Genomic DNA, 126912 nt, shown 5'->3' on the forward strand with positions numbered 1-126912 from the left:
TCGCAGCAGATGCAGTTTAATCTTTGCTAGGCTTTTAAAATTTGCTGAGAACCCTCCCATCCCTCAGTTTAATCTGAAATGTTGCCCATATACTGGTTTTGCCATGAAGCTCACACCACCCTCTCAAAATGGCAGCAAGAGTCCAAGCCAGCCTTCCTACCAAGTGACTGAGGAGATACTACTTTAAGAAAAACACCAGCGGGCTAGTGATACAGCATTTATAAATTACCATCATCAGTGCTGTTTTTGTAGAAAGAGAGGTGCCGGAACTCACCATGAACACCTCCCTTGTTGCCTTTAATGCCAATGGCGCCCTTCTGAGAGGTGCCGGAACTGAGTTATAGTGAATTCCAGCTTGGAGGGGGAGAGCCCTGACCCTTATCATAATATTTAACTAATAAAATACATTATATTAAACATGGTGCGACTTAGAAATTCAGCGTAAGAAAGCTGTCCTTACGCACTGTACCTGTGATGCATTTGCGACTGCTAAAGGCAGAACATCAACATCTACTGGGAGTGCTTTGGTTTTGCTTGGTTAAATTCAGATGCCTAATGTTATTTAAACACAGTGTTTCATATTTAATAAGAAACATAGCTTTTTCCCTTGAGACACAGGGAATAGAGAAAAAAGAAAGAAAACTAAATGCAGCGGTACAATCACTTTACCTACACACAACTTACTAAATATACAAGGGCTGAAAATAGCTGGGGAGGGGAGAGAGAGAGAGAGAGAGAGAGAGAGAGAGAGAGAGAGAGAGAGAGAACGGACTTGAAGAGTGTTTTAACAGTGAAGTAAAACCACAACTAATGACTTCAGGAGACAGGAGTGAGGTGGACAAGCACAGCATTACGGTTTTAAATATAAAATATTTGGCTTCACCTCCCAAGTAAGTGGGCTGGCACAAATTCAAATGGGCTAGTCTGGCACGCTAGTGCCTCTGGAAAGGGACCACACTGCCTGATGGAAACAACCACAAAAGCCACAGAGATAGCATAGACTTCCAAAGGCAACATGAAGGCAAACAGACGGGCAGCTAAACAATGCCAGAGGTTCTGCCTTGGCAAAGGGCAGCTAGGCCTAATGATGCAGCCCTGTCCTTCAGTAAAAGAGCCTAACAGGTTAGGCAAAACAGCACCTAACAATATAAACGTGTAGAGCCTCTGCCTTGCGAAAGACCAAGACCAAAATTAATTAGTAGCAACTGATATATACCATCTTAAGAAATGGGGTGAGTGGGTATGCATAGATACTAATGATAATAATTTTATTATTTGTGCCCTGTCCATCTGACTGGGTTGCCACAGCCACTCTGGGTGGCTTTCAGCATATATAGAAACATAATAAAACATTGAAAAAAGCTTCCCTATACAAGGCTACCTTCAGATGTCTTCTAAAGGTTGTATAGTTAATTATCTCCTTGACATCTGATAGGAGGGTGTTCCACAGAGCGGGTGCCACTACCAAGAAGACCCTTGATGACACAAAAGCAATCCTCTATGTATCAATTATCAATACCACTTGTTTTAATTCTTTTTATGGATGGAATACATAGGTTTTAGCTATGAGACATATTTTTGTAGCAAATACTGTATGGTGTAGCAGAGATGCCGCCCCATCACCAGTTCCGAAATAACTGGCAGTCTTCTCAGCTTCTGTATGAGAAATAAGGAGGGACACCATCTTGTTCTTTGCCTCAGGCAACAAAATGCCTAACTTTCCAAAGTTGACAAAGGGAAGAAGGTGGACAGAGTTTAAGATGCTTGTCTTGTTTACATGTGGACAGCAGGACAGCTCTTGAAAAGCTCCCTAAAGCCGGTCAGTTAATTGCACCTGATTATTCTCACGCTTCTCTTTAATGTGGATGACCAGAAAAGTACTGAGCGTGTGTAATGACACTGATCTAGACACTCCTTGATGGAATGCTTGGTGGGACACATCATGTTGTGTGCACGCTAAACCCAAACTCCAGGAATTCCAAGTTGAAAGGAATTCACCTGAAAGTCTGGGAGGTATGGCCCATTCCAAAGACAACATTAATATGTACTCAGCTATTGGAAAGAATTATGACAAGCACTGACAGAATTATCCCATATCTGCAAGAGTAACTCCATACCTCGTGGCAGTTACAATTACACCAAAAACATGTGGATGAAAAACGAACATCTTCAATGTATATTAAAGGGTCCCTATCCAAATGCATATAAAAAGCTGGTTATAAACCATGGAAATGTCAGACACACTTCATGCATTTGCTGTAGGAAACATCAGTGTTCCTGGCATATAAAGTGTTTAGAAGTGAAGTCAGATTCCACCAGAACTGAGAGGTGTTTTTCTTCTTCTACCTAACTTCCAAGCATAATCTTAAAAAAAACTGGAAGCATCTTGGAGACATTGCTGTAATAAAAATGTTGATGTTGCCTAGATTTTCATCCCTTTTCCAGGTACTACCAGTCCTAGGATGTCCCCCCCCCAAAAAAAGGCAAAATAAACACAATTATCAAAGAAAAATATCAAAGGGCAGTCATAAAATCCCATACAAGTCCAAGGGAGTCTTAGGAATGTCCAATTTAGGACTGCCCTATGTTGCATTTCAAGGATATGGGTGGCACTATGGGTTAAACCACAGAGCCTAGGACTTGCCAATCAGAAGGTCGGCGGTTCGTATCCCCACAACGGGGAGAGCTTCCGTTGCTCGGTCCCTGCTCCTGCCAACCTAGCAGTTCGAAAGCACATCAAAGTGCAAGTAGATAAATAGGTACCACTCTAGCGGGAAGGTAAACGGTGTTTCCATGCACTGCTCTGGTTTGCCAGAAGCGGCTTAGTCATGCTGGCTACATGACCCAGAAGCTGTATGCTGGCTCCCTCAACCAATAAAGCGAGATGAGTGCCGCAACCCCAGTGTTGGTCACGACTGGAACTAATGGTCAGGGATCCCTTTACCTTTATGTTGCATTTCAAATAAAATCATTGATCCCACTGACCAGAGGCCAAACTGATTATCCTTGGGTACAGCTAAATTTGCTCCCTCCTTGCTGTGAACAGGTGTGTCATACTTGCAGGGACACAGAGAAAGTGGAGAATCCTTTTTTTAAGAGCAGGAACGATTGGCATAAAGTTCAACAACTCCCATTCTAGACCACCCTACCTTTGGTTAGGCAGACAAGAACAAGCCGATAGGGAGTCAAAGGGGCTGTATAGAGTTTGTGATCTTCTCCCCAGTAAGAAGCCAATCTAAGCATTATGGGGAAGCTCGGGGATGCACCCAAGTCTTGGTTCAGAGCATCACAAGGCTATGTTTTCACAAACTACCTGGAGTCCAAAGGGGGAGGGCTTACCATCCCTCACTGCATTCGAGTCTCTATGCTTTAATCAAACTATGAATTGAAAGGGGCAGGTTCCCTAATCTTGGAGCATAGTATGGAAAATTCTGAAAGTTCATAGCAGCTGTGGGAGACAGAGGTAGGAAAAAAAGATAGAGGTTCACAGGTGGGACATGCCCTTTAAAGCCAGTATCTGATCACCTTCAAGAAGGCTCCCTAAAAACTATCTTCTGATGGTATTGGACACCAATAAGACTAGCTAAAATAAACCACAGACTGTCCCCTTTCTACTGGAAAACATGTGGGAAGCCTAGATTTTACATGCCTGTATGATGTGAATGTATAATTGTACAAAAATTCCAGATCAATGTTTCCAAGGTTATTTCTATTATCACTGAATCATCTCTGCAGCCTAATCTCTGCACTCCTCACAGAGGACCTTAAGAATCACAAAGAATTAATTGTTTTTCATCTGACAGCGGGACACCTGGTGATAGCCCAGCAGTGGAAAAATCAGTCAGAAATACACGTGGATCTATGGTTTAATGCTGTGTGGAATGTGGCCTTATCAGAAAGACTTGCCTGTCACAGAAGAGTTATACAAGAAACTTCCAAATGAGACAACTTCCACATGGTGTGGCGTCCATTTATTTCTTGTGTTAATGAACATGGAAGAGATTCCCCATTGCCCCACTACTCAAACAGATCTTTGGAGAGGTTACCTAAATAACTGATGTTTCTAAATCAGAAATAAGGGCACTTCTGTATTGTTTTAGTTGCGGCAAATATGCAATGCAAGTTGTGATAGTGGGCAACAATTTCATGTTCCTGTATTGTGCAAAAATCAATAAAATAAAGTTTGGAGGCAGGGGGAAATAACTCCCAAGCATACAAAACCATATAAGGCAGGATTCTTCTCACCCTTTAAAAGAGAAATATTGCCTTTTCTTTTTCAACTGAAATGTGATATTTTCTTTTCCTTTTAACTCATCATTTTTCATTCTGCTATGTTGAAATTAGTTTTCTTTTAAAGATATCATTCCGATCAGAGTTTAAAAAACCCTACTATGGAGTGTTACGAGCTTCCCTCTTTTTATTGCAAGTTTGCTGGCAACCCAACCCTTTGTGAGGGGTAACTTAATACATATTTACACAAAAGAAGATGGCCAGTGTCAGATGTGTCAAGCTATGAATTTGGCACATTTGATATATCTGCACAGCTCAGCCTTTCCATTTCAAATAAACTCTTTCTAGGCCTTGTGGTTTCAAAAATAATCTTTTGGATTTGATCTGATGGAGCATTTCTATTGAGTTTAAATCATCAACTTTGAAAAGATGTGGTAAAGCACACAAGGAAAGCTTCAATCCTAATTGCACAAAACCTCAGAATCCTAATGAGAATGTTTCCACAGACAGATTATCAAACTATTTAAGCATGAAACTGCATGTCTAATTTTGCATACTTAATTGCTGCAATTTCAAATGCAAATCCAGTAAACCCAAATGGTGAAAGATGATCAAAAGATGTGGAGGTTCTGGAAATATTCTGCATCACTCTTTCCTACTGAGTTTTGATCAATTTGAGTACAATCCGCTTCTATTTCTATGGCTATTTGCCATTTTATCTAAATTTGATCAACTACTGTATGTTGCCTTAACTTTGCTGCTCTGCTCTAGAGAGCACATAATTAAAAGCACAATTAGGGGTGCTCTATCAGAATGGATTTGATGGCTCGGCTCTGCATATTTCAGTCACTGTGACAGCATCTCCAACTTCTACTTTTAAAGAACTTGCAATAATAGGGCTGGCAGAATAGTTTTTAGTGTGGGGCCAACTGAGAGTGTTGAGGGTGATGAGAAACCAGATGGCATTGCCATTTTTCTGTATGAACAACACCTTGCAAACTCTTATGTACATTTCCTTGAGTTCCATGAATGAGAGGCAGGATAGAACAAACAAACAAATTAGCCTTCTTCTCACTGTTGCGTTGTTCCCACAGCAACTGACACTTGTGGCACAGTCCCTAAGGTACCATTTAGCCATGATGGTTGATAGCTGTTGCTATACGTCCAATGACTTTGTTGAAACCCTTCTGGAGCGATCTTAACCACTGGTACACCTTGTTGGGAGAAGAGCAGCAGGGGGAGCTAGAGACAATGGCAGGCAGTATCAACTAATACTGGTTCTGTCTCATCTTCTGTCAGGAATGAGCCAGCTCCAAACGAAGGTTTGCAGCCAACTGCAGAAAGCAGCCAGGAACAGGGAGGCTTTGATGTGAGTCAGGCAGGTGAGAGCCGGCAACTGCAGACTTTGACTCTTTCTGACCTTGACGGGCTGACTGATAAGGCAGTAGCTGTGAGCAGGCTAGAACACAGCCATAGCTTGCCGGAAGCACAATCAGGAGTGAACAAACTCAGAAGCAGCCTCTCAGAACAAGAAAAGGTTGGAGCTGATTCAATAAGTCCGTGGGGTCGGCAAATGGGAGGACTTCTAGATAGGAAGCAAAACGAGATGTAAGGGTCATAAGTTCAATTTCTGCTAGAGACGCCGGAAGCAGTCTTCTGGAGGATCATCTTGAGTAATAATGCCGGAGGGTTTGTTAGAGCCGTCTGGAGCTATCTGTTTTTGCAATAAATTCTCCTTTTTAATTAGCTACGCTTACTGTGTTATCAAGCTGGGAATCTGGACTCCTGGCATCCTCCTGCCTGCTAAGTTTTGTAAAGGGCAACTAAGGAGGAGAAAGCAGACAGAGGGCAACCCAATAAACTGGTTTTAAGTAAGAAGGTTGGCAGGTGTTGGCTGAGGGCAAATTGAGGTTGGTGGGGCACTGCATCGTTCACCCAAATGGAACAACTTCCAATGTTGGTACATATAAATGATTCCATTTAACAACATCTTATCTGTGTATTTTCTGTGTGTCACGTGACCATATAATTCTATAATTTTTCCATAAACTTTTCCATAAACTAAACCAATATTAGTGCAAACATGCTGCTACTACAACTATTGAGCATGATGTATTTACACTCTTTATTAAGCGCCTAGCACCGTGAGACATTTGAAATATGCACTCACACACAAACTTGATACAGTGGTACCTTGGTTTACAGACGCTTTAGATTACAGACGCTTCAGGTTACAGATTCTGCTAGCCCAGAAATAGTACCTCAGGTTAAGAACTTTGCTTCAGGATGAGAACAGAAATCGTGCAGCAGCGGGAGGCCCCATTAGATAAAGTGGTACCTCAGGTTAAGAACAAATTAAGTTCTTAACCCAAGGTACCACTGTATACAGCAGCAGCTTGCCCAGGCTGAGAAATAGATGTCCACTGCACACACAATATAAAACATTCTTAAGCACATGTTTATCTTTTAGAATATTGGTTAGCTCTGAAAGAACAGGTCATGGGTGGTATTCAGCCACATTTTACTTAGAATAGACCCACTGAAATTAATTTATATTGCTAAGTTAGGTCCATTAATTTTAATGAGTCTGTTCTGGGTAAAACTTAGTTGAATACCACCCCGTGTGTCCAAAGATAAATTGCATGCTTAAGTCTACTTTATCAGCTTGGTTAGAGTGCTCTGTGTCACGCACAGAGTAGATAGGAGCAAATATTCAGCTCGTTGAGTTGCTACTTATTGTCTCACTTTTCTAGTTATTCAGGTTACTCTGTCGTAGTTATTCTCAGTAGACAGTGCAATAACTTTCAGTATAACTTTCGGTTATTAGCAGGGTTGTGGAAACTGACAAGCTAACAAAATTCAACAGAAAAAATCTCATTTTCTAAAACATTGGCTGCTGAAATTGTGAGTGCCCTGGCTTTCACTACATTTATAGGGAGCTCATTATGTTTCCAGTGTCGAAAATACTACCACGTACCTCCAGGGTCGTAATACACTATGATAAATTTAAAAAGCCAATCTTTATCAAACATGTATTTAACCATATGTGGCTAATTTGAGACATTGATACTTCTGAAGCATTTGTTGCTTTCAAAAATCTTTGAGTGGTCTTCAACATTAGTCATAATCAAGGCAGACCCACTTGAAATCATAGTTATGACGTGCTAAAATTAAAGAGCTTCTTATTTACTTTTGTTCATAATTTCTGGAAACTCTTAAGACTGTTGTGTATAGAGGGCATATATGTACCGTATTTTTCGCTTTATAAGACGCAGCAGACCACAAGACGCACCTAGTTTTTGGAGGAGGAAAACAAGAAAAAAAATATTCTGAATCTCAGAAGCCAGAACAGCAAAAGGGAGCGCTGTGCAGCGAAAGCAGCAATCCCTCTTGCTGTTCTGGCTTCTGGGATAGCTGTGCAGCCTGCATTTGCTCCATAAGATGCACACACATTTCCCCTTACTTTTTAGGAGGCAAAAAGTGAGTCTTATAGAGCAAAAAAATATGGTAATTCTTTCCCAGATTACCGTATGTTCCGCCGTATCAGACGACTTTTTAACCCAGGAAAATCACCCCAAAAGTCGGGGGTCATCTTATACGCCAGGTATACGTGGAACCACCTGTTGGGAAGGAGGAGAGGGAGCCGGTGAGCAGAGGTGCCCCTTCTGCCGTTGCTCCTCCTCCCTCCCCACAGAAGGGGACGCAGCCTCCTGTGACACAGCTCAAGGCCCCACCTCTTCCGTACCAGTACAGAGCGTGTTAGTTGGCCGCCGCTCTCTCCTCACCGTGGAAAGTCCTTCTGAGCACGGCGCTCACCCGCCCGCCTGCTGCTGCAGTCATAAGAGCCGGATCCAGCCTCCGCAGTGGCTGCGCAGGGCTTCACTCAGCTTGTGGGCGCCATGAAGAGCCTGAGCTTCACTCAGCTTGTGGTGTGTGGCTTCGGCCAGGGCTCCAAGGAGCTGGGCATCCCCACAGGTAAGGGAAGGAGCCGGGCTGGACCTCCCTCCCTCCCTCTGGGTGGCGGGTTTCGGTTTCATTCCACCCACCAAACACCTTACTTCGGGCTTCTGCTGCTGCGACGGCAGAGGCAGCGGAGGGGTGCACACTCTGCCCCTGGCGGCGGCCGGCCAAACTCTATAATTTAACAGCAAAAGTTGGGGGGGTCATCTTATACGCCCAGTCGCCTAATACGCTGGAACATACGGTAACTATTACACCACCAAGGCTCCAGACCAGGGGTCATCAAGGTTCAACTTGCCTGGGTCAGTTCACTTCAGCAGAGATCCCTCTGTGGGCTGGATCGCACGAATGCATGAGCGTGCACACCTGCGATTTCCGGCGTCTGCACAGACGCAATTTCTGGTGCTGCAAAAGTGAGTCCCTGTGCTGCTCCAGTTTAGCACCAGCGCGTGGGGATTTGCTGAGCGGGCGGCTCGGTTCGTGGGCGGCTCGTGGGCTGGTTAAACGACCCCTGTGGGCCTCTTGTGGCCCATGGGCCTTAGGTTGCCAACCCCTGCTCCAGACCCTCCAAGTGTCCCTGCTTTCCAGGGTCAGTCCCACATTTACAGAAGCCATCTTGGTTTCTGATCTGACCCTGGAATGTTCAGTAGGATGTCCCTATTTTTGTCAGAGAAATGTTGGTGAATATGGAGTTATGCTACTACCAAATCTAGGATATAAGTACTATACAACCTTTAGATGACATTTGACGGCAGCCCTGTCTAGGGAAGTTTTTTATGTTTAATGTGTTATGTTTTTATATATGTTGGAAGCTGCCCAGAGTGGCTGGGGCAACCCAGCCAGATGAGTGGGGTATAAATAAAATTGTGATGGTGATGGAATAGGACGTCCCTATTTTCATTGCAGAAATAAGGCTCCAGTGGGTATTATTTTATTAATCAATGACCTGGTGCATGTGCTTCACTCATTTTGTGAGTGAACTGCCAAATTTTAACATCCTAGCCACCCTATTGCTTGCCTTTACATTATTTCTGGTCCTGATATTCAGAGCAAACTTCTGCAGAATCAGTTTTTTGTACCCTGTTTCTTACTTTTGCTTTATGTAAGCGCTATCTTTTGTGTGTGCTTGGTTTTTGGATCATCCTAGAATCTTTTATAGAGCTTATGCAGTACTAGATGACAAGTGATAACATTAACTTTCTGACTGCAAACCAGTTGGGATTTTGAGAATTACATCTCCTGGACACATCATCTGTTTTTACTTTTGGCGATACCTACTCAAGTTTGAATGTAAACGCACATATAAAACATAAGTTATTATTACATTTCTGTTATCACTTCTTATATCTAGTAGCATGGCTTGCAGTAATAGCAAATTTCAACAAAACTATGCCCAACAGCATCCCCTGGTGTCATGCAGCTGATTCACACAGAAAAATACAAATAGTTTGAGGTTTTCTGCTTTACAATCTAAAGAATGGTAATAAGCCTGGATGTTTGGAAGAAAAAATGCAAGTAAATACTGAAAGTGATGAGAAACTTTTGGCTGTTTTCAAAACAAACATATTTTCACTGCCTGTGGGATACCCAAAATAGTCTTATAACACGCTGGGAGCAAAGGATCACTGGCAGGATTCAATAAACATAGAAAACCCAAGCTTTATGTTGCCATATACCACTGCCTGTTTTGAACATACCATTTTACATTGTGTGTAATTTGGGTTATAAACATCGCTGTTGGGTGAGCAGGAAATCACTAGTTTTGTTGAATTGGAATATAACTTTTGAGTAACAAATGTAACTTTCTACATGGAAGAAAGAATAAAATATTATTATATCATATTATTATTATTATTATTATTATTATTATTATTATTATTATTAAAGAATATACCATTTTACATCCCAGTTACAGAAGAATATGACTTATAGCTCCCACTGCCTGAAAACTGAAAACCTGAGCTCTGGTAAAATGAATAATAATCCCTGAAGTGACATATACAGACATGATGGAAAAACCTTGTCAATGAATATGAAAGTGGAAGGATCTAGTATTGACAGGAAAGTAAAAAAGTGTAAGTGTAAGTGTAAGTGAGAAAGCTATAGTTCTTGCAGGAAATGTGTGCATGAGCTACAGGAACATAGGAATCTTGTGCATCTTGCTCAGTTGTCTGAACTAAGGCTCAAGGCTTAGTTCTCTGCAGACAAGCTAGGAGCTGTTACTAAGATTTGTCTTGTGGTTTATAGTTTGTTTGGGAGAGATAAAGCACATTATCAGGTTGGGATAACATGCTAAACTAAGCCATAGTGTAGTGTAGCTCACTGCAGAACAGCCGCAGAACAACCAAGCAGAATCAAAGCAGCCACAATCTCTTATCTGGAAGCTCACAAGTTTGCTTGTTCATAATAAGCCATGGTTTGGCTTACAGTGGTGCCTCGCAAGACGAAAATAATCTGTTCCGCAAGTCTCTTCGTCTAGCGGTTTTTTCGTCTTGCGAAGCACGGCCATTAGCGGCTTAGCGGATTAGCGCTATTAGCGGCTTAGCGGCTATTAGCAGCTTAGCGGCTATTAGTGGCTTAGAAAAAGGGGGGGAAAGGGGGGAAACTCGCAAAACTCGCAAGACGTTTTCGTCTTGTGAAGCAAGCCCATAGGGAAATTCGTCTTGCGAAGCACCTCAAAAAACAGAAAACCCTTTTGTCTAGCGGGTTTTTCGTCTTGCAAGGCATTCGTCTTGTGGGGCACCACTGTAGTGTTACATGTGAATGAGCCCATTATGCACTGTGACCAGGAAGGAGAATACTTCCTTGTGGAGACGAAGGGCTGTGGGTTCAATAATCAAAGAGGGTGCTCAATATTCACACTGAATACCCAGCAATAAAAGGGGGGGATTCTTATTCCTACTAAAGCAATGACCAAGCAATTATGCATATGGTCAAAGTCTTTGAACTGGATGCTAGAATCAGAAATCAAAAGCAGAAACATGATTTCCAAACAGAATGTTATGAATGGCGTTAGCTGTGTTGTGGGACCCTCTAATGGAGGATAATGTGAGTTGCAATGCTACATACTAAAAGGGATAAAAAGGTACATTATGGCACTGACTGCATTAGAATGCCTACAATGCTATCTTAATATTATTTTGCTAATTATAAGTTTGAAGCAGTGCACACTTACTCTCCTCCCCACAGTTACAGATAGGTAGCCGTGTTGGTCTGCCATAGTCAAAACAAAACAAATTCCTTCCAGTAGCACCTTAAAGACCAACTAAGTCAGTTCTTGGTATGAGCTTTCGTGTGCATGCACACTTCTTCAGATACACTGAAACAGAAGTTTCTCCTCCCCACATACATCCCATGCACATATTTTCATCTTATTCACTCGCTGCATGTGAAAACCCTGTGCTGCTTGATCAAGACGATGCCCTTCATCTAGAGTACAAGGTTTTATTCTAATGCACAGCTCTAAGCAGCAAACAACTATGGTTGGAACCAGAGATGCTCTTCCTCAAATGGAAGGCCTTTTCCAAGAAAGGCTTTTTTTCTCATTTAGTACAAGATCTCTGTGGGAGAAAACAAAATCGATATATATCAGCATGCTTCTTTAGGTACAAGGCCCACTGCAAGGCCAAGGCCACATAGAATATTTCAAAGATGCATATTTGCGCTAAGTCTATTTTGTGCAAAGTCTTTTGCTATCTTTTCTACAGAGGTTTACAGAAAAGCACCACTCCTAGGTTTATTTCTGGATTCAAACCCCATGCAGTGGTAGCCAAACTGGTGTCTTCCAGATGTTGCTCAGACTACAGATGCCCTCAGCTGTAGTCAACATGGACAATGTACAGTCATTTGGGGAGCTATAGTCCATAGGCAGGACACTATGTAATCAGAAGGGTACAATGCTGGCTGCCTTGCCTAATGTTGTTGTTGTTGCTTATTAAATTTATTCATTTTTTTAAAAAAAAAAAAACCGACACAAATAAATCTCAAAGTGATTTCTCATAAGTAAAAATGCAAGATGCCATAAAACAAGCAAAAACGGGAAATGACGCATAATGTTTTGAGCTGAGCAGAGTATGTGCACTTATGTTCTAGGAATATCATTGCATCTAGGACTAAAAATCACAATGAAAAGTAAATTGTTTGCATTGCACAATGGATCAGTCTGTAAAATGTGCACTGTGAAATATGACAAACTTATGATTGTGCAAATGAAGCTATTACACAAAAACCAACATTTGCTATGGTATAATTGTGTGTGAACAGTTGCTTAACACAATATAGTGCTAGACTTAAAGCAATCGTTGTAAGTCCTCATGGTCAATGCTTCCTCCATTTCCTAATCTACTAGATTCACAAGTGGTAGCTGTTTAGTTTTTGGAGAAGGCCTGACATCCACTTCAGAGGATAATTTAAATTACTTCTAGTTATAGCATAAAGTCTCTTACTATGAATCAAAAACAAAGAAAAGAAAAGCTTTCTAGAGTTACCTTGTGCAAAACAACTATGGGGGGAAATGGCCACACAGTGTTTCAATTCTATTTGGGTAGGCTGCCAAAACAATGATAAAGACACGCTACAACACATATTTCTGTTTCCAATTGCCTTGAAGATGTTTGCTTCTGTTTTTAATTTTTATTTATGTAGTAATTAATTCCCAAAATAGAAGGTTGGCTAATGAAAGCATGCATAAATTTCACTGTGTTTATAGGCAAGAATATAATCCAGCCCTTGGAGTAAATGAAAAGATTCACTTGGCACTGAAAATACCACGAAGATGTCCCTGGGAATGATCTTCCATAAGTGGGGTGCCATTGCTGAAAAGCTTCTCTTCCTAATGACTACCTGCCTAACTTTATTCAGTGAAGAACACTTGGAGCAGGCTGTCCAAAGAGGCTTTTGGGGTTTGGGTAGGCACACAGGAGAGAAGGCATCAGGTAACCTGATGTTGAGGTCCTTGAAGTTTTAAATTAGCACTGTGAATTGGGCCTGCTGGAAACAAACTGGGAACTGGTACACCTTACAAATCCAAGTATAATATGTTCAAACTGGCAAGTTCAGACTGATACCAAGTTCCAGTTTTAACTCACCCCTGAAAAAAAAATCTACAAGCTGCATCCATAATTCTGAATTCTGTTCACTCTGACTGATGTGCAACATCTGTTTACCACGTACTGAGACCCTGCATACATTCCTGTTTCCCATAAGAACTAATAATTATTGTGGTCATGTGAACAAACCCACATGCGCAAACATGTGATAATCTAATATTAATATTATCTTGGATATTTTGTATCTCAGGGGCAAACTCGTATGTTGAATATTGAATTGGCTAACGCATACGGAGTTCAAAATTACATCTGGTGTTGGAGCGCGATGTAGGCTCAGGGAAAAAAAAAAACATCAGTACTGGTGGCAGAAGCAATACATTCTTTCCAGTGCTGAAATAAAAGCATTAGATTATTCAGAAATCTTAATCCTTCTGGTAACAGTAATCAATTCTTATGCCTCTTGCAATGCAAAAAATTCTGGCACAGCAGCTAAATACAGATTTTTAAGAATATAAAGCAAACATGGGAATCTTGATTAGCAATCAAGAGAGCATCCAGCTGAAAGCAAGATAGCATGAGTGAATGCACAATAACAATCTGGACCGCAACACTACAAATATCATTCCCCACAGTAACATATCATTGTTGCGACACTCAGTGTCTAAACATCCAGAGCTTTCAGCTCTATTTAAAACATGCTGGGGCAGCCACAAATCAAGCAAACTGTTGATAGACAGAGAATTCATCTGAGGCATTTCTCATGCGCATGTGTACATCCTCAGCGATGAGGAAAAACCTGCCAGTTATGGAAGAATCAGAAGTCAACTCCAAGCTGTGGCAGGGGAGAGATATGATGAGAGGAAGAGCTCTTGGGTGACATTCAGCATTTAGTGTGGAACATAGGGCAGAAAGGGGGAAGAGAAGGAAATGAGAAAGGGGAGGGGAATACATGCCTTTATTTAAAAAGTACACATTCCTATTGGTACCTAACAATGGTAAAGTGAAGCAAATCTGCTGGTGTTTTTGCCGCATGCCTGGATTAATTATATCAACTCTAGATTTTGGCTGCCAGAGGTCATATATTTCCTCAATGGTAGCTCTAGGGGTTCAACTGTCATAGCCATCTATTTCTCGCTGTTAACCCTAAAAACCTGACATGTGTCTTCTTAGCTGTAACGCCTAAGTTTTTCGCTAATAAATCCTAGCATAGCTATAGGATATTTAGACCTGTTGAAAATTGGTGTTGGTTTATTAGAGCATGGTGGATTTAAATGGAAAACAAGCTGGTCACACAAGCACAAAAAGAACCCCTACTATTTATAAAAGGTAGCCCCCAAAATTCTCTCTCACACACATGAACAGCAGTTGATACAAATGATTTAATAAGCCAGAAATAACAGGTGTGAAGGACATGTATACAGTCTAGACTCAACATCTTATGGTTGTGAAGCCACAGTTGCAGAAATATACGCATCTGTTAAAAGTATAAATGATTGGCAGTGATACACTTAACCATGGGAGAATACATTTTTGTAATACGATACTAGATGTGCAGCATGTTTTCTGTTCTCTATCCTTGTTCTCAGTGTCTTCCTAACAAGGATAATTTAGTTGGGTAGCGGCAGAATGGTGGTTTGCAAAAAGTTCAGCCGTGTGGTTTGCCAGGATGAAGCTAAAACTCCAAGTTTCTGTTGACAAACACGAACGATATTTGCCAACTTTGTGAAGGGGGTGTTGAGTTGTGTAAGACCCAAAGTGCTTTGCTACTTTGCTTGCATAGTGGGAATGAATCACAGCCTGCTATCTTTACATGGAAAAGGTGGCTGTCCCAATCGTAGCAAGTTTTTGCTTTGTTAGATGTTCAATCTGATTGCACAGTAGCTAAGTGTCTATTTAGAGAGAGTTCAGAGACAGATTTCTGCTTGACACACAAGTTTTCTGTGTCTAACTGTAGAGGAGCATTTCATTAGGACAGCTCTCAAGTGAAGCCTAAAGTGGTTCTGTCCATACACAAAGCTTTTATCCTGGCTCCAGCAGTGCACAGCAGTTCATCTCCTATCTGCAGCTACTTTAACAAGCTTTGGTGTCATACAAATAAAGGAGTTTCAAGCGCTGGTGCTAAACAGATTGAACAGAATCTAAAGAAGTGACGGTTATTAAATTGTTCCCTCAACTAACAACCATTTAACTGATCTTAGCTTTGATTATAGGCTGCTATGTTGTATGCATGTGTGTGGTTGTTATGAAAGACGAGTATCCCCTGAGGTGCTCAAGGGAGTTGGCTGTAAGCCTCTTCAAATTCTGTGTGGGAGGAGTTATTCGGGAGTCAGAGACACAGTTCCCATAATCCTGTTGTTCTCCATTTTCAGATTCTGTTTGTAGATATGGTAGATATGACTTCTTGGAGACGGTTGGAGAATTGATGGCGGCTAACGGATTGAGGTTGAATCCTGACATGACAGAAGTACTGTTCTTGGGGGACAGGGGGCAGGTTGGTGTGGAGGACTCCCTGGTCCTGAATGGGGTAACTGTGCCCCTGAAGAACCAGGTGCGCAGCCTGGGAGTAATTTTGGACTCACAGCTGTCCATGGAAGTGCAGGTCAATTCTGTGTCTGGGGCAGCTGCCTACCAGCTCCATCTAGTACACAGATTGAGACCCTCCCTGCCCACGTACTGTCTCGCCAGAGTGGTGCATGCTCTAGTTATCTCCCGCTTGGACTACTGCTATGCGCTCTATGTGGGGCTACCTTTGAAGGTGGCCCGGAAACTGCAATTAATCCAGAATGCAGCAGCTAGACTGGTGACTGGTAGTGGCTGCCGGGACCATATAACACCGGTCCTGAGAGACCTGCATTGGCTCCCAGTACGTTTCTGAGCACAATTCAAAGTGTTGGTGCTGACCTTTAAAGTCCTAAATGGCCTCTGTCCTATATACCTGAAGGGACGTCTCCACCCCCATTGTTCAGCCCGGACACTGAGATCCAGCACCAAGGGCCTTCTGGCAGTTCCCTCACAGCGAGAAGTGAGGTTACAGGGAACCAGGAAGAGGGCCTTCTCAGTGGTGGCGCCTGCCCTGTGGAATGCCCTCCCATCAGATGTCAAGGAAATAAGCAACTATCCTACTTTTAAAAGACATCAGAAGGCAGCCCTGTTTAGGGAAGTTTTTTTTTCCTGCTTTGGCTTTTCATTTTTTTTAAAAAAAATATTTATTAGGTTATTATAGAAGAAAAAACACATAACAACCAAAAGAGTAAAGAAAAACAAAACATAATCAAAAATACACATAAAACAGATCAGAAAAACAAAATACAAGAAAAATAAAATTCCACCCAACAAAAGGAAAAATAAAAACTCCAACTTTCAAATTCATACTTGATTAACTTTCTTTCTTGACTTCCTCACGCCTCCCTTTTTTGTATTCCTCTTTATCCAATCAGATACAGCAAATCCTTAGGGAAGTTTTTAATGTTTAATATTTTATTGTGTTTTTAATATTCTGTTGGGAGCCACCCAGAGTGGCTGGGGAGGCCCAGCCAGATGGACAGGGTATAAATAATAAATAAATTATCATCAACATCATCATTTAGTTTTAACATTATGAGGGGCAAAACATTAGAAAAACTATCTGCAAGTATTTTGTTAAACCAAGGTATGGGCATACTGAGGCTTTTAGCAATTCAGCTGTACAATATATGCATAATAAGATCATTTCCTTCCTGGTAGCATTACCAATCATAATATCCAGATGTAGCCCAGTAACATGTGGGTACCCAAAGAGAGTCCACTGGAATCAGTTTTGTGCCTTGGGGATTTAGCCATAACCATCTTGGCTGAGAGTCCTGAGAGATCTGCTCCCTGGCCTGGGAGGGCAGGGCCCCGACTGACTCCAGCTACAAAAGCTGACGCTGCTGAACAAACTCTTAAGCTGGCGTATTGTTTAGAGCCGCAGAGATCAGAAGAGTTGTTCCGTTGTCTGGAGAGGTTACTTCCTGGTTTACATGGAGAAGCAGCTTGCAATGAAGCCCAGCAATGGAAGTACACAGCTGGTTTGAGGCACCACCAGGTGTTGAAATTTTGCACCCCCTAACAATTTTGCACCCAGGGCAACTGCTCTTGTGGACGCCCTCCATGCAACGCCACTGTACACAACCTGATTGCCTGGTCACATGAAAGAGATTTGTTATTCTTCAACATGCAAATTACTGCTGCAACTACTGTTTACCTGTCAAATTAAGTGTGTGATTGTGTGTGTGTGTGTTGTTTTTGTTTAGTCATTTAGTCGTGTCCGACTCTTCGTGACCCCATGGACCAGAGCATGCCAGGCACTCCTGTCTTCCACAATATATATATATATTTTCTGGAAATTTGGGCTCTTCTTTTCATATCTGTTTGTTTTAAATTGTTCACATAATAAAACATTCAGCTGCTTTCTAAAGTCATAAATGTGTACATCATAAGTCTTCATGCCCAGAAGACAAGTTCAGATTTTATATTATTTTGGGGCTTCTGTTCATGTAAGTTTGATCTCTCCCTTGTGTCTTGTGTGGTCTATAAGGACATTCAATCTCATCTACCTAAGGCAAGTACTCTCCCCTGAGATATCTGAAGCATGATGATCAGTGGCAGTAACACAGAAAGTTAAACAAGAATGACACATTAGAACTAATTTGAGAATTAGACAGCCTAAGAAGTAATTAGGAAGGAGTAGTCACTATAAATTGTGGAGTCTTGTCAGAGCACTACACCTATAATTAGGTAAACCCAGAAGTTCAAAAGCTCCCTTTTCACATCTATGCTGTAATTTTCAGTAACTGAAACATATTGTCAAGTTGTCAGTATTAAGAAAGTAATCTCTTGCCAGGTAATTATGTAAAAGAACATTTTAGGAGGAACAACTCTGCACTGTAAAAAGCAAGCACTCACTTTATCCTGTTCAAAAACTAGAGTTAATACTTCTAAGGACATATAAATAAATAAATAAAATACTACAGTACCAAGACAGCAAAGGGCACATTTGCCTTTTCTTTTCGACTTCCATTCCCCCCCCCCCCAACCATTGCAAATGCTAAGGTTTGATGTACAAATTATGTATACAAAATGATCAGCACCTTGGACACAACACCCTCAAATGTTTGAAATACCCACGGAAACCTTCCCAGCCTAAAATCCCTTTGTTGACTGACTCTCCTATGGAAACTGGAAAACAACTCTGATGAGGAAAATCTCTATCCCAGAAAGCAGGGGAATGTCTCCTCTAACACCTTCAGACTCGATCCACTACCAATGTATTTATTCTGCCCCATCATCAAACAGCCCAAGCTGGCAATACCACATAATTTATTTTACTCCATCTCCTCAGAGTATTGTGGAAGAACGATATCAATCAACATTTGATGATCTCCTTCTACCGGTCCACAATAGAAAGTGTCCTTTCATACTGCATCACGGTGTGGTACGTTGGTTTGACATCAACTGATAGGAAGTGCCTACAGAGGGTGGTGAATACAGCACAAGATATTATGGGCTGTCCCGTGAATCCGCTGGATGAAATAGCGGAAGAACGTTGCCTCAGGAGAGTGAGGAAAATTCTCAGGGATGATTCACACCCTGGCCAGCACTTTCTTGATCTCCTGCCCTCAGGCAGAAGATATAGAAGCATGATTAGTTGCACCAACAGGGTAAAGAACAGCTTCTATCTGTGGGCTGTTAGGCTGCTGAATGAAAAGATAACAACAGGGCAACTGACTCTTGGGTTTGGTCTGTGTGTGTCAGTAAACGAGGGGAATTAAGACTAAGAGAGCAGAGTGGGGGGTGCTTGTGTAATCTCACTGTATACAAGTTGTACAAGTGACAATAAAGTATTTCCATTTCAATTTTCCCTGGCAAGCCCGCTGTGTTGTTTCATACCCTCCAAGTGTCCAGATTTTCCAGGGACAGTCCTGGAATTACAAATGCCATCCCAACTTTTGATTTGATCCCAGAATGTCTCTGTTTCCACTGCCAGTGAGCTTGGGGAGGAGGATGAGCTGGTGTAGCATTGAGGGAGCATCCTCTGGCCTCTCCATGGCCGCTACTGCTGGCCTCCTCCCTTGGGCAGCTCATAGCGGCTGTTTGAGAGCTCAGAGAAGGCAGGGACAGCAAGGAGGAGAAGGAAGCTCCATACAGCTTAATTCTGCTTAATTTTGATGCTAACGTTGGTTAAGAGAATGATCCTTGGCTGGATAATCACTACCTAAAACATTAGTGGAAAGGAATTAAGATAAAATAGGTTGAATTAGAATAAAATAGTTAAAATATTTCCCCCCCCCCCCTATTAAATTTTCCACAGGCTTCTACTTGCATGGTCATGTATGTTGATGATATCTATGAAACTAAAGTTTAATTTGACTTTCAGAGCTAGAAATTATGGGATGGTAGTGGTTTCATTATGTTCAGAAACTTTGCATTAAATAAATTAAGACAGAAATGAAACAGGAGGACTGGTGTACTTCAGCTTTTCAAATTAGTACATAGAAAGTCATGCAAAATGGATTAATCTGTTCCAGACTTTTAAAAACAACCCCTAAAACAGGAATTTAACATGAATTTTACTATCTAATGAGACCATTGATGCATAAAATGAAAGCAATAAACTATGTATTGCAGTCACACAATCAATCAATCAATCAATCAATCAATCAGTAGCTGGACTGGGTTCCACACAGTCACAAAAACAAAACAAAAAAGTCACAAAAACAAAAACGCAACATAAATAGCAAAAGCAGACAGACCTCAGCGTAACACTCAAAACGGAGCAAGTTTGGCTTCTGAAAAAAGTTTGCAAACCAGAACATTTACTTCTGGGTTTGTAGTGTTTGGGTTCCAAGTTGTTTGAGTACCAAGGCATTTGAGAACCAAGGTACCAATGTATAAGTTTAAGCAAGTGCAGGATCTGTACAGGAGAACATCCTGTTGCATAGTGACAGGAAAAATATACTGCTTCTATTCATTCCAACAAATGAATTTGCATGGAAGAACAGGGATTGTGTCCTTTACCATCTTTCCATTTCTGTCACATACACCACAGAGACTTCTTTTTTATGGAACGAAGAGAAGGATGTGTTGCATAAAATCATTATAACATTGACTCTAGTAGCATATGCTTTGAATATCTGTACAAGCTCATCTAATTAAATGCAATGGCACATCTCTTCCAGTAGTGAGTGCTCTTTGCTAATAAGAAACCATCCAAAACTCTCCATGGGCCATTATTTTCAATACATCTGAATCTCTGTGAAAATATCGAGCATGACCAGTTTTAAAAGCTAGCAGCTTAAACACCATTGTGAAATGTTGGGATTTTGGTCCAGGGACATCTTTGAACCTTCTTTCTCCTGAGTTTTTGTTTCATGGGCTGTTTTAAAGAATGAGAGTTTTAAAGAAGCAGAGTCCTGTACTTAAATCTGATGGCAAGGTCAACAGAACATCTTCTCCGGAGGCTGTGCTCCCAGGCACTAAGATGATACAACGAATGGATTTCCTACCCTTTTCCTTTACTGGTGGAGAAGTCCACCCTTCTCCATTTGCTTTGGCCAAAAGAGCTCTAAATGAGAATGAGACACATGTCATGCTGAGGTGGAGAGAAAGGTGAGCTAGAGGGTTGGCATGGAAAATAACAAAGAAGCCGAGTCTCAGAGCATTCAGTGGTATAAGCACCGTCTCTGGGTCTAGAAACCATACGTTAACATAAGACAGGCATAAGCAAACTCGGCCCTCCAGATGTTTTCTGACTACAACTCCCATCATCCCTAGCTAACAGGACCAGTGGTCAGGGATGATGAGAATTGTAGTCCCAAAACGTTTGCCTATGCCTGACATAAGATATCAGAAAATGCTAGAGCAGGCATAGTCAGAGAGGTAACGTTGGCAGGACGTTACTTTTTTGTTCCACAAGCAAAAGCATATTTCTCGTAGCCATTCCAGGAATCAAGAAAGCTAGAGGATCTTCCTTCTCTGAATGGTACTATCAATGGCACTTGGACCTAATCCTTTTCATCTTGTTTTCTCAATGAGCTTCCTTACCTTACCAACTTTATAGACATGTATCTACAACCTGGTTCTCTGTGCCAGAGGACTAACTTAGACAAATATGGAGAACACATAATGAACTTCCTCTCCAGTTCCCATTCACCTTTCCTTGCTTTCTCCTATACACTTTAGGTGGCTTTTCTCATCATAGAACTTGTAAGCAGTAACTGACACAATGATGGGCTGCTTCATTTTTGCCCAGATACTTCCCTAGGTCCCACAGATAAGTAACTTAGCTGTATACCATTCTTCTTTGGTTACTTCCTACTATTTTCGTTTTAGACCCCCCCCCCAAAAAAAAGTATATCTAGGATGTTTTCCTAGAAGTTTGGCTCTGTATATATGCAAGTCCATGCTTATACAGATAAATAACAATGGTAACATAAATGTGGTCTTAATTGCTACTGACTATGTACCTTTTCATTGACCTAATGAGTGGGAACCTGTTTGATACTGTGCAAATATGTGTGCTAGAATTATACCCCATTTTTCATTATCCATAGTAAACTAAAACTGTAACGCTCCCTTAGCCCAGCCATGCTCAGACCCCTGAATGTGAGATTTCGTCAAAGAAACAGGAGAAGCAGAACCTGCCAACAAACAGCACAGCCACCAAACCCAAGAAACACACCATTCTTGCAGAAATGCACCATTCCCCACCATTCCAGCTGCAGCACTGAAAACTCCAAAATGGATACCAGATTCACTCAAATTACCCAAGGGCTTAAGGACCAGAGGGAATGAGGTTATGGCAAGTCAAGCAGGAACATCAGGGTTGCCAATAGACTACCTAGCTACTGTTGGAGGAAAGCAAAAACATTTTCTTCTCTAAATATTCTAGTCAATGCATGTGCTGTTTTAAACCACTTCTGTTTTAAACAGAAGGCACTGTTTGTATAGCAATCTAGACTGCTTTTGTTCGTAGTTCTCTAAGTTAACTCCATGCCTAAAAGCTGAGCCATGTTTTTGTTTGCTGTTTTCTCCAAACAATGTGTGCGCTATTTCTCTCCTATCTCCACCAATCCTGTAATAAGTTCCTGCATGAATAAGCCCTTCAAACTCCTGAAGCTGTGATTATTCCAATCTAATTCACCCAAGCTGCTGACAGCTAGCTCCTCAAGGCTATTGTTTATATAATAATACTTGGAAGAAGAAATCCATGTGACATCCTGCCCAGACCAGGGTCTTTCTGAGAGCCAGGAAGAGGAGTCTCCATCTCCTATGGAGGTTCAGTCTAAGCCAGGTAGTTGCTGATGTAGCACTTACCTTGGAACTCTTTCCCAGGTTCCCTGGCCCTTCTTTTGTTGCAAAATATATACTTTTCCTCCTTCAAGACCAAGTAACAGACCTTGTCTTTTTACCTGCAAACAACTGTTGCTTTCCTCAGTTCAGAGTTTTGTTTATAATGAGCACTTGAGGCTCCAGCAACAGCAGCAGGAATTCTTCTTTGAACTGTGGGACCACTTAGAGAAATGTAAATATTGTATTTCAGTGCAGTGCAGCTAAAAAGAGCTAAGCTTGTTTTTTTAAAAAAGATACAAATAAAGGGGGGTGATTCCTATTGGGAAACAAATCTGGAAGAAAGCCATCGTTGCATCCACACTCCTGCAATTTCCAGCTCAAATTACAGTGGTTATTCTATCCATGCATGGAGAAAATAATCATGATGTGATAGGTAAGCCAAACTGTTTTTAATAGTGTTTTATGTTTTGCTGTTTTACGACCACCTGATGTTTCATGATATGGCAGTATATAAATATTTTATAAATAAATGATCCTAATAAACAGTACTAGTGGCATGTGGTCATCAGTATACACCAAAAGGAACAAGGGCAGGGGGGAAATGTATACCAAACATTTATAAAACTAATGCAATTCGTTTATACGCGCTATTCAAAATACTTAGTTTCTTATATATTAGACACACATATATTACACACAGAATTCCAAATCTAAGACAAAAATACCAAATGGACAAGTGCCCGACCACCGCTGTTTCGGTCATTATCAATGATATCAAAACAAGAACAGTATAGGTTTATTATACATAACATTTTGTAAATAAATAAATGCATTGATTACTTCTTCTGTTAGTACAAACAAGATCTTTAACCCTACACTGACAGAGAAACTGCTTTTACGAATCCAGTGTTTGGGTCAAGAAGGGCATACAAATAAAATATTTGGCAGATTTGATTAAGCATCACACTACTTGCAAGAAGATGAAAACATCATGCCTTCACTGCAACATTTGTTTTCCATTGCACCACCCTTGTGTTTGACCCAACCTGTCAGCAGAGGGTTAAATATGCTTCTGCTAACATCTAACCACCTGATGTCCAATCATAAGTTTAAGAAGTAAACAAACCAATTAAAAAAGGACGTAATATTCCTAAAAGTCCATTTTGAAAACCACTAAGGAAACAATAAATCCTTGAGAGTCTATACATTGTTATTTTACATAACCAGAGCCAGTGTGGTGTAGTGGTTAAGAGCGGTAGTCTTGTAATCTGGGGAACTGGGTTCGCGTCTCCGCTCCTCCACATGCAGCTGCTGGGTCACCTTGGGCCAGTCACACTTCTTTGAAGTCTCTCAGCCCCACTCACCTCACAGAGTGTTTGTTGTGGGGGAGGAAGGGAAAGGAGAATGTTAGCCGCTTTGAGACTCCTTAAAGGGAGTGAAAGGCGGGATATCAAATCCAAACTCTTCTTCTTCTACATATAACCGTTGCTTTTCAAATTTATTTTTTAATTCTATGTTTCTAGTGAATGTTCAAAACTGAGGGTATGTGACAGTAAATAGGGATACCCTGGAGAAAACATGGGATACATTTCTGGACTGCATTCTCTAGTTCATTTTTAGTTATAATGGAATATCATATTCCAAAAGATGGAATATGATAAAGATTTGGGTGCAGGGGCAGAATTCTTCCCCTGGCCAGCAGAAACATCACATTTCTGAGGTTAAAGCTGGAAGCACTGTACTGCTATTTTTGTATTATGTTTGTGCAGTGTTTGCATAATGGGGGCCTATGGGGCTACAGGATCGTAACTCACAGATCCATCCTTAAGACTTCAGAACAACAGAATTTGGGGACTTGATTCCCAGGCCGCCCAAATACTGCTTGGGTTGTCAGTGATGGTGATGAATACACATTAGACCAGCCTTTCTCAACCTGTGGGTCCCCAGATGTTGTTGAACTACAACTCCCATCACCCTTAGCTAGCAAGGCCAGAGCTCAGGGATGATGGGAGTTGTAGTCCAACAACATCTGGGGACCCACAGGTTGAGAACCGCTGCATTAGACTGATATCTAGCAACAACTACTACGTTTTTGCAACTGGTTCTCTGGGAGAAAATCACAGCTAGCTTTTTTATTATTTTGAATAAATCTTTAATTTCTAATTGATGCATTGTTACTTTAAATAAAAGTTTGTTTTAATTATCTGATTATCCTGCAGATAACAATGTAACAATACTCTTGCCATGAAGCCATAAAGTCTGGCCTTTTAGCCTTATGCTTCTGTGCTATAATTTCAGACCGTGGTTCCCAAATTCCACCACCACCACCCCAGACAAATAGATAACTGCAGAGTATCTAGGCAGACCATTTTTCTGTCTGTTGTTCACCAATTTAATGAGCTGTGCTAGATGCTAAAGTCACTGCTGCAGGCGATCTGAATAAAGCCCGCAAACCACTGATAGCCCATTGACAGGGCTGGGCCATTGATATGGTTTTCAACATCGCAATATATCACCAGCTAAACACTGTGATTTACCGATATATCATGATGTCTGAAATAAGGATGGAACTGTCTAGAGGCGAACATGGACTACACACTGGGAACCTGTGATCTAAGAGGTAATCTGAAGACACAGTGCTAAACCTTCCAATAAAGTATCAGATTCAGGATGCAGGGAAGAGTATTCTAGGAGGAAATATTTTCCCACATCAAAAACCTCCTGACCATGAAAACCATGAGGGATCTAGGCCAGGCATCTGCCTGAAATTCTAGTCCTCCACTTAAAGTGAGAATCATTCAGACATGATCTCTCCACCTTCTGTGTTCTGAGCTGATAAAGTTCCCAGAGATTTTTATGTCAGTCTTCAATAACAAAGGGGAGAAGTGTGAACCAGGAGATACCCTTGAGTGATAGAATCAGCAACCTCTATTTATTCCGATAGTTCTACACCACTATTGTGGTGTATTGGGTGGTAGAGGAGGGGTAGTACCTGGAGGGGCCACCTTTGGTCCCGACCCTGCACTCAGCACTCATCTGTGGCTCCTAGAAGCTGCCAACATGTGACAGTGGCTACACCCTGTGAAAGGCTCCAGTGGATTGATCGGATGAGATCAATAGTGGGTCCAATGGTCAAGAAGCCAGTTTCTTCACATGCTGTAAAGGGAACTGAGGAGCAAATGGAACTCCTCATCCTGGTAATTTAGCCCATATAGGAGAATGAAAACTCTGATCCTAAACCTCCACTGCCTTGTGGGATTTCCTCAGGAGAAGAAAATGCAGAGCAGGGTCCCTAAGATGGGTGGATAGCACCTTGAACATCTCTTTTCTTCAACTCCTGCAGCCAAGCTGGTGCCAAACATATTGCTCTGCTTTCATTTGGACCACAGAGTTTTAAAATATCCTGTTCATATTCTGTTCATTCACATTCAACTGATTTGATTTCATGGCATCTGCCAACCAAAAAAATATATAACTTCTCAATGAAAATTTAAGCTGTAGCATAGCTATCAGGGTGTGTGTTGTTGTTGTTTTTAAAAGCATTATTTATTTATTTTGCTTGTGTTATATTGAGCAATAAAATGAACTTACTGAGAAGAAATAGTTTCTGGTTGGAACTTCCTGTATAATTAACATAGATCGCTTGTTAACCGTGTACAAATACTTGTAGTCCGGCACAAGACCAATGTATTTCAATACAACCACAGGCCAAGCCAGCAAAACAGACACAAAACTAACAAAAGGTTGCCTGCTGGTCTATGGAGCATCGCATTCGATGCACAGAGATTCAAGCCACACATCATTAATCACAGTGAGGGTTAATCGCATCATCTTCACAAAGAATCTTTTTGTCTTGGCAGTAAAGCATTGCTTGATTCTACTATGAGTCTCACCAACAGATTTATACACGGCAAAAACAAAGTGTTGATTTTGCCTGATGTGTGAACTCTTTGGGTGGGATTGTGAGAATCCTAGAGATGGTTTGCCGAAAAGCAGATGGATTACCAGGGGATTGTTTATTGCATCCATCCTCTTAATGCATCCATCCTCTTTGTTAAGTATGTTCTTTGACCTAAGCAAGATTTATTTTAGCAATCCTCATCTCTCTAATGTTCCAGTCAACCGTGTTCTCACCAGTCATATCCACTTCACAATCACAAGTGCAGCTGAATTGCAGCACAAAGCAGTATCTTTATATCTGCTTTTAAAAAAATAAATTTATATAACCAAGATGAAACAACTACATACAATCAGAGAGTCTTCTCCGAATACAACACAGAACCTTGTAAAAGTGTATATGCTAAAAGCACCACAATCTTAACAAACACAAAATGATACACAATAACTTCCATCGCTTGGACTGTTGTCCATAAATAAAAAGATAGACTGAATCAGCAGGAGGAGTTCTGGACTGCATAACTTAGACAAAGACAGGAGGAAAGAAGAACAAATGCTAACTAAAAAATATATGCCTCTGTTTAATTTCAGGGATAGGATTTCGACATTGAAATAAATTCAGTGTATTAGCACAAAGCAGGCAAAATCTAGAGAAAACTAGGCTCACGCAAGTCCCATCGAAATAATGACTATTCAGAAAGAGTTCACCAGCCTTGTCTGATGCCCTACAGATGTTGTCCTCCAGCTCCTATCAGACCCAGCCAGCATAGTCATTGTTCGGGGATACTGGGATTTATAGTGCAATAAAATGCATAGGACAATAAGTTGGTGAAGTCTGGCCTACACTATAGAGCAGGGGTCAGCAAACTTTTTCAGCAGGGGGCTGGTCCACTGTCCCTCAGAACTTGTGGGAGGCTGGACTATATATATATATATATTGGGGGGGGGGAATGAACGAATTCCTATGCCCCACAAATAACCCAGAGATGCATTTTAAATAAAAGAACACATTCTACTCATTTAAAAACATGCTGATTCCTGGACCATCTGCGGGCTGGATTGAGAAGGCACTTGGACCTTAGTTTGTCTACCCATGCTATAGAGCAGTGGTTTTCAACCTGTGGGTCCCCAGATGTTGTTGGACTACAACTCCCATCATTCCTGAGCTCTGGCCTTGCTAGCTAGGGGTGGTGGGGACCCACAGGTTGAGAAAGGCTGTTATAGAGCAATTGTTGCAGGTAAATTTCAACTTCTGTGCAGTCTTGTTACTTCACTAGGCTATGCTCCGGAACTTCTTTTGTCTTACAGTCACAACTTAAAGCCAGACCTCCGAAGGGTTATGGGAGGGAAATACTCCTTCTGGTTTGCTCCCAGCCTATACTGACTGAGCTACTGGTTCCAGCTAACCATTCAGCTCTTCTCTCTTGAATTCAGAGCAGCCTGGCAGAGCAGCCAGAGCTGCAGTAGATCTCCCTCCAGTTTGGCATACTTGACCTCCGTAGACCACTTCTCAACCAACTGACTCTCTTCTCCCTCATACCTGTTTCAGTGCAAGTTTCTCTTTCCTTATGACAGCCTTTCTCAACCTGTGAGTCCCCAGATGTTGTTGAACTACAACTCCCATCACCCCTAGCTAGCAGGGCTAGAGCTCAGGGATGATGGGAGTTGTAGTCCAACATCATCTGGGGACCCACAGGTTGAGAACCGCTGCCTTATGAGTTCTGGGATAGGAAGGAGCTAGAAGAGCACTGCTACGGGAGGAGAGTTTGCCACCAACAGTTCCAACCATGGCTCTAGTGCCTATTATACCTGTTCTTCCTAATATCTCTGAGTTCTCTCTCCTGCCATTTAGAATAATGCCATTTTTCACATGCACCATATTATTTAAAAGATAGGCAGGTCCTACCGTATCTTCAATTCTGTGGTTCGTATTCAGCAAATCTGAAAGGAAATCTTCATTAAGACTCTCTCTCCGAATCAAGGTAAACTCACGCAGAAAGATGGCTCCCTGGCTTTGGTCGCCACCAACCTAGAAACATAAAATACTATCGTTTAGAAAAATAATGCTTTATCTTTGCTGGCAACATCATAGAAAGGAATAGCAATTTCTGAACTGTCTACAAGAACAGTGTAGGAATATGCTGATGAATAAGGAAATGAAATATTTGATCAGCTTTTTTTTATATAGCCAACCATGGACACATTGCATAGTGCAACAGGAGTAATAAACCCCAAATAACAAGAAAGGAAGAGTTTGGATTTGGATTTGATATCCCGCTTTATCACTACCCGAAGGAGTCTCAAAGCGGCTAACAATCTCCTTTCCTTTCCTCCCCCACAACAAACACTCTGTGAGGTGAGTGGGGCTGAGAGACTTCAGAGAAGTGTGACTGGCCCAAGGTCACCCAGCAGCTGCATGTGGAGGAGCGGAGACGCGAACCTGGTTCCCCAGATTACGAGTCTACCGCTCTTAACCACTACACCACACTGGCAACGATTCCAATTATTAGGGTGGGAAAAGATGAAGTCTATAAAATCTCAAATGATTAATTTTTCAAGTTCTCTTTGGAATTATATGCTAAGCCAAAATATGTAGTTTAAGACAATATATACGATATAGAACAAAATAAACAACATATCTAGATGACACACAAAAGCATATATTAAAAAATGTTTAGGGGTACTCTCATTTTGACTCAAAATCATCATTTTATAGTTCAAATTGGGGGAAATAAATACAGTAAATGGGCAAAAGTACAAAGATTCATAAAATGTTTAGGGGTATGCGTACCCCTGCTTTTCCCCAGAAAAAAGCACTGGATTTATCAGCACCAATTGTACAAAGAGACACTTCATAAAGGTAATTTATGAATGACATTCAACCAAGCTTATATTACAGTTGCACTCAAACCAGATAAAGATCACACTCAGTGTGCAAATTATTGGCCTGTATCACTGATTTATGTTGATACAAATAATTTAACAGTGACTTTAGCAATTAGAATCCAGCAAGTGATAATGTCCGTTATTGAGAATGACCAGACTGGTTTTATAAAAATGAGGCAAGCAGCAGTTTATATGAGATTAATGGTGGATTTCATGAAAACAAAGATCACCACAACCAATCATAAACAAACAACCACACCCTTGGCCAACCCCAACCTCTCTCACCACCAAAGGAACACAAGTGAATAGCAGAGAACCTGCACAAGCAATGCTGACACAAAACCCCATATATATTAAGTATAATAGAAACATCGCCACCCAACCCCTCCCCCACCCACCTTTCCCCCTCCACCTCTTTCCCCCTTTTCTTCTTAATGTCTCAACAAATGAAACTGATCTGTAAAAAAGAGAGCAAGAAAGACAGAGAAAGAGAGAGAGAGATATTGCACATACTTTTGTAAACCAGGAAAATCAAGAAGAAGAAGAAGAAGAAGAAGAAGAAGAAGAAGAAGAAGAAGAAGAAGAAGAAGATTAGTGGTGGACTTAAGCAAAAATAAAGACCAATTTCTAATGTTATCATTAGATGCTGAAAAGCCCTTTGACACAATTCATAAACAGTATAGAGAGGTAGCTTGAAATAAATTCTGATTTCATAAAATGGATTAAGATATTGCATGACTTGCCTACACGTAGAGTTAAAATGAATGGTATCGTGGACCCACTCTCAGTGACCCATCCCTACCCCCAAGGGAACAAGGCCTGAGCAAAACTATAACCTGTATAGTCATGGCTAGTATTTATACAAACTCTGCAAATGCCAGCCATCATAATGCTATGTCCCAGATCAGCCTCACCTGTGCTTTGGACTACATTTCCATCAGCCCCAACCAGCATGGCCAATGGCCAGGGATAATGAGGGATGCAATCAAACAACATCTAGATGGCAGCTGGGTTGGGGCTCTGTGGGTAGTTAACAATGAGTGGCTGAGAGCCACCTGTCACAACTTGTGGCATTACCGCTACTTCCCTTCACCACCGATAAGCCCACCTAGGGTTGAATGGATATATGAGGAAAAAACCATGTATTACTAGCAGCCTGCATAGTATACAGTAAAGTTAGCTCACATCTGGTGAACTTAAAGAACAGCAATTTGTAGCTTGACAACTTATATTCCTGCTACAGCAATTGGCCCAAGAAAGTTTTCTTGTCTCATACTTCTTACTGCTGCTTTTATACTTCCCTGGTTGGTTTGTAGACTGCAAAGCTACCTTGGAAATATTCAGAAAGCTTACACATTAGGAAAGCTATGGGTTTAACCCATCTGTCTATATACCACATGACTTTGTCTTAACTAGGAAACCAGGACTAGTCCACCACTCACGGGCAGATATATGGCATTTTAGGGTATAAGGATGCGATCTTTTCACATGAAGAATGAGCAGTGATGTGTTTCATAGTTACTGCGCCTTCCGTTGAGATGGCTGGAGAGAAATCAACTGAGGAGGAAAGGAGAGGGGTGGAGGAAAAAAATAATACCGAAAAGGGTGGATGGAAAATTTGAGGTCTCTCAGCACAGAATAGCCTTAGTTTTACACTTATATTATATGTAATATGTTGGAGAGAATTCCTTGAGTTCATGGCTGTGAAAAGGAGAGGGAGGAGTCCAGCCTTTCTGAGTGCACTGAACGCTTGTGCTGTAAAATTAAATGTTAAAAATTATATTATTGCTGTAGTATAAGACATATATGGTTTTATGAGCATGAGGAATTTTTTTTTTAGAAAAAACAGGTGCATGGACTTTGCATTATGTGGTTAACAGTGAGGTACACACCCAACTGTATTACATAAGACTTACTGTGCCATAGCAACACTGAGTACAACATGAATCAGGTGGGAATTGAAAAAATATCTCAAAAGGAATGGTAAAGTGCCACAACAAGCTTGCAGCTGTGGAGAGTTCTAAAGAGCAAAGAGCCATACCCAGGGGGAAACCTACTCATTATGAGAGGCAAACATGCTTGTAAGCTCAGTGTTACTCACATATTTTTAATAAATGCAAATCTGTTTGCAGCTTAGTGTATTATTTGTGAAGCTACTCTCTATGCAGATGTACACCACTCAAGATAGAGCCATTATTATTACCGTATTTTTTGCTCTATAAGACTCACTTTTTCCCTCCTAAAAAGTAAGGGGAAATGTGTGTGCGTCTTAGGGAGCGAATGCAGGCTGCGCAGCTATCCCAGAAGCCAGAACAGCAAGAGGGATTGCTGCTTTCACTGCGCAGTGATCCCTCTTGCTGTTCGGGCTTCTGAGATTCAGAATATTTTTTTTCTTGTTTTCCTCCTCCAAAAACTAGATGCATCTTGTGTTCTGGTGCGTCTTATAGAGCGAAAAATACGGTTATTATTATTATTATTATTATTATTTATACCCTGCCCTTCCCGGTTCAGAAAACCGGGCTCAGGGTGGCTAACAACAAATTTAAAACACTTAATTGTAATACAACATAGAAGCAGCATAAAATACAGCATATAAACATGAATAACAATAAAATTCAAAGTTCAGAAATCAATTTAGGGGAAATCCATCTAATAAGCATTAGATATTCACCAGGACTAGCTGGCTGAATTAGTCCTCCTTGGGCCAGCGAGGAGGCCAGGGGAGAATTGGCTGTGGGGTCTCAGAGCGGGTGATCTTCATAAAAGGGGAGGGGGAGGGGAAGGGGAGAGAAGGGAAATAAAAGATCAGGCTGATTTCAAATTAAAGGCCAGGCGGAATAGCTCTGTTTTACAGGCCCGGCGGAAGGAGGTTAAATCCTGAAGGGCCCTAGTCTCCTGGGACAGAGCATTCCACCAGGTCGGAGCCATCACTGAGAAGACCCTGGCCCTGGTGGTAATCTGACTTCCTTAGGGCCCAGGAGCGCTAAACTATGATTATTCATGGATCTTAAAGTCCTCTGTGGGGCATCCCAGGAGAGGCGGTCCAGTAAATACGAGGGCCCTAAAATAAGAAATAAGGGGTAGAAATTATTTTCTTGAGAACAGGTCAAGTGGACTATTTTTCAATTTAAAAATGCCACCTGTGCCCTGAACCTTTTTTCTTTTTTTTGCTGCTGCAAATTAGGGTGGCTAACTTGATACGTTTTTGGACTACAACACACATCATCTCTGAATATGCCGGCTGGACACATGGGAGTTGTAGTCCAACAACATCTGGAGGTCCACAAGGTCTTTATTCCTGTTCTCCTCAACACGGAAGCTCCTCAAAAGAGGCATAAATCTCTGGCTGCTTTATATCCCGTTTCTGATTTCTTTGGTTCAATTATCAGCAGCCAGAGATTAGCATGAGCTCAATTTATTGAGCCCAGGGATAGGCAGCAGTCACGATGCTTATAATTAAACACAAGGAATCTGTGTTTATGATTAACTGGCTCAAGATACGGTGCAGTCCCAGCAGGAGAGGAATTAAAAATGTTTCAGTGTGAAATGACACTTAATGAGTGCTAATTGCTTATGATAAGGTCCTGACTTCTCTCGACTGACTGAGAGAGCAAACATTTCTGTACCATCACAAAAATGCCCTGTTAGTGCATCCCAGGCCTCTTGCTCTGCAAAGTTACTTGGACAAGGAATGAGTTCCTGTTAGGCCTTCCAGATGTGTCCGCATTGCTGCTCGCTGCCAAAAACACTTGCTGATTAGCACTGCTGTGTTGCTTCAAGCAAGGGTGGGTTTATTTTCATATAAAAAGGGAGTGGGGAAGGAGAGAAAAATATAAGGGGTGCTGAAAAGAGACAAAAATTGTAAGCAGTCACATCAAGCCTATGTTTAGATGCTTTTGAAGGAGTCCCTTTCAAAGAGGAGAATATGATTGAAGTTATAAAGTCATGCGTAAAAGAGAAAGAGGGGAATACTATTTACTTTCACGAAATACGAGAGCTAAAAGCAATCTCGTGAAAATTAACCACCCAGCAAGATTAAAGCAAAAGGGAACTCTGCATATACACTGTGCACTATGGCAAGAACCAGAAGCGTACCAAAGATTCAAATTTAAATAAAAATAGATTAAATGAATCCATAAAAGGCCAGATACCTTATTTGCCAGATGGTGGGATGAACATCAGAGTACAGAACTCTGTTATCACCCTGTGTTGTTAAAACCCAATGGAAGAGTCACATCCTGGCTCTTTGTCCGAGATAGTTGGGTGGAGGATGGACTGTTAAACTGAGTTCATGTAATCTACGGAACTCAGTTAATTAACAATTAACTGACATTTCATTTCCAGGAATGTGGAAGAAACAACAACAAAGGGATCATCTCTCTTGGGACCTGGACCTCACCAACAGGAAGGAACTGATCAACGAAGAGAAAGTACTGGGAAGTTTGGGAGAAAGTGATCATGTCCTCTTGGGTTTCATGATACAGAGGCAAGGGAAAGCTGAGGGTAGTGTAGGTGATGCCCTCTGGACTTTAAGGCGGCTGGTTTCAAGCTTAAGGAACTAGTGGATGAGATTCCATGGTGAGAAATACTCAAAGAAAAGGGAGTCGAAGATGCATAGGAGTTTCTTAATGGTGAAATATTTGAAGGCACAAATGCAGACAAATCCAACAAGAAAGATGAGTAGGAAGGATCCACAAAAACCAGTGTGGCTGCAGAAGGAAGTTACAGATAAACTGAGATTTAAAGAAGGTGTGTGAATAAGAAATGAAAGAAAGGGGAAATTCATGCATGAATAGTCAACATTTGTAGGGAGATAGTCAAGTGGGCCAAAGCTCTGGATGAGCTCAGGACTGCAAAAGATGCTAAAAATAATATAAAACAGGCAGAGTGGTACCTTGGGTTAAGAACTTAATTCATTCTGAAGGTCCATTCTTAACCTGAAACTGTTCTTAACCTGAGGTACCACTTTAGTTAAGGGGCCTCCTGCTGCTGCCACGCAGCCGCCATGCGATTTCTGTTCTCATCCTGAAGCAAAGTTCTTAACCCGAGGTACTATTTCTGGGTTAGCGGAGTCTGTAGCCTGAACCGTCTGTAACCTGAAGCGTCTGTAACCTGAGGTACCACTGTATATGAAATAATTATCAATATACTGCAACGCATTAGCTACAATTCTTTCTCTCCCAGGTGTTTCGGATCATTTATTACAGCACTCCTGAAAAGTTGCTAACGACTTCCGGATAATGGTTTTGAATTATCTTGTTGAGTTCATGCTTTTAAAGACAAAAGTACTTTTTTTGCTGTACATCTCCAAGGATACAAAGAGAGTGCCCATACCTGACTGCCCTATTTAAAAGAAAAAGGAGTTGCACTAATGGGACAGTCTGAGATGTGTTACAACAAGCCCAAGAAATTCCCAGTTCAAATAGCAATATATTTCACAAGGGAATGTTTTTCATTCTGCTTGAAAATGTTCCCACCAGAAATTCTAGTTGCCCTTGAAATATGTTAAATCTCTCTTGCCCCCCCTCCTGAACCTTTCTTTCTACAGAAACTGAATTCAGGGTTTGCAGCAAGACTCTGACTCTTTTCCATGGCCTGTGAAGGAAATGTGGCTTTGTGCTAATTATTTTCAGTCCTCAAGCAGCCACAATAGATAAGCCTGGTTAATGTATTCATTGAAATAAATTATTTGAGCTCCATTTCAGCCTCTCCTTTCTCAAGGAACAAAAGCAACAAAAAGTGATTTGCATTCAAGATTACAGCGTGAAGTTGCCCCCTCGGACAAAGCCACCAGCAACTTAACATCTGAGGCAGACATTAGCAGTGATGGGGATGTTATTTGTAAAGCAAGCACACGCCTACACTTGACCCAGAGTGTTCTAACAACAGAGAAAGCCAACATGGCCCCAGCAAATGGAGTGGCAAAAAAGGGAGAATGGGGGAAAAGAAAAAAAGAACGTAACAAAAAAAACAACACGCCAATACTTCTGCTGCCAAGCAACCTTGGCTGAAAAAAAATATGGGCAACAGACTGTGGGAAAGAAAGATGAACTCATATAGGAGCAAACAAATCAAAGCTTTACATCTGCTTTAAAACCCTGTTGATTAGAGCAACCTTGCTGGTGGGCCACCAAGGCATGGCGAAGACAAAAAGGAAGGATGGGGTATCCTTTATAAGCTTGAGCAAATTGCGTTTTACAAAATTTGCCCACTTGGAGCTTGAAAGGTGTTGTGAAAAACTGAGGGACGGGTGGGTTGAGTCAGGGTTTGCCACCAAATGTCCCCCAAAAGCAAAAGGAAAGATGAATTTAGAAAACCATTCGGGCAAAAGATCTTCAGAGGTTTGAGAGATGCTAAGAAAGAATAAGCCTAACAGTTAACAGTTTTAAGTTCAGTGGAATTTTGCACATGGAATTGTAATGCTACTATTTTAGCTAATTTTATTATTTATATATTATTTATATATTTTGCACTTTAAAAAAAATTAAACTGCCTTGAGATGTTTTTTACCTATAAAGCTTGCCTAAAAATATTTTTTATAATGATAAGTAATAATTCACATACAGTGGTACCTCAGGTTACATACGCTTCAGGTTACATATGCTTCAGGTTACAGACTCCGCTAACCCAGAAATAGTGCTTCAGGTTAAGAACTTTGCTTCAGGATGAGAACAGAAATCGTGCTGCGGTGGCGCAGCAGCAGCAGGAGGCCCCATTAGCTAAAGTGGTGCTTCAGGTTAAGAACAGATTCAAGTTAAGTACAGAACTCCGGAACGAATTAAGTACTTAACCCGAGGTACCACAGTATTCCCATTTTTAGTAATTCCTGATTAAAAGGAGTCTTTACACAATCTTTCCAAATCATTCTGGTTCCCCGTTAAAAGCCAGGATCTAGACCAGCCATTCCCAGCCTGGTGCCCTCCAGATGTTTGGGATAGCTCAGTCGGTAGAGCATGAGACCCTTAATCTCATGGTTCGAGCCCCACCTTGGGCAAAAGATGACCCTTTTAGTCCCTTCCAACTCTACAATTCTATGATTCTATGATAATTCAATCAGTCCTTGCTAAAAGTCAGGGGTGATGGGAATTATAGTCCAAAACATATTGAGGACAGTAGGTTGCAGAAGGCTAGTCCAAACATCATATATGATGATGGGGTGGGGGTTATTGTTTTATTTTTGCTTTAACTATTTTTTGGGTCTTCTATCCTATATTTTAAGGGACGCGGGTGGCGCTGTGGGTTAAACCACAGAGCCTAGGACTTGCCAATCAGAAGGTCAGCAGTTCGAATCCCCATGATGGGGTGAACTCCCGTTGTCCGGTCCCTGCTCCTGCCAACCTAGCAGTTCGAAAGCATGTCAAAGTGCAAGTAGATAAATAGTTACCGGTACCTCTCTGGTGGGAAGGTAAATGGTGTTTCCGTGCGCTGCTCTGGTTCGCCAGAAGCGGCTTAGTCATGCATGACCCAGAAGCTGTATGCCGGCTCCATCAGCCAATACAGCAAGATGAGCGCCGTAACCCCAGAGTCAGCCACGACTGGACCCAATGGTCAGGGGTCCCTTTACCTTTACCCTATATTTTTATCTTGTGAGCCGCCCTAAAATCTTTAAATGAAGGGCAGCATATAAATTTAATAGATAACAATAATATTAAGGATCTCAGTTTCATACCCCCATATCTGAATTTCTTTTATCTTCCTCTCCTTACATCAATCTGATTCTTTATCCAAAGTTCTCGGGAGACGTGAGGGAGCCCAAAGAAGTGATGAAACTATGTCTGTGATAGAAGTAAGACTGTTTATTATTTGTGCATTTATATTTAAAAACTTTAATAAATATTTATTAAAAAAAAAAAAAAAAAAAAACAAAGTTCTCTGTCCATATAGGAACTGGCGTAAACACCACTTCATAGAATAAAGGTCAGAAGACCACTAGAAAGAATTCAAACATTCAACAACATGTTATCAAGTGATGGGACATCAAGTGATGAACACACACGTGCAAATCTCAGTTGGTGGTGCTTCAGGGTAGGAAACTTTATATCAAGCTTTGTTGTCTGGATGGTTTCCATTCCATCAACTACAGGTATATCTAGGTGCCTACTTCCTGTGCTACACCTTAGAAAGATCGTCTGTAAGTATACTGGAGCAGGGCAAAGTATGCTTTTAAATACTCCCATTCCCCAGAATCAAAGAGCTGAGTGGCAGGTTCATTCTGGGTACTGCCCAACACATAATGTGGGTGCAGACACTTCTGATTTACAGGGGTTTGGCAGGCCGTACTGACAATAGGTGGCAGCCTCTGAGCCTCTTGGGCTTGCTGATCAGAAGGTCAACGGTTCGAATGCCCGCGAAGGGGTGAGCTCCTGTTGCTCTGTCCCAGCTCCTGCCAACCTAGCAGTTTGAAAGCATGCCAGTGCAAGTAGATAAACAGGTACCGCTCTGGCGGGAAGGTAAATGGTGTTTCCATGCACTCTGGTTTCCAGAAAGCTGACTGTGGACAAACGTCGGCTCCCTTGGCCTGGAAAGCGAGATGAGCGCTGCAACCCCATAGTCATCCTTTACTGGACTTAACCATCCAGGGGTCCTTTACCTTTTACCTTACTGACAACACCCATCACACGCATGCTCAGTAAGACTGTTCACACACACACACACACACACACACACACACACACACACACACGGAGGCTGGTTTTTGAGAAACACAAAACCACAGTCCCCATGGCACATGGAACTCCTTGTAGAGTTCTTTGGATCCTGGCCATTGCATGTTCAAGTAAACCCAGGGTTGTTTGGGGGCTTTTTAAAAGCCTTATTTTCACTTTGTGGCAAGCTAAATTAAAATCAATGTTTCCTTCCACCCAGTGTTGCGGGTGGAGAACTTCTCATCGTATCTAATATCAGCTGTTCCCTGCTAGTTCCATATCAAAAGGAAATGTGCATCATTTAAATAATTTCATCAGGCCCATCTTTCCGTGAGAAGTCTTAAGTTTGAGGGTCTTTTTCCCATGCTTGATTTTTATGTCCCCCCCTCTCCCCCAGATGCGTTTGATTGGGATGGGATTTTTAATGTTTCCTGCCAATGGTAAAACTGGTTTTAATAACTGATGCATCTCTATTCCGTTTTTTTAAAATACTACATGGTATACGAATATAGTTTTTTTACGATGCTGGAAATTTTTTCTTTTTATCTCTCCAATTTGGATATGCTCTGATCTTTGTCACATGTGTTATTAATGAAACAAGCTGGGTCACACTCTTGCAGCTCGAACTTTTTAACTGTTCTCAGATCATTGTGCAGTAAACACGGAATTTATTTTTTCTATATTATGTTATTCTATATGATGATGGCATGGGACAGAGGCTTTCATCATTGCTGGGAGAAGAGATGCAGCTCAAAGAGCCTGAGACTTTTGGCACTGAAAAGGTCTGATGTTCTATCCCAGGTAGAGATGGGGATGTCCCTTACCTGAGGAACTCTGAGGAACCACAGCTAGCCAGTGAAAACAATACAGAGTTAGAGAGATCAGTGGTCTGACTTGGTATAAACCAGCTTCCTTTATTCCTTCCTTCTTTGTTAAAGATATTTAAGCTTGGTGTGGGATGCTTTTAAAAACATTTATCCTCTTGGTTTTAATGTATCCATGTGGGGTTCACTGTCTGTTTCTTTGACTGTAAGTCGCTTCAGGTTGCCCTGGATGAGATAAAGTGACAGACAAATTTAATAAATAATAATAAAATTAAAAGCTAAGGGACAAAATCAGTGAACTTCTATTTAATGCCAGTATGTGCCCTTCAAATCTCTAGTTCCGTAACTGCTTTTAAATGCAACCTCCATGTAAGATTTCTTTCAAAAAATTATATATACAGTTAAGGACTTTTAAGCCCTACTGATTTTAATTGGGGGGGGGGGGAGAGATAGAGAGAATATGAATATGTTCTTAAAACGCAAGAGGACCAAATAGTTTGTTTTACTTGAACTGTATCTACTGCATTCACATGCATGGGCATTCTTGTACAGTGGTACCTCGGGTTACATACACTTCAGGTTGCATATGCTTCAGGTTAAGAACTTTGCTTCAGGATGAGAACAGAAATCGTGCTCCAGTGGCGCAGCAGCAGCAGGAGGCCCCATTAGCTAAAGTGGTGCTTCAGGTTAAGAACAATTTCAGGTTAAGAACGGACCTCCGGAACAAATTAAGTTCTTAACCCGAGGTACCACTGTACTATTTCTGGGTTTTTTTAAAAAACATCTATAAACATGCAATTGTCTTATAACCCAGAAAGGAGGATTAGGGCAGTGTGACAGGTTCTGCCACACTGAGTGACAAGCCTAGGTGCTGCTGCAGGGCTTCTTATTCTTCTTTGGCGATGCCTTGAGGCCGAGTAAGATTGTCTTCCATGAACACGGTTTTAACAATGGGTCCCTAAGTGACTGTGGAGGCCAATTCTGGATCCACACGTCCTTCCACAGTGGGGACATAGGTTTCTGGGCAGGAGTTGATCACGGTGTGGATTTGCCAAGTGTGCCTTCCTCTTAGCACGTTTCTCCCTTGCGTCCTGAGTTTGAGTGTCTTCAAAGCCCACAACACCTTTGGTAAAGGCTGTTCTCCAATTGGAGCGCTCACAGTCCACTGTTTCCCAGTTGTCAGTGTTTATACTACATTTTTTAAAATTTGCCTTGAGACAGTCTTTAAACCTTTTTTTGTTGACCACCAGCAGTATGCTTTGCATTTTTAAGTTTGGAATAGAGTAGTTGCTTTGGAAGACGATAATCAGGCATCCGCACAACATGACCAGTCCAACAAAGCTGATGTTGAAGAATCATTGCTTTGACACTGGTGATCTTTGCTTCTTCCAGTACACTGCTATTAGTTTGCCTGTCTTCCCAAGTGATATGTAAAAATTTTCGGAGACACTGTTGATGGAATCTTTTGAGGAGTTGGAGATGGTGTTTATAATTGGTCCATGTTTCACAAGAATACAGTAAGCATCGCAACTGTGACATAGTGAACTGAGCAGAACGGAAGACAAGAGGCAGAGAGGCACCAAAGTTTGGCCTTGCACAGAGCATCGTTGAAATTTGAAAGGCCCAAGTCCACCCTCGGAGCCCATTTCACAACCAGTTCTGACGTTTCATGCCTACAGTGGTACCTCGGGTTAAGAACTTAATTCGTTCTGGAGGTCTGTTCTTAATCTGAAACTGTTCTTAACCTGAAGCACCACTTTAGCTAATGGGGCCCCCTGCTGCCGCTGTGCCGCTGCACAATTTCTGTTCTCATCCTGAAGCAAAGTTCTTAACCCGAGATAATATTTCTGGGTTAGCAGAGTCTGAAACCTGAAGTGTATGTAACCTGAAGCGTATGTAACCCAAGGTACCACTGTACTTCTATCATTCTTCTCAAAAGAACCTTGCACTTCCATTAAATCAGCTGGCATCCATTTAGTCAGCTTACAGTTCATTTTAATTAACATTTCAAGAGCAGCATATTAGACAAGATACAAAAACTTACAATATAAAGTCTAAATATACAGGTGGTTGAATATATTGGGATGGGGGCATGGGGAGAGAAATTACTCGGCAGTCATATGTCATTTTTAAGAATTTCAGTCTTCCAACTCGGGAAAACCAGCATCACAGCATGACCTGCAATCACTAAAGAGGATAGTTGTGGTTTTTTTGAGCAATCACAAAGGCCTCATTTTGTTCAAAGCAGCAGTGACTTGGGATGAAATGGAATATTAGAAAATTGTTGTTCATCTTGACTGCTGGCTTTGGTGCAAAAAATTGTGCTAAGAGGCAACGCTACTTAGTGCCAGAGGTATTGCAACAACTCTACAGCTTATGTCCCTTATATGCTGTTGAAGTGGAGAGTTTGACTATTTGTTACTAGGGGTGTAAACCAGTTACAAAAAGTATCTTAAATAGGGTTCCCATGTGTTCAGACAAAGGAAGAGTGAAAGCATATAGACATACCGTACTTTGTAGAAGACAAACTTCCTGCTATTTTACAGTATACTTCTTACTGTTTTAAGGCTGAATCTCATGCAGTGTTCATAACCTTATTAAGACACAGTAGTGCTTGGGTTTTGTTTAACAGACATACAAGGATTTTCATGGGGAAAGCAAGAAAATGCTTTCAGCTTCCTCCATTACCAAGAGCTACATTCTGCCATTTTCAGAAGATGTATGAAGGACCAAGAGCTCTTAAAACATTTTTTTTTTTTTGTTATCCTTCAGTGCACATTATTTCTGTATATGGTGTGAAATGTACTTTCTGAATGAATGATTGATTACTTTTGACTTGTATACAGCATTAGAAGGTGGTGTTCTCTTTAACCCAGATAGAGCTGGCAACTACATGGAGATGACAGGTACAGTCATCTCTGCTGCCTTCTGTTATTAATACACAGCAGTGGGAGCTGAGCCAGATAGCTTTCCCAGCATTCAGTCACTATAATTCCTGCCTCCCAAAAGAAACATGCTCAACACTGGCAATACAGGCTGAAATAGCATGTGTGAGTGAAGAAGCAGTTCTCAGCATTTGTGTGGTGTGTGTATCAATGGCTTGGGTCATAGGGACCTATAGCCCTATGGTTACAAGCAAAGCCTTATCTTGATTGGAATGATATGCTTGGAAGCAAAAGCAGGGTCAATTGAATTACTAGATGCCACTGGGTCTATCATGACATTGGCATCCTGGCTGGTCTAGGACCAATGGCAGAAACAACTGAATGTTCCTCTCAGGGTCACTGGTATCCTATCCTGTGACAACCATAGTGGTCAACATTTCCCTTTTTAAAGAGAAATTCCCTTATTCTGAATAGGATTCCTTGCAAGAAAAGGGAAAAGTTGACAGCTATGGTGACAACTGGTCTGAAGAGTTGCAGGGGCAATGGAATCTTACTGATGTGGGAGCTCATCAGGTCCTCTCAGAGGTCTGTTGAGGCCTGGGCCACTTCTGGCTTTTGAGGTCACAAACCATAATAAATGCAGCCCAGCCAAAAATGACACATGGGAACAAAATAAGTCACCACCACCTTCCAAAAAGGGGACAGGAGTAAGAATTAATTAGATGGTTTTCCAGACTTTTTCCTGTGAAATGCAGTAATTGTTGTGGGAAAATATCCCTTTCACGTAATATTAACCCTGATATTAACCCTAATATCACAGTTGATGTTAAGCACATCACAGTTAAGAAAATCTGTGACTCTAAAATGCATTTACTACAGGGGTCAGCAAACTTTTTCAGCAGGGGGCTGGTCCACTGTCCCTCCGACCTTGTGGGGGGGCTGGACCATATTTTTTTGGGGGGGGGATGAACAAATTCCTATGCCCCACAAATAACCCAGAGATGAATTTTAAATAAAAGCACACATTCTACTCATGTAAAAACACGCTGATCCCCGGACCATCCACAGGCTGGATTTAGAAGGCAATTGGGCCAGATCTGGCCCCCGGGCCTTAGTTTGCCTACCTAGGATTTGCTACTTCTGTGCTGCAGACAGTAAAACATGTTTACTACTTATATGAAGCTATAGTTAAGCCAAAGTGCCTTAAATTTCAATTTCCATCCTTTTTGTTACACAGGTGGATTTGTAAACACATTAAGTAGAATGTTAAGTAGAAAGCTTTTGATCCAAGAACCAGAGCCATCAGGATAGCATTTCATTGGAGTATAAAGCAGAATTATGTTGTTGGAGGAGACTCTTGAGAGTCCCATGGACTGCAAGAAGATCAAACGTATCCATTCTGAAGGAAATCAGCCCTGAGTGCTCACTGGAAGGACAGATCCTGAAGCTGAGACTCCAATACTTTGGCCACCTCATGAGAAGAGAAGATGCCCTGGAAAAGACCCTGATGTTGGGAAAGATGGAGGGCACAAGGAGAAGGGGACGACAGAGGACAAGATGGTTGGATAGTGTTCTCGAAGCTAACAGCATGAGTTTGACTAAACTGCAGGAGGCAGTGGAAGACAGAAGTGCCTGGTGTGCTCTGGTCCATGGGGTCACGTAGAGTCAGACACGACTAAACAACTACACAACAACAAAAATAAAGCAGAACTGTTTTCTAAGTGAGTAACAGGAATAATGTCTATTGAGTGTTAGTTTTTTCCACTGCTTCTAAATTATCAGGTTGCTGGCTTTGTCTGAAAAGGTTATTTTTCCTTTGCTGATAATTGAAATAGTTCGGCTATAGATATTCAGTAACTTCATGGTATATGCTCAAATAATTATCTTTTCTGATAATTTTTACAACTGAGATGTTTAAATGTATTTCAGCATGGTAGATAATAAAAAAGAATGGCTGTTTAACCTGAGATTTCAAACCCTACACAAATCCTTATTTGTGTTGTCATCTGTATTTAAAAGGCCTAAGACTATATTATTAAATTATTGTTATTGTTATTGTTATTAAGATTCCAGTGTATTAAGAATTAATAAAATGATCCAGAGATGCTAGTGGTGAGCTGAAAAGAGCCCCCCTCTTTCTCATTTGGGTAATTCATCATAATCAGTGCTGAGTCCAGCACCTCACTTATTCAGAGATGGGTGGATTTCACAACTAACAGCAAGCAAGCAGTGACTAGAAAGTATTCTGAGATAGTAGAGAAGTGAACTGGACAGGGTGACATCCTGTTTTCTCAGCTGGGATTGTTTATTTGCAAATAGCAGCCTCGCCCTCTGAAGTAACCCAAGGACTTTGAGCATGTAAACAACTGCTTTGTTAATTACATTGAACTAACTACAAATCAGACCAAACATATTGTTAAAGTTTTTTTGGGGGGTACCCCCCCTAAATTCTAAAAATTAATAAATGGAAGGATTTTGATTAGTTGGGATATGAAGGGAGAAATGCAAGTTGCAGAGGAATTCCTGGGCTAGCCTGTGCAAAAAAACCGACCTCACTGAGGGCCGTTGGCATAGCAAAAGAACTGTCCTCCCCTGTTGACCTGAGGTGTGAACAGAGACTGGGGATTTGGAAGTTTGCCTGGATAACTGGGTGTGAGGTGTCAGGAAAAGCCACCTGTTAGCAGGTGTGTTGGGTAGAAGGAGGAGGAAGGAGGAAGAAAGAAACCTAGGGTCCATCTTGGGCAGGATGGATGAAGGCTCGCTGCACTGCTGTGGGGGACAAGCCCATCTTGAAATGACCATGCTGTAAGCTCTGGACTCCCTCCATGCAGGCTGAAGGTGCAAATAGGTGAATAAACCATGTTTCTTAAGGCTATGACCATCTCTGCCATGTCCCAGTTCTCCAAAGGAACACAGACGCTGGGTGAGTGCCTGGAACCCCCTGGGATCTTGCTATTTCTCAGCAGAGAACGAGTGTGGCACCCAACCTTTGTAACAATATAAATTCCATTTACCTGTGTTAATTTCACACATTCTGGAAATCTCATTTTAGACATTTTGTTCAGGACTTCCCCATTAAGATTAGAATGTAGAGGCAATCCATATACTTGGAGGATAGCATATATTTAGAGGAGGGATTGGAGACCTGTGGCCATTCAGATATTTCATGGAATCATAGAACTGTAAAGTTGGAAGGGGCCATGGGGGTCATCAAGTCCAACCCCCTACAATGCGGGAATATGCAGCTGTCCCATGCGGGGATTGAACCTCCAGTTCCCATTAGCCCCAGGCAGGATGGCCAATGGTTAGGGACAATGGAAACTGAACATCATCTGGTGGGTCACTTCTCTGGTATGGGAGTAGTAATAATAATAATAATAATTTATTATTTGTACGCCGCCCATCTGGCTGGGTTTCCCCAGCCACTCTGGGTGGCTTACAACAAAGATTAAAAATACATTAAAATGTCACACATTAAAAACTTCCCTGAACTGCCTTCAGATGTCTTCTAAATGTTAGGTAGTTGTTTATCTCTTTGACATCTGATGGGAGGGCGTTCCACAGGGTGGGCACCACTACCGAGAAGGCCCTCTGCCTGGTTTCCTGTAGCTTTGCTTCTCACAATGAGAGAACTGCCAGAAGGCCCTCAGTGCTGGACCTCAGCGTCCGGGCAGAACGATGGGGGTGGAGACGCTCCTTCAGGTATACTGGGCCGAGGCCATTTAAGGCTTTCATGGTCAGCACCAACACTTTGAATTGTGCTTGGAAGCATACTGGGAGCCAATGTAGATCTTTCAAGACCGATGTTATGTGGTTTTGGCAGCCTCCTCCAGTCACCAGTCTATCTGCTGCATTCTGGATTAGTTGTAGTTTCTGGGTCACCTTCAAAGGTAGCCCCACGTAGAGCGCATTGCAGTAGTCCAAGCGGGAGATAACTAGAGCATGCACCACTCTGGCGAGACAGTCTGCAGGCAGGTAGGGTCTCAGCCTGCGTACCAGATGGAGCTGATAAACAGCTGCCCTGGACACAGAATTGACCTGTGCCTCCATGGACAGCTGTGAGTCCAAAATGAGTCCCAGGCTGCGCACCTGGTCCTTCATGGACACAGTTGCCCCATTCAGGACCTGGGAGTCCTCCACACCAGCCCGCCCCCTGTCCCCCAAGAAGGATACTTCTGTCTTGTCAGGATTCAACCTCAATCTGTTAGCCGCCATCCATCCTCCAACTGCCTCCAGGCACTCACACAGGACCTTCACCGCCTTAAGAGAGGTAGAGCTGGGTGTCATCTGCATATTGATGGACACCCAGTCCAAACCCCCTGATGATCTCTTCCAGCGACTTCATGTAGATGTTAAAAAGCATGGGGGAGAGGAGCTGCTATATCGGTAGTTATTTGGCTACAAGTTGAGGCCCCCAGCATCACCTCCAACACTGCTCTCCAGAGGGTTGGATGATGCTCTGGGATGCTGGCAGGTGATGGCACTGGAAGCTCCAAGAGGAATCTGCAAATGCCACCCCACCACTCAAAAGGCAGAAAGGGCATTTCTGTCTGTTGAAAGCGAACTTTGGATCAGGACCAAGGCAACTTCTTAAAGCATCGTTTTTCATCACAGCACCATTAGATGCTCTGTGCTACTGCCCTCTGTAAAATGTTCTGTGTGTTTTTGAAAGACGGTCTCTTATAAGAAAATATGTTCCCCACCAGCGCAATCCTACAAATGTCTATTCAAATATTTTAAATACAGACATATGGAAGCATGAGTATACTTAAACCCCTGAAAGGCAAGCTAAGGAACTAGGAATGTGAACAGTTTGGCCTCTGCATTGTTCTGATCTAGCTTTAAAGACTTAAGAGTATGTCTCTCTCTTCTTGAAACCAGAGTTGCATTTTTGGGGACTTAATGGCAGATGGATACAAAATCTCTGAGATTTATCCTATCTGTATAAGTCTGGCAAGAATTATGAAGAAAAACATCTAACATTGAAAAGTGTGTGTGGGGGGGTGTTCTTTCTAAATTTGCATTCCATTAATAACTGGTGTTTAGCTTGACGATTATAACCTTTTTCATATCTCTGTTTTGGTGAGATGAGGCCTGTCTGGATCATAATTGTATAATAGCATTAAACATCTTTCCATTATATGTAATTATTTCCTTGTGACAACAAATTAAATACTGAAAGTTGTTATATTCCATTAATTTGGGTGTTAATATGGCTTTTGGATATTTTAAGAAAGTCTTTGCCCTTTTTAACATTGTGTACTCTTGGATACAAATTGCATGATTATGTACATATACAATTTCTGCTGTACAGATCACATGGACAAAAGCTTGGCTTTCCCCTCCACTATAAATGCTAACATTTTCAATAAAAAAGTCATTATTCAACAGACTCAGAAACCACACTCAGCCTAACATCATTCTGTTTTAATAAGTTTGCATTGAACTGTTGTTGTTTTGCTTTGAGACTGGGCTGATAATCTTCAGTGAGCCATAGTTCAAAATCTTGTCTGATCTTTCTAGTCATTTTCTAATCTGAAAGAAAACCCACATCTAACGTGAGAACAGATATTAGGGCAAGGCCCAACACAGGAAAAAGACAAGGAGAGGCAGCATTTGTTCACCACATTGAATATCATTCCATAGAGCATCTTAATGTACAGGGATGATAAACAGAGCCATGTGGACTCTGCTTCATGAGAAACAAAAGGATGTCACAGCAGAATAATGGGAGCTCATCTTTAACACTTTTCCATATGTGTTCTGCATAAAGGCAATGCCTCAGTGTTCCATGGAACTGAGTGGCCCAGGAATTGGGGGGGGGAATAAATTTTGCTATGAACAATGAGGTTCCAGAAGAAGTGAAATCTCACACCCAGCCATGAGAACTGTAGCAGTTGACTTCCCTCCTCTAAGGTAGAGTCCATCACCAGTGGGTGGCTGCTATCCAAAATCATGACTAGAACCATTACATTAACCAAAGAGTAAAGGTAAAGGGACCCCTGACCATTAGGGCCAGTCGTGGCTGACTCTGGGGTTGCGGCGCTCATCTCACTTTATTGGCTGAGGGAGCCGGCATACAGCTTCCGTGTTATGTGGCCAGCATGACTAAGCCACTTCTAGCGAACCAGAGCAGTGCACGGAAACACCATTTACATTCCCACCGAAGCAGTACCTATTCATCTACTTGCACTTTGATGTGCTTTTGAACTGCTGGGTTGGCAGGAGCTGGGACCAAGCAATGGGAGTTCACCCCGTGGCGGGGATTCGAACCACCAACCTTCTGATCGGCAAGTCCTAGGCTCTGTAGTTTAATCCACAGCGCCACCCGCGTCCCTTGTAACCAAAGAGTGGGGCATTTAAATTGGAAAATGAGGGGGGGGGAGAGGGGAGAGTCACTTAAGTACAGTAAGTGCTAAATCAAGCACAACTATTGAAATACGCTGTTCAATTCCCCAGTTTGTGTTTTGAAAAACAAAATGAAACACCAGTACTGTATTTATAAACACATAGAAAGATGAAATGAGCAGATTATGTGAGCAGCTGTATCAAGGATAAGCAGAAAGGGGGGGGTCTCCCACTTCTATTGATCAGACAAGAAGCTCACTGGCAGACCAACTCTGCTTCTGCATTACAAAGATGTCTGGAAATGTGACACGAAGGCTGGTGACATTAACCCCGCAGTGTGGGAATCCCTTGCAGACAACCATAGTGCCAGGAGACAATCAGTCAAGTTGTGTATCCACAGCAGTGACCAGAGAAGGAATAACCACTGAGAAGAGTGCAGAAAGAAGAAATGCTATGGTACATCTGCATCAGCTCAACCAGATGTCTTCATCTGCACCAACAGCAACAAAACATGTATCTCCTGTATTTGTCGCTACAACCACAGCAGGCGCTGTGACTCTCCAATGGTTTGACTTCACCCCTGAAGGCGCACTCTTCCATTGTCACCCGAGACAGACAGAGGCCAACAGCAGCAGTTATCGTCCACTCTGAAAACTGCACAGTGCACAAAAGTGGCAGAGGCACAAACAACCAAGGAACATTTTCCATATTTCTTGATGCACAGCTATTCATTGCCTCACAGTTTGTTGTGTTCAAACCAATGTCGAATAAATTCTAATAGCTCCAAAATGTTTATAGCCAGTATTGCCTGTAAAAATAAAGGGGGGGGCTCAACTCCCATCCTAAAATAAAATGAAAAGGATATGATATTCTTGCTCTTTCCCCCTTCATTTAAACGGTTTTACTGATTTGATGATAGCGTGCTGAAGAATTGCAAAAAACTGGGCAGCTGTCAACAGTGTATTTGGCAGACTCCTAAATTTATTATGTAGTCCATCTACCATCTGCCAGACCTGACCCTCGCATCTTCCCTGTTAACAATCTTCACATACAATCTCTTTCCAACTCCCATTGGGGTCTAGCCAACAGCATTCACACACACACAAAAATTCTTCCTGTGAATTACAAACAACATGCAAACATCTATCCTCTGGCAATGGGGTGGGGGGTACTTCACAAGGGTGCTATGTGTAGCACAAGTTGTTTGTTTGTGTGTATGTCACAGAAACAGCATACACGCTTGTAATTTCTGCACGAGTAGCAAAACAGAAAGAAAGAAAAAAAAAATGAGAGTCCTCATTGCTGTTTCCTGCTAATAATCCACAGGCTGCCAAAGTAACTTGAACCTCTCTCCTCTACACACCCAGTCCCTAAGTCACTAACCTTCCCAACAGCACTGACAGCAATGATTGCCTGGAAAAGAATTGCAAAAGCTAAGAAAAAACAGCTTTCCATACAAAAAGAATTTGGGGGGCTGAACTGTGATCAGAGTGTTATCCTAACAATGCAAATGTGGTGGCAACGTTGAAACCTTTCTTCACACACAGATACACATATGGACATCAAGCTGCTATTCTGTGCCTACTTACCTGAGAGCAAGCCCTATTGAGTTCAATGGGGCTGACTTCTGAGTAGACATGCACTGCAGCTATTTTTCAACTTGCCCTCAGTTCTCCTCGTTTCTATGCACAACCCATCGACACACTTTATCTCGTTATTACATCAGAGAATATTGCCTCAGTGATGTAGAAGAGCACAGTACATCTGGTAAGTAAGGAAATAAATCACAAGGCTGGCTTTTGGGAGTCCTCCACCCCCCCACCCCGCCCACTACCCTGGTTTAAATAAAAAGAATTGTTTCATCATCTGCTGCTTCCCTGCTAGCTGCTCAGCCCTGTAGGCTCATATGGCCTGTTTTGGCTTAGGAGAACTTTCTCACTAGCAGAAGAAGGCTGGCACACACCAAAAAAGAGGCTCACAGCTGTGCAATATGCTGCGCTGCATTAACTACAAATCCCCAGCTACATTATGAAATTTTTATTTCATACTCCGCCACCCCCCACCCCACCCCCCAAAATATGAAATCTGTACTTGCTACATTCTCAACTTGACAGGATGACAGGCACACAGAAGATTAGCCCAGCCCTCTTGTCTGCCAAGAGTAATTTTCTAAAAGCTAACCTTCTGGTGTCAGGAACTCCCACTTTCTTCTCAAACTTGTTTATGCATAAACCATAATTTCATCCACAGTTTTCTTAATTAAACCAAATGCGCACATGTAACCGAGCAAATGTTTTCACTAGGTACACTTGCATGAAATAATCTGCCCAAATATAGGAAGGCAGGACGCTCTCTTAGTATAAGTCAGACCATGGGGGGGGTCTATTTGGCTTGGTGTTGTCAACAATGACTAGCAGCCGATCTCCAGGGATTTCAGACATCTCCTACCTGGAGATGTAAGAGGTTAAACCTGGGACCTTTTCAATGCAAGGCACATGGTCTATTACCAATCGGCCACCCTTCTGATTGCCCAGTTCCTAAGGCAATCAAGTCACTAACACATACTCACAAAATAACAATTATAAGTAATAATAATAAGCAGAAGAATTTATTTGTACCCCGCCCATCTGACTGGGTTGCCCCAGCCACTCTGGGCGGCTTCCAGTGTATATGAAAACATGTAAAGGTAAAGGGACACCTGACCATTAGGTCCAGTCATGACCGACTCTGGGGTTGCAGCGCTCATCTCACTTTATTGGCCGAGGGAGCCGGCGTTTGTCTGCAGACAGCTTCTGGGTCATGTGGCCAGCATGACCAAGCCGCTTCTGGCAAACCAGAGCAGCACACGGAAACGCTGTTTACCTTCCCGCCGGAGTGGTACCTATTTATCTACTTGCACTTTGATGTGCTTTTGAACTGCTAGGTTGGCAGGAGCAGGGACCAAGCAACAGGAGCTCACCCCGTCACGGGGATTCAAACCGCCGACCTTCTGATCGGCAAGTCCTAGGCTGTGTGGTTTAACCCACAGCGCCACCCATGTCCTCAAAAACATAGTAAAACATTAAACCTTAAAACCTAGAACCCTAAGTGAAGGACAGGGCTGGGAGATACAACAATATATCATCCAAAATTGGTTTGAAGCTCATATTACTATATCCATTTCATAATTTTTGACCTGGTTTATCATGATGTGTGTGTGTGAGAGAGAGCTATGCAAAAATAACAATGTGGGGGAAACTGTGAAGCCAGCCAATGCTTCTCTCGATTCCTGCAGCTCCTGTTAACCCTGCCAGCTCAGTATATTGCTGCAGTGTATAGCTGGCGATACGGTGCTATGTTGAAAGCTACTTATTGCCCAGCCCTGTTGAAGGGGAGCTAAAAGGCAGCAGAAGCATTGCAACCACCAGCAAACACTTTAGCACATATTAGCATCTATCAAAGTTAGCAACCTCCAATGCTATGAAAGCTGAGGGAGCTAAACAGGCTTTGGGATTGGAATATTGTGAAGCTGGTTTTGTTGCCGTTAGCATTGTCCCACTTATTTAAAAATCATTTTGAACTTCTTTCTAACTTGTGTATCTTTAAACTTGGGTGTTTGTTGCGTTTGGATTAAAAGATGTGAGGTGTGCCTGGGAAGAAAGGAGCTGGGGAGAGAACAGGGACTTTTATCATTCTTTTATCTAAGCAAGCCACTCACACCACAAATAAGGTGGGCTTATTTACATCTGAACTCCCTCTCTAACCCCAATATAGTTCTCCATGTTCTTTTCTGCATGCCTTTCACCCTTCCTTCAACCTTACCTCCTCTCCAGCCATGCCATCTCCTATCACCCTCATCTGTCCCACCTGCAATAAAACATGTCTCTCCTGTATCAATTTCTACAACTACAGTACGTGCTATAACACTCCAGCGATTAGACTTTGCCCACAAAGACACACTCTTCCATTGTCTCCCAAGACAGACGGATGCCAAGAACAACATATCATGACATACAATGACTGTGAGATCCACAAGTACATCTCTGGTCAAATGTCAAAGCAGATACACAATAACATCCTATACTGGTTATTATTTTTCAGTTAAGTTGTGTCCTTAGATTTTATTCTAATCTCTAATGGCAAGAACAGAGGTTTTGAAAGCAAAATGGTGTCAATGTCAACAAAAGGAAGATGCTTCTGTCTCTTCTAGGGGAATGCCAAATGTATGCAGAAGACAACTTCCTTCAGCGATGGCACAGGGCTATGCTCACCCACTATTTCTCAGTCTAACAATCTGCAAGGTGATGTTCAACTGGTTGGCTTTGAAATGGCTGAGCAGCAAAGTTCATTTTAGCTATAACTCAGCCCTAATTTTATCTGTCAGCAATTTTATGCAGCTTCCCAGACATAATAGGTGATTGCCAAGTTCGTTTTTGAATAAAACCACCCTTCTAAAAAAAAGTATCGTATTAATATGTCAGCAGGCAATGAAATATTTTCATTCGACAGTTTTTCTTCAACATTTGCTTATGCACCAACATAAAACGGGATATTTTTTTTTTTTTAAAAAAATGGCAATTTCATTAGGTGCTAGTCTGAATGTTTGTTTGAAAGCATTTGATTTGGCATAGCTGTTCTTTCTGTGGTCCCCACACCCAAATCTCCTGACTGGGCAATGCTGGTTTGTTCATTTCAGGACTGAAGTTGGTCTGATATGAGAGGTCAAAAAGTAATCAAAATAGTAAGAACCACTGCCAAGCGAAAAAGAGAATTGTGAGATTTAAAAATGCCCTGGTTGTGCTGTTATAACACATAAAGTGCTAAGAAAATCTCCCCCCCCCCAGGCTTTATGAACTCTGCCCTCCAAATGGACTCCCCTTCCAAAATGAGCTTTTAATTCTGCTTAGCCCCCATTTACATTGGAGGAAAACGAGATCCAGATTTAGTTGCTGTTCATCTCTAAACTCTGTGATTTAGGATTTGCCATTGTGTTTTGACCCAAACTTGTGCCTATGTAACCCCTGTGGGCTTCAATACACCTGTTACTTTATTGCAGGCTTTTAAGCTATTGTGCACAGATTGGGTTAGGGAGGAGCAGAAGCACAGAATGCTTTCAAGGCTTTAGGTAAAGGTAAAGGGACCCCTAACCATTAGGTCCAGTCGTGGCTGACTCTGGGGTTGCAGCGCTCATTCGCTTTATTGGCCGAGGGAGCCAGCATACAGCTTCTGGGTCTTGTGGCCAGCATGACTAAGCTGCTTCTGGCGAACCAGAGCAGCGCACAGAAACACCGTTTACCTTCCCGCCAGAGTGGTACCTATTTATCTACTTGCGCTGGTGTGCTTTCAAACTGCTAGGTTGGCAGGAGCAAGGACAGAACAACGGGAGCTCACCCCATTGCGGGGATTTGAACAGCTGACCTTCTGATCAGCAAGTCCTAGGCTCTGTGGTTTAACCCACAGTGCCACCCACGTCCCTCAAGGCTTTAGACGGCCTTTTAACTCTTTTAACTAAGAACTGCAAGAATGGGATATTCAGAGCAGGCCTGGGCTATCTAGTTATTTTTAAAAGGCGAGTTCTATCCACCCCAAGTAGAATTCAGCGCAGCACTGACGAAACTGTTCCATCAACACAATAATTTCTGCTTGTCCAATGGGACCACCTGCCCTTTTCTCCCTGCACGCACTGTTCTGGGGTCCTCCTGGCCCCCTAAGCCAACTGAGGAGGCAGTGGCATAGCGTGGGTTGCCAGCGTCTGGGGCCGCATGGAGGATGGCAGATTAGAAGGGAGGAAACCAATGGAGTACACATGTGCCTTCAACTGCCTAATGGTGTCCACGTCACCCAGCAACCAGAGAGATAAGAAAAGAAGAAACAAAACAAATTCCTTCCAGTAGCACCTTAAAGACCAACTAAGTCAGTTCTTGGTATGAGCTTTCGTGTGCATGCACACTTCTTCAGATACATCTGAAGAAGTGTGCATGCACACGAAAGCTCATACCAAGAACTGACTTAGTTATCTTAGTGTATCTGAAGAAGTGTGCATGCACACGAAAGCTCATACCAAGAACTGACTTAGTTGGTCTTTAAGGTGCTACTGGAAGGAATTTGTTTTGTTTTGACTATGGCAGACCAACATGGCTACCTATCTGTAACAAGAAAAGAAGAGTCATTCTGTTGTCTGGAGAGCTCACTTCCTTGCTCACATGGAGAAGCCGTCTTCAACAGATCCCAGCAACGGAAGTGCACAGCTATATTGTGACAGCACCAGATGCTGAAATATTGTGCCCTGAGCAATTCTGTGCCTGGGGCAATTGTCCCTGTGCCCCCCACATGCTACGCCGCAAGGGGAAGGAGGGAAGGAAGTCCCATACTCAAGCAGGAAACCTTGCAGTAGACTCCACTAGTGGAATGGGATGATTGGATCCAGCCCCTCATCATCCTCATCCTCATCATTATTATTATTATCTGGGGGCAGGGCTCTCTCAAAACATACTTAAGTAATCATATTGCAGTCTGTATCTTTAACTATACCTGGGGTTTTTAAAAATAAAAAATAACACTGCTAATTCATGCAGCCATTGATTCAACAATTGTAATGTGTGCTGCTGTCCTTAGTTCACTTAAAATATTTCAAGCAGCATCTTAACTTCTGCGATGCTAACAAAGCCCAGCATTTGCAAACTGGAAAAGTATGCATTACAGCAATAAAGGCATCCTTTGAAGAGAATGCATGATTTAAAAACATGTGGTGTTGTAATTAAAGCTGGGGGGTGGGGGCGGGATTCAATAAAATATCTATCTTTCTTTCCTGTCAAGCTGCTTCAGAAAATATTTACCATGACACAGAATTGTTTATCTGTTCTTCGTTTGTTTTGAAAGCGGCCATCAAATTGGTAGCTAACTATTCCCTGGCACTAGGCAAAAAACTGATTGATTTCAGACAATATCACTTAGATGCAAAGAGGCCTTGCTAGCGAGCCTCATTTCCTTACTGTGCTACATACACTTTATTGTAAAGGATTTAACCACAAACCACCTGCATGAATTTTTATTTTTGTAAGAACTCATTAAGACATTTAACAGGACTGTGGAGCACTGCTTTATGCAACATTTAGTGTTGGCTATCAGCTGTTCGGAAGGACTGAGAATGTTTTATAAAGTGAGAGTAACAGAAAGCAGAGGGAACAATGAGATGAACATGCAGCCTTTGTCTATGGGTCCAAGTCCTCTAGAATGCACAAACGAAGATTTAACAGGTCAATGATTCTAGCAACTTTGATACTTGGGCAGTAAATACTGTTCAAACTTTAGTGCTTTTTAAAAAACAAATCCATTTTGCTCATTTCTATTTCTTTTGCTTGTTCAGTATAGGCAGGGATTGGCCAGTTCACCTAAGAACCTAGCATTGCCTTTGTATGTGAAACTGATCCACCAAGGGCACGCACTAATGGTTTTTTTCAGCAGCAGGTGTGCACCTGCACTACAAGTTTAATTATGTCTGCATGCTGCTTACAAGCATTCCAGGAGTGTGGCTGCTTAATTAGTCATTTGAGTAGTAGGCCTGGAGCACAGGTGGAAAGGCATTTCCAAACAAGCTGTTATACAATTTTCATTTGGTACATGTGCAGTTGAACAAAACTTCCTGGACCACAGCAAGCATGCAGTCGCCTCCCTAAAATATAAATCCTTTCTTAGAGAGACAGTGGAGTAACATAGGCAATAGGATGCATCCAATGTTACTCCTCCTTAGAGTATACCCTATGTGCATTCATGAACAGGCAAACTTAGGTTCATTAATTCCAATGGTTCTACTCTGGGTAGGACTAGCAGTGGACACAAGTCAATAAGTATTGCAATCTACATCCTTAGTGTTAGGATGAGTACGTAGCCATGCTAGTGGCGACATGCTTAATTTTCTATTACAAGTGCTTCTATTACAAGCACTGTGTTTGGACTGAAGAAACCTGCCTTCAAATCCCCAGTCGGTAATGAAGTTCTATTGGTTAGTCATTAATCTCAGTTTAGGGTGGCGCTGTGGGTTAAACCACAGAGCCTAGGACTTGCCGATCAGAAGGTCGGCGGTTTGAATCCCCGTGACGGGGTGAGCTCCCGTTGCTCGGTCCCTGCTCCTGCCAACCTAGCAGTTCGAAAGCACGTCAAAGTGCAAATAGATAAATAGGTACTGCTCCGGCGGGAAGGTAAACGATGTTTCCGTGCGCTGCTCTGGTTCGCCAGAAGTGGCTTAGTCATGCTGGCCACATGACTCGGAAGCTGTCTGCGGACAAACGCCGGCTCCCTCAGCCAATAAAGCAAGATGAGTGCCACAGCCCCAGAGTCGTCCACAACTGGACTTAATGGTCAGGGGTCCCTTTACCTTTTTTAACCAATCTCACATAGGTTTTGTGAATATAAAATGTGGAAAACACCATATAAACTGCCCTTGTCTCCTTCAAAAGTTGCAAGCAAATAAGAATTAATTACTGGAGATATTCCAAAAAAGTAAAATTCCAGAAACTACATTCATCATCATCATCATCATCATCATCATTATTAATATTATTAATTGAATTTATATACTACCCTATACCAGGGGGTCTCAGGGCGGTTCATGGAGTTTGGTGCATCATTCTCCTTCCAGTACAGGAAAATCCAACACGTGTTTTCTTGTGAACGATTTCCATGGCCTCTTTTCTCATTAGAAGGGAAGAGGCATGTGGCCTGGCCAACTTATATTCCTGGTTTTCTTTACGTGGCAACAACTGTAGGTGCAGTCTGTTTATACAGATTTTTCACCTGACCACAGAAGAAAGCACTTTCAAAGTTATAAATAATTAGATCATAGATTTACGGAAATTTGGCAGGAGGAGTGAGGAACAGGTGTACATTTGAAAGTACACTGGACTCTTTGTATACTGAACTGGCTAGAATTAAATTTATATCCCCTCGATTGGTTGGGCATGACAAAAACACGAATCTTCCAAAGGCCTACATGCAAGTCTCCTACCTGGAGAGACAGGTTGTTACAAGGCGCAGATCTTGCAAAAATGTCTAGATGCACACTTACAGATAGGTAGCCGTGTTGGTCTGCCATAGTCAAAACAAAACAAATTCCTTCCAGTAGCACCTTAAAGACCAACTAAGTCAGTTCTTGGTATGAGCTTTCGTGTGCATGCACACGAAAGCTCATACCAAGAACTGTCTTAGTTGGTCTTTAAGGTGCTACTGGAAGGAATTTGTTTTGACTAGATGCACACTATTAAGAATGAAAAGGACCCAGACTGACACACAAACATCTTTAGATCAACAGGCAATGACATTGACCTAGAAACACTATGGAATGTTTTATTAGACATTCTTGCAATTTGGAGTTCCACATTTTGAAAACTCTATCAATCTTATTTCAAGAACAGACATCCCACTTTTCAATTTATATGAAGAAAAATAATAATCAGAACACAATGATTCAAGGCTTACCATTCTAGCTCCTGATGGCCCGAACAACAGCAACAATTTTATTAATTTGTAAGTTGCCCATCTTGACTGGGTTGCTCGATTTTGCATTTCCTTCCCTTTTGACATTTAAATTGTCCTTACGGTAAGCTTGACTTCAAACTGAACTGAGTGATTTTGACATTTTGTGATATAAAGATAATTTCGCAACAACGAAATGGGTATGTGGCATATGAGCAACTTAGTTATTTAATAACCGAATTTCTGCAGCTTCCAATGGAAGAGAGGTGGTTACAATGACAACTACAATAGTTACTTTGTGCTGAAAAAGGAAGAGGGGGTTGAGGCTATTTTGACACACAGTCAATGGCACAAAGCAAACAAATTCCTTTATCAAAACAAAACAAATTCCTTCCAGTAGCACCTTAAAGACCAACTAAGTCAGTTCTTGGTATGAGCTTTCGTGTGCATGCACACTTCTTCAGATAAATTCCTTTATGTCACAGATTGCAGAAATGTAATTCTTGTTAAAAGGGGGGTTTTGTGGGGGTTTTTTTTGCTCCTTTTGTACTCAAATACATTAGCCATGACCACCAGTCTGTTTCCTGCTCAGATCAGAATAGAACTTTCTGGGGAAACCAAGACGAAAGCCAAAATCATTCTCTCCCCCGACAAAAGATTTGTGCCTCATCCTGTAAAAGGTAAAGGTAAAGGTACCCCTGCCCATAAGGGCCAGTCGTGTCCGACTCTAGGGTTGTGCGCCCATCTCACTTAAGAGGCCGGGGGCCAGCGCTGTCCGGAGACACTTCCGGGTCACGTGGCCAGCGTGACGAAGCTGCTCTGGCGAGCTGGCACCAGCGCAGCACACGGAAACGCCGTTTACTTTCCCGCTAGAAAGCGGTACCTATTTATCTACTTGCACCTAAGGGTGGTTTCAAACTGCTAGGTGGGCAGGAGCTGGGACTGAACGACGGGAGCTCACCCCACCGCGGGGATTAGAACCGCCGACCATGCGATCGGCAAGTCCTAGGCGCTGCGGTTTTACCCACAGCACCACCCACGTCCCTATGCCTTATCCTGACAACATAGCAAAAACAAGACAGCTGATTTTGAAGGGGGTGAAAGGTCACATAAGCCATCCTTGTCAACGCAGTACAGTGGTACCTCCAGTTGTGGACAGGATCCGTTCCGCAGGTCTGGTTGGATCCCGAGGTTTCCGCAACCTGAGGACCACTTCTGCATATGCGTGCACGGCAAAACCCGGTAAAATACTTCCAGGTTTGCTGCTTTCACATCCCAAAGTTTACGTAACCAGAGGGTTATGTAACTGGAGGTACTATTGTACAGTCATACCTCATGTTATGTTTGCTTCATGTTACGTTCTTTCAGGTTATGTCCCGCGGTGACCCGGAAGTACTGAAAAGGGTTACTTCTGGGTTTCACCGCTTGTGCATGTGCAGAAGTGCAAAATGACGTCATGCGCAGAAGCAGAAGCAGCGAATTGCAACCCACGCACCGCTGCGGGTTGCGTTCTTTTCATGCTGCAAATGGGCCTCTGGAACAGATCCTGTTCGCAACTAGATGTACCACTGTATATCCTTAGCTACCACCTGTTGGACATCTGGGTCTGATGAAGTTCCGATTCCTAGGCTTGAAAGCACCTAGGAAGGTCTGGTTCATTCAACCAAGCTGTTGAATATGTGGGTATTCAGAACACCATCGTATGAGTCTCTGTCACCAAGCAAGACACCTGCAAAGAATGTAGGACTAGCTACTTTCTACTTTGGTTGTGGGATTAACAGTCACACTGCAACTCTCCTCTAGCTTGCAGGTTGCATTAGCATGCTCAAGGGATCTGCACTGCAGGGGAAGTCTCAGTCAGTGGTGGAGCAAAGTCAGGTAGTACCCGGTGCGAAAAAATTCTTGTCACATACCCCCCGCCACATCAATTTTTTTTTTTTTTGCTTGCAACAATGGTTTGACTTTATTTCATTTGGGGGGGGGGACCGAAGTTGTTGAGCTTTGCCAGAGTTGTTGAACTTTTTTGTGGGGAGCCAGAGTTGTTAAGCAGACCATTTTGGCAGCAGGAAACCTGCGCGTGCCGAACCAACAGCGTCTCTCACAGACGTTGACTGCTGCACAGCATTTTGTCACACACACCCCTTGGAGTTGGCACCCAGGGCGGGCGGACCACACCCACCGCACTCACCTTGCCATGCCTCTGCTCAGAGTTCCTGCAAGTGCATTAGCACTGTATGCATCTATATCTGAAACATCCACCCACATATCTAAAAGGTAAAGGGACCCCTGACCATGAGGTCCAGTCGTGGCCGACTCGGGGGTTGCGGCGCTCATCTCGCTTTATTGGCCGAGGGAGCCAGTGTACAGCTTCCGGGTCATGTGGCCAGCATGACTAAGCCGCTTCTGGCAAACCAGAGTAGCGCACGGAAACTCCGTTTACCTTCCCGCCGGAGCAGTACCTATTTATCTACTTGCACTTTGACGTGCTTTCGAACTACTAGGTTGGCAGGAGCAGGGACCGAGCAACGGTAACTCACCCCGTTGCGGGGATTCAAACTGCCGACCTTCTGATCAGCAAGTCCTTGGCTCTGTGGTTTAACCCACAGCACCACCCATATATCTAGCTAACTGTTATTAGGCCTAATTTCAAACACAACAGGTTGGTATGGTTGTCATTTCAGCTCAGGCTGACTAAAGTCTGTGGTTTAATTGCATTTGCCTTAAATAACTGACAATTGTAGATCTGAAGGCAGCCCTGTTTAGGGAAGTTTTTAATGTTCTGCTCAAACTTATATCCTTATCATGGCACTCACTATTAAAACACTTCCAGTAAAGTGGTATGTAGTAAAAGTATTTGCATTCAATTTAGCAGAAAAGGAGAAAGCTTACACTAAAGCTGCAAAGATTTGGATCCAGATGTTAAGTCCCCCCCCCATTTCTAGAATGTTTAAATCAAGGAGCTAGAACTGGCTTCACTTCAGCGACAATGCAGAACTGTCACTCAGTCAGAGCTCCAGTGTAGAAAACAGAGCTAGCTTTGAATGTAAAAATAGTTACATACTGTATTTGTCTTAGCAGCTTCTCACTTATTTTTTAAAAATACAAATTTATCAGGAATGAAAGCTATCCTAAAGTTAAACAAAAATGGTACATTTTCTTGGCACGGAGTTATAAATAATGTTTTATCATATTTACAGAGATCAGCATTTTTCTGTATTTCCTAATTTGATTAGGAGCAAAGCTGGATTGTAAATTTGATCAGATTCTCCAGAGTTAAGGTAATGTTCTTCATATTTAGAAGTTAAAAACATGGTTGTAGCTTCATTTATCACAGTGCACTAACAAGAAAGTACTGTAATCTTTTATATTTTTATGAAAAGGGCAGTCTATAAATATTTAATAAATAAAGTTAAGATTTGCACAAACCCTGCCACTTCCAGATCAACTGGAATAAGAAAGTAGCAGAGGATCAAAAGGTAAGTTGCAACCCCAATACTTAAGACACAGGCTAAGGAAGGACAACATAGATTATTCAGGGAATGGAGAGGGGGTTAGAAAAAGAAAAATAGCTATTTATAGTTAAAGTCTGATCTTCACTCAAATTCCTAGGATACTGATAGCTTACAAAATTAAAACACACAAATTAAAAAGTAAATATTCTGACACTGGCTGTATATCGTCTCCCCCCATCAGTCACAAATAGTGTTGCTCGATTGCAGCAGTGTGTGGCCAGAGTTAATAGCATAAGAATCATTAAGAACATTATCAGAAGCAATCTTAGTCACTTCCCACAGCTTAAACCTATGACAGGAATCGGAGAACAGCTTCTGTTGATGACCCCATGACTTAGGTAGGTTCAAATGGGAGCAATAGTCCCCTTGACACATGGCCAACAAGGTTACTGGATTTGGCAAAAGTGATAGTAGCTAAGCTCCATAATGATGAACAAGCAAGTTGCTTAGGATCTCTTTCGGACCAGAGAGAGGAAAGTTTATTGTGCTGTATTAAGGACTAAAAAGAAGGCAGGACTGCATCACTTGCTTGTTGAAGAGCAATGTGTTACTCTGTATCTTGTAATTTTTATGTGTAACTATTTTAAGACTAAACAAAACAAATTCCTTCCAGTAGCACCTTAAAGACCAACTAAGTCAGTTCTTGGTATGAGCTTTCGTGTGCATGCACACTTCTTCAGATACACACTGTATCTGAAGAAGTGTGCATGCACACGAAAGCTCATACCAAGAACTGACTTAGTTGGTCTTTAAGGTGCTACTGGAAGGAATTTGTTTTGTTTTGACTATGGCAGACCAACACGGCTACCTATCTGTAACTGTATTTTAAGACTGCTTGCAGTAAAGCTCTGAAACTCATTACTGTATTGTGGTAGAGAGCAAATTCTTTTCTACGCTACACAAGGCCAAGATCAGGGATTTCTTTCCACTGTGTGTGTATACCTGCCTGAGAGAGGGATGAACAAACAAACATAGGCTCATTGTGGTCCCAGTCGCAGAGCCACCTCTCACCATGCAAAGGCTATTGAAATGTGTAAGGAACAAACTAAACAGGACAATGATCTGGGGTTAGAAAAATGGCCACAACCTACATCGATTCCAGATGTAGGTGGACTTTGGCTCAGGCACTGGGGGTTTCTCCATTCCAGCCTCATGCCAGAGGGCTGAAATTTGGAGAGGGTTGTTGTGGTGATCACACAGGGTCCCCGGATGTTTAACTGTCTATTGATTCCTGTGCCACCACTGTGCTCACTTCCCCGCTGCCACCAACCCGTTACTCTCTGGTAAAACACTGAGTCCACACAGTTGTTAAAAGTGAACACAAAAAAACCCAAGTTTGTTTTACAAACATTAACAAGTTTATGGTTTCTCAGATAATATTCCTGTCAGTATCTTAACTTTAGTTTCTTTACTGACTGATTATCTCAACTGTTTGACTCACTCCTCTTAACAAATTCTCTCACTCTCTCACACCAGACTAGCCCAACCCACAGACTTATCTTCTCTGTCTCTTCTAACTCTCAACTGTCTTCTCAACCACCCTAACTCTAACTCTAACTCCTCCAAAAAAAACCCCTCTGTGCTTAAAACCTTATACACAGTTAACTCTGCTCCTTGGGTTCCCTATGGTTAGTCATTTTACAATTAGTTAACCCTTTCCTTATGAACCCAGTATGATATCACACACCTAGGAGGACAAACGCCACAGTTGTGCAAAGGATTATGGCCTTCCCAAGATGCCAGTCTACTAAGGGTCTATGGCCTGCCTGCCCCACACTTGGCTTCTGAACAGAGGTTTCCACCTAGGCCCCTCTAATGGGTTAGCCTGTGTAAACCTGCTCTTGGGTCAGAGTGGTTCACCAATTTCTATTTAATGTACAGTTTCGGTTGTGACATTAGTGTTGCAATCTCTGGTCTTCTTGGAATTACCATATTTTTGTGTGTATAAGACTAGGTTATTTTATTAAAATATTATACTAAAAACTTGGGGTTGTCTTATACACGGACAGTGGAGAGGTGGGATGGGAGATTGGTGGCTGCCATGAGCAGGATACTGTCCATTGCATTTTTGCGGGTCTACTGGCTATTGGCTGCTGCAGCAATTGGGCGAGCGATTGGTGCTCACTTTCAACGACCATGAAGATGATTGGTGGCTTCGCCACACATGTGCATGTGATTGGCTGTTGCGTTCCTGCGGGTGAGTGATTTTCATCACAAAATAAAAGCATACCATACTTTTCTGTGTATAATATGCCCTCATGTATAGGACACCCCCTCTTTTTTGGGGCTCCAACTTGAGAAAATGGGGGGAGATTGCCCAGAGATGTCTCTGGGAGATTGCCCAGAGCTCAACATCTCTGGGCAATCTCCCCCCATTTTCTCAAGTTGGAGCCCAAAAAAAGAGGGGGTGTCCTATACATGAGGGCATATTATACACAGAAAAGTATGGTATGCTTTTATTTTGTTTACTTTGCTTTGAAAACAATCGCATGAAAACCATTATTGGAACTAGAATGGTTTGGATTCGGACTGAGACTGCAGTTCTAACCCCCATTTACCTGGGAATAAACCCCATCAAACTCAACAGGATTTACTTCTGATTAGGCATCAGTTAGCTGAACTTAAGGGATGCGGGTGGCGCTGTGGGTAAAACCTCAGTGCCTAGGACTTGCCGATCGCATGGTCGGTGGTTCGAATCCCCACGGCGGGTTGAGCTCCCGTCGTTTGGTCCCAGCTCCTGCCCACCTAGCAATTCGAAAGCACCCTTAAGTGCAAGTAGATAAATAGGTACCGCTTTATAGCCGGAAGGTAAACGGCGTTTCCGTGTGCTGCTCTGGTACCGGTTCGCCAGAGCAGCTTCGTCATGCTGGCCACGTGACCCGGAAGTGTCTGTGGACAGTGCTGGCTCCCGGCCTCTAGAGTGAGATGAGCGCACAACCCTAGAGTCTGTCAAGAGTGGCCCGTACGGGCAGGGGTACCTTTACCTTTTAGCTGACCTCAAGCCCCACTGATTTCACTAGGATTTAAGTAAAATCATGACTAACATGGCTCATTGATTCCAGTGGAAACTAAGCGAAACTAAACTTGTTGTTGTTGTTTCGTTCAGTGTTTCCCAACCTTGTGCCTCCAGCTGTTTTTGAACTACAACTCCCATCACCCCTGACTAGCAAGACCAGTGGCAAGGGATGGTGGGAATTGTAGTCCAAAAACAGCTGGAGGCACAAGGTTGGGAAACACTGGTTTAGTTGTTTAGTCGTGTCCGACTCTTCGTGACCCCATGGACCAGAGCACACCAGGCACTTCTGTCTTCCACTGCCTCCCGCAGGTTGGTCAAACTCATGCTGGTAGCTTCGAGAACACTATCCAACCATCTTGTCCTCTGCCGTCACCTTCTCCTTGTGCCCTCCATCTTTCCCAACATCAGGGTCTTTTCCAGGGAGTCTTCTCTTCTCATGAGGTGGCCAAAGTATTGGAGCCTCAGCTCCAGGATCTGTCCTTCCAGTGAGCACTCAGGGCTGATTTCCTTAAGAATGGAATGGTTTGATCTTCTTGCAGTCTGTGGGACAATCAAGAGTCTCCTCCAGCACCATAATTCAAAAGCATCAATTCTTCGGCGATCAGCCTTCTTTATGGTCCAGCTCTCACTTCCGTACATCACTACTGGGAAAACCATAGCATTTACTATATGGACCTTAGTTGGCAAGGTGATGTCTTAGTCTGGATCAAATCCAACATGATTACAAAACCCTGGGCATTGTCAAAAGTTCGTAACGTTACCAGGCAGGTTAAGTCTGGGGAGTGGAGGGGTTTACCAGGCATGATGGATTAGTAATTATTTACTATGAGGAATACATATTTAAACACATGCACACCTGCTTAATACAAGAGTATTCCTTCAGGCCAACTTTGCCCCTCACTTAGTTCTTCAAATTTCACATCAGTGCCCATATATTTCTGGAAGTAAGTAAATGTATGAATAGGGTTACAGCCAGTCTACCAGTTCTAGGTTCCATAAGAGTAGTTTTCCAGATGGAGTAAAAGAAAGCAGCATTTGTATATAATACTTAGCTCCTTTTACTTCTCAAAGTCATTAAAGGGGGGGGGGGACACAAGACACAGAAACTGAGGAGAGGTGCATGGGAATAGCTGTTCTTGTTTGAGAGTGTGGATGGAAATTGGAGTGGAGTTTGGCTCTTAAGCAGACCACTCACTCGTCAGAGGTGGTTTACAATAGCCAGAGAGAGAGTCTAACAATGGGAGGCATATTGTAAATGAAGAGATTGTGTTATGACAGCCAACTATTCTGCAGAATGGACTCTAAACAAGGAACATGCTGGAGAGAGACAGAGAGAGAGAATGCGCACAAGCACACACACACACACACACACATACACACACACACACAATGTCCAGACTGGTTGTTGTTTTTTAAAAAAAAGAGAATTGTGGAGATTTTCATTTCTTATCTGTCAATCTTCATCCTCCCTAGAGCAGGAAAATAACCTAGTCTGATGAGAAGTCACTTTGCCTGGGGTGACAGGATGCAGGATCAATGCTGAATACTTCCTCCCAAGAGAGGGACATCCTTGGAAGCCTGTAGTTTATAGAAAATCCTTCTTTGGAGAACTGAGGGCAATGGGAAAGGCGGGACACTGAAACAAACATGAACATGTATAAAAACTGGAAAGTTATTCAACAGCTTCCACAGAAGAAAGAAAAACAGACATTGAAGAGATCTACTCTAGACTACCCTATAGCCTGTAGGATCAAGACAAAGTAAGGTATCTGAATATACTTTATAAAAGAAATCTGGCTCAAATTATATGGGCTTTCCTGACTATAGAGTTCATAAGAAGAGACTTTCCTAAAGGGATGTAGATGCTAGGTTTGGAATAGGGAAAGGAGCCACACTTTCACTTTTATTATTACTTTATTTATTTATTTATTTATTTAATTTCCATATCGCCCTATACCCGAAAGTCTCAGGGCAGTTCACATAAAGGATCACATACATAAAATCAAAATACAAACAACAACTCAATAGAACGCCCCTAAAAAGAGCCAGCATTTTAAAAAAGGGTATAGGATGTAGATCAGGTCCAGCAAAGGCCTGGTTAAAAGGGAACGTTTTTGCCTGGTGCCTAAAGGTGTATAATGAAGGCACTAGGTGAACTTCCCTGGGAAGAGCATTCTACAGGCGGGGAGCCACTGCAGAGAAGGCCCCGTTCTCATGTTGCCACCCTCCAGACCTCTCGAGGAGGAGGCACACAAAGGAAGGCCTCAGATGATGATCTCAGGGTCTGGGTAGATTCATATGGGAAGAGGCAGTCCTTGAGGTATTGTGGTCCTGAGTCTTTTAAGGCTTTATAGGTCAAAACCAGCACTTTGAATTAGGCCCAGAAACTAACTGGCAGCCAGTGCAGTCGGACCAGGATCAGTGCAATATGCTCAGACAGTCTTGCTCCGGTGAGCAACCTGGCTGCTGAAGTTTCCGAACTGTCCTACGTATAATGCATTCACTTCACTCCCTTCCAATCCCTTTACTAGCTGAGGTTTAGTTAAGACCCAGATCTATCTCCCACACAGTCTCTAATTTTGATCCTGCCTCTTGCTAATTCAGAAGGTATGTCTTCGCATCAGTCCATACTCTTGTTCTGCATCTAGCATTTCCTCAGGTTTACTTGCTTTTGCATAGGACTTCAAAGGAAAGCAATAATCAGTATTTGTCTATGTAAATACTGTACTTGCTATCCCACATAAAGATACAAACAAGTGAAGAATTGCTGTGCACTGCCTCATCCCAGATAAAAGAACTGACATTTTCAAACGCAGTGTTGCAGCGTCCGAGAGAGCTGAACATCTAAAGGCAATAAATCACAGTGGTTGTTCTTTGCAGAAGGTCTCAGATGCCTCATCCTAAATAGAAACTTCACTGTGATGCAATAACTTGGCCTGTCAAGAATGCAAGTTCTCCGGGCTTTGGTTACACAGAAAACGTGCGTTCTTAACAAGGTGAGCAAAAGAAAACAGAACCAAATAAAGGTGAAATTACTTAAGATTAGCAAGTCAATGACTGCAAGAAGACTACAGAATTCCATCTCCTGGACTAGGCATGTCCAACTCCCAAGAGACTGTGATCTACTCCCAGTATAAAAAAAACCTGGCAGTGGTCTTCCCATTGTCATTGGAGGGAGGAGGGGTGTGCGTGGGGTGGGTGGATTGCCCAGAGTTTTCGAGATTTTTGGGGTGAGGATTGCACAGAGTTTTTTAGCTCCCCCCCCCCCGTAATTTTCTGTACACAATAAGGATCCCGCAATCTACCAGGATCAGCTGGGGATGTACTGGTAGATCTACTGGTAGATCACGATCTACTGGTTGGACATCCCTGTCCTAGACTATGCTGTGTTGTCAAAAAGTCCTGCACGGAAGCTTTTCAATGGAAATAACAGCATTTCCCATGGAACTGTGCTCCTGTGGAAATTTTTTGATTTCATAAACTCATTTATAATGATGGGTGGTGTCCAGTTAAACAGTTCCACTGGTGCAAGCACTGTCGGCTACACAATGGGAATTCTCGCCCCTCTCCTCTCCCTGTGCCCCTGACCAATCTGCTCTGGAGGATTGGGGAAAATCCTACAACACATTTGGGGAGTGAGGGCGAAGAGAGGGAGAGGAAGTTTCACTGTGCTGACAAATGTGCTTTTTCTATTAGAACTGTTTAGCTGGATGATGCCAAAGGAATAGATGCCAAATGAATATAAAGCACTAGGCAAGCTTGGCAAGTTCAAAGTTTTCAGCTTTGTTTACTAAAGACAAATAGAAGAAACATGTTAAATTAAATTAGTCTCTGGGGCATCAGAAAATTTCCCAGTGCAAACTGAGTATTTTCTGGTGCACGTAATTCTATGCAAATTGCCCTGATAGGCAAAGGAAATTTTATTTGGAAAATTTTCCACTTCAGAATTTTCCATAAAGCCTACATCATGGTATAGACTATATTAAAATATATTGTTTATAATCAGAGATTAGTTTGTTGGTTCTGTGTCTGCTGCATGAAGACAGTCTGCGCAAGGAAGCCTATCTGCCAAAGCAATTGAACTATGGTCAACATGAATAGTCAAACCAATAAATTATTCCGCTCACAGCAAGCCTTTGCATGTGAACCATTTATTTGAAGGCTTCACACTATTTTACCTGAGATACATATTTATTTCTACTTCCAACCCCCACTCATTGGCTCTTAAATATTCTTTCCTACTGCCTGTCTGCTTGACAGCCTATATTTCCACAAGTGAACATGTTCTAAAATTAGCTCAAGGTACTTCCAAAATTATGAAGAATGCCAGAACAGAAGAACTCAGAAGAATTCTGGAAGGATCAGGTTTTAATATATGCAGATTATGATTTGCCACATTCATAATAGCAAGATCATGCTATGAAGGAGGCAGTGGTAAAACCACTCCTTAAAAAACCTTCCCTGGATTCAGAAAACCTAACTAACTACCGGCCAGTTGCTAATCTCCCTTTCCTGAGCAAGGTTCTGGAGCGAATGTCGCAGACCAGATCCAGGCGCTTTTGGAAGAAACTGATTTTCTGGATCCATTTCAATCAGGGTTTATGCCTGGTTTTGGCACAGAAACTGCTTTGGTTGCCCTGTATGATGACCTCTGTCAAGAGAAAAACAAAGGAAACATGTCCTTGTTCATTCTTCTCAACCTCTCAGTGGCTTTCAATACCATCAACCATGGTATCCTTCTGGAACAACTGTCCAAACTAGGGGTGGCTGGCACCGCTTTGCGGTGGTTTTGATTGCCACTTTGTGTGAATCTGTGCTCCGGGGATCCAATAGCAGATATGGAACAGGTCCAACAGTTCCAGTCCTACTTGGATCGTCATTTCCAGAGGGTGTTACTTGAGGAATGCTTTTCAGCCCCATGGAACCCTCAATGTGGGGTTCAGCAGGGCTCAATCCTATCCCCCATGTTGTTTAACATCTACATGAAACTGCTGAGTGAGGTTATCCGGAGGTTCAGAGTATGTTGTCAGCAATATGCTGATGACACTCAGCTCTATTTCTTCTTTACATCTGCAGGTGAGGCAGTGGAAGTGCTGGACCAGTGCCTTGCTTTGGTAATGGACTGGATGAGAGCCAATAAACTGAAACTAGATAAGAGAGAGGCACTGTTAGTGGGTGGTTCCCTAGACCAGATGAGTGGGAGATCGCCTGCTCTTGATGGGGTTACACTTCCTCTGAAGGAAAGTGGTTCGTAGCTTGGGGGTTCTCCTGGATCCTTTGCTGTCGCTCGAGGCTGAGGTGGCCTTCCATCAGCTTTAGCTGGTGGCCCAGCTTACACCCATCTGGACAGGAATAGCTTAACTACTGTTGTCTATGATCTAGTAACTTCAAGGTTAGATTACTGCAATGCATTATAAGTAGGGCTGCTTCTGAAGATGGCTTAGAAACTTCAGCTAGTGAAGAGTTCAGCGGCCAGGTTGCTCAACGGAGCAAGACAGCATGTTACACCAATTCTGATCCGACTGCACTGCCTACCAATTAGTTTCTGGGCCCAATTCTGGGTTTTGGCCTATAAAGTCTTAAATAGCTCAGGACCATAATACCTCAAGGACCGCCTCTTTCCATCTGAACCTACCCAGACCCTGAGATCATCTTCTAAGGCCCTTCTTTGTGTGCCTCCTCCTCGAGAGCTCCGGAGGGTGGCAACACAAGAACGGGGCCTTCTCTGCAGTGGCTCCCCATCTGTGGAATGGTCTCCCCAGGGAAGTTCGCCTGCCACCTTCATTATACACCCTCAGGTGCCAGGCAAAAACTGTCCTTTTTAACCAGGCCTTTGGTTGATTTGATTGACATCCTATGCCCTTTTAAAATGTGGTGGGTGTTTTTGGGGAGGGGGGTTATTGGGTTGGTGCTTTTTATTTTGATTATATATTTTGTGGTTTTATATTTTGTTTTTGTTTTGGGAACAGCCCTGAGACCTCTGCGCATACAGCAGTATATTAATTCAATAATAATAATAATAATAATAATTCTGTAGGAGTCTTTGGAAACATGAGAATCACCAATATATCAGCTATACCGTAAATAGAGTTTAGGATCTTATTTGATCTGAAATTTATATTCAGTTAGTGGCTGTGAATAAAAACACAAGGAGTTAACCATAGCAGAGGACCAAGCTGATCCTGGAATTAATAGCTGCTGCAATCACAGCATTACTCATTTGGCTCTAATTCACACATTAAACACTGACTGACAGTGCTGCTATTGTTAGTCTATGAAACCTAGGACTGCTATTTAGTAGCTTAGAGTAGTCCAAAAGGTATAAAAATATCCACAATGAGGAATATTGTTTACAGTTAAAACTGAGTAAGAATGTGAGATATAGATAGACTTTTTAAATTTATCTATTTCTGATATCGGAGAAACAGAGAAATTTAGAAATAGTGATGGGTGGATATTAGTAACATTAGATAAAGTTAGTAATTTGGGCTTATAATGAAATAATTAATATTAACAAAAATATTTTTATTTCTGTATCTATTTGGCAATGAATTAACAAATGCAGGGATAATGCTGAACTTTTTCCACCAGTGCATATTAGGATTTTTCAACTTTAATTTCAGAGAGAGAGAGAGAGAGAGAGAGAATGAATCAGAGAAGGAAGGTATTTTGGAGGAAAACCTAGCTCACTTCCAGGTGCTAGTGGGAATCTGCAAATATCTATTTCCAACTGATATTTCTGTCCTAATAACTAACAAAGGATATTCAATAACAGCTGCCAAAACAGACCTTATCACTACCCAAATATTCACATAAATTATGCATTTGCTGACTCCATACACAGCAGCTTATGCTATTGTGGCCCAGTTCTTACATCATGGAAAACCATAGTTACTGGTTCATTATGTGCACAAAGAAATCGCTCTCACTTTACAGAATGAGCAGGAGCAACAAACCATGTTGTCTGCCTTAATGTTGCATCGTGGTTTGTTTTGCTCTACCTTTGCCAAGAAAAGAATAAACCTTAGTGTCCCAAACCTCAGAGTTTGAATTTAACTCCAAGAAAGAGATTATGGTTTGTTCATCTGACTGTTGCTAGGGCAGAAATGACATAGGAGCCGCCTGCATGTTCATGGTAAGCCATCATCCCTCCTTAGTTGTTTTGCTGTGCTCTGTGCTGACCTTAGCCAAGACTTGGCAGAGCATGCCATCTGAACCCAACCTTGTGGATTGTTCTCTTTAGGAAAGCCAATGCTTTCCCCATGATTTATTGCTCATAGTTTGTTCGCAAAGACCCAAACCATGAACCTGGTTTCAGATATCATGTTAAGCCAAACCACAACTTTTGGGGGGCAGAGTTCCTTAGCAAAACAACTAGGAGAAGAGCAAAGCAGCCGTTATCTCCTCTTTATACATGAGACGTAACTGGCTGTGTTCTTAGATAAATAAGGTATACTATTCATAGTATCAAATTGTAAATTTCAACATAAATAACTCATAAAGTTCAACAAATGAACAAAGCAGAAGACCCAGTGGATCAGAACATTCTATAGTCAGTTCATGTATAAGGTCCATCCATGTAATGGTGTCTATTCAACCTGTCTGTTCATAATGTCCAAACCATCCACATGAAAGGTTGTTACAGTTCCACAAAATCCTTTCACAGAGTCTAAGACAAGGATTTCCGGAATATTGGCCTTGTTTTGCCATCCTGGGCTTCATCAGTAGTTAAAGCTCATATGTGATATTACAGGACAGTGGATCTTACGGCACAGTAGTAGCTCCTCTTTGGCAATCTGTATGTTTGCACAAAGGCATAGCATTATCTGACAACGGGACCTCTGTCTAATCTCTTGTCAGAAATACTGTTCATTCCTTTTAAATACTGCATTCGGAAAAAAATCCATAAAATAATAATTATTATTCAATTATTTTTCTTGCCTGCTTTCTAAAAGAGGTACCTTTAATCTAATCTAATCACATCTGCATGTGTTAGGACGCAATAAAAATACCTGTATTTGTGGTCCTTTAAAAAAGGAAGGAAAGGATTTTCTATGAAACATACTATATTTCTTGTTATGTCTCTGGCTTTGTCAAACTATCAGCTACTCCCAGCAAGTAAAATGTAGGCTGAAGTAAAGAAATGCAACAATACACTGCACCTCTATTCTGTGTGTGCCATCTGGTGACTGACAAGTCAAATTATAGGGTCATATTATGTGAATAACTACTAGAATTCTTTTTAGCTACTTTCCTGAAGAAATGTAATTATGTCAGCAGCGGGATTAGATTCTGTAACAGATTTTTGAGGTTTTTAACATAGCTTCAGATAGCATATTTGAAAAATCACATTTGGGTTTTGTTTCCACAAGTTTTGTTTGTTTCAGCAAACCTCTGGTCTGGCTGTATTTCCTGCAACAGAATTACTTTCCCTTTTCAAATTAGCTACCTTCTGTCTTGCATTTAATTTTTAGTTTGTATAACGACACTCACAAGAGTCCTAATTAATTCAGAATCTGGAAGTAACCTTTATTACACTGTAGTACTTTTGTTTGTATTAGTTCCCGAGCAGAGGAAACAAGAAACTATGTAAGGTTTCCTAATAAAATGTAAACATTCAAAATAAAGATCTCTCCCCAACAAGAAAGTCTAAATACTTTGGCCTACAGCAGTGGTTTTCAGGCAGTGTGTCATGGCACCCTGGGGCAACAATTTTTTACTTTTTGAATGTTGTCTAGATTTCTACAACTGATTTAGGGTATTTTTGCACTGCTGAATCAGGAAATGGCATCCGTTTCTCTCCATCAGGTCAGGTTTACTGTAAACTGAATAGTGGGCATTGATAAAGGTAAGTACACGTAAATTGCATGTTGCTTCACCATTTTTCACACTTCAGGGCTTGAACTTCCATTTCTTGGAACTCCTGGAATGCTCAGCGGCAGGGAGGTCTCTCTTCAGAGTCCAACAATAGTCAGCCATCATGACTGCATCCCAGCGACCCTGATACCTGGTCTCCATCTCTTTCATGCCCTGATGGAATCTCTCCCCCTGCTCGTCACTCATTGAACCCAGGTTTTCAGGAAACAGGTCCATATGTGAAAATAGTTAGTGCATATTGATGCTCATGTTGCAGCCCAGGTTTCTGAAAGCAGTCAGCATGTTATTGACAAGTTCTGCGTAGTTTCTGGCCTTATTGTTGCCAAGAAAGTTCTTCACTACCAGAACAAATGCCTTCCATGCTTCCACTTCCACTTCGTTCACTGAGTTTCCAAACTCTGGATCTCTGATGAGCTGACGGATCTGAGGACCGTCAAAGATGCCAGCTTTCAACTTCTCCATGGTCAGTCCTGGAAAAGCCTGGCACAAGTAAGTGAAGCAGTCACCATCCTTGTCCAGAGCCTTGGTGAACTGCTTGATTAAGCCGAGCTTGATGTGCAGCGGTGGGAAGAGTATTCTGTCTCTGTCCACCAGAGGGTCATTGATGACATTCCTTTCTTTGCAAGGCACCAATTCCTCCCGCACAGGCCAGTCCTTCTTCGTGTAATGCTGAGCACAGTCCCTACTATCCCACATGCACAGAAAACATGGGTACTTGGTGAAGCCAGACTGTTGTCCCAACAAAAAGTTCACCATCTTCAGGTCAACACAAATAAACCACTTATGCTGACCATAACCAATTTTCTCCAGCACATACTTCACCGCTTCATAGTTCTCCTTCAGTGTACTTGAGTGAGCCAGGGGTATAGAGGCAAACTGGTTGCCATTGTGTAGCAGAACACATTTCAGTGATTGCTTGCTGCTGTCAATGAACAGTCTCCAATCTTTGGGTTCGTACTGTGGCACTCCAAGCTTGAGCAGAAGCTGCGCAATATCTGCACAGTACACCAAGTCCTTCTCTTCCGAGAAAAAACTGAGGTACTCTTGATGCCTGTTGCGGAAGAAGCTGATGCGAGCACTGTCAGAGAGGAGGTTTTTTCCTTTAATCTGGATGCCAACAGTTCGGCAGAGTCCTTTGACAAGCTGAGGTCACGAACTAGATCATTCAACTCCTTTTGGGAAAATGGATGTGGAGCATCATCTTCAAGAACCACTTCTTCTTCATGTCCTTCAACACTGGAGGCATCTTCGTCACTAATGTCAGGAAGTTCTCCGAAGACAGGCACTGGAATTTCATCACAATGAGCTACAGAACGATGTGCTGATTCAAGATCAGGATACTTCGTGGGGCGGCTGCCCCATTAACTTAGTTTTGATCCCCCAACTTTATGCTTTGCTGCACCAATTTATGGAAGATTTCGAGGTTTTATGACTTCAAACTGATCCCTTTTCGACATAATCACCCAGAACTATCGGACCTGAATACTTCTTGTCATTAAAATAATCATTTCCAATCAAAACAATTATTCGACATGGCATTTTACCCCCACCAACTTCTTCTAAAATGCTCCACACAAGCGTACACATGAACAAAAACGCAAAAAAATGACATGTGGCCATAGCTCAAAAATTTGACCTGATTGAGCAAAACCAATGTGATTTTTGGATTCAGTGCATCAGATTCGTCCTAAATCAACTGAAAAAACGCAGACAACAAATTTGTTGTTGACCAGTGTTATCTTTCCTCCTTCCTCTATAGCCCTCTTGCATCTTTGCAGGGCCAGATTTAGGTTTAATGAGGCCCTAAGCTACTGAAGGTAATGGAGCCCTTTCTATGTCCAGCTGTCCTTTGTCAACAACAAATTGTCGCTGTTTTTTATTGCTGAATATATGCCATATGGCAATTTATGGACCTAATTGGTATCTAAAGCCATTTGCACATAACAAATTATGTATTTTATCAAAGTAATTGCTGAACTGAAATACAATTAAGAAGAAGTATATTAATAGTGAAATAATTATTAATCTCTAACTTAAAATGATTTTTTTATTCATAACAAACTTAATAATGCAAACACATTGGCATTTAGCAAGAACAAAAGTTCCTTTAGAAACACAATTTATACTCATAATCTAGTCTCTTGAAATTTGCTATAACATGAATTAATAATAGGTGTATGATGCAATAATAGGTGTATGATATACCTAATAATAGGTATATGATGCAAACTACTAATAATTATAAAGAGCAGAATGTAGGCACGCTATATATAGAAAGGAGTAAACCAGGGATATTTGAGGGAGCAGGCTAGCAGGCAGGGCCCACGACTTACATCATAGGAACCTACACAACACAAAACACTGTTGCTGTATGTAGGTTTTATTTTATTTGTTTTTTACCTTATATTTTGGAAATGTACATTCAGTGTTTTTTCCCCCTTTATTTTTTTGGGGGGCCCCCAAGGGAGTGGGGCCCTAAGCTAGAGCTTGTTTAGCTTATACTTAAATCCGGCACTGCATCTCTGTCTCACAACGGCTTGCATAGCTGTTTGTTGCAGCAGTCCTGCTGCTGCCAGTGCTGCCTTCCCAAAGTAAGGTGCTGGTCTCATGTTCACCTTTGGCCAGTCTCTGTTGGGCCACTAAAGCTGGGGGAATTATCTGCCCAGGTCCCTGTGGGGTGGGGTGAGGAGGCACCTGTCTTTGTGGGCAGGGGCAATTCAGAGACCAGGGGTGGCAGCAGTGGCTGCTCAGAGGACTCCCAATAATAAGAATAAGAATAATTTATTATTTATACCCCGCCCATCTGGCTAGGTTTCCCCAGCCACTCTTGACGACTTCCAGAAAGTATTAAAATACAGTAGTCTGTTAAACATTAAAAGCTTCCCTAAAGAGGGCTGCCTTCAGAAGTCTTCTAAAAGTCTGGTAGTTGTTCTTCTCTTTGACATCTGATGGGAGGGTGATCCACAGGGTGGGTGCCACCACTGAGAAGGCCCTCTGCCTGGTTCCCTGTAACTTGGCTTCTCACAGTGAGGGAACCGCCAGAAGGCCCTCGGCACTAGACCTCAGTGTCCGGGCAGAACAATGGGGGTGGAGACGCTTCTTCAGGTATACTGGACCGAGGCCATTTAGGGCTTTAAAGGAGATGGAAGAGGAGAGGAGAGGAGGCTGAGGGAACCCTCCACAAGGGAGGGTGTTCAAAAAGGGGTGAACGGCTGCCAGCCCTGCAGCCGACATAACTGGGATCCTGAGCCCCACAGGGGTGGCACAGAAAGAAGGTAGTTGGTCAAGGGAGCCGTGGGCTCAAACCTCTGGCCTACAGTAAGGTAATCACTTCAGAGACATTATACATGTGCAGCAATCCACTAACTTCAGAAGGCCTTGCTTCCAAGTAAATGTAGCTAAGATTACACTGACATTGGAGAAAAACATTCTTGTGTGCAGGAAGAACAAGCAACACAATGACCCAATTTCAGGGAAGAGAATGGTTTGTTCCTAATTTCTCTATCCTAAAAGAGAAAGAGAAAACACACGCAAGCGTGCATAGAAGATACAGCAATAATCTTTGAATCTTATATAATGTAACTGGAGAAGGAAGGGCTCTGGAACTCACTTATTTAAAACATTTATACCCCCAACTTCCTGAGGTAGCTTCTGACAGAAAATAAACTATTAAAATAGCAGCAAAATAAGATCACTGTAAACAATACAGAGCCACAAATGTCCACTCAGCAGCCAAATGCCTTTAAAAAATAAAAAAGGGATAAGCGCCAGTACATTGAATTGAAACCAGAAGCTAATTGCCCACGAAGAGCTTGAATACAGTCCCATCTCTCATCATTCACCAAGAGGTACTTGGCAGCATTCTTTATAATCCTAGTTGGTGCTTTCAAGTCATCTTCAACAGCAGCCCCACGCAAAGCACATTGCAGAAGTCACTCCCCGTGATTTCAAAAGTGTGGGTAACAGAGAAAGGTTGTATCTAACAATATAAATAGTTCTCACAAGCAACTGATTCTGTCTCAATAGTTGTCTAGCTAGAAATTCTAAGCACAACAACAAAACGATTCATTTTCAAAGGTATGAGGAACGTTTTGCGTGTCGAGGTTGCCAAGATACCCCCCAATAAAACACAATTGACACATAATTTTTGTTTAAGGTTTTTGGCATAATTTTGGCCACAACTTTATTAAAATACCAAAAATGTGAGTGGTTGCTTAGGCATTGGTTGCGACTATCTGACCCCGCTTGGGGACAGACTGACATTCACATGCACGCGAAGTCAGAAAGGGAAAACATTTTGGGGAGAGAGATGAAGCTGGGAACCATGCCCTCACCTCTCCCCAAATGTTTCCAGGGTTTCTTGCGTGGCCCTAGCCCCTTGACAGGGGTTCGGACAAAAGCATGGCGAGCCCCTGGATTCCTTTAACGGAATTCCCTTGCAGCAGCAGCATTGGAGAGGCAGGCACAGCCAATCCATGCCCCTCCACCAACCAATTCCTAATAAAACCAATGCCTAACCGCAACATTACAAGTTGTGACGATTTGCTACGCAGTAGGCAAAAACCAAATGGCTCCAGCCAATCAGCATAATGGACAAAATTCCTACCGGGCCCCTGCCCCAAAAGCAGATGACCCCATGACAGGCAGAACAAGGTCAAGCGAACAACCCTGAACATAGGGAGGGAGGGCAGGTGATCCGATGCGCGCAGAGAAAAGAGGAAGCTCAACGCTGCGCGCAGGGCATATAAAGGCTATGGCTGTCAGTCACAAAATGGCAACATATAAATCTCCCCAGCAACAGGTAGAACCCAATTGTAAAGTGGCCAATGTTCTTTCCCGCCCAGCAACAGTGGGGTGTCTTGTCAGCCCCCACGTGCTCTCCGTGAAGGAGAACACACTTTGCCATATTAGAGAGTCTGTATCTTGTGCTCCAATTGGGAACATCCCCTACATGGAATTCCACCCAAGGCTCCTTCTTTTGATTATTCTCCCTATTGTCACCAGCACCACCCTCTGGAATGGTGTGGGAGGGTGTACTGGGAATGGGACCCACCCACTGGAACAAATGTTTCTTCCAACATTGACCAGTTAAAACACCATTTCATTGCCAATGAACAGCAGGGACATTTTTTTTTATTTTATTTTTTGCAGTGGTTGATATTTTTCATGCTTTCAGTTTTCATCTCTTAGTACAGAAAGTATTGATCTGATGTGTGGAGATCTTTCCTATTCTGATTAGTTCAAGACTGTTCTAGAAGGTTTATTTCTATGTGAGAGAAACAGGAAGGAGGTTCTGTTCTGTATGTTGTAGTGTTAAGGTTACGTCTTAATATAAGTTACTGTAAGTTTTGTTTTAAGTGCTGCAACTGGATTTTTATGGACTGTGCTAGTCCTGAATGCACTGGCTTTGTGACCATTTTGCTCATTAACCTTAAGCAAGTAAAGCTCTGCTGAATAATAATAAATAATATTAAAATTTTATTTATACCCCATCCTTCCCAGTTCAGAAAACCGGGCTCAGGGCGGCTAACAACAAATTTAAAACACTTAATTAATGCAACAAAAAACAGCATAAAATACAGTATAAAACGTGGATAACAATAAATTCAGAATTCAAAAATCAATTTAGGAGGGAAATCCATCCAATAAACATTAGATGATCACCAGGGCTAGCTGGCTAAATTAGTCCTATTTGGGCCAGCGTGGAGATGAAGTTCAATTGCCTCTGGTCTATTTTTTGGGAACTCTGCTGTAAATTTTCTCCTGCTCCCCCCTTCCATGGGCGACATATACAACTGGGAATAGAGGTGTGTGTGTGTGTGTGTGTGTGTGTGTGTGTGTGTGTGTGTAATCACTGAGAGGCAAATACTCTCTATCTCTGAGTACAGTGGTACCTCGGGTTACATATGCTTCAGGTTACATACGCTTTAGGTTACAGACTCCGTTAACCCAGAAATAGTGCTTCAGGTTAAGAACTTTGCTTCAGGATGAGAACAGAAACCGTGCTCCGGCGGCGCGGCGGCAGCAAGAGGCCCCATTAGCTAAAGTGGTGCTTCAGGTTAAGAACAGTTTCAGGTTAAGTACAGACCTCTGGAACGAATTACCGTAAGTACTTAACCTGAGGCACCACTGTATCACCTTTTAAATCACAAGTAGACTACAGTGGTACCTCTGCTTACGAATATTGCAATCTCATGTCACTTCTAGCCCATTTAAAAGCAACACTGAAGTACGCTACTACAAAGGTGCTCAGTACGCAGAATAAAATGCTTAAGTTGGCAACGACTTCTAAGTGCTACTCAAGAAACACTGTTTTACTAGGATTACCACATGACTGCACTTCAGAAGTGACCGATCTTGCCCATTAAAGCAAAACATCTAAATGAGAGAGGCTATGGAACCCACGATCTTCTCCCTATCTCGTACGCCACCTGCCTCCTCCATGACAACTCGATTACATGCAGCCTGTTCATTCTGAGGTGATTGTTCTCTCTTTCAATTCATGTTTGCTTTTAGTTTAGCTTAGTTTGCCTGAATTCCAATGTTGTCTCTGCTACGCCTTGAAAAAGAAGGCATAGCAGGGTCAGAACTGGATCGACATCCATGGAGGGGTTTACCTCCCCCAACAAAATCTATTGCAAAAACAAACAAACCCAGGTTTTCCTTAAAACCCCAATAATTGAAGAAAATGTTAAATCTGCACTCCACGGCTGCTGCAAACCTGATAGGTATCAGCTGCCTCATGTGAAATGCAAATGGTTGTGAGCATGCAATCTTAACTATAACTCAAGTTGCTGCAATTTATGCTAGAATAGGTTGCCTCATTCCCATTCCTGTGAACCGCCCCGATACCTGTGGGCGTAGGGTGCTATACAAATTTAATAAAGAATAATAATAATAACAACAACTCTAATCAGAAGCCTGTTGCAGGGGTTGCTTGCCAGCTGAGCTGTCAGGTGAGTATGAGTCAAAGTACTGTATTTTTTGCTCTATAAGACTCACTTTTTCCCTCCTAAAAAGTAAGGGGAAATGTGTGTGCATCTTATGGAGCAAATGCAGGCTGCACAGCTATCCCAGAAGCCAGAAGAGCAAGAGGGATCACTGCTTTTGCTGCGCAGCGATCCCTCTTGCTGTTCTGGCTTCTGGGATTCAGATTTTTTTTTTCTTGTTTTCCTCCTCCAAAAACAAGGTGCGTCTTATGGTCTGGTGCGTCTTATAGAGCGAAAAATTGGGCCCTAGGTCACATGACCAAGCTGAACCAGGTGGTTTGGAACAGGTGTAAGTCTTGCCTGGTCTCATCCTGCCCCCCAGAACATCCGCTTTTGTATCTCATTTGTCAGTTACTCATTTGTCAGATGCAACTCCTTTGCAAGCACCAGACAAATAGTATCATGTGGTGATTGTAGCACAATGGATGGGCTGGCAAGCTGGATGAAACCAAGCAAAGATTGTTCAAGAGGCTTCGAAGGAAACAAGCTGGTATTCAATCACACTTTATTTCCTTCCTCCCCCTCTGACTTGTTCTGCTTTTGTACAGAGTGACCCCCCGACCCCATTATTATTTTACAAATGATCTGAACTGTCCTACAGTAGAAAGCAAATAACTTTATGCCAAGGGAATTCAAACAAACAAGTTGGGCAGTTGGTATTCATTCAGGGCTGGCAGAGAGTGTGCTCAAAATCCATTGGTAATTAGAACATACATATTTTCCCCCACTTTGGTAAAAAAAAACAAAAAACCCAGCTTAACCTCATGGGGGCTATTATATTATTTCCTCAAAAAGCTTTAGAGAAGAAATATGACTAGCCCCCTGTGTCTGGATTCTGGAACTGATGTCTATTTTATTTCATTGCATAAGAAAGCTCTTGCCCATTTTGCACACACAAAAGCAACATATTAAGTCGAGGAGTGAAATATAAACAAAAAGAAGAAAAGCACACACATCAGGAAGCTTTAAACATAAAAAGTATTGTGCAGTATTCTCAAAAAAAAAATTCCTATATCAAAAATTTCCTGTTCTTCCCATAGGGCTGTGGTATTTATATGCATACTGGAAAACGATGGGATACCATTGATTTATCTTCTGCACTGCCCTGAGATCTTGTTATGAAGAGCAATCTATAAATCTAATAAACAAATAAATAAGAAAGAATAAAAAAATACCATCAAATGCCATCCCCGGAAGTGACACCTACAAGACTATGGAAATTGCAAATTTCCTATTATAAATTCTTATTCTTATTCTCACCCTTATTTATATCCCACCCATCTGGCTGGGTTCCTACATGCAGTCAGAATGAGATTTACATATTAATCCTGCTGCCTAAATATTGCTTTGATATCTGTTATTCACACAAGGATGGCAACCAAAGCAGGGTCCCAGCAGTGGCAGAAACCCAGTGGAACCATTCACTGCCCGACTACATCTGCTTCTAATAAACTTGGACAGGTTGCCAAGTAACAGGTGTTCCTAATCTCACATTCTAAAAGCCACAGTGACAGCTGTCAATAATCAAGATTTACTCTGCCTATACTTCCATAAGTGAGATGTTAAAACATTAGTAAGGTATGTTTTTGTTAAGCCTTGTCAATTTAAATGTGGTCAAAGCACATTTGATATGTGAAGAAAGCAGCCCAAACTTCTATTGGCTTAAGTGTGCAGAAGCTACATTGGTAACAGGCATACCATATCATTGATTACTTAATATGGAACCATCCTACCACGATTGGCTTGAATAAATAGGGTGCTAATGCTTAAACAAATGGCAATTTAATTCTTCTCATCTGTCAAGTACCCTGGGCAGCTGCTATTTTTAGAATCAACTACTATTCAAACCGGGAATTAGCTGATGCCAGGTCTTTCATCTTATACAATGAACATTGCTGAATAATCAGTTTTAAAGGGTATTATTCAAAGCCAGTTCATAGACTAAATTCCATCACATCATGCACACAAGGGAATGAACATATCAAGAAATCTTACCAACGTGGAGCAGCCCTTTGGACTGGCTTATCTTGCATAGTTAGCGCAAAGAACAGGCTCACCTTCTCCCATGTATACCTGCCTGGGCCTTGAGATCTTCAGAGGCCCTTGTCGCGGTTCCCCTGCCTAATGAAGTGTTACTAAGAAGACAGCCTTCTTGGTGGTGGCACCCCGCTTGTGAAATGCCCTTCCCAGACATACTCGCCTGGTGCCTACTCTATGGTTTTTAAAGGCATTTTTTTCTCCCAGGCTGTTTAATGTAATGAGTATATCTATTTAGTACTTTTAGATCTTTGCATACGTTATTGCTTTTGCTGGTTCTTTCTTGTTTTTAACTGCTTTATTTGTACTAGTCTTTGTTTATTTACCGTATATAGTGGACGCTTGGGTTGCGAACGTGATCCATGCAGGAAGCACGTTCGCAACCCTCAGCGATCGCAACCTGCAGCACCGCGTGCGCACACATGCAGGTTGTGATTTGGCACTTCTGCGCATGTGCGACTGCTGAAACCCGGAAGTAACCCATTCCGGTACTTCTGGCTTTTGGCATGTCCGTAACATGAAAAAACGCAACCTGAAGCATGTGTAACCCGAAGTATGACTGTGGTTGGTTTGGCTGTATAAAAATGATTTTATTTTGTATTTTTAAATTACGTGTAAGCCACCCAGACAACTCTTGTGATATGGGTGGTAGGCAAATAAAATAAAACTAACACAACTTATTTCACTTCTGCATTTAGATATGCATATGTACGTGTATCCAAACTATATCTTTCATTTCCAAAAAAATAATAATAATCCTGCCACACAAGAGATTGGGCTGACCAGGAGCAATATTTTGCACTGGGTGATTGAGCAGTCAAATGATGGGAGGAACAGAACACTATATCCACACCAAAGCATCATCTGGGGGCAAATGGTTTAGCTTCTACTGAGTTTTAAGTCTAGCCAGCATCTGCATGGAATGCACCTAGAAACCTTGTGCTTACTACCTTGCATTCTGTGATGGAAGACCGACAGGAAGTAATTCCAGTTAACTAAATAAATCTGTCTATCTGCAGCCAGAAACAAAAGTCAGCACCAAACTGGGGTGCTAAGATGCTGCATGCATGGATATTTTTGAAATTTCACCTAGAACTCTCAAATTAACCAAAAGCATCTCATCACTGAGACTATGGGTAGCAGGGGTGATTGAAGCCGATGCAGAGGAAACAAACGGTCAGCAAATTAGCACAACCCCAATACTTCCATTTTATGTTCAGGGTACTATGATACCAGCTTCCGTGCTGCAGGGTGGTTTTGCGGGGGGGGGGGGGGTAGGACATTTGCCTCTGTTGCTGCAGTTCAGCAACATACAGCACACAGTATACATTTCATTTGCATTCTACCCAGGCTTCAGGGCTCAGTAGCCGCTTGATAAAATTACAAGATGCTCAGCAAGTTCTGGCTGTGCTGGCATCCCCTTGCAGTTACAGAATTGTGAAAGATTAGCAGCAGAATTTCATCCGTGAACCAGCAAACAGAACATATCGAAGAGTCCGACTCATAAAAACACTTTTTCTCAAGGCGCAACTCAACGCCTATTTAACATCAAGAATTTTGACCTGCCAAAATGCTGTTTCTTTTTTGAAGCCACAAATGCATTTCAATCGAACATTCTGAAGCCTAAAAGCTGAATGCAATGGAATGACCTCCTAAAACAGGAGAGACCAATATAATAATTTCCACCCTTTATCATGCCTCTTGCAAAGTGTCTTCGCAGGCCATTTTTAGACTGGAAACTAAGTCTAGTTGAAGGGAGGGGGGCAGTTTGATTGTTTGCAGGGGAGAATCTGCAAATGTGAGAACAAATCAACTCCCTTCCTGTGGATTCTCCCTTGCAAATGCAAACCTCAGCAAAAATTGAATTCTTGCTCTTAAAAATTCCCTCTCTCTGCTACAGTTTCAGCGTCTGGCATCAACTGTCACCAGTACGGTTAAAGAGGTTTAGCATTCCAGTGGATAGCCCCCTGTAGCCAAACTTGACTTATCTTCCCCCCGCCGCTGCCCTGCTACACTCTTCTGTAAAAGTTGGAACTTACAGTAGGCTCTTTCTGCCTTGTAATCCTATCATGAAGAGCAAGATTAGCTTGAAACATTCTGAGTGCCATTGCCAAAATACATCTGTCATCCACACCGTGTACATCAAAGAAAGGTCATAGTGTTATATAATATTTCAAAATTGAGAGTCCCATCAGTTCTGCTATCTGAGTACAGGGACCTGTCCGTTTTTTAAAAAAAGATTTTTATTTTTTTTTAATGGCTCTGAAGTGTTGATTTTACAGCACAGCAATAATTGCTGTGGTGTAGAACGGGGCTGCAGAAAAAATAGAACACACACACAGAGATGTAGAGCATGTTTCAGACTGGCTAATGGAGTTTAGTGTTGCCAGCACTCAGAACAACATACGTTTGAGTACTTGATATTCCCCTTACAGTCTCTGATGGATATTAATATCCCCTTTTAAGGATCAAGGAGGTAATTCATCTTTTGGTCCTCTGTGACCATTCAAATTTAGCCTTTGTTTGTCTTAATTTTCCCCAATGAAGCTTCTATTGGAATTACAGCTGTACGTTGGCTTCCAAACACCTCGGTACTCTGATTTTTTGGCTTCCAAACACCACAAACCCAGAAGTGTTTCGGTTTGCGAATGTTCTTTGGAACCTGAACGTCTGACGCTGCTTCCGTGGCTTCCGATTGGCTGCAGGAGCTTCCTGCTACCAATCAGAAGCCACACTTGGGTTTCTGATCATACCACTGTATGAGGTACCACTGTAGAGGGTTCTGTAATGCAATCCTGTTCATATTTGTTGTTGTTGTTGTTTAGTCATTTAGTCTGACTCTTCATGACCCCATGGACCAGAGCACGCCAGGCACTCCTGTCTTCCACTGCCTCCCGCAGTTTGGTCAAACTCATGCTGGTAGCTTCGAGAACACTGTCCAACCATCTCATCCTCTGTCGTCCCCTTCTCCTTGTGCCCTCCATCTTTCCCAACATCAGGGTCTTTTCCAGGGAGTCTTCTCTTCTCATGAGGTGGCCAAAGTCTTGGAGCCTCAGCTTCAGGATCTGTCCTTCCAGTGAGCACTCAGGGCTGATTTTTACTTAGAAATAAATCTCACTGTGTTCAACTTCAGTGGGCTTACTTCCAGATAAGAGTTCATAGGATTAACAGGTTAGTGTCTGTTTTTGAAGAAGGTTATATTCCAGACACCATTAAAATAAAACCAGTGGACCCTAAGAAAATGGGTGTACAATACGTACTTATGTATATCTATAGGATAACCTGTGGTCCTCCATATGTTCCTGGATAACAATCCCCATCATCGTTGACCATTGGCCATGCTGGCAGGGGCTGCTGGGTCCCAACATCTGAAATACCACAGGTTAGCCATCCCTGATTTATTAAAGTATGCATAACTTGCCAGCCCACTTTAGCCACAAATGTTCATATCTATTCGCTTGCTTCTGCTGCTCTCTTGCCTACTGTAAGGATAGTCGGCTAAATATCAGCAATTATTACACCAATTCTATCTCTGCCTTTTAAAGTTCTATGAAGATGTCCATAGGATGATATATTGGAAGTTGTATTTTCCTGTTGTTACAATGCAAATTCATTTCTTAGTTTCTATTATTACACTTATGTGGTTTTTCTGGCAATTGTACTTTCACAAATGTTCTGATTATTTTTAAACTGAGCTACAGTTTGGTGTCATGGAGTACTGTCTCCCAAACTCCATGGTTTTTAAATTTAATATAAGACTGTTATGGGAGACTTGAATCAGGATAGCAGTAACAAGTTTTTTTTTATTAAAAAAAGAGACTAAATTATAATCCAAGTGATACTTTAGCCTTGACTGCTTGCTGCTTTGTGAAAAATATCCAATAATGATTGGATCGTGTCCATAGGCAGAAACTATTTTTTATTTCAATGAATTCTGATTCAAATGCTTCAAGATACATCTACACACATCATTCTAATTAACATCTTAAACTTTGCATTCTGCGCAAATATCATTAAGAATTTCTCTGCCTGATTCCAAACTGAAAAACTGTCTGAGGAGCCTGTAGTTGGTTCCAGGCATCAGCTAAGTTTACACAAGTTTATAGAAACAGTTTAATGTGATTCAAAATAAGAGGTAGCTAACTTGCATAACCAAATGTGGTCCATGGTGCTGAACATTTCCTTCTTCCAAAACACTGGCGGGGGGGGGGGGATCAGTTTTGCATGAATAACTTGGCATGGGACACAATTCTATATTTTAAACATATAAGCAACATTTGTTTTATGAGGCAATGATAATAGCTCAGACCGGTACAGTCATTCTCAAATCACATTCATCCACGTGCCACTTTGGAAATGAAAGTACAGGTCAAAAATTTAGCAACAGCCAGGTAACACATGACAAGCAAGGTCAGTCTTCTATAGGAAAACATAAGCAGCTCAGAGAAACTAATTAGAATTCGGCTTTTTGGCAGACTACCATGTTGGGTTTCTTATATTAAAAAAAAACCTACTCTGTGTTCCTCTGTTTGGTCCTCTGTATGAGTTTCAGCTCCATCAACTCTAAACTGATTGGGACATGTCCAGCCCTACATACTAACGTCCAAAGCAAGGATGCTACGAAAGACTAATGGTAGCCCCGGAATGCAGCAGTGCCCTGGAAGCTCAATAATAAAAGCCTATATTTTAAGTGAACTTCCTGCATGAATAATGCCCCCTTCTCTTTCTTGAATTTAGAGTTTCATTAAGCACACTTATCTCTAGATAAATGGGATTACTTGTACACAGAAAGTAAAGCTTTCTCAGCCATAGCAGATAATGTTACGGAAAGCAAGGCAGCACTACCAAGTTAGAATATACTGGCTGGCTGCTAAAACAAAAACAAAAAAATTATGGGGATGAAGGAACAGGCAGAGCTGAGAGATAGGGGAGGATGGAATAGGAACTTTGTTGCAGCTTTTGGACACCAAGTAAATAAGCAAAAACGTATAAATCTGAGTCAAGTATTTGTTGGAGACGTAACGAAGTAGAAGGTACATTTTAACCACATGTTGGGGACATGTAGAGTGCTTAAAACACACCCATAATTACAACAAAAGCATCACGGCACCAGGCCTACAAATAATATTCTAAGTTTTTAATGAACTAATAGTCATGTGAAAATTATCATTTATCTACAGAACTAATCTGCTAAGGAGGTCTTCTACCAATGCATCAAGCTTCTGATGAACTATCATATGACCTAACCTTTCAACGATCAGTTTTTCCTAAGTGTTTGGTTTTTTCCTATCAGTATAGTCTTTTCCAGTCTGTTACTGAATTTACTATACAATTCTGTACTTTCATTAATGAAGAGGTTGGAGTGGTTTTGATTCGCTTGGGTTTGTGGGTTTGTTTTTTTCAATTAATGCAATTAGAGGAACTGGGTTACACATTACTTGTCATTTACCTAGTTAAGTATTTGTGCAGCTAGCAGGATACAGGTCTAAACCACTGAGCCTCTTGGGCTTGCCGATCAGAGGGTTGGCGGTTCGAATCCCCACGATGGGGTGAGCTCCCATTGCTATGTCCCAGCTCCTGCCAACCTAGCAGTTTGAAAGCATGCCAGTGCAGGTAGATAAATAGGTACTGCTCCGGTGGGAAGGTAAACAGTGTTTTCATGCACTCTCGTTTCTGTCACAGTGTTCCGTTGCACCAGAAGCGGTTTAGTCATGCTGGCCACATGACCCGGAAAAGCTTTCTGCAGACAAATGCTGGTTCCCTCAGCCTAAAGCAAAGATGGGCACCACACCCCGTGGTTGATTTTAACTGGACTCAACCATCCAGGAGTCCTTTACCTTTACCTTTGTGTAGCTAGAGAAGGTTATGTTTTAAGATTACATTGGCTTATAGTGTGGTTTAATATTATAGTGTAGTTTAATATTATGAAAGGAAGTATGGAGTCATGGGTCAGATAGGCTAATGAGAAAAAAATGGTTCTTCGGGGGACATTTGAAAATTATTATAAGATGACACCAAAATAAAGAAATTAGAGATGAAGAAATGATACAGTTAACAACTGGAGATTTTTTTAAATAGCAAAATAATTTAGAAGTTAGAAAGAGATGGGAGAAAACATGATTAAAAAAGGAGCAGTTGGAAATGAATAGGACTGATTAGCAACAAAATTCTTAGGAACAGAGATCTTTTATGCATAACTAAAAAGTTAAGGCACTGGTAAACAAGACCAATAATAGGTAGTAGGAAAGCAAGCAGTTGATACAGAAGGGAGATTTGTCTTCTTGAAGTTAAATAGCCCTATTGGGAAATTAACAATGGGAAACATTTATGCTCCAAATGATGGACAAATTAAGTCCTAGGAGAATTTATAAAGAAAAAGGAATGACATAGCAGAAGGAGAAAACCTAGCTGGGGATATGAATGGGATATTGAACCCTGCCAAGGATAAATGTAAGGATAAAAATAACTGCTCTAGAATATTACCTGAAATACTTCATAAATATATGGAGGTGTTAATGTTGAACAGTATTTGGAGGCACCGTGAACACTAATGGAGGATTATACCTTTTATTCTACATATTTTAACACATACACTAAAATAGAAGTGTTCTGGATAACACCTACTTTAATGTAAAAAGCAAATCAAGTTAAAATTGAAACAGTGACATATGCAGACCATAACCTGATTTCAGTGGAATTATTTAATGGGGAGAAAGGAGGTTGAGTTTTTCTTATTAAACCCGGAAGTAATAGTGAAATGCAAGCTGAATTAATGGATCCTTTCACTATCAATAACACTTCGCCACTTCAGAAAACAGCAGGAGCAGTATAGGACATGGGCAAAATTTATATTAAAGATAGAGAATGAAGTTAGAGTCTTAATTTGGGGAAACAACAGTGCTGTTAGCAAATTAAGTATATGCAGAAAACCCCAAAGCAGTCAGTTATTAGAAGCCTATAAAATTCAGACAATCAATTACATTTTGCTAAAGAACATTTGACTGGGGAAACAAAGAAGGAAAGTTGCTTTCTTATCAACTGAAATAACAATATATATAAAAGCAGATTCCACCATTAAAAAGAGGCATTAGTCAACACACTGAGTGGATTACTGATGTATTATTCCAAAACTTTATACCGTAAATAAACCTGATAAAAAGTAAATAATTTAATTTTCTTTTTTTTAATTTCAGCTAAAAACTAGGCTAAGAGAATCAACAGGCCCTGGATGCTTTTGATTCAGGGGAAAAATATTAGTGGCCATTAGACTGCCATAATAATAATAATAATAATAATAATAATAATAATAATAATAATACCCCACCCATCTGGTCAGGCCTCTGCAGCCACTTTGGGCGGCTTCCAACAGAATATTAAAAACACTATAAAACATAAAACATTAAAAACTTCCCTGTACAAGGCTGCCTTCAGATGTCTTCTAAAAGTTAAATAGTTGTTTATTTCCTTGACATCTGGTGGGAGGGTGTTCCGCAGGGCAGGCACCACCACCAAGAAGGCCCTCTGCCTGGTGCCATTAATGTATTAAAAAAAATTTGCAGATTCTCTAATAAAACCCTTTAGGAAAGTAATGGGTGAAATTTTCATAAATGATAGACAATCAGCATCATAGCAGGGAGGTTCATGAAAAGATGTAGCTGCACAAGAACTGTTCTAACTGCTGTCTTAAGGACAAGATGCTTAGACCAAAACAGTCTGTAGATTAGTTTGATTTATTTATTTTTCTTGTGGCATTATTGTTCTTTAAATGAGACTCGTTCTGCTTTTATGTGATTGTTTGGGGTGCTCCCAAACAATGTGCATCAGGTATGTGGGTGCCTGTTCTCAATTCTCCTCAGGGTAAGAGTCTGTTTTGAGGAAAGAGCTTAATCTCTCCAGATGAGACAGGGTGAAAGGTGTTTGCATTGCCTACTCTGGAGGTGCTCCTGTGCCTACAAATTTCATCCACTTCTTCCAAAACAGAAAAAAGAGGCATAGCCATTTTTAGATTCCCTGTAAGACACAGCCTCCACAGGGAACCAGCAGATCACACGCCACCTCACATACTTCCTGCCCCCCAATGACCCATTTGGTAGGTTCCATTGGCTACCACCACTTAAGATGATGGTGATGATAGGTTTCTACCTGCTATTGGGGCACTTCTCAACCACAGTAGGGGCTCCCATCAAGAGCAGAACTTGGTGGAGCCAGGCAGGGGTAAGATAAGGAACATGTCTTCCCCAGCCAAATGCCACCCAGCACGGCAGATAATGGAGATAGATTGCTCTGTAATTTACATTACTATTACACTGGGAGGGAAGCAGGTGATGCTGTGGGTTAAACCACAGAGCCTAGGGCTTGCTGATCAGGAGGTCGGCTGTTCGAATCCCCACGACGGGGTGAGCTCCCATTGCTCGGTCCCTGCTCCTGCCAACCTAGCAGTTTGAAAGCACGTCAAAGTGCAAGTAGATAAATAGGTACCGCTCGGGCAGGAAGGAAAACGGCGTTTCTGTGCGCTGCTCTGGTTTGCCAGAAGCGGCTTAGTCATGCTGGCCACATGACCCGGAAGCTGTACGCCGGCTCCCTCGGCCAATAAAGCGAGATGAGCGCCGCAACCCCAGAGTCGGCCACGACTGGACCTAATGGTCAGGGGTCCCTTTACCTTTACCTTTATTACACTGGGAAAAGCTATACTTCTGTTTTATATAGAGTGGTTCAGAAACCAGATCACAGATCAAAGCACGAAGCAACTCAGAGTTATTTCTTAAAACACACACACACACAAAGATACAAGGAAAATCTTGGGATCTATGCAGAGTGCCAGTGATCTCGCTCTCAGGATTGTGGGTGTCCATTGCTGTAACACATACGTGTGAGGTCACCAGGGGCGCCGACTTATATTGGGGGGGCCCATACCGGGGTCCTGCCCCGGGAAGTTTTCTAAGAGCCGCTCCCGGCCTGTTGCTGCTGCTGCCGCCAGCCTCGTGGCCCCCTCGCCAGCTGAGGGAGGGAGAGAGACCAAGAAGGAGAGAGATGCGTGGTGGGCAAGGCAAGTGCCTGCCGCGCCTCGCCTCCCACCGCCCCTCGTGACGGCCGCCCCCTCCCCTCCCTTCCCCGCTCGCGCGCTCGCCCTCCTCACCCCAGCTCTTGGCCGTTCGCCCCAGGAACTCGACGCTGTTGGCGGTTGTAGATGAACCTCCGCCACTCGGCCATAGACTGGCTGAAGGGCTTCTTCTCCTCCTTGGCCATAGCGAGAGAGAGAGAGAGAGAGAGAGAGAGAGAGAGAGAGAGAGAGGCTGGAAAGAGAGAGGGAGCTCGGCGGTTCGCGGGCGGCGGTTTTTCCCCTGCCAAAACAGCAGCGGCTCCTCAGAACCGCTAAGTAACTCTCCCTCAGGCGCCCGGCGGGAGAGCAGAAGAGAGGAAAAGGAAAGAGGGGCTGGGCCAGTCGCACGCACCGAGCAAAACTACTCGCGCCGCCTCTTTTACTACCGTAATAATTATTTGTTTTAACTCATTACTGAATGTATTTTAAAAGGTAACTATCGTCAAACAAGGAAAATAAAAAATACCAACATAATTTTGTGATTTTACAAAGCATAATATAACTAATAATTTTCTTAAATTATTGGGGGGGCAGAGCCCCCCCAAACGAATTTTTGAGGGGGCTCGGGCCCCCTCAGGCCCCATGGAGTCGGCGCCTATGGAGGTCACATGCACACGCCTGCACATAGTGCGCATGACATCACACACACTACATGCAGGCCTGTGTGTGTGACATCCACGTTTTGGTGGCCGGCAGGGATTACTCCTCTTCCTCTTCCTATCCACAGCAAAGGAGACACCCTTTTCCATGGGGAGGGGCTTTGGCTCGAAGGCAGACACTGCTTCCATGTCTGAGCCCCCACGGAAATGGGAGCCTTGCTTGCTGGCCGTGGAAGGTGGAGCTGAACTGCTCTCTCAGAGGCAGCACTGCTGCCGCCTGCTAGCTGTTTCTGTTGACTTTGTGGGTTCCCAGCCCCCAGAATTACATGGTTTGTGCAGGATGTCTGGAGTTGTCCCCCTATGGTGCCAGCACCTGTTTGGTTTTTTACTGAATCACATGGAAGTATCAGTAAAACAGGAGAATAAGGAGTAAATGTCATATAATAATGAAAACAAAAACACGTCAGCACTAAGAGAATCCTGAGGGAAAGCGAGGATTCATACTAATGGCCAAATTGAAATATTATTTACAGGTGCATGAACGAAAGCAACAAATTAACTTCCCATCAAACAGGAAAATCTTTTACTGAATAGTATAAAAGCATTGCATCCTCAGTGAAAAGGAGGCTTTGAAATACTCTCGAGTCCAAGCATAGGATGAACTGATTACAGGAAAATATTTCATAGGAAATTATTTGCCACTATTTAGCGCACAATTTTTGTTTTATTCTTTCCCTTAGTTCATATTTATACAATATAAATATTTACAAATATAATATAATTGTTATATATTTGATGTGTACGCATGTGTGTTGGGTGGGGAGTGTTGCAGGGAATTCATTTGAACTAATAGTCAAGTGTGGGGGATCACAAGCAGTTTGTCAAGAAACAGGAGATCTGTAACTGTCAGGAAACAAATGCTCATTTATCACTCCTCCCTTCTGAAAAAAAGAGATAACTCTCCATTTTAAGCTTTCTGACTCACACTTGTATTCCTTTGCCAATAGTGCCTACATGAGAGTTTCTTCTTCAAAAGATTAAATACACACGGGACACATTAGTATGTCCATAAAAGGTCAGGTTCTGTGTATGAATTTTGAAGGTTTGCACTATTTGCAGACAGCATCACAGAGAAACACAGAATTACTCAAGGAGGAAGCCTGACTATCTACATACAAAGTAAGGAGGAACACATTTTTAGGGACATCTCCACTCTCGTTTTGTTGCAAAGAATGGCACAGAAACAAAGTTATGGATGCATCTAGTCTTAGTGCTCTAGCAATGCCCCAAGTCACTGTTTCCCAATCGTCGGTCTGCAGCTATTTTTGGACTACAACTCCCATCATCCCTAACTAGCAAGTGGATCAGGGATGGTGGAAATTGTAGTCCGAAAACAGCTGTAGACCCAAGGTTGGGAAACACTATCCTAAGTATTATCTGTCATCACAAATTTGTCCCATTGGTTTCCATGACATATAAATTCAATTAACACTGGGGTGCACCTATTAAAAGATGCACTATGGATTCTAACCACAATGAAGGTGAACTGTATATAAAATATTAGCTGACTTCAAGCATATGGGTTTTTGAGAGGTGGGAGCCAAGAGATGGGACAACTGTCACTCATTATTTGCCGGAAACCTGGGCACCATAGCATTTCCACACCATTTAACATACCATATTTTTCACTCCATAGGGCACACCAGACCTTAGGGCGCACTTAGTTTTGGGTTTTTTTGGGGGGGGGGAATAAAGAAAAAAAAATTACCCCCCTCCCAGCCCCAAAGAGCAAAGAAGCCAAGACCGCGAGCGGGATCCATCCTGCTGGCTGTCTTGGCTTCCGCGCGCAACCACTCCAGCCGGGAAAGGCTGTGCGCGGCTTTGGCAGAAGCCAAGACAGCGAGCGGGATGGATCCCGCTCGCTGTCTTGGCTTCGTTTTTAGCTGCGGGGCTGGGAGTGGGGGAAGCCCAGAACAGGCAGCTATCCGCAAGCCTTCTGAGCCTGGCGGGAGTTCCCGCCGGGCTCCAAAGGCTTGTGGATAGCAGCCTGCAGCCTGAAGCCCGGGGAGTGCAGCACCAACTCCCACTGCGCACCCCGGGCTTCAGGCTTCAGGCTGGAGGCTTGCGGATAACTGCCTGAAGCCCAGGGTGCATAGAAGGAGTTGGCGCTGCACTCCCCGGGCTTCAGGCTGCTATCTGCAAGCCTTCGGAGCCCGGCGGGAACTCCCGCTGCGCTCCGAAGGCTTGTGGATAGCTGCCTGAAGCCTGGAGAGCAATAGGGGTTGGTGCGCACCGACCCCTCTCGCTCTCCAGGCTTCAGCAAAAGCCTGCATTCACTCCATAGGACGCACACACATTTCCCCTTCATTTTTGGAGGGGAAAAAGTGCATCCTATAGAGCGAAAAATAGGGTATAATAAATAGGCTGCTGCTAAATAAATGACCATTTTTCACTCCAGCAAATGCTACCTTTCCGTAGACCCTTACCCAATCACCATGCACAATGCAACTGAATGGAACAACAAAGGAATGAAGGATTGCTAAAAATTTTGGACACAGGGGTGCAGTGAAGGGGAGGCATGGGGAAGTCATGTATTGTTTGTTTGTTTGTTTAATTTTGTGTTTTTTGTTTTATGAAAATTAATAAAAATTATTTCAAAAAAAAAGGAACAACAAAGAAACACCAGTTTAAAATAATCTGATACAAAATAAACAGCTACAGGCATTGATGAGCACCAAAACAAAAACAAAAACCTTTAAGGATAACTTTTTATTTACACTTCAAATATTTTTTAAACCAGACCCTCCCAAGCTGTTGTTCTAGCATAGAAGATGGAAGATCTAGCAATATGCTGGTTTCTTTAAAGTAAGAGCTGCTGCCATACTATATAGATCTGTTGCTTCTTGCAGCAGCTGTCCATCTGGCTAGAACAACAAGAGATGTTTGGCAGTGTAATGGACTCCCATGGGAAGTTGTGGACTCTCCTTCATTGCAGAGGTTGGATGGCCATCTGTCTTGGGTGCTTTAGCTGAGATTCCTGGATTGCAGGGGGTTAGCCTAGATGACCTTTGGGGTCCCACCAACTCTACAATTCTATGATTCCATGAAAGTCTATGCCATAATAAATTTCTTTGCTAGCCTTCAAGGGTTGACGAGTCACTTTTGTTTCTACTAAAAAAGACTTAATCAACTGCTCTTTTGGAAGTAGCAGCACATGTTTTACAACACAGGGATTCTGACAAAGGGCAAAATAGATGAGACAAATAATTAATATTAGCTTTCGAAGAAAGAAAAACCAAACAGACTAATAGGCAATACTGAAATTAACATTTCATTGGCTGAGAACAAATTTTTGTATAGCTGCAAACATGCTACCAGGCTTCCATGGGGACATTTCTAAATCATTAGATTTATTTATTTATTTTGAAAAAGCTTTTTTTTCCAGTCCCTCCTTTACAGTCCTATACATGTCTACTCAAAAGCATATCCTGTCGAGTTCAATGCGGCATGTTCCCAGGTTAGTAGGTACAGGTTTGTAGCCCCAGTGAATAAAATACACCAGTAAAGGCTCTAACTGCAGCAACAAGGTTTTATGGAGTTATCCCGGGGGAAAGAGAAAACTGGTCCTAAAGCTCCTAATAGCTGAAAGCAAAGCTTGAAGTGTTGCTATTTTAACTGAATTTATAGCAAGTTTTAAGATAATTCAACAGCACTGAAGCACATTGCGATTGGGCTCTTTCCTGGGTATTGTATGTCAGGGAGCTTTAGTTTCATCTTGCACTGCACTCATTTGGGGTGGACTAGAGGCCCCCACAAGGTCCCTTTTCAACTTAAGGTTCTATAAGTTGCGGCTGGCTGTCATCACTCCAATTCAAAGCAATGATTCCTTGCTAAACATGAGAACTATATATTCACACCTCTTTTGATTTTCAAGATGTTAAGGAGCATCAAAGCATGAGGGTTACATGGAAGTCTCAGTTATAACGGGGAAAGTTAAGGCTGTGACACTAGTTAGCCTAACTATAAATCAGGTAAAGCCTTTTCATAAAAAGATGTCCTTAGTGAACGAGGCTACACAGTTTTATGGAACTCTTAATTACCGTATTTTTCGCTCCATAAGACGCACTTTTTTCCTCTTAAAAACTAAGGGGAAATGTCTGTGCGTCTTATGGAGCGAATGTGTGGTCCCTGGGGTGGGGGGGGGGTGAGAAACCTGGGCTTCCCCCGCTAGCCCCGACAAGCTCTGGCTACCCCAGAAGCCAGAACAGCTAGAGAGCGCGCTGCGCAGCGCTCCCTCTAGCTGTTCTAGCTTCTGCCTTAGCAGCGCAAAGCCTCCGCAGGGTAGCGGGGAGCCTTCATCCCGCTGCCCTGCGGAGGCTTCGCACGGCTATCCCTGGCTTTTGCGGGAGGTGGGGGAAGGGACAGAGTGCGGCTCTCTCACTTCCCCCACCTCCCGCAAAAGCCCCCAAGAGCCACACACACACTCCACACGGCTCATGAAAGGGAGTGCTGAGCAGAGCCTAGGATGCATACAGGTTCTGCTCAGCGCTCCCTTTAAATAATATTTCTTTTCTTGAATTCCCCCTCTAAAAACTAGGTGCGCCTTATGGAGCGAAAAATACAGTATTTTAATACGTGAACTTATAAAAAAATATGTGGGTTGCAGGTTGCATTCCATCGCCCTTCTCAAGACATAATCCAATAAATAAAAATGATTTATCCTGTGGTACCATTATTTTATTTATATGCAAATTTATTAAATCAAAAATTATAACAAGAAAACCTGCACAAACTACATTTTTATCAGTATCTGTAGCTACATCCATTCAGTTATCTATTCCTCCAAAGAAGGGGATTCAAAGCAACACTTATAGAAATCCTGAATAACATTAAGAAAAATCAAGCCTAGACTATTCTGATAGTTCTTTTCCTTGTCAGGTCTACTTCTTTTTCAAACTTCAAGTAATCTGTGCATGTTTTATCGTTACCTGACTATTCCTCACAACAACTGTGGAAGCAAGACCAGTTTTATTATTTTTTTCTATATCACACCCAGGGAACTGAGCATGAAAGAATCACTACTTGCCCAAAGTAAGATTTGGGGGCTTTGGGGATCACACCATAACTGTTTTGCTACAACAGCACTCTTAAGCAAGTTCACGCTTTATTTTTTTTATCTCCTTAACCATGGCAATGCCAAATCACACGTTTCCATCTGTGTGGTCTTTGCTTGATACATTTGTCAAACAGACAAGTTAAATAATGGGTCGATTTTTCTCACCTGGTACTTGACATTGCAAACTCATTGTACTGTAACTTTGCAAGGAGTAAGAATTGTAGACTGCCATGTATTAGAATAGCGGTGGGAGTAAAACGGCAGATACATCAATTGAAGGTGCTCCATCTGTCTTTGTCAAGAATCCAACATCTGCTCCAAGTTTAAAATGTTAAAATAGCAAATTACCCATCATCCCATGATTGGCTGATGGCTTTTCTCGTCAGGCAGCACCATGGTTCAGTTCCATTCCACCCTCAACAAATACAGGAAAGGAATGCACATCAATATTCATTTACAGGGCTATTGACAGTACTCTATCACCCCCAAACCTTCTTTGCAAGTTTTTCCTTGGGGAGCTGTCCAGATAGTCTCCATCTGTGACTTGCTCTTCATTACTCCAGCCTCCAAGGTCCAAATACAAGCTCCATATGTTCCTTCTGAGCCAATAGTTCCTTTGTGATTCATCATATCTGTCATACTAAGCTCTGCTTCAAGGCTTTGAAGGATCAATAAGAGCTTTTTCAACCGCCACATGTGTGATAGGCATTCTCAGAATTGACTTCATTCTTAGGAACCAAACATATGACCCATTTTTTGTGCAAACGTTTGATACATAAACTGTGCATAATTGGGTAGCTATCCTTGTGCTTATCTCAATAGTTGCTTGCTTTGTCATTTATCCTGACACACTAGGCTCTTTGCTCTGCTTTTGGCCAAACAGCAAAATTCCCTGAATGATATGGTGAAGAAGGAGCTTGTCCAAAGTACCACAATAGTCAATGTTGGCTAAAGAGGGAAAGACAGCAAAAATGGGATATCCTTCAGCACAGGACTGCATCCATTATGCCCATGGGAGATATGACACCCTAAATTCCCTGTTAAGTACATTATTAATGAAAGTACGTAATAAGTATTCTGCACAGGCTGTGTATTATTTTTCTATCCAAGCAATTGCCCACAACTACAGCTTCTTCCTTAATGAGGTGAAGTATGAACACTGCATATAATCACACACAATCCAGAATTAAAACCTTTGAAAAAATAGAAGAGATTTTAAAAATGTCTCACTGAATAAAAGACTGGTTACGAAAGAGACTCTCACAAATGACCAGGAATGTGTTCTCTGTACTCCAGTTTGTACACCATATAAAAGAGAAACATGGGGACAAGGCTTGGGCTTGCATCACTGCTAACGCAAACATAGCATTTTGTGTAAAGCAACAATGACATGCATACCTTTATGTACAAATAATGTCTGGGCACATGATCCATAGAAGAAGAAGAGGAGTTTGGATTTGATATCCCGCTTTATCACTACCCGAAGGAGTCTCAAAATGGCTAACATTCTCCTTTCCCTTCCTCCCCCACAACAAACACTCTGTGAGGTGAGTGGGGCTGAGAGACTTCAGAGAAGTGTGACTGGCCCAAGGTCACCCAGCAGCTGCATGTGGAGGAGCGGAGACGCGAAGTCCGCCGCTCTTAACCACTACACCACACTGGCTCTATACACAACTTTGTCTGGAAAGGGTTACTTCCGGGTTTCGCCACTCGCACATGCACAGAAGCACAAAATGACATCACGCGCATGCACAGAAGTGGCGAATTGCAACCCGCGCGTGCACAGGCATGCCGCTGCAGGTTGCTCTCTTTTCATGTTGTGAACGGGCCTCCGGAACGGATCCCGTTCGCAACCAGAGGTACCACTGTATGTTAAAAGACAAAGTTATCTACTGTTGTAGAAACTGCTACAACAAATAAGGATAGTAGCGGCACCTCACCTATGAAACCATTGAACATGCGTGTCTTACTCCTTGGAACTGAATTAGCTGCACCTGGCATCAAAGGTTACAGAAGGGTATTTTAACTATAATACAGGCATTCAAAATTCTGTAGTGGCGGAGGATGGTTCTTGAAGATGACAAGCATTTTGTGACTCAGTCCTGTTGATCCTGTCAACAATATTCCCAGTGATTAGCATTGAGCACAATCCTCAATGCGCGTTGAGCCACCAAAGAAGACTACATGGACACAAGGCATTCAGTGACCATTCACTCTACCTGGCTTTATTCAATCCTGAAGTTCCTGCTTACTCACTCTAAAAACACAAAAAAACCTCCTTAGTTTTCTATGCTTGTAATCTCAATTGTATGTACCTACATGCACTTGGAGTTTTTGGCTGGTCCTACTTACTCAAGCCAAAAACTGTGCTCATTCCACCTGCCAGCTGTATGACGTCAATAATCTCCACCCAACAGCAAAGGAATCTCTGGCAACATTTCTTGTGGAAAAGGGAGGAGCAGGCCATTCAGGCTTTAGCCCATGTTCATAGGAGAGGCTTAGAGACCCCTTCATCTCTTTTTCTTCTCTTCTTGTCATTAAAAAAAGGAGGCAATTGTTTCAGTCATTACAGGCAGCTAGGGCTCAGCGGCATGTGGAAAATCGAGGTGGAGAGCATGCTTGCAAACACCTTCCCCAGCTTTCCTCCCAACATTGAAGCTGCATGGATGACCTCCACCTGCCTCTGGTACTTCACAGTTGGGAGGAAGGCTTTCCACTCACTCTCACCAGAGTGGCAGTGCCACACTTGTTACGATGAGCGTTATTTGTAGAAGCCTGCACACAGATGAACTTTCCTGCTTTTTAACACAGCGCTAACTCAAAAAGTGTGGGACGTGGGTGGCGCTGTGGGTTAAACCACAGAGCCTAGGATTTGCCGATCAGAAGGTCGGTGGTTCAAATCCCTGCGACGGGGTGAGCTCCTGTTGCTCGGTCCCTGCTCCTGCCAACCTAGCAGTTCGAAAGCACGTCAAAGTGCAAGTAGATAAATAGGCAACACTCCGGCGGGAAGGTAAACGGCGTTTCCGTGTGCTGCTCTGGTTTGCCAGCAGCGGCTTAGTCATGCTGGCCGCATGACCCAGATGCTGTACGCTGGCTCCCTTGGCCTACAGAGCGAGATGAGCATGCAACCCCAGAGTCAGTCACGACTGGACCTAATGGTCAGGGGTCCCTTTACCTTTACCTTTAACTCAAAAAGTACCAGAATCTAGACAAAAAAATTAATACACCATCTCTCTCTCTCTCTCTCTCTCTCTCTCTCTCTCACACACACACACACACACAACACACACAAACTTCTCCAACAATAAAAGTCTCATATTTACATAGGTTGAAACAGAGGTATTCTTGACGATCAGGTAGCATGACCCAGCTGTGCACCAGCTGTTTCTTCTTCAGCACTTAAGACAGCTCGGAGCAAACCCTTTCCCTTCTGAAGAATGCAACCAAAGTTTTCAAACTCCATGCTGGACCAAGCGGTTGCTATTTTCCCAAAGGAAGGCTACCACCCGTTGTCAGAAGGAAAGTTAAGTATTTGTGCTTTTAATTGCACACTGCAAAAACTAAAAGCAGATTTTAAAAGTGAACAAATGTGACATTTTAGCCGCACTAATTAAAGCTTTTGGCCATACAAATGAGAACTGCCTCTACCTTACCCACCAGCCAACTATCGATTTGAGATTTTAAGGTTCAGAACCTGAAGCCTCCCTGGTGTTCTCCAACTCCAGGTTCCAGCAGCCCCAGTGAGCACGTCCAGTCACCAGGGATGAAAGGAGCTAGACTCTAGCACAACCGGACAGCCACAGATTCCAACCACCCTCTTTTAAGGCCTACCATGCTCACAAGCTTCCAACTGTCCTAGCAGCACAGTAATACATTTTTTAAAAAACCAAAATTCTAAACATATTTTGATGACGCAGTTAGCAACCAGGCAGAGTGGTCATGTTTTACTACCTTTTCACATCTTATTACTTAAGATGTGGCATTTTGCCCATGCAATCCGACACTATTCTCAAGAAGTGTAACCTTACATTAAGAAGTATATCAACGCGATCGGATTTAATTATGGTTTTTTTTTAAAAAAATAATAATCTGGAGATGACTTGAAAACAAATAAAGAGTAACCAGGAGAGGCGGGTTCTCACACTAGCTTCACTTTCAGTTTTAAGAAAACAAGAAAAGTTAATTAAATTAGATTTGTTTGTGCCCCATTGCATCTGCAGGATATTCTACGGCCCCCCAGGCCCCCCTCCAAGCTAAGCTATGATGCATTTCCCTGAAGCAACATCTGGGCAGCGGAGATTCCATGACTAAGCAGAGGGAACTACCTTGTAGAGAATACTAAAATGACATCAAGTACGTGTAAATTATACCCATGGGAAACACAATGACACAACCCAGCTCAACATTCTGCTTTCAAGAAATGAAAAACTCATTTGAAAACAAAACAGGAGAGGCTACAGGAGTACTTGATACCCTGGAAGAGAAAAAAAATCCTCCTCACAAGAGGATAACTAAGAATCACGGCCCATAATATTTACTGCAGCCTGCACAGTTTATAATAAATACCATGCAACCTTCACTTCCCTGGGATTATAAAACTAACTCCATCTTTTAGATGTCCAGTGCGTTTTATTAGGAAAAGTAAACCTTACATCCAAATAGCCCCTATTTAGGAATCACAATTCCCCTTTCAATCTAAAAACCAGATTGTGCAGAGCCTCCACAAACAGAACAAGAGAAAAATTATGGGGCTCTCCTGCTCAGGACAGAATGACTGCACCAGATATATTTATATATATATGGCTAACACTTGTATCTTGTCTTTCCTCTACGAAACTCAATGCGGCATACATGTCCCCCCCCACCTTCTGTTTTATCACACAACAACCCTGTGAGGAAGACATGGCTGAAAGTTAAGCTTTATCAAAAGCCTGGGTTAACAGGTACCATCTTAACCTAATGCCAGAAGCCCAATAGTGTAGGGACCAATTGTACCTCCAGGCAGCGTAAATTCCACAGCTGGGGCACCTCTACAGAGAAGACTCACATCACTGTATAGCAATCTGCACCTGCTGGCAGTACAACAACAAGAAGTTTGCCTTTGTTGATCTCAGGGGCTAGGTGAATTTGCTGTTATGTGACATGAGCGCGATCTCAGATTTCCATAACCCTTTGCTGTCTCTCAAGACAAACACAGTTGTCATGCTGATCACTACAATGTTACCTTGGTTTAAGAACAACTTAGTTTATGAACAACTTGGATTAAGAAGGCTACAAACCTGGAAGTAGGTGTTTTGGTTTGTGAACTTTGCCTTGGAAGCAGAACATGTTCCGCTTCCTGTTGAGTGTGTTCCATTTGTAAATTGAGTCCCCCGTTGCTATGGGAAAGCACGCCTTGGTTTAAGAACACTTTGGTTTAAGAACAGACTTCCAGAACGGATTAAGTTCATAAACCAAGGTACCGCTGTACAGTGGTACCTCAGGTTAAGAACTTAATTCATTCTGGAGATCCGTTCTTAACATGAAACTGTTCTTAACCTGAGGTACCACTTTAGCTAATGGGGCCTCATGCCGCCACCACACGATTTCTGTTCTCATCCTGAAGCAAAGTTCTTTTTTTAAAAAATAATTTTTATTAAATTTCCATTTAACAAACCAATCATATCATATTAATTATTCCAAATTATGCCAATACATATCACAAAGTCCAAATATTTAACTGAATTTTAATTTTTTGTTGGGGGTACCCATGCTTCGAGTTCAGTAGGGGTCCAATCATCTCATATTTCTGCTGCTTTGATATTCACAAGTCCCATCTTCCCATCTCCTTGTTGTTATCATTTTTCTTCTTAATAACCTCCAAGTTGTTTCCACAAGCGAGTTGAAAATATCCTGAAGCAAAGTTCTTAACCCGAGGTACTATTTCTGGGTTAGCGGAATCTGTACCCTGAAGCGTCTGTAACCCGAGGTTCCACTGTACTTCATCTTTACTAGGCTGTATGCATTGTAATTGGGGAGTGGCAGAAACAATTACAAATTTCACTCAAATGCAGCTAATCCAATATTAAATACTAGGGACTGCCACTCCGCTCACCTTTGCTGACACCGCCTTCCCCCACCTCAGGCCAACACCTCCTCCCTTTGCACCTCTTCCTTTATACCTCACCCTTGCAGCTTGCCCAAACCACTTCCACACCTTGCCCCAACCCCTTTTAAAGGAGAGAGAGAGCTGCTTCACAGTGCAATTTGGCAAAAGCATGCTCTGAAGTGCCCCCTACTACTATTAAACAGTTTGCATGGGCAGCCTGCCCGTCCACATAGATGTTCCACTTACCTGCCTGCCACAGTGCCATCATTTGGAAGCCACACAGACTACTGAGTGACAACAGCCTTGCATAGATAGATAGATAGATAGATAGATAGATAGATAGATAGATGTATATAGATGTTTTCAACAATAGTACCAGTACCTACTTGCGGAACAGTGATTTTTCTGTTTGCCTTTTCCTCTACTTGGCTGATCATTAAAAAAAGAGAGAGTGTTCTCAGGAGACCCTGCTGCTGTGTATAATGATTTGGTACCCCCTAAGATACATGAGGGGGAATGCAGGGCATGCTGTGGTTAAACCACTGAGCCTTGGGCTTGCAGATCGGGAGGTCAGCGGTTCGAATCCCCGTGACGGGGTGAGTTCCCATTGCTCGGTCCCAGCTCCTGCCAACCTAGCAGTTCGAAAGCACGTCAGAGTGCAACTAGATAAATAGGTACTACTCCGGCAGGAAGATAAACTGTGTTTCTGTGCGCTGCTCTGATTTCACCAGAAGCGGCTTAGTCATGCTGGCCACATGGCTCGGAAAAATTGTCTGCGGACAAACGCCAGCTCCCTCGGCCAATAAAGCCAGATGAGCATCTCAACCCCTGAGTTGTTCGCGACTGGACTTAATTGTCAGGGGTCCTTTACCTTTAAGATACATGACAACAATATGGGATGCCAATACAGAGAAGGCCCTGCTTTGTAACTGTTGAACTTGCTCTCCAGTACTTTATAGCTGGACAGAACAACCCAATGTGGGGTAGGTATGGGACATTCCATGGCAGAAGCATCATGACCCCAGAGGAACTAGGGCAGGCATCCCCAAACTCGGCCCTCCAGATGTTTTAGGACTACAACTCCCATCATCCCTAGCTAACAGCAGTGGTCAGGGATGATGGGAATTGTAGTCCCAAAACATCTGGAGGGCTGAGTTTGGGGTTGCCTGAACTAGAGACAACAGGAATAGAGCACTTTATCCATGTTAAGCGGGGGTTTGGTCCCCACACCTATATTATATTTTTTTGAAAAAATAATAATAATACGTTTATTTCAATTGACTCCTGCTGTGCTTGTGCTAGAAAGGTAGAAGGGGAAAGGGACAGCTCTTTGCCTTCTTTTGACCATCCCGTGCCACTCCATCCCTTTCTTTAATATTTTTTCCTCTCACTGGTTCCCCATGAAAGAAAAACCGCTATGCCAGCTCTAGGCCTTTTCCACTATTCCAGGGTTGTGTCCAAGGAAGAGGGGGCTTTGGATTCAACAAATGCAAAGGTATGGGACATTCCATGGCAGAAGCATCATGACCCCAGAGGAACTAGGGCAGGCATCCCCAAACTCAGCCCTCCAGATGTTTTAGGACTGCAATGTGCTCCCTTTTCTCCCTCTCTCTCTCTCTCTGCTCTTGGAGCACTGAGAGTGATATACCTTTCCACAGGTGGTACAGGAAGGCAGATGAGGGTGAACCTCCTTCTCCACCAGCAAAGAAGGAGATCCGCTGTATCCCATGCCCCTTTAGGTGTCCCCCAGAGGGACAGGACATCCATATATCAAAGTTTAGAAATGTATATATTTTTACCTAGTCTTCCTTGGTAAATTACTGCACAGGGAAGGTTTTCTGGTGGCAGAACTGGGGTGGTTCATTTAAGGCATCAACAGCATAGCTTTACTGTGCATTATTTTACTGTTCATTATTCAAAGTCAGTGTTTCATAGTTTTTACAAATGTTTGTGCCTTTTCGCTAGTTTTTGTCCAGTTTTGTTGACAACTGTATTAGTTGTTAAGAGAAAACAAGAAAACACTGAAGCAGATACAATGCAGGCTTGGCAGACATTTATCATCAGTTGGATAAACTGACTCTAAATTGACTTTAGACCTAGAGTCAATGCAGTACAAGGGGGCTCATATCTTGGGTCCAAAATTAAGACAGAATTCCTTGTAAAAGAGCTTGGAAACCTACTTCCATGTAATATGGAGCAATTCAGACTCAAAGCTAGAAAATCAATCATGTCACTAGCCATGCAACACTGCATTCTTAACAACTCTACTAACCTCCCCTCCAACATTCAATTTCCATTTATTAACCTGTGCACCAAAATGCAATCATGGCTTGCTGATAAATGCAATTGTTCAGTATACTGAATTTTTAGGTTTTAGCGTCTATTATTGCAGCCAAACTGGCAAACTATCCAAGAAAGGTTTGAGAACTGTGTGTGCTTTCAGCTTTACACAAGTGGCAAAAATATTTTTAAGAATTAAAAAGGGGCAGAAAGGGAAAAGGGGTTGTGGAGAAAATGATTTTGACAATCCCACCCACCATTGAAACCAATGGGTTTTGACTTTACTCAATTTTGGCTATACACATGATCCCCAGAACATAGCCCCCACATAAGTTGCAGGCCTACTGTATTTAAGATGGCAGAGTCAGCAATCTATTGGTGTACTTCTAGGAAGAGAATGTGACCTATATTTAAAACAAAGGACAAAAATAGAATCTGGCAGAATTCACACTAGGGGTTTTATTTTGGAACTCTGGGGACTGGGATACGCCAAATTTATGATTCTTGTGGTACAGGCAGAGAAAGCAGCCCATCTCCATTTACACAGTGGCATTTGCAAAGACTGTATTTGAAATTCAGAGGATGCTGGCATAATCCAGCCTGGCGCAACCCACCAAGATATAGGTACTTTTGGCATATTGAATAATAAAACATTTTCAATGACACTGGGAAAAGTGAAGTGGCAATGAAATGTGTTTATATTTTTAAAATGTTTATTTTTGAAATTTTCAGGTTTCATTGTTTCCAAAGAAAACCAGCTAATCTGGCAACACCTCCTGTTTTTGACATCAGTTTCAAGTTCTGCTGTTAGCTGCTAGACACAAGAGTTCTGTTTCTTCCCTTCCACTTTCCAGCCACTTCAGCCCTTGCTGGGTCTAAAGAGAAGGTAATTTACCTGCTTTGCTAAATTCGCTCAAGTGAGATGGACACACAGCTCTATCCTCAACACTCATTTGCGGCAAAAAAAAGTAGCAAGTTTCCCTGAAATGCTACACCAGATTCTGCAGTTTTTGAAACTTCTAACTGAAGAGGATAACCATATCCTGAATTCAGGCATTAAACACATACAGACAGAAAGCCAGTTTTCAAAATTAAAAACCAACAACTTTGCTATCACTTATTTGCACTCAGAAACCAAGATGCAGGAACTGGACAGAGTCTCTAAAACTCCTCTGTAAACACCAGAGAAGAAGACACTGTACACAGCAGAAATTAACCCCTTATTAGAATCTCTGCAAGAAACCAAAGGGGTGGTCCGCAAGTCCAAAGAAGAGGACACTTCCTTGAAGTTCACATGTCATGTTCTGATAGTTCAAAGCTCCCTGGAAATGCCATGTCCTGGAACAAAAAGGTCAGCTATTTTAAAACAACTTTAAGAACCATCTCCTAAAAGCAAATGACACCTGTCAGTCTCAGCTTGGAGTCATCCTGAGAAGCAAAAGCACAGTTTTTGAAGCCACCAGAGATGCAGCAAATCTTGTCCTGTCCCAAGCTTCAGGTTCCCAAGACACTCTCTATCATAGGAGCCAACTCCTAGGGGCCAATGGACCTTCACCCCCCAAAAAATATATATTTGAGGAGCTCACCCTCCCAAAGAAGTTGATGGGTATTTCCATTGAAATTGTGTGTGTGCACTGCATTATGTGATCGATTATGCAATGTGGAGCTTGCATGGCCCTCCAACATTTTATTCAAGCTGGCACCCCTGCCTATTATTACAACTCCTGATACCATGGGCATAGCTGGGGAGGCAGCTGCCCCCCAAATCAAGTAAATAAATAAAAATACTTAACTAACTGACCAATTGCGTAGCAGGTAACTCGGTTTTGTGTCGTCGTCCCCCTATAAAACCTTCCCCCCATGGCTACACTCATGCCTGACAGTGCATTGCAGTATGGGGCCAAAGAGATCCCTCACTTTAAGAGGGACCCCAGGGCCGGATTTCGGTTTGATGAGGCCCTAAGCTATGGAAGGTAATGGGGCCCTTTATATGTCCAGCTGTCCTTTGTCCACAACAATTTGTCACTGTTTTTGTGTTGAATATATGCTATTATGGAATTTATGGACCTCATAGGTATCTAAAGCCATATGCACATAACAAATAGGAGCCGACACAACAAAAAACACTGTTGCTGTATGTACGTTTTATTTTATTTGTTTTTTATCTTAGATGTTGGAAATATACACCCAGGTTTTTTTCCTTTAAATTTTTTTGGAGCCCCCAAGAGAGAGGGGTCCTAAGCTATAGCTTGTTTAGCTTATAGGTAAATCAAGCACAGGAATGCAGGTAGTGCTAGGGACATGGGTGGTGCTGTGGGTTAAACCACAGAGCCTAGGACTTGCCGATCAGAAGGTCTGCGGTTCGAATCCCCGTGACAGGGTGAGCTCCCATTGTTCGGTCCCTGCTCCTGCCAACCTAGCAGTTCAAAAGCACGTCAAAGTGCAAGTAGATAAATAGGTACCGCTCCGGCGGGAAGGTAAACGGCATTTCCATGCGCTGCTCTGGTTCACCTGAAGCGGCTTAGTCATGCTGGCCACATGCTCCATTGGCCAATAAAGCGAGATGAGCGCCGCAACCCCAGAGTTGGTCACGACTGGACCTAATGGTCAGGTGTCCCTTTACCTTTACCTAAGCTAAGGTAATAGGGCCCTTTCTATGTCCAGCTGTCCTTTGTCCACAACAATTTGTCGCTGTTTTTTTGTGTTGAATATATGCTATATGGTAATTTATGGACCTAATAGGTATCTAAAGCCATTTGCACATAACAAATAGGAGCCTTCACAACACAAAACACTGTTGCTGTATGTAGGTTTTATTCTATTTGTTTTTTATCTTATATATTGGAAAGGTACATCCAGGTTTATTTCCCTTTAAAAAATTTTGGGGCCCCAAGAGAGTGGGGTCCTAAGCTATACGTAAATCAGGCACTGATCCAGGGGCGCCGACTTATAAAAAATATGGGGGGGCGGGGGCCCATACCGACTTATAAAAAATATTGGGGGGGCCCAAGACCTCCAAACCGCTGCTGCTGGGGGAACGAAAGGGGCGAGCCCCGCCCCGGGCTGCCCCGACCTTAAGTGAACCTGTGAGGGCCCGCCCTTTGCGGCAGCCGATTGGCTGCCGCCGTGGGCGGTGAATATTAATGAGCTACCCCACCCCCTCTCTAGATCGGGAGTGGCTTTGTTTTAACTCATTACTGAATGTATTTTAAAAGGTAACTATCTTCAAACAAGGAAAATAAAAAATACCAACATAATTTTGTGATTTTACAAAGCATAATATAACTAATAATTTTCTTAAATTATTGGGGGGGCAATTTCTGTCAAAATTCTTTTGACAGAATTTTTGAGGGGGCTCGGGCCCCCTCAGGCCCCATGGAGTCGGCGCCTATGCACTGATCAGTAGCAAGCAAGCAAGCAAGGGCAGTTAAAGGCAAGCAACGCATCCTGGCCCCTCTTACTCACACAGAGACGTCTTACCTGAAGAGGAAAGCTCGCCCGTGCGCGCAGGAGCCTCTGCTGGCCTCAGGCAACCCCTGCTCCGCGCCCGCGCGCATTCACACGTGCGTGTCCACCTGTCGTTCGCCCGACAGGGGGCTCCCCGCGCTAACAACCGAGCCGAGAGGAGAAACTGAGGGGGAAAGGGAGAGGAAGAGGAGGAGAGGGAAACGGGACGCGGCTTCTCTTACCTGGGGAGCCGAGCCCAGGAGCCACAAGCTGACGGAGAAGAACACGGGCGCGCCGACTAAACTCCAGGCGCGCTGCTGCTGCTGCTGCTGCCCCGCCGGCGCTGCCATGGCCCTCGTCCTCCTCAGCGGCGAGGGCGGGAAAAAGAAAGGGCGCGAGGAGGAGGAGGAGGAGGAGGCGCGCAAGCTCCGCGCCCGGCTCGGTCGACCCCTCTCGCCCGCTCCACCTCCCGCTTCATCCCTCCTGAAGAGGCTCGCCCCGTCGGCGGCTCCTCGCTTCGCAGCCAGGCGTCCCCGGGGAGCTCCGCGACTGGGCGCTTGCTTGCTTGAGCGGGACATGGGCGAAGGGGGCGAGCGAAACGGGGCAGGAGCGGGTGGCGGGGCCGCCGCGGCGGCGGCGGCGGCGGCTGCTCCTCCCTCCTCCCTTCCTCGGTGGACGGCTGAGGGGAGCCGCGGGAGCGCGGCGGGGCTGCTTTCGACGCCGGCTTCTCCGCCTCAGGGTTTCAGGCGCCGGGCTCCCTCGAGGCACTTGGCTCCTCAATTTGTGAGGAGTTTTCGCCGAGCGGGCGGGCGTCGGTGTGGGGAGAAGGGCCTCGCCCTACCTTCCCCGCCTTAAAGAGACACCGCTGCTTTCCCCCTGAGGGGATTTCCTCGGCGCGCCGGACCCGCCGGGGGCGTCCGCACAAGCGCGCGCCCACTGGGCGAAGTCGGAACCGGAGCGCAGCCGGCGGGCGCCTCGGCGCGCGCGCAGAAGGCGCAGGCTCACGCGGCGATCCTGCGCGCGTCGTCTCTCCGAGCAGAAGAGCCACGCACTGCGCTGGGTTTTCCCGGATGGCGCAGGATCAGACCGCACGTGCACGGCATGGGCATCGGGGGCTACTTCACCCGAGCGCAACCCGAATGCGTGCCAGCTTAGCTTACAGTCAGCCCCGTGATTTTGAAATACTAAATGCTACACAGGGTTGCCATATTTTGAAGAACCAAAAAAGGAGGACGCGCTAGTCGACTTCGACCTTTGACTATGCATCGCTGTGACAACTCTATCCCTGGAAAAAAGAGGATGTGTCCTGGGAAAAGAGGACATATGGCAAGCCTAGTTCTGGCAAAATACAAGACAGGGAGGGGCGGTTGGAAGGCGATTTCCCCCCCCATCTAGTGATGAAGTGACTTCAAAGCAATCAACTGGAGTCAACTAGGGGCTGAGATACCTTCTCTCCCCGCCCCATTAAAAAATTGAGGGGGCCAGGGTCTCCCAAAGTTGATGTGCATTGCCATTCAAATAGTGTGCATGCACCGTGTCATGTGATTGATTATGCAGGAAGGGCTTACCTCCCCCCCCCCCCCATATTTTATTCAATGCTACTCAGAAGTCCCACAATGCTACCACTTAGGCTGGATCTATACAGCTACAAAAAAACGCTATTAAAAATGCTATAGGAAAAGAAGAAGAAGAAAGCTTCCAAGGCAATCTGCCATTGACTTTGGATTCTGCCGTATAGCACCATCTGGGGTCACATTTTATAGAACAGGTTTATAATGTTATAAATTGACTTGTGTAGCTGAGTCATAGATAGATATGACAGTAGGGCTGCCATATGTCCAGATTTCCCCGGACATTACCAGGATTTCAAAAGCGGAATTGATGTCCTGGGCAGGGGGCAATTTCCACAAGGTGATGCTTTTTCCTGGATCTTACGCAAGTCAGTTTCAGCGGTTTCCTTTAGAAAAGCTCAACAATTTTCAGGGTGTCCTGGTTTATACTTTTTGAAATATGGCAACCCTATGTGACAGGAAAGAATCACCTAATAGAAGACTCTGCATCAGATAGCTATTAAAAGCACAACAGCAGAAACCTATAGCTCTTGTTCAGTACAGTCGTACCTCGGGTTAAGAACTTAATTCATCCTGAAACTGTTTTTAACCTGAAGCACCACTTTAGCTAATGGGGCCTCACGCTGCCGCCGCACGATTTCTGTTCTCATCCTGAAGCAAAGTTCTTAAACCTAGGTACTATTTCTTGGTTAGCGGAGTCTGTAACCTGAAGCGTCTATAACCTGAGTTACCACTGTAGTGCCTGCCACTAAGTATTTTTTCTAGATTCATTCCCCCCACCCCCCACCTTATCCCAATCCTATAGAGATCACCCCCACACCAACATCACCCATCAGTATGATGCACAGAGAGGTAGTGATAGCAGAGTCGACTGACAAATGAGGCAGGGTGAAGCAGCCGCCTCAGGTGGCGGAAGTGCAAGAGGTGGCACCCCCTTGGGGGGCCCTCCCACCCCACCACTTCCGCTGCCACCAGAGAAGCAACCCAGGCAAGGGAGGCATTGGCAGCCGTAGATCACCCAAGCGCCCGCCCGCCACTCAGTGTTGCCCTAGGAGTGAGGGAAGACCAGATGCAAAGGTCTCCAAAACGGTTCCCTCTCACCAGGTTTTGACAAGAGGGGGGCATCATGGATGCCCTTGTGGCAGTGGCATGCGGGGGAATTTTTCATAGGGGAACAGTTGTCAGGAGTTCAGCCTACACTCAAGTAGGACCCTGGCAGAGACGCATACCCAACTAGCATGTTCCCTCCCTCCTGGTTGATCGTTCGAGAGCTTCAAAAGCTTTCTTCAGCCCGAACATCACAGCGACCGATGCCAACCGACACCGGCACACTTAGGGATCCACAGAGTTTGCGCAACTTGCGTGACAGACCTCAGCAACTCAGCATTTTGGCTAATCTACTTTATTTACATAGAAACACATACGGAGCACTGCAACATGGCTCCCTCTCTCTCTAGCATCAGAAAGCAAAGAGAAAAAGAACAAAGGACAACAGTCCCACTTTCAGGAACACAGTAACACAAACATCCTGTCTCTGTCACTTCCCACTCTGTGGAGTCAAAACATACACCATCATGTGATAGACAACAATCCCATAACTGCAGTCATGGAGCAGGAATTCTAACAACAGTTAGGCCAGAAGTGCCAGCTTGCAAGGGGGATTGGGAGGCGACGTTGCATGCACAGGCATCACACCTCCCTCCCTAAGCTGGGCAGAAGCTTCCTAAGGCTTTGGGAAGGATACTTTAATTCTCAGGAACATTTAGAGGACTAGCTAGCCAATCCCCCTAGTCCACTAACTTCACACTACTGCCTTATGGAGTTTGCCCCCACCCCGGCCTGGTAGTGAAGCTTAGCAAAGGCTTTTGCCCTTTCAGAGCCTCACACCCCATTGTGGGGGTGGCACCCGGACATTTTGCCTCAGGTACCAAAACATCTTGGGCCGCCCCTGAGTTATAGCATAACAATGTATACACAGGGAAATTGAGAATCCTCACAATAGAGTGCAAAGTAATATCAAATTTTGCAAGCAAGGGCAGCCTCGTTTATTCAGAAATTCTTTGGGGGCATTGATACTTCACAACAACTGTGACTTCAGAGGAAGAGAAGCATTGTTTAAGGAAGAGACATCCTACAGATTTGGATCGTTAGATTTTCAGATAAAGAATGAACAACGGGAGTTGTCATCTTTGGTATGCTGGTAAATGCATTACCGATGCATCAAACATGACCTTGTCTGACATTCAGTATGAAAATACTGTAGCTTATTTTTCCATACGGCATAGTGAAAACTAGACTTTATATATTTTAATATCAAGGCACCAATCCCAAGAATGCTTGCCTGTGAGTAAGTGTCATTGTGCTTTACATGAGAAAGCAAACATTGGAACGGATTGCCTTGGTGCTGATAGTCAGACAGAATGTCAGCCGTTTTCTACAGGTCATGATCCAGTAACTTGCAACCTAGCACAGAAAGAAGGCAAGTCTAGTTTTCCTGCTATGGAGCTACAGAATGGTGCAAAAAGTTTCACCTGCTTAATTTTGTGTTTCAGGCTGCTGCTAAAGGCACAGAAGCGGGATCTATTTTAATAAAAAGAAGAAAAATGAATTTAAAAAGCTAGTACCCTACGAAGAACATAGATCTCATCAGAGCTATAAGAACTGAAGATGCTTGAAGATCGCTTATTTAGGCACTTGCTAGATCTTAAAAACAAAACAAAAAAACCTTTTGATTCACAGCTTTAAAAGCTTTTGGCTTGCATATAAAGCCAGACATCTGTTAATGAGAAAGTTGCAAGACACATTTCTAACAATCAAATAGGAATATCAACCTGGACACGTTTGTGTTGGCAGCCTGTGAAAGATTCGGCTTGGATCCCCAAAGCCTCTTGCAGAACCGCAAGAAAATGTATTATTATTATTATTATTACACACATTTCTCAGCTCCCATCATGAGTATATGTGCACACTCCCTTAGCATCTGGGCATATAGTATTTACATACTTGGATTATCCGTGGAAAATGCACACCTCGCTGAGGAGCCAAATACATCATATGGGAATCCTAAATAAAACTATATGGTGATTAAGCAGCATGTATGCCGGCTGAAGGCGGTCATCATAGCTCTCTTCATCTTTTCTGCATTATGTCAACCACTGCAGGGGCATTCTACCTCCCCCCTGCAGAGGTGGTTTTTTAATGCTTAACATTAACTTCTAGGAGTGATTCAGGGATAAGGAGTGGTTAGGATTTATACCACATTTAATCCAATAAGTATTTGCCTTCTGTCGTGCATATGATGAAATCTGACCAAGTAAAATACACCCTCCAGATATGTGTTCATCGAATAAAGAAATTGCTACACGCCCCCTCTGCACACACACAAAAGCAAACAAACTTGGGCTGGCTGCAGATATAAACATTCTGCCTTACAGTTTCTTGTTTCTTTTCTCTCTCTCTCTCTCTCTATATATATATATATTATGCAGCTGGAAAAAACTCTATAACTGTAGAATGATGTGTTTTGGGATGCCACTGAAATAGCACAACCCAAAGAGGAACTTTTTGCCCCATGATTTCAGAAACAAAGACTTTCATCTCACCTAAAAACAGGATCCAATGTTGTCATCTGATGACCAGATGCACAAGGCACAGATTTGCAGCCCTGAGCAACGTTGACTCTAACTGAAATTAAAATACTTTATTGTCACTTGTACAACTTTTATAGAGTGAGATTACATGAGCACCCCCCACTCAGCTCTCTTAGTCTTAATTCCCTCGTTTACTGACGCACACCCACGATACCCGAAAGTCAGTTGCCCTGTTTTTATCTTTTCATTCAGCAGCCTAACAGCCCACGAATAGAAGCTGTTATTTACCCTGTTGGTGCGACTAATCATGCTTCTCTATCTTCTGCCTGGGACAGGAGATCAAGAAAGTGCCAGCCAGGGTGTAGAATCATCCCTGATAATTTTCCTCACTCTTCTGAGGCAACGTTCTTCCGCTATTTCATCCAGCGGATTCACGGGACAGCCCATAATATCTTGTGCTGTATTCACCACCCTCTGTAGGCACTTCCTATCAGCTGATGTCAAACCACACTGTGATGCTTTTTATATGGACCTCTTGGTCAGGATTCATTTGTTCTTTTCCGCTGAGGCCAATTTCCATGAGAAGCAGAGAGGAGGCTGCGAGTGAGCAAGCAGCAAAGGCAAACAGGTAGTATCAGAAAGAAGGAAGGGCTCTTTGCTAAGTGAGCCCCTTGGCACAGTCTTTGTCAGTGGTGTTCCTGTGGCTCCTGCCTTGGAAGAGACTCAAGATAAAGAGGGAGGCACAAGGAGGTCATGGTGGAGAGGCGAGATGAATAACTGCAGAGGAGCAAATTGGCCTGATTTAGGGTTGCTCAACCCTCTCACTGTTCCTGTTTTTCCCCATGTGTGAATCTCCCTTTCTGCCATCTCAATGGTCCATCCAGATATGAGAGCTTAATTGGGGGACTTTTGGGGGGGGCAGAATTTAGGATTTGGGTTAAATAACACATTTAAATGTCTTGTGCATCGATGGGCGAATCTATAGCACTCTAGATGTTGAACTACATTTCCCATCATCCCTGGTCATTGATCATTCTGGCTGTGGATCAAACAACTTCTGAAGAGCCACAGTTTTTCTGAAGAGCCGCTCCTTCAGGTATACTTCAGGTTTTTAATGTCTGATGCTGTACTGTTTTTAATATTCAGTTGGAAGCCACCCAGAGTGGCTGGGGAAACCCAGCCAGATGGGCGGGGTATAAATAATAAATAATTATTATTATTATTATATTATACTGGGCCGAGGCTGTTTAGGGCTTTAAAGGTCAGCACCAACACTTTGAATAGTGCTTGGAAACATACTGGGAGCCAATGCAGATCTCTCAGGACCAGTGTTATGTGGTCCCGGTGGCCACTCCCAGTCACCAGTCTAGCTGCCACATTCTGGATTAATTACAGTTTCCAAGTGTTTGTTATGAGGGAGGAAGGGAAAGGAGATTGTTAGCCGCTTTGAGACTCCTTAAAGGGAGTGAAAGGCAGGATATCAAAATCCTCCTCCTATTCTTCTTCTATCATGCATCATCAGCAAGACGTTATGCAACTAAGCATGGTTACTTACAACAAAATCATATGCCTGTTTACTCAGAAGTGAGTTCCTCCAGCACTGGGTTCAGGGGCACTTACTATCAAGTCAGTGGGCATGGAATTGCAGCCCGAATCAACTGCACATGTTCAGGATTTGGGTGTAAGGTTTGTGCTTTGCTGCCTGATTCCCATTCTTGACTGTTCAAGATCTGGGACATTCCTGGCCACGTCTATTCCAATGCTGCAGGAGTTACAATCTTTAGAATTGTGAGCCAGTAAATTTGAAGAAACAAAGCAGGATGTTTACATCTTCACCCAACCAACTATTTATTGGCTGTACTCACATCCCCTGGGACTATTTGGATATGCATGCATTTTCAAATGTTCATTTGCTAGTGTTTTCCCCTCCCCTTATGGCCACCAAACACCAGTTGAAATGAAATTGGAGTCTTTCCATTTGCTTCAGTGGGCGTTGGATCAGTTCTCTTGTGAGTAATGAAATGTGCAGGATTTGTAACTGAAATGGCACAAAAGTAGCTGGAAATAGCAGCTGGAAATTTCTATTTTGATTGAACATAACACAGATTACTCTTTTTAGAAAGAAAAACAAAATCAACCTGCCGAATGTAACTTATGTTTAAAGTGTTATATTTATAAACTTGATGTTTATTGAAGAAGCCTATTGTGTTGCTTTTTTTATAAAGACACAAGACGATAGAAATAAGATAGAAACGAATTACTAGCCTCCATTACAAATTACCGTATTTTTCATCCTATAGGGCGCACCGTCCCATAGGACGCACCTCGTTTTTGGGGGGGAAAATGAATAAAAAATAATTATTCCCCCCCCCAGCCTCGGCTGCAGCCCCAAGCCTTGCGCACACCCGCCCGAAGCACGGGGAGCCCTCCGGAGGCGGGACCTCCCGCCGGGCGCGCAAGGCTTGCGGACACCTGCCCGAAGCAGGGGGCGCCCTCCGGAGGGTGCCCCGTGCTTCGGGCTGCAGGCTGCTGCCTGCAAGCCTTGTGAGCCCGCGGGACCTCCCGCCGGGCTTGCAAAGCTTGCGGATAGCTTCCTGAAGCCTGGAGAGCTAGAGGCATTGGTGCGCACCAACGCCTCTCACTCTCCAGGCTTCAGCGAAAGCCTACATTCACCCCATAGGACACACACACATTTCCCCTTCATTTTTGGAGGGGAAAAAGTGTGTCCTATGGGGCGAAAAATACGGTAGACAAAATGTCTCATTGTATATAGATATACAGTGGACGCTCGGGTTGCAAGCGTGATCCATGCAGGATGCACGTTCGCAATCCACAGCAGTGCGACTGCGCATGCACGGGTTGCGATTCAGCGCTTCTGCACATGTGTGACCCCCAAAACCCGGAAGTAACCTGTTCCAGTACTTCCGGGTTTCGGCGGACCTGTAACCCGAAAAAACGCAAACTGAAGTGTCTGTAACCTGAGGTATGGCTGTACACACTTTAAAGGTTTTGGGTTTGTTTGTTTTTGTTTGTTTGTTTGTTTGTTTAAAAACAACAACACCAGCCTGTCAAATGTAAAATTGAAAATGTGACAAAACTGTTTTCCATAACACATTAAAATGACTTAACAAGAAATAAATTTACACTCTCTTATGGTGCTGGCTGGTGAACGTCTGCTCAGAAGCCCCATTGAGTTCCATGGGGCTTAGTTCCAGGCATGTGTGCATAGGATCAAAGTCCTAAGAAGTCTCAAGGAATTGGGTTTGCTTGTTTTTTTAAAAAGGAATCCATATTTTGCATTTTATAGAAAAGCAAGCCATAAGACTAGATCTAAAATACTTAGCATCCCCAAAGTACCGTAACAACTTCTATAAACTGCTTTAGGGTGAGGCTTTATGAGAGAGATTCAGCTACCCACACACAATGTAATGCAACAGTCAGAGTCCTCCAAGTACGTTTAGATATTCTTGTCTTAGAGGAGCATGAAAGCAATAAGGCATTAAGGGGAGTGCCATAGATCAGTGGTAGAACATCTGCTTTGCATGCAGAAGGTCTGGGTCCAGTCCCTGGCGTCTCTGAGAAGGGCTAGGAATGTCTCCTGCCTAAAATCTTGGAGGACTGCTCAGCTGGATGAACCAATGGCGTGGGCGACTCAGTATAAGACTCAACATTTTGCAGAGAGAGAGGCACAGCAGTTCATATTAGTACTGCAAGTGCATATTGTTGAGAGCTCTTTATCAGAATCTGCACTGAAAAAATAGGATTCCTGTTTCAATGCATGTATCTTCTTCTTTGGTGATCACTCATAGCTGAGTAAGATTATCTTCCATAAACACGGTTTTAACTATGAGTCCGTAAATGACTGTGGAGGCCAATTCTGGATCCACACATCCTTTCATAGTGGGGACATTAGTTTCCACTGGTCCTGTTAGCTAGGGATCATGGGAGTTGTAGGCCAAAACAACTGGAGGGCCGCAGATTGGGGATCCCTGCCTTAGACTGATTGCAAGCCAACAATTGCAGATTGATCAGAACCGGCAACACATTAAAACAGCAGCAGCAGCACACCTACAAATTGTATGAGGTGTGTTAACAATGTAGGAATTGAACTGCCTGTTGATTCTGTGATTGATAAGATTCTTCTTTTGCTGAAACTTCTTTACAGGACCATTTCCACAAGACAATGGTTCAGCCTTGGAGGTGCTGCAGTTTGGGGTTCTTCTAAGAGTGTTTTTGTAGACGTCACTCTGCAAATGTTCATACCTGCACACAATGTCCTCTAGTGCATATTAGTTTCTGTGCTCCCTCCCCTTCCAACAACCCTCACACTGTTTACTATAGAGATGCTACCTGGAGAACTAATCATAACCACATTTATTCACAAGCAAGTTCCATGGATTTCACTGATAATTGATTTCAAGCAGGTATGCTCAGGATTGTGACCTTGCAGTCCCAGAAATATATATATGTATAGTAAACAATGATTTAATATTATTAAATCAATTAACCAGGTGATGCCTCATATCCTGTGATTGGTAATTCTGGTTCACTTGCAGCATACATAGATGAAGTAGGACTCAACAGTTTTGCTGTTTTATCTTCAGATGATTCCAATGAAAGAAAATTAGAATCTGGTACAGAAAAAAAGAATGTACATGCACCCCCTTATTTATGCTTATGAAAATATAGAGAGATTGGTATTTTATAATTACTTCCCCAGAATGCACTTCGTATTAATACAAGTGGCACATGCAACATTATGCAACTACATATACAAGTAGGCACATGCAACTATGTGGAGCAACTATGTTCAAGCCAACTATTTCTTCTTTTAGGAGACGCCATTCCCTCTCACCCCCAGATGTTCAGAATTATGTGGCCACTCACTATGCTCAGTTATCATTGGGTGGTTTGTGAGTTTGTTTCCCCACCCCCCAAAAATATTTGTTGAATTTCTGTAGACCAACAATGCTAATGACCCCCTCTTGTTTCTTAGCAGCTCTGTCTTGGTTACAATCCTGCCAGCCCTCACTGGCTGAATTTACCATCGCTTTTGCTATGCGCACATCCTAATTTTCATATCATGAGAAGTTTCAGGGCAGCAGAGGTGGCTTTAGGGTACCACGGCCACTGTGATCGTCCTGGGCGCCATTCTGCAGGGGGCACCAAAAGAACGCTGTAGAACGGGGAACAAGAGGCAGGTGGCACTGAATTTTAGAGTCCAATGTCTGCCACCGAAGGCAGTCCAGTGCATGCCCCAGGTCAGTTTCCTTTGAATGAGGTCATCAGAGATTTATGGTGTTCCCCTGAAATAAGGTTTCATCTCTACAAATACAGGCTGAGCACAAGAGGGGAATTCATTGCATTGACTCCAACAGGTATTGCTCCCCATCAGAGATAGATAGATGATAGATAGATAGATGATAGATTAGATAGATAGATAGATAGATAGATAGATAGATAGATAGATAGATGATAGATAGATGATAGATAGATGATAGATAGATAGATAAAATTCTCAACACATATAACACATTTTCTTATCTTATACAATGTTTTGGACTTCCATCAACCACGTCTGAAGATTTTTCAGTCTTACCACTTAATCTACATTTCTTAATTTCCTTATTACTTTTAATTGTCCTTAACTAATAATTCTCTTCATAATCTTCTCTGCAATATTTCACATAATCCTCCTTACAAAACTTCTTGCAGTCCTATTAGTGGAATCTGTTTATTACCATTGCTTTTCAAAGAATTCAAATATTTACTCCAGTCCTCTGAGAATCTCTGGTCCCGCAGGTTTCATCTTGTCTAATTCTGCATAGTCCATTGAACTTGTCTGCCATTCTTCTTTTGTCGGTAACTCTTCTTGTTCCCCATCAGATTTCTAATAGAATTCCAAGTGTGCCAAGTTTAGATTCTCACCGAGCAAAACCCAGACCTCTGTGTCTCTGTGGATACAGTGTTTATCCAGTATCAGTTTCAGGCCTGCCAGTTTATGGTTCTCTTATTTACACATCATCTTGATGATACTGCCTTCCATGGGGAGGCAGAGGGAAGCTAAGCTCTCATGTTGCTCCTTCCAGGAAAAAACCACCCATTGAGAGTCACCTCCTTCAGGAAGGCTGGAGAGTTCAAGATAACCTGGCTCCCTCCCCCCTGACCAAACCTCAGTCTTGCAACCAGGATTCCTGAAAGGGACCCCTCAGATCGCACCCAGACTGGCCCTCTGAACTTAATAACAACATGAATGATTTTTTGCAATGTATTACTGATCCAAACATCATATGAAAGTCAACAGACACAGTAACACATCTTTTACTCAGCGCTTGTTAGGCTTCAAGATACAGGAATACTATCTCCTGTTTTAAATCCAAACCAACTGTGTGAAAAGGGAACTAGAGGAGAGAATGACCAAGAAAATAAATGATAAAGAGTTTTGAAAGCAGGCTGGGGAAAGTGGAGAAAATGAAAAAGACAGCAACTGTTTAGAAGCAGCAAGCCTTGTCATGAGATCATTATTTTCTCCAGCTATGGACCCCCTTGCCCATGCTAGGCAAACCTTCATAGGCTTTTCTGCATATGCAAAAGAATTATCTATTATTTTTTAAAAAATAATAATAGCACTTTAATTGTTTGATAGCTAAGGAAAACCCACATTCCCACCTCAGTTTTATAATTTGCTCAGTATTTTCTTTGAGGTGCTCAGTTAAATAAGACTAAGAATTACATTATAATGACAGATTTAAAGAAAAAGAAAAAACTCAGTCCAGGCGATATATTGTCATTATCCTTTACACAACATTTTCTATCTCAGTGACTTGTATGTAATTGGCACCAGGTACTAAATGCATTTATATGAAGCAGATAGCGTTAAATTCACAATGGGGGAACCACCAGAAAACCCTCGGAGCCCAACCTCAGTGTCTTGGATGAACGATGCAGATGGAGATGCTCCTTCAAGTAGACCGGGCCAAAGTTGTTTAGGGCTTTAAAAGTCAATATGGTAAAATGTGGTTTGTCGAAACAACAGTTTGTTAGCAGGCCAATTCATTAAATCAGAGTCAGATTCACAACAAAGATGTTAATTGAGAAAACAGCATAGGGAAAGAGATAAACGACCTGTCTTCCAGTTCTGCTATCCCTATCAAAAACAGAGTACTACACAGCTGCTTCAAAATGGGGGGAAAATGTCGAGAGATCTAATCATGGGCCTCCTGCATTGTATCTGTTATCAGGTCCCCCATGTTGCTAGCTAGCAACAGATTTCACAAGGTGGAAGAGCAAAATAGTTGCACCTCTCTTCTGCCACAGACCTAAAATAATGTACAATTTTGGTGCTATTTATAAAAGGCCTTAGAGACAGCCACCCATTTCACAATGAACTCCCCCCTTTTTTTTAAGAGGAAAGAATCAGACAATCATGTATAATGGTCTTTGCAAAGGACAACTACATCAGTTATTGAGCAAATAGCATGGTGGACGGCTGCTGCTGACTTGGTGCTCATCCATGATTTGAAATAATAATAATAATAATAATAATAATAATAATAATAATAATAATTATTATTATTATTATTATTATTATTTATACCCCATCTGGCTGGGCTTCCCCAGCCACTCTGGGAGGCTTCCCACAAAAATATTAAAATACTGTAATACATCAAACATTAAAAGCCTCCCTAAACAGGGTTGCCTTCAGATGTCTTCTAAAAGTCTGGTAGTTGTTGTTCTCTTTGACATCTGGTGGGAGGGCGTTCCACAGGGAGGGCGCCACTACCGAGAAGGCCCAGTAAATATCTGGACTGGGCCAGTGGGAGTCCCAGGACTGGGTGTCCTGTGAAGCCTTGGGGGAGAGAAGGGCAGAGCTGGCGATTTCTGTGAAGTGATTTTTCTTCCTCCTGGGTTTCTTAATGAGATCACTCTTGGATTGTTTTCTAAAGCTTTAATAATGAGCTTATCAAAAACTTCACCACAAATGGTTCTACCATTCCTCTTAAGTGTTTCTCTCTGTGTGTTGTACACAAGTCTAGTTAACTTAGGTAGAAAGAAAGTATTTGTGCTTATTTATGCAGCTCCCCACTCCCTGCGTAAAAATCCTACTACAAGCGACGGAAAAGGTACAGCAAAATGCCCTTCTGAAGCAAACCCTCGAGGGCTAAGTCCAAATCTATATTCAAGACTGAATGAATAGCGAAAGACACATTTAATTATAATGCCAAGAAATATTAATTTCAAAATATATTAAAATGACTGCAGCCCATGAGTCTCAACAAAGGCAACTGGAATAAGGCTCCATTGTCCCTTTCTTCATAGCATTAACCACTTACAGCATAATTCTGTGCATGCCAGAAACAATTATGTTGTTAGGCCAATGGCACAAAAAATACTTTCCACTCAAAAAACCTTCAATGGTTTCAAATACGAGAACGCTTGCAGGTATGCTGGTTGTTGCTTTAAACATTCCTCTGTCTGTGTATGCTAAAGGTAAAGGGACCCCTGACCATTAGGTCCAGTTGTGACCGACTCTGGGGTTACGGTGCTCATCTTGCTTTACTGGCTGAGGGAGCCGGCGTACAGCTTCCGGGTCATGTGGCCAGCATGACTAAGCCGCTTCTGGTGAACCAGAGCAGCACACGGACATGCCGTTTACCTTCCCGCTGGAGTGGTACCTACTTGCACTTTGTGCTTACGAACTGCTAGGTTGGCAGGAGCCGGGACCAAACAACGGGAGCTCACCCCGTCATGGGGATTTGAACCGCTGACCTTCTGATCAGCAAGTCCTAGGCTCTGTGGTTTAACCCACAGCACCACCCGCGTCCCCCTGTGTATGCTGCTTTATCAAAATTAAGTGGTTTTTACCACCTAACTTCTAAGAGGCCAATTTAAGAAGTGAGGGGGGGACTCCAGAAAGATTCCCCTCTCCGCCTATTAAAGAGCTGCTATCAGCAACATCTTACAGTGCAATATCCTTGAGGTAACTGTTGTCAATCCTAATGGGATATAATACTCCAGTCTGACTCTACATGGTGGGAACTAAAACACTGTCCCAGCTTTGCCATTCCTCAGGGATCCCCATTCAAATGGAACTTGCAGATATGCTTCCCTTTTATACATAGGCCAAATCCATGCGGCTAGTTCCCAGATTTTATCAGGGAAATTGGTTATGTGATCTTGACCTGGAGCCATTCTGTCAGACCTTCCACACCCAGGGCCGCCTTTATCCAGGGGTGCAAGGGGTGCAGGTGCCCACCGCTGGAGCCGCCTAAGCTCTTAACTATCTACCTGTTATGAAATAATAAATGATTTTGATCAAGCTAGAAAGACAAAATACATATATACCTAGGTATTACTGAAATGTATACCTACTGTTTCACTAAAGGACTTTCGACCTTGTGCGCTCATTTACCAAAGATGCGCCACACCAGCAGCACTTGTCAGACTGATGACACTTGTCATTCACAACGGCGGCATGCACGTGAAATTAACTCTTAAATCAAAATATTATGTTATGTATTTGGGGCAAATTTGGAGGCTAAACTAAATTTGGGGGTGCAGGGTAGATCTTTGCAACCCGGCAGTGCATATGTTAAAGACAGCGCTGTCCACACCCATGAGATGAAAGTAGGAAGAAGCTTGCTGGCTCCACATGGAGGGTCATATTGAATCTTTGTAGTATCATCCAGACCAGAGTGTTGCTGCCTACGGTGTGCATACCCCTCCCACTCTGATATATTTTTAATGATCAGGGACCAGAGGAAACATTTATTGTATATTACTTCTACTCTCTTCAAAATCATTGTCTCCAGCATATTGCAGTCAGGGTAAACCATTGTCTTGGAAGTTGAAGGCAGACTGCTGGGAGGCTGGGGAATGATTCCGATTCCAGATTTTGAATTATTACCATGTCTCTAATTCTGGCTTGCATTGAAGTGTAAGCTGGCATAATAGCCATTATGGATATATTAGGATAGGTAATAGACTGGGAAGAAAGAAAAAAAGAAAAGGGATTTCAAGTGACTGAAAGTATACATTACAGTAATCTTAACACTTCACATGTTTGTTTGTTTGTTTGTTTGTTTTTGTTTGTTTGTTTTGTTTGTTTGTTTGTTTGTTGTAAAGTTGTCCTGCCTTTCATCAAAAGAGCTCAGGGATACGAGAGAGAGAGAGAGAGAGAGAGAGAGAGAGAGAGAGAGAGAGAGAGAGAGAGAAAGCCTAGAGCCAAAATTGCATAAAGTTAAAAACACAGTGGGGTGCGATGGCAGGTGGGATTGTCAAAGCCATTTTCCTGGGAATCCCACCCCCTATTTATTTATCTATTTGCCAACGTGTTTAAAGCCAAGTGCGTACAAGTTAAATGTGTGTAAGTTGCATACTTACCGTATAACAAAAGAAAGTATCTCTCTCTCCCTGGAGAACAAACAACCCTATGGTTAAACTGAAGACAATGACATCTCAGGAACACTAGCAGAGTTTTATGGCTGATCTTTGCTGTCCAGTATTCTAGCCATCAACGAGCCTCCTGTACTTTTGCATTTTTTAAACTCCTCCCTCCCTCTGCCTCCACATTTGCAGTGAGAGCACTAGCATTTTCTGCACTTGCATCTTCTCTCTTTCTCACCTCGATATGATCATAGAATCATAGAGTTGGAAGAGACCACAAGGGCCATCGAGTCCAACCCCCTGCCAAGCAGGAAACACCATCAGAGCACTCCTGACATATGGTTGTCAAGCCTCTGCTTAAAGACCTCCAAAGAAGGAGACTCCACCACACTCCTTGGCAGCAAATTCCACTGTCGAACAGCTCTTACTGTCAGGAAGTTCTTCCTAATGTTTAGGTGAAATCTTTTTTCTTGTAATATGGAGCCATTGCTCCGTGTCCGCTTCTCTGGAGCAGCAGAAAACAACCTTTCTCCCTCCTCTATATGACATCCTTTTATATATTTGAACATGGCTATCATATGATGTTGATGATGATGATAACAACTCCATTTGTTGCCTTTCTTTAGAGCAAGGCCTTTAAGATGAGATGCCCAAGGCAGTGCCTGAGTTGTTGCCATAGTAGCTAAACAGGCTGTTTTAAACTTAGACAAGTTTCTAGTAACCGCATTCCACCCCCAAACATTTTTTTTTAAGTATCTGTAGCTGCCATGGCAAACTGCTGCAGCAACTCATAGAACTTCTCTGAAGAAGGACCTCCTTAACCCAATCTCTGAATAAGGTGAGACAGGGAGGAGAAGGTAGAAAGGGCAGTAAAGAGCTTTGACTCAGGGGGAGGTGGCTGGCCAAGTTAATAATGAAGCTAATAATAATAATAATAAATTTTCATACCCCACCATCTTGGCTCATGGGAAGGCGAGGTGGCTGGCCAAGCTAATAATGAAGATAATACCCAACAGATGAAGTTAGACAACAGATCAACAGAGCCAGACTGATACCCAGAGAGAACTTGCTGCAAGACAGACCCAAAAAAGAAAATAACAGAACACCTCTAGTCATCACATACAGCTCCCAAGTTAAAACAGTACAACGCATCATCAGAGATCTACAACCTCTCCTGGACAATGACAGTTCTCTTTCTCAAGCTCTGGGAGGAAGACCTTTCATTGCCTACAGACAGCCACCCAGTCTTAAACAACTCCTAACCCACAATAATACTACAACCAGACCTAACACAGACACTGGCACCAGAGCCTGTAATAAACCCAGATGCCAACTTTGCTGCCACATACACCCGGACAACACCATTACTGGCCCCAACAACATCACACATACCATTTCGGGACTATTTAATTGCTCATCGTCTAACATTGTGTATGCCATAAAATGCCAACAGTGTCCTTCAGCTCTCTATATTGGACAAACAGGCCAGACCTTACGCCAAAGAATAAACGGACATAAATCGGACATCAGGAATCACAAGACAGAGAAACCAGTAGGAGAACACTTCAATCTCCCAGGACATTCTATACAAGATCTCAAAGTAGCTGTTTTACTACAAAGGAATTTCAGAAATAGACTGGAAAGAGAAGCTGCTGAATTACAACTTATCACCAAACTTAAAACCATGGAAAAACCTGGCCTGAACAAAGACCTTGGATTCTTATCTCATTATACATGACAAAGCCATTTTTCACCTTTTCACCCCTTGCTTCCTCCTGTAAGACCTATTGCAGTCGTTAAGAGTCGTCAACAGGCTCATCACAGCTATCTGCCAATCACCCATTCCTACCACCCTTCTGAGTAATACCCCTCCCCACCTTCTCACTATATAGAAAGGTCTGGAAACTTCTGTTTCAGTGTATCTGAAGAAGTGTGCATGCACACGAAAGCTCATACCAAGAACTGACTTAGTTGGTCTTTAAGGTGCTACTGGAAGGAATTTTTTTGTTTTGACTATGGCAGACCAACACGGCTACCTATCTGTAAATGAAGATAATGATAATGATAATGATAATTTATTCATACCTTGCTCAGCCACTCTGGGTGGCTCCCAACAGATTATTAAAAACAGGATAAAACATCAAGCATTGAAACCTTCCCTAAACAGGAGACCTGGGAACACTAATTCACACACAAATTCCATACCTGCTGCCTGAGACAATTTTCTCATTCTGTCTCATTTCGGGACCGGACCTGCAAACCATTATACTACACTAGTTCCCTGTTTACAAAGATACTGGATCTCTTCAGCCGCCCAAATGCCTTCATTAGTGCTAGCCCAAATTCAGCCTTTGATTATACTGATCTAAGACCCGGTTCTAATGAGATGTATCAGAAAAAGTTGTCCGTGCAGCATTCCCCATGCTTAAGCTTGGGCCTCGGCTGCTCCCCGTGTTTTGTTCGCATGGCAGTGGGGTACCAGCCTTTTCCGTGGACCCCTACGAGCGTTGCGCACGTAGGCAAGGCAACCCAGCTTAAATTAGATTCTGGTTGTGTGGCGCACCACATGGACACATTTTCCTGACACGCCTGGCATCTCATTAAAAGAGCAAGGGAAGCTGAAATGGAAATGCGCATTCGGGGGATGCCAGATGGATCTTGGCAATATATGGTGTTGATAACTTTATACGAGAGAAACTTTTATGTGAGATATAAAATGCAAGCATATCAGGCAATCCGCTGAGACTGGAGCTGAGTGCAGGCAGAAAGATCAAGCGAGCTCCGTAATGAACTGATGCGCATTACTGACAAATTTATAGCCA

General features: G+C 42.7%; 1 protein-coding gene and 1 long non-coding RNA gene across 2 annotated transcripts; both read right to left on the reverse strand.

Moving 5' to 3' along the window:
• Nucleotides 1-5645: 5645 nt before the first annotated feature.
• Nucleotides 5646-109121, reverse strand: LOC309332757 (uncharacterized protein; the record flags this gene model as incomplete). The annotated part of the gene is made up of 3 exons (XM_081845932.1): nt 5646-5815; nt 28351-28473; nt 108786-109121. 3 exons carry the CDS (start codon nt 109119-109121, stop codon nt 5780-5782), a joined length of 495 nt encoding a protein of 164 aa, XP_081702058.1. The 3' UTR covers nt 5646-5779.
• LOC309332594 lies at nt 47097-49720 on the reverse strand. The gene is made up of 2 exons (XR_014152218.1): nt 49622-49720; nt 47097-47219 (listed from the first exon to the last, which is right to left on the reverse strand). It is a non-coding gene; the product is annotated as an uncharacterized lncRNA (long non-coding RNA).
• Nucleotides 109122-126912: the final 17791 nt, after the last annotated feature.

Source organism: Podarcis erhardii (assembly GCF_964252035.2).
Source record: "Podarcis erhardii genome assembly, chromosome: 17".
Taxonomy (NCBI): Eukaryota; Metazoa; Chordata; class Lepidosauria; order Squamata; family Lacertidae; genus Podarcis; species Podarcis erhardii.